The sequence below is a fragment of the Porcisia hertigi genome, chromosome 12 (assembly GCF_017918235.1).
Source record: "Porcisia hertigi strain C119 chromosome 12, whole genome shotgun sequence".
Classification (NCBI taxonomy): domain Eukaryota; phylum Euglenozoa; class Kinetoplastea; order Trypanosomatida; family Trypanosomatidae; genus Porcisia; species Porcisia hertigi.
In genome coordinates, this window is record NC_090571.1 from 231,794 (window position 1) to 369,333 (window position 137,540).

At 54.9% G+C, this 137,540-nt stretch overlaps 30 protein-coding genes across 30 annotated transcripts in view; 28 read left to right on the forward strand and 2 right to left on the reverse strand.

Annotated features, from left to right (window-relative positions):
- Nucleotides 1-9,661: 9,661 nt before the first annotated feature.
- On the reverse strand, nt 9,662-10,594 carry JKF63_07492 (uncharacterized protein; the record flags this gene model as incomplete). Its single annotated transcript, XM_067903429.1, has 1 exon — nt 9,662-10,594. One exon carries the CDS (start codon nt 10,592-10,594, stop codon nt 9,662-9,664), a length of 933 nt encoding a protein of 310 aa, XP_067758854.1.
- A 9,664-nt stretch (nt 10,595-20,258) lies between these two features.
- On the reverse strand, nt 20,259-23,225 carry JKF63_07493 (uncharacterized protein; the record flags this gene model as incomplete). The annotated part of the gene is made up of 1 exon (XM_067903430.1): nt 20,259-23,225. The coding sequence occupies one exon, from the start codon at nt 23,223-23,225 to the stop codon at nt 20,259-20,261; it is 2,967 nt and encodes a 988-aa protein (XP_067758855.1).
- An 8,259-nt stretch (nt 23,226-31,484) lies between these two features.
- Nucleotides 31,485-31,772, forward strand: JKF63_07494 (uncharacterized protein; the record flags this gene model as incomplete). The annotated part of the gene is made up of 1 exon (XM_067903431.1): nt 31,485-31,772. The coding sequence occupies one exon, from the start codon at nt 31,485-31,487 to the stop codon at nt 31,770-31,772; it is 288 nt and encodes a 95-aa protein (XP_067758856.1).
- A 301-nt stretch (nt 31,773-32,073) lies between these two features.
- JKF63_07495 (uncharacterized protein) lies at nt 32,074-32,487 on the forward strand (the record flags this gene model as incomplete). Its single annotated transcript, XM_067903432.1, has 1 exon — nt 32,074-32,487. One exon carries the CDS (start codon nt 32,074-32,076, stop codon nt 32,485-32,487), a length of 414 nt encoding a protein of 137 aa, XP_067758857.1.
- A 532-nt stretch (nt 32,488-33,019) lies between these two features.
- JKF63_07496 (uncharacterized protein) lies at nt 33,020-34,840 on the forward strand (the record flags this gene model as incomplete). Its single annotated transcript, XM_067903433.1, has 1 exon — nt 33,020-34,840. One exon carries the CDS (start codon nt 33,020-33,022, stop codon nt 34,838-34,840), a length of 1,821 nt encoding a protein of 606 aa, XP_067758858.1.
- Nucleotides 34,841-35,985: 1,145 nt separating this feature from the next.
- On the forward strand, nt 35,986-36,456 carry JKF63_07497 (uncharacterized protein; the record flags this gene model as incomplete). The annotated part of the gene is made up of 1 exon (XM_067903434.1): nt 35,986-36,456. One exon carries the CDS (start codon nt 35,986-35,988, stop codon nt 36,454-36,456), a length of 471 nt encoding a protein of 156 aa, XP_067758859.1.
- A 3,162-nt stretch (nt 36,457-39,618) lies between these two features.
- On the forward strand, nt 39,619-42,156 carry JKF63_07498 (uncharacterized protein; the record flags this gene model as incomplete). The annotated part of the gene is made up of 1 exon (XM_067903435.1): nt 39,619-42,156. One exon carries the CDS (start codon nt 39,619-39,621, stop codon nt 42,154-42,156), a length of 2,538 nt encoding a protein of 845 aa, XP_067758860.1.
- A 3,294-nt stretch (nt 42,157-45,450) lies between these two features.
- Nucleotides 45,451-49,527, forward strand: JKF63_07499 (uncharacterized protein; the record flags this gene model as incomplete). Its single annotated transcript, XM_067903436.1, has 1 exon — nt 45,451-49,527. One exon carries the CDS (start codon nt 45,451-45,453, stop codon nt 49,525-49,527), a length of 4,077 nt encoding a protein of 1,358 aa, XP_067758861.1.
- Nucleotides 49,528-53,310: 3,783 nt separating this feature from the next.
- JKF63_07500 (uncharacterized protein) lies at nt 53,311-60,183 on the forward strand (the record flags this gene model as incomplete). The annotated part of the gene is made up of 1 exon (XM_067903437.1): nt 53,311-60,183. One exon carries the CDS (start codon nt 53,311-53,313, stop codon nt 60,181-60,183), a length of 6,873 nt encoding a protein of 2,290 aa, XP_067758862.1.
- Nucleotides 60,184-63,196: 3,013 nt separating this feature from the next.
- On the forward strand, nt 63,197-68,248 carry JKF63_07501 (uncharacterized protein; the record flags this gene model as incomplete). Its single annotated transcript, XM_067903438.1, has 1 exon — nt 63,197-68,248. The coding sequence occupies one exon, from the start codon at nt 63,197-63,199 to the stop codon at nt 68,246-68,248; it is 5,052 nt and encodes a 1,683-aa protein (XP_067758863.1).
- Nucleotides 68,249-71,126: 2,878 nt separating this feature from the next.
- Nucleotides 71,127-76,178, forward strand: JKF63_07502 (uncharacterized protein; the record flags this gene model as incomplete). The annotated part of the gene is made up of 1 exon (XM_067903439.1): nt 71,127-76,178. One exon carries the CDS (start codon nt 71,127-71,129, stop codon nt 76,176-76,178), a length of 5,052 nt encoding a protein of 1,683 aa, XP_067758864.1.
- A 1,343-nt stretch (nt 76,179-77,521) lies between these two features.
- JKF63_07503 (uncharacterized protein) lies at nt 77,522-78,826 on the forward strand (the record flags this gene model as incomplete). The annotated part of the gene is made up of 1 exon (XM_067903440.1): nt 77,522-78,826. One exon carries the CDS (start codon nt 77,522-77,524, stop codon nt 78,824-78,826), a length of 1,305 nt encoding a protein of 434 aa, XP_067758865.1.
- A 468-nt stretch (nt 78,827-79,294) lies between these two features.
- On the forward strand, nt 79,295-80,869 carry JKF63_07504 (uncharacterized protein; the record flags this gene model as incomplete). The annotated part of the gene is made up of 1 exon (XM_067903441.1): nt 79,295-80,869. One exon carries the CDS (start codon nt 79,295-79,297, stop codon nt 80,867-80,869), a length of 1,575 nt encoding a protein of 524 aa, XP_067758866.1.
- A 77-nt stretch (nt 80,870-80,946) lies between these two features.
- JKF63_07505 (uncharacterized protein) lies at nt 80,947-82,848 on the forward strand (the record flags this gene model as incomplete). Its single annotated transcript, XM_067903442.1, has 1 exon — nt 80,947-82,848. One exon carries the CDS (start codon nt 80,947-80,949, stop codon nt 82,846-82,848), a length of 1,902 nt encoding a protein of 633 aa, XP_067758867.1.
- Nucleotides 82,849-82,939: 91 nt separating this feature from the next.
- On the forward strand, nt 82,940-83,230 carry JKF63_07506 (uncharacterized protein; the record flags this gene model as incomplete). Its single annotated transcript, XM_067903443.1, has 1 exon — nt 82,940-83,230. The coding sequence occupies one exon, from the start codon at nt 82,940-82,942 to the stop codon at nt 83,228-83,230; it is 291 nt and encodes a 96-aa protein (XP_067758868.1).
- Nucleotides 83,231-87,529: 4,299 nt separating this feature from the next.
- On the forward strand, nt 87,530-91,109 carry JKF63_07507 (uncharacterized protein; the record flags this gene model as incomplete). The annotated part of the gene is made up of 4 exons (XM_067903444.1): nt 87,530-87,764; nt 87,853-88,224; nt 88,258-89,549; nt 89,697-91,109. The coding sequence occupies 4 exons, from the start codon at nt 87,530-87,532 to the stop codon at nt 91,107-91,109; spliced, it is 3,312 nt and encodes a 1,103-aa protein (XP_067758869.1).
- A 1,532-nt stretch (nt 91,110-92,641) lies between these two features.
- On the forward strand, nt 92,642-97,162 carry JKF63_07508 (uncharacterized protein; the record flags this gene model as incomplete). The annotated part of the gene is made up of 1 exon (XM_067903445.1): nt 92,642-97,162. The coding sequence occupies one exon, from the start codon at nt 92,642-92,644 to the stop codon at nt 97,160-97,162; it is 4,521 nt and encodes a 1,506-aa protein (XP_067758870.1).
- Nucleotides 97,163-98,157: 995 nt separating this feature from the next.
- JKF63_07509 (uncharacterized protein) lies at nt 98,158-99,663 on the forward strand (the record flags this gene model as incomplete). The annotated part of the gene is made up of 1 exon (XM_067903446.1): nt 98,158-99,663. One exon carries the CDS (start codon nt 98,158-98,160, stop codon nt 99,661-99,663), a length of 1,506 nt encoding a protein of 501 aa, XP_067758871.1.
- A 1,608-nt stretch (nt 99,664-101,271) lies between these two features.
- JKF63_07510 (uncharacterized protein) lies at nt 101,272-102,756 on the forward strand (the record flags this gene model as incomplete). The annotated part of the gene is made up of 1 exon (XM_067903447.1): nt 101,272-102,756. One exon carries the CDS (start codon nt 101,272-101,274, stop codon nt 102,754-102,756), a length of 1,485 nt encoding a protein of 494 aa, XP_067758872.1.
- Nucleotides 102,757-105,046: 2,290 nt separating this feature from the next.
- Nucleotides 105,047-107,272, forward strand: JKF63_07511 (uncharacterized protein; the record flags this gene model as incomplete). Its single annotated transcript, XM_067903448.1, has 1 exon — nt 105,047-107,272. The coding sequence occupies one exon, from the start codon at nt 105,047-105,049 to the stop codon at nt 107,270-107,272; it is 2,226 nt and encodes a 741-aa protein (XP_067758873.1).
- A 2,646-nt stretch (nt 107,273-109,918) lies between these two features.
- On the forward strand, nt 109,919-111,751 carry JKF63_07512 (uncharacterized protein; the record flags this gene model as incomplete). The annotated part of the gene is made up of 1 exon (XM_067903449.1): nt 109,919-111,751. The coding sequence occupies one exon, from the start codon at nt 109,919-109,921 to the stop codon at nt 111,749-111,751; it is 1,833 nt and encodes a 610-aa protein (XP_067758874.1).
- Nucleotides 111,752-113,669: 1,918 nt separating this feature from the next.
- Nucleotides 113,670-116,537, forward strand: JKF63_07513 (uncharacterized protein; the record flags this gene model as incomplete). The annotated part of the gene is made up of 1 exon (XM_067903450.1): nt 113,670-116,537. The coding sequence occupies one exon, from the start codon at nt 113,670-113,672 to the stop codon at nt 116,535-116,537; it is 2,868 nt and encodes a 955-aa protein (XP_067758875.1).
- Nucleotides 116,538-118,430: 1,893 nt separating this feature from the next.
- JKF63_07514 (uncharacterized protein) lies at nt 118,431-119,456 on the forward strand (the record flags this gene model as incomplete). The annotated part of the gene is made up of 1 exon (XM_067903451.1): nt 118,431-119,456. The coding sequence occupies one exon, from the start codon at nt 118,431-118,433 to the stop codon at nt 119,454-119,456; it is 1,026 nt and encodes a 341-aa protein (XP_067758876.1).
- Nucleotides 119,457-121,837: 2,381 nt separating this feature from the next.
- On the forward strand, nt 121,838-123,082 carry JKF63_07515 (uncharacterized protein; the record flags this gene model as incomplete). Its single annotated transcript, XM_067903452.1, has 1 exon — nt 121,838-123,082. The coding sequence occupies one exon, from the start codon at nt 121,838-121,840 to the stop codon at nt 123,080-123,082; it is 1,245 nt and encodes a 414-aa protein (XP_067758877.1).
- A 1,483-nt stretch (nt 123,083-124,565) lies between these two features.
- Nucleotides 124,566-125,066, forward strand: JKF63_07516 (uncharacterized protein; the record flags this gene model as incomplete). Its single annotated transcript, XM_067903453.1, has 1 exon — nt 124,566-125,066. The coding sequence occupies one exon, from the start codon at nt 124,566-124,568 to the stop codon at nt 125,064-125,066; it is 501 nt and encodes a 166-aa protein (XP_067758878.1).
- An 842-nt stretch (nt 125,067-125,908) lies between these two features.
- JKF63_07517 (uncharacterized protein) lies at nt 125,909-128,458 on the forward strand (the record flags this gene model as incomplete). The annotated part of the gene is made up of 1 exon (XM_067903454.1): nt 125,909-128,458. The coding sequence occupies one exon, from the start codon at nt 125,909-125,911 to the stop codon at nt 128,456-128,458; it is 2,550 nt and encodes an 849-aa protein (XP_067758879.1).
- A 1,229-nt stretch (nt 128,459-129,687) lies between these two features.
- On the forward strand, nt 129,688-130,014 carry JKF63_07518 (uncharacterized protein; the record flags this gene model as incomplete). Its single annotated transcript, XM_067903455.1, has 1 exon — nt 129,688-130,014. The coding sequence occupies one exon, from the start codon at nt 129,688-129,690 to the stop codon at nt 130,012-130,014; it is 327 nt and encodes a 108-aa protein (XP_067758880.1).
- Nucleotides 130,015-131,897: 1,883 nt separating this feature from the next.
- Nucleotides 131,898-132,224, forward strand: JKF63_07519 (uncharacterized protein; the record flags this gene model as incomplete). Its single annotated transcript, XM_067903456.1, has 1 exon — nt 131,898-132,224. The coding sequence occupies one exon, from the start codon at nt 131,898-131,900 to the stop codon at nt 132,222-132,224; it is 327 nt and encodes a 108-aa protein (XP_067758881.1).
- A 1,293-nt stretch (nt 132,225-133,517) lies between these two features.
- On the forward strand, nt 133,518-135,554 carry JKF63_07520 (uncharacterized protein; the record flags this gene model as incomplete). Its single annotated transcript, XM_067903457.1, has 1 exon — nt 133,518-135,554. The coding sequence occupies one exon, from the start codon at nt 133,518-133,520 to the stop codon at nt 135,552-135,554; it is 2,037 nt and encodes a 678-aa protein (XP_067758882.1).
- Nucleotides 135,555-136,586: 1,032 nt separating this feature from the next.
- JKF63_07521 (uncharacterized protein) overlaps nt 136,587-137,540 on the forward strand; it is a gene marked incomplete at both ends in the record, with an annotated part of 1,320 nt that continues 366 nt past the window's right edge. Inside the window, one exon of the mRNA XM_067903458.1 lies at nt 136,587-137,540. This exon is cut by the window's right edge and continues 366 nt beyond it. Coding sequence (XP_067758883.1) covers nt 136,587-137,540 — 954 coding nt within the window.

The window sequence follows — 137,540 nt, forward strand, 5'->3', positions numbered from 1 at the left end:
AAAAACCTGCCCAAGAGCAAACGATCAGCGGGAGTAAATAAAAATGGTGTGGGATGGGGGGGGGGGGGAGGAGAGAGCGACGGGAAGGAGCGGGGAGGGCAGAGAGAGAGAGAGGTGTGTGTGTGTGTCAGGGAGTATGGATAGTGGAAAAAAAGGGGGGAGACTTCTTTTTTTTTCCTTCTTGAGTGTACGCTTGGCGTTCGTGTGGAAGCTTAGTGGCTTAATTCGAACATGCATGGGTGTGAACGAATGTCGGAAGGACGGTGCCACGTTTTGTTGTTGTTGTTGTTGAAGGGGGGGAGAGGGATGAGAATAGACAAAGAGAATGGAAGGAGAAGCATGGAAACCGGAAGGGGAGAGAGAGAGACACGAGAATGTGATCGTGGGCATCATTTCCAGTGAACGCAAGCCGATGCGCACACGGACACACGTGCAGGCAGAACTAGAGATACTAGCGAACCTTGTTCAGAGGGAGGCATGTCACCCTTCCATTTGGATCAGAGACTCCCGTACACGGAGGTGGGAGGAAAAAAACAATGAAGACTCACCCCATTCTCCACTCATGGCGCCCGTTCGCAGTTGTGTTTTTGCTGCATGCTTCTCTGTCGAGTGCGTTTGACGGTTGTTGTGAAATTCCCCTGGCAGAGGCCGCGTAAGGGCAAGTGGAGGAGACGCGGTGGGCCCTTCCCGTCAAGCTCTTGAAAAAATAAAAGATCGAGAGAGACATCGGGGGGAGAACGCCATCCACACACACACACATACATACACATGCAATATAGTCACATGCAACAAGAGCGAGAAGAGAGAGCACCACCGAGAGGCAAGACGCAACGCAGCGCGCATGATGAGTTATGTCAACCTCTTCTGATGTCTAATCGTAAAAATATAATAAAACACCAGTAGAGGAAGGGAAAGAAAGAGAGGGGAGTGCCATACATCGTACACACGGCGTCGCCAGACCTTTGATGTGTGGCAGGCATGAGGAGAGCAGGAGGAAGAGGGGAGACAGAAGGAGAAGAGACAAAAAAAAAGAGCAGGAGAATCCATGTGCTTATTCCTCTAAGGATTCCCTACACACCCAGATGGAAGAGGTGATGAGGAAGAAAAGTGAAACGAAAAGAGGACGTGTGAGAGAGAGAGAGTGTGTGTGTGTGTGGGTGGGTGGGTGGGTGGGTGTGGGTGTGGGTGTGTGTGGGTGTGTGTGTGTGGGTGGGTGGGTGGGTGGGTGGGTGGGTGGGTGTGGGTGTGTGTGTGTGTGTGTGGCAACCCTAATAAAGTTGAAGATGCACAAATACGTGCCCCAAGGCAGCACCCTCCTAAGGGGTGCTGCAACGCCTATGGAGAACCAAAAAGAAAAAGAGTGAGGAGGGAAGGTGAATGAGAGACGATATCAAGCGTTTGGAGAATACATTGAAGGAATCCTTGCTGTGCGGATGTTCTGTGCTCTTTTTCAATGGGTGAACACACACTCAAACTGGGGGGCGCCGTTCCGTAAAACCAGGAAGAACATGAGATGAGCCTCTGGTCCGAGAAGCAGAAGTGGGCACACCGGTGGATGGGAGGAGGTAAGCGACACCAGATCACCTCCACAACACGAAACGACAGAGACGCTGTAATTGGATGCATGAAAAAATTTTACTGCCTAGACAGTACAAAGTCGCGTATGGGCACATGAGCGAAAAGTCTCCTCACAGAATCTCTCTCCCCCCCCCCCACTCCCTCCCTCCCTCATGGCCCTGGTTCCTGGAGGGGGGAAGAGAGCGGGAGTTCTCCTGTCCCAGAGGACAAGCAAAACATGCGCATTACCGAATCGATCACAAAAAACGCAACAGAGAAAAAAAAGAAATTACTTCATTGCGTGTGAGGCTCACCAAAGAGAGCGCATGCGTAGTGCAACGCTGCCGATGAGGAAACGCAAGCAGATCGGTCTTCTCAAAAAAAAAAGTAGGGGGCACAGGTGCGGTTCATTGGGGAGGGTCGATATGAACGCGTGCACCCCTTCCCTTTTTCTTCCATTGTTTTTTTTGGACTAGAAGTCTGGGAGTGAAAACGAAAACAAACAAAAATATATAAATATATATAAATATATATATTTGCCAGCGCATCATCTTCCTGAAGAATGATGGGGAACATGCTTCCAAAAACAATCAAAAAAAAAGAGAACAACCTCTCTCCCCTCCCTCTTCCCCCCACACGGCCCGAGAGTAAAGGCACCACCGCTCTTCCGACCTCTGTAAAAAATATGAAGGGGGCAGGCCTGCCGGAGCGCATCCACTGACGGGAAGCGCTTCAAAATCATCCATTATACTTGCACTTACACACACACACACACATATATATATACGGGGTGCATGCGTGCGTCTCTCTCTCCCTCTCTGTTTGTATATATATACATATATACCGATGAGGAGCACCAGTGATCATCCCTACCCCTTCCCTGCCCCCGGGTTGCTCGCAGCCACTAGGCCCGACGACGCTAAGCGACGAGAATCGAAATAATATTTTTGTTTCTGGAAGAAGCGGGGTGTAACACGCAATTGAGTACTTCCCATCCACACACACACACGGGATGGGAGAACGAAGAGAGGCCCGCGTGAACAACCTTGTCCTTGTTCTCGCCAACTAGTCCTCTGCTTCAGGTGGCAGGCGTGCGTGTGGTTGTGAAAAACAGTAAAAAAAGGGGGGAGAAAAGGGGGAAAAAATCACAAAAAGCAAAAACACCAAACAAACGGAAGTGAGATTTTTGGTGGGGAAAGGGGGAGGGGGGGGGGCGTGAAGAATTTCAAAATATATAAAAGACGAGGGGGTCACGATGACTGCATGTGAGTGTATAAGTACGTGCTGGGGTGTCTGTAATGGCCCTCTCTTGCCCTTCTCTCTCGTGTGTATGTCTATTGACGGTGGGAAAAGGCGGAGGAGGCAACGTTTGAGTCACTCCACACACCCACTCTTTTCCTTTTTTTGTACGTTGTGTGCGAGCGCGTGGTATTTGACGCTGTGTGTCTCGCGCGCTCGCCCCCCCCCTTCTCATGATTGGAGATGTGAGAGAGGGCGATAGAGAGAGAGCCCGAGACACACAGCGTCAAACAAAAAAAAAAACAATACAAGCGAAGAAAACGGGAGTGAGTGAAAAGCGGAGGGAACGCGACAAATAAAAACAGAAATCAGACAAAAAAAGTGGGGAGAAGTAAGGGGAGAGAGAAAAGGCGGAGGAGGAGTTGAAGGTCTCTGCAATATGCCCTAATCATGAAAAAGACAACAATAGCTCGCACGGGTGTAGCCTTTTTACTAAGCACAGCGTCGAAAGAGATCTCAACACCCCTCCTCATGGAATCGGGGAGGAGATGGGCGGGGGGGGAGGGAGAGGGGGGGGAGGGAATGGCGGCAGGGATATCTGAACTCGAAAACAAACCCAAACACACGGACACAACAAAAAGTTTCAACAATAAACAGAGCGCACACCATACAACCAACCAAACCAGTCACAAAGTACACAAAAAAAAATGTAGAGAAAACTTGCAGACGTTTCCCCCCCTCCCCTCCCGTTCATCGGTTGGAGCGCGAAAAGAAAAAAAGTAGTCAAATGGAACAAATGCGAAGCAGCAGAACCGCAAAGAGTCAAAAGAGCGTCAAAATGTCAAACAGCCGCTGAAAAAAAAAGAGGAGGAGGAGGAAGAGGGGGAAGAGGGGGAAGAGGAAGAAATGAGCGCAACAAAGATAATATGTCCTGAATACGAAAAGAGTGCTGACAAATATGTGCACAAAAAAAAAGAAAAAAGGAAGCAAGAGAGTGGAAGACGCGGGGAGTGCGTAAAAGAAAAAAAAAGAATGAGGAAGAAAAAAAAAATCAATTTAAAATTTTAAAGTGACAAAGGGCGGAGGCAAAGGCGGAAGGTGTGGAGAAAAACCGAGAAAAAAGACAGAAGTGAGAACTAAACGAAAACAAAAAAAAAAGAGAGATCAAAAATAAAGTGTCAACAGCGCCTGCTCCCGAAATGAATACAACGAAAAGGGGGGGGAAGGAAAAAGCTATGAGCAGGTGCGCTCCGCATCTCTTAAATACGGAAAGAACTGAGAAAACAAGGGACACACACACACACATGCACGCGCCGGGAAACATAAAAAAAAACACCGTATAGGGAAAACAGAAGGACAAAGTGAAATAATAAAAGCCAGCTCTTAAAAAAAAAATAAGCAGAGGATAATGCGCTAGGGTAACGTAAACAGAAAGAGACCGGAGATTCCGAGGGAGGGAGAGGAGGGAGGGAGGGAGGGAGAGGGGGCGCATGGTCGGGAGAACAAACACAAAACGAAACGGGCCTAATTCTTTTCTATGCAGCACCAAAGAAACCACCTCAACTCGCCAAAGCCACATCTGATTTCGCACGTGCGCGCGCGCGCGGTGTGTGTGTGTATAGATGAGCGCAAAAAAAAAAAGACGTAAGAGCCCAAATAACCGACAAAGTCACTCGCAGATTCTCAGGCGTCGTTTGACCCCCCCCCTCCCTCCCTGTCGCCTCAGGCCTTTACATTCCACAATAGGGTTGGCAGAACTCGCTGTAGCGGGGTCGGCGAGACTTCATGGCGTAGCTCGGCGCGCCCTCTCGTCACATCCCCGGCATCTTTGCTTCGCCAGCCAGCCCGGTCAGATGCAGGAGGCGCCGCACATGCCGCACACGTGCACGCCCTAGGGCTGATGGGGACCGGTCTTCTCGCGACTTGTTCGTCGATCACTCCTACCCCTCTCTGCCCCTCTCACTGTGGATACTTTCCCTTGGCGGGGGTACACCATCTCAGCGATGCTGGACAAGGCCGTGCTCAGGGTGCTCAGATGTTTTTGAGGGGGAGATTCCTGGGGGCTGCCTTGGGGTGGGGATTAGAGTCTGGGGAGTGGAGCGTACCCTTGTGTACACACGCTCTGCTGAATGAGCACACGGGGCCGGTCGCCCTGTTTTCTCCCTTAGCCGCATCGGGGAGAACAAACAACCGCGATAGCAAATGTCTTGGAAGCACACATCAAGTGAAATGTGTATTCTGACAGAGGAGACTTTTACAGCGAAAGCTAGTCAAGGTGTCGGGCCAACCAACATCCCCCCCCCCTCCGCTTCAGCTCTTCGCGATATATATGAGCCGCGTGCAGTGTAGAAATGGCGCAGCGTTGAGCTCAACATTGCCGCAACACAAAAACAAAAAGAGAGTAAAACGGTGAGTGCGTATATTTGCTGAATGATCGACCCGATCGGTAGATATCGGGTCCTGGCGTGATCTTTGGGATGGGGTCTCTTCAGCTCAGCACTCGGCCAGACCTCTCCACTGAGACCAAAAGCCTGTAGCCGCAGTACTCCAAAGCGAAAAAAAAAGGGGGGAGCTGTGGTCTCTTCGCGTCCCTTCCACGCACACATGCCATGTGGAACGGAACGGGGAACAGAGAGGATGGGGCGAATAAATTACGACCTGAAGATGAAAAATGGGGGAGGTGGCGAGGGCGGAGGGGGCGGCGAGATAAGTCAAAGCCTAGATGGAGTGGGATGCAACAAGAAAGGAGGAAGGGGGGGGGAAGTTGTCTGGGGCATCTCAAAGGCAAAAAAAAAATAAAAAATAAAATTGAAGAGGTGTGTCTGTGAAACGAACTAGACAACAATATAAAAAGCAGCGTAACGGTAGTGTAACGACTCTGCCGAAAAAAAAGGGGGGGCAATGAGACAACACTCCCCCTCAAGACAGAGAAAGGAAGGCACACCATTGTGCGGTGTACACACACACACACACACATATTCACATACAGAGACAGAAGATGCCTTAGGAAAATAGAGAAGAGGAAAGGGGGGAACATGATGTTGACAGAGGAACAACAAAAACACTCGCCGTGTGATTCCGTGCGTGTGTATTTTTTTTTTGCCCCCAGCGACCTCCCCAATCATTCGCGCCTTGCTGCTTTCCCAGCTCAGAGAATCCCTTCGTTTTTTCCTTTCCCCTCCCCCCCCCCTCCTCATTTGCCTTCTCCCCTCCCCACCCCTCCCCACCCCTCCACACACCACACCACTACCCTCACTTATTATGTCCTCAGCCTTTTTCAAGCATCCTCGCACATATATATATATATATATACATGTATCCATAAACACATACATTTACATACCTATACACACACATTGATGTGCGCGTGCAAAAAAAAAAACAAAAAAAATAGTATTCCAAATATGTACACCCCTACAAATGTGATGTGCATACAATACATATATGTGTGTGTGTGTGCGTATGCGCAGGAACGGTTGGGTACGAATACAAGTATTTTTTTTTTCAAGAGCGCGTGACCACAAAAATAAAAGGTAAAAACCGATACGAGAGAGAAGGGGGGAGGGGGAGTGTGTAATTAGGTGGGTGCAGAGTCACACCGGCACACCGACACCCCCTTGCCGTCTCCCCTCCCTCCCTCCCTCCCATATGTATGTATTAAAAATAATAAAGGCGTACAGGACATTGAAAACCTCACAATTCTTTGGCTCTCAAGAAAAGGGAACGTACATTCGGAAAAGACTTCCCCCTTTTTTTGACGAGAGGAGCGACGGGGAGAGACACAACACACACACACACACACACAGAACACACGCACCTAAAAACGGAGGAACGTACATACACCGTTTGCATACACACTACATCCCCCTCTTTGACTCCTTTCATCTCTTACTACTCAAGGAAGTAAAGGACGGTTGCGTTCTTTTTTGTGTGTGAGGGAGTGTATGTGTGTGTGTAAATCGCCCTTCTGTGCATTGAAGCGATATCGTGTGCCGGGGGCACACAAGGCAACGACGGGCGTGGGGATGATAAGAAAAGAACAACAAAGAAACGCAAATGGAGAACTGGGATGAGAGAAAAAAAGACTCACCCACCCCCCACTACCAGCCAAAGAGGACGAGTGGGGTATAGAAAGATATGCAGGACCACACGAGAGAAAAAAAACAATTCAAGGGAGAGAAAAAATAAAAAAATAAAGGGAAAACGGGAAAACGGGAATGGCTGCCCCCCCCCCTGAGGAGCGATGCTGTATCGGGGATATAGAAACAAAGAAACGGTGGCAGAGTCGCAATCACGAGTTGTAGAAAAGCTCGGTAAGCGCAGTGCACGGGCTGGGGGAGGTGGGGAAGGGGAGTGAGGAAGGGGGGGAAGGAAGGGGAATGATCCATCCGATCTGTTTTTCATTGTCTGGTTCCTTCTCCATGACGCATAAACAGAAACGGAGAAAAAAAAACACAAAAGGAAGGAGGCATAAAAAAAAATGGAAACACAGACACACACACATGTGAGGGGAGGAGGGGGAGGGGGAGGGGGGGGGCAGTTACAAACGGTGCAGAGAAAGATATAAAAAAAAAACAGAGAAAAGATATGCGCTCTGTGGAGAAAAAAAAAGGGAGCGGCAGGCGGGGTTAGCAGATGTGACAAGCTTGGTTACACACACACACACATGGTAAAAAGAAAAAAACACGAAGAAACAGTGAGTGATATAGAAGACGTCAAAACCGAAACCAAAAAAAAATACAAAGCACGACGAGAGCCTGATGTTATAGAAGGAAAACGATCGAGCGAGAAAGAGAAAAAGGATTTTTTATATGTAAACCTAACGTGCACAATGCAAAACGAGTAGGTACAAGAGGGAGGGAGGGAGGAAGGTGGGAGGGGGGGGGGACACACGCACACACTCCACACAGACATCTGCACATGAAAATACACGGCGCGAGGTGGAAAGGAAAAAATGAACCAACATTCGATGAGAAACACACCAGAAAGAGACACACAGCAAGAAAAAAAAACGCGTGTAGACAGACAATCAAGAAAACGAGCGTACACACCCCTTCATGAACATGCAAAGGCCAGGGGCAAAAAAAAAAAGAAAGCAATGTAAAAGCGAGAAAAAAAACATATATTAGCACACAAGTGTGTGTGTATATGGGCATATCGACATAAAAAGAAACTAATTTTTTTCGTATAGTTTCATCTTTCTGGGTTCGTTTTGTTTTGTTTTGCCTACTTTTTGGGGAGTGGAGTGGAGTGGCTGAAAGTCTGGCCTATTTCGTTTTTTTTTTCCGACCGGTTATACATGCGAGGAAAAAAAAATACAGCGACAGGAACATCAGGACAAAAAATGAGTGGTAGGTTGTTGGGGGGGAGGAGGACGGGGAGGGGGGGAGTAGGAGTGGCTCCTATCGCGTCTCCCCTCTTATGAGTGCATCTGCACTTTCCTCCCCTCTCCCCGTTTAGACACACAAACACATAATACACACACACAATACACTCTCCCTGTTGAGCTCAGTTCTAAAACATAAAAAAGTAAATGTTCAAAATGAAATTAGATACGTATCGGTGAGGGAGATCGAGGAGAAAATGATGATGAGGCAATCGAGGAGGGGGTGAGAGGGTGAAGAGGGGGGGGGAGGGGAGGGGAGGGGAAGGAGAGGAGGAGGAGGGGGGAGAGGGAGAAAGCAGCGCAGTGGCAGAACTTTGTCTGGGAGATGTCATTTGGCGCGAGAATGCGAAGGGAACCCTTCCCCATGCATCTTCTGCTCTCCACCCTCTCTGTCATTTTTGTGTGTTGTAGCGCACGGTTTCCTGTCGCGCCACTCGGCGCCCCCCCCCCCCTCCCTCCCTCCGCCCAGAAGATGCGGCACTCTTTTCGTTTTTCTCCACTCTAGCGTCCGGCGCTTGTAGACCCCCTCTCCCTTCTCTCGCTCCCGTTCTTCTTCAACTTTTAGAAATGAGCCCCGCACTGCGGTTTGATACCGAACCCCCACACACACCCACCTCAACCCCTCCACTCTGTCAGACCTGATAGAAAAAAAAAGAGAGGGAGAGAGGGCACACATAACCTGCATCAAGGTGTATATATGAATAGATAGAGAAAAAAAAGTGTATAGAGAAAGGAAGAGGTATGAAGAGGCGTACATGGCGGTGAGTGTCCCCACGCACTCTCACACAGACAAACGAGCAAAAAAAATCAAAAAATCTGTAAAGGCGCCGCAAAAACAGTAGAAGACTAAAAAAGGATTTTTTTGGGGGGGGGAGGGGGAATAGAAAGAGTCAGCCAGACCACGACTCTCCCTCCCTCCCTCCCTCCCCCCCTACCCATCTTCGTTTTCAGTGTTTCGCTTTTGTATGTTAATGTTTTTCTTATGACCCCCCCCCGGCGGGGTTGGGGGGCGGGGGGGTTAGAAAGGGGGTGGGACCAGAACAGAAAGAAAGGAGGAAAAGCACAATCGCCTTTGAATGGGGTGCATGTGTTTGAAGTGTCCAAGACAGGGGGTCTGCTGAGCAGCGAATCGTTACACTATGCCGTACCCTGTAAACATCGTCTTGACGCCTTCAAAGACAAACGCAAGGGGTACACAGAGACAACCCACCACGCCAGGCCAACCCCCCTGACCCCCCTCTTTTTGAGCACAGCCCCCCCCTTTCTCCCCCCCTCCGGGCTCCATTCGAGGCTGACGTTCGACTGTCCCCTCATTCAAGAGCAGAGGGCTTCGCCCCCCCCCCCTCTCTGTTTCCTGCTCGCCATTGTACCATCATTGCGTGCCGTGAGTTCTATGAATTGCGATACGAGCGCTTCACGTGTGTGTGTGTGTGTGTGTGGTGGTTTGGCGAACACACAAATACGCTGCGAAGAACTCCATCATTCAGATGCAGCCATCTGCTGAGCAGCCCACAGCATCGCCGCTGCCTGACGATCCTCCTCTTCTGCGCTCACGCAGGATGCTTGGCGCTGCGTGGGTGGCTGCACAGCGCGCTCGAAGCGGTATTGACCAGCATGCGCCTTCTCCAAGGTAGCAACCGCTGTGGGGCCGTTCAGAGCTGGCGGCATCGCTTGAGGGACGCTGTTTTTCCGCGTGGGGTGCGGCTGCTGCAGGTGCCTCCACGACAGCTGCACCTCCTCGCGCGGAGAGGGCGCACTGTCTTCGAAACTGTCTTGCATCCACTCCGCCTCATCGCCGACGAGTCTCAGCCCAAACCCACTGAGGTTACTGCTGCGATCAACGCCGCGGAATGACATGCACTGACTGCCGCTGTCATAGTTCCCCCCCCAGCGGAGCTGAGGAACCGAGCGCACGCCGCTGACGCTGTGCGCCTCGGTGAGTGCAGGCGTCATGGAGGTGCTTGCACCTGGAGTGAAGGAAGCAGGGAGTGTGTGCGCGGCGGCGCACCCGAGAGATATCGTAGTGGTACCTGTAGTGCACGCCGATGGCATTGAGCGGCCATAGACATCCTCCGACTCCTGCCCACACGTAGATGGGAACAAGGTATAGGAGAGGCAGCACGGCATGAATCCCTGGGGCGGTTCCTTTGGGCCTAGCGGCGCGTCGTTGCTGCCGCTGGCGCTGCATTCTACCATGTGAGGCGGTTCAGCGAAGAGGAATGGTGTGCTGTTGGTGGGCGGCCCTAGGTACAGAGAAGCGGTATCACTCTGACTCGGTGCACTGGGGGGCGAGGCAACACAACCACCGTCCATTCGTCCCGTTTTTGATGAATGGGAGGAAGGCAACACCGTGGACGACCCACTTCGCACGGGGCTGCTTGAAGAGTTTTCTGTCTGATTTTGCTCCGTCATGTCTGTGTGTAAGTGTGTGTGTGTGTGTGTGTGGCGGGTGTGGTCGTCAAGGCAACAGAAGGACACAGAAGCAATAAATATATATATATATAATATATATATATGTGTATATATATATATATATATGTAAATTTAATCAAATAGATTTTTTAGTCGAGGGTCAATTGTGCAACTGCCACATTTAAAAAATATATATATGCAAAAACCAAAAGAGAGGGCTCACAACCAAACAAAACGAACAGTTACCAACGTAAAAAAAAAATAATAAGTCAAGGACGTTTGCACGGAACTAACACGAATGCGGTGGATCAAATAATAATAATAAAAGGGGGAGGAAGTAGAGGAGGGGGAGGGGAGGGGAGGGGAGGGAAGGGGGAGGGTGAATACACGGTGACTGAGAATGAAAACAAAAAAGAGAAAAAGACGAAGTAAATAATGTGAAGTGTATATATATATATGTGTGCGTGTGTGTGTCTGTATACCGGCCGTGAGAGGAGGAGGGAGAGCCAGTGCTCGTATTTAAAAAAAGACAAAGAAGAGCGAGAAAGGCAATAAAGACGATCTGTATCTTCGAGCTTAGCACTTGAAGTTCGGAAAAAAAAACGGGGGACGAGATAGACACACAAACACACAAAGAGACAAAGAAAAATGGGAAAAAAACAAACGTACACCGACGCAGCAGAGATAACAAGCACACACGTACACAGCAGAATCACGAACAAGGTGAAAGAGAAGGAAGACAAGACCACAAACGCAGGGGAGAGTAGTAAATAATAATAAAAAACGCAACAGCAACGGATATGGTAACAGTAAATATCAGCAGATTCAATATAATATATAGATATATATATAGTTGTACAAAAAAAATGAGAACGAGAACGAGAGCGAGAGGAGTAAAGTACCAATATATATATAAATATATGATGTGTTTGATGTGCGCCGGTTTCTTTTTTTTCTCCTCTGTGTGTGTGTGGGTGTGTGTGTGTGGGTGTATGCTTCCGCTTCTTGACGCAGACGAGCGGGAGGAGAAACGGAGAAGCGCGCAAACAAATTACGAAAAAGTAGAAAAAAAAGAAGCAAGGGAAAACAGACCTTGAAAGCGGGAGGGGGAGGGAGGCAGATTGTTAACACGAATAAAATTTTATAATAGAGAAAAAAACGTACTCCGACAGTGGCTTCAACGAATCCGCGTTTTTCTGGGGAGGTGGAGGGGGAAAGGAGTGGAGGGGGGAGGAGAGAATCCTCAGACACAAAAACAGAACCAGCGGACAAAAAACACGAAAAGATGTGTGGTAAAGCTTAAGGAAACGAGAGCTGCCAAAAATACGAGAACAACGGGCGAGGGTGGGGCAGAGAGAGGAGTGAGATGGGGGGGGAGGGGGGGGTTAAGAAGCCGCCAAATGCTGGTTAGAGGGCGCACAGTCAACTTGAACACGCACGCACGCACACAACTGCCTATCTGTAAAAAAAAAAATTCAGGAAAAAAAAGAGATTCAGGGAGTGTCGCTCACCCCGAGATGTGGTGAGGTACTTGTGTGCGTGTGGCAGGGGAGCAGTTAGCAGTAAAAGAAGGAGCAGCAGCAGCAGCAACAGCAGCAGCAACAGTCGAGGAGCGCGAGCCAAACCTCTCTCTCCTTTATATATATATAAATATAATGACAAAAGTAAGTGGGGTGGGAGAGTACACACACACACGCACACAGAGAGACAATCAGAGCAACAAAAGCACAAACATAAAAAGTGCACACAAGTGCCTGAGGGAAAAAAAGAAAACAAGAGGTGAGAAAGAAAGGGGGGAGACGGTGGTGGTGGTGGTGGTGGTGGTGGTGGTGGTGGTGAATAAAAGAGTGCTAGAAATTGGACAGCACACACGCGACGAACAACACTCGTCAGGGAAAAAAAAAACGAGAGAAAGGTACGCGTATGGGTGCGCGCGCGATCCGTCAAAGACCACGGCGTGTGTTCGCAAGACAGTACGGAAAAAAGGAAAAAGTGAGAATCACACAAAATGAAAAAAACCACCAACAAGCATCCACGGGAAAGGGAAAGGTCGATGGTAGAGAACGTGGGGGAGATCGTGGAAGGATTGGTGTCTGTGTGTGTGTGTGTCTGTGTGTGTGTTCAATCAAGAATATGATGAACAGTTATCAAGATTTCTGTCGTGTTGTTTTTCCTCTCTTCGGGGGAAGGCGAGGGGGCGAGGGGAAGGGAGGGGTGGAGTGGGGTGGAGTGGGGTGGGGTGGGGGGCGGAAGTGGCGTAGATGCGCTTCTTGTATCGTCCAGGAGTATGTGGGTATAGTAGATTGGCACAGAAGGCCCACCCACCCCGCACCGGGATCAGGATGCGGAGAGGGGAATGGGGATATTGGTGGGATGGGAGGGGGGGGGGCAAGGATAAGGGAAGGGAGAAAGAAGAAGACAGATGAATAAAAGACAAAGAGAGAGTATATGAGGCATCAGCGGCAAGGAGTGAGGAGCCTGCACAGAGAAGCATAGTGCTAAATATGGGGGGAGGGGGAGGAGGCCCGTTACCCACACATCGCATATGAAAGCGAAACGGTGATGCAGGAGGATATGGAGAGCAATGAGAAACTTTTTTGTTATTTGCGCGCACGCGCGCCGCAGAAACTCAGTGACTCGATTTCGGGTGAGGAGAGGGGAAAGAACAATAGAAATCCTCCAGAGACGAAGCGGTTTTGCTGCACCCCAATGACAGAGCTCCCCCCTTTCCCTTTCTTCTTTCCGTGCTTACGTGACTTCATCCTTTTCTTTTTACCCCTGGTTTCATCCCGTCAGCGACCTGCAAGTCTCCCCCTCCCCACCCCACGGCCAAAGGAGAAAAAAGGAGGGGAGACAATGTGGGAATGAAAGAATTACGAAGAAACACTAAAGGTGGTGGTGGTGGTGGTGGTGTTAGTGGGTGAGAGATTATAACCATGTCAGTACAAAATATGTGCGTCGCCTATAGCGCGAGAAAGGGGAGGGGGGGGGGGCAGGGAAGGAGTCGAGAAACGGAATGAGGTGTAAAATATGGTGTGTCTTTTTTTCCTTCGTAGTGGCAAAACAACAGAGTCAAACAAAAGGAAAATGAGAAAGAAGAAAAAGGCAAAGTAAAACAATGCAACATGAACACACACACACACACTCCACCCACCACCACCGCCACATCGCCGCCTTTCACCATGTTGTGGTAGAGGAGGGGAGAGAGGGACCATGAAGAAAGGGGAGAGAGAGAGAGAGCGAGCGAGAAAGCTCTACCGAGGTCATGAGCACATCCGCACAATCATCTCAGTGAACCCCACATATTGGGGGGGAGGGAGGGAGGAAGGAAGGGAGAAAGGAGAGGAGAGGAGAGGATGGGATCGTGCCGCTTTAAACCGAGACCCTACCGATAGAAATAGAAAGTATTCTCTATGCGAGCCCTAGAGATGCGCGTTTACACGTTAGTGTTTGTATTCTGACGAGAAAGGCCAATCATCTGCCCTCACCCGCTCATACTCCCAGCGGGCAGAAGCATGGGGAAGGTCAATAGATAGGACTTACTCTCAAGGCACAGACAATGAAAAATGATAAGAAAGAGAAGACTATAGGGCCCTCCCCCCTCCTCGGAAGGGGAGGAGGGAGGAAGGAGATCTTGAACAGAGGGAAAAAAGACTAGAAACCATTTTCGCAGTGTGTTTATAACTGGTTATTTTGCACTGAAGTCGAAACAAAAAAAACAGAAAACTGGATTGACTGCTGATTATCTTGCAGTGTTGTGCTGCAATAACAGCGGTGTGCGATTTTTTTTATAAAAGCAAACCTAAAAAGTCTCTCTTTTTTCAGCCGAAGATTACAGACGGATGGATGCACCCCTCCCCCACCCACCCTTTTTTTTCCCTTCTGGCATAGGAGCAACAGAAAAAAAAAACGAAAGGCCTGCAAGACAGAGCACAAGAGACAATTATCAGCATACACTATTCAATCCATCTCTCTCTTCACTACGGGCGAGAGTCTTTTAGGGAGGGGGGGGTTCCTCTCAACCAATGACAAGCACAACGCAGATCATGGCATCAAAGAAGGGAGAATAAGCCAAACCACGTATCACGTCACTTAATAAAACGACAGACAGCAAGGCAATCACGAGCTATTGCACAGACTGCGAGTGGCCTCTTTTTTTGTTCCTGCGGCTCATAAGAACTAACCACTCCAGGTACGACTTGAACTCAAAAACGTTGATGGTGGCGCCGGAAAAAAAAACGGCATTTCAAAAAAAAAAAAGCAAGGGGGAGGGAGAAGGGAGAAATAGGGAAAAAAGACTCGGACATAGCAGCACTACCACACCGCTCTCCCCCCTCCATGTCTCGCCCTTTTTTTTTGGTGAAGAACTGCGACGTCTCATTTTTCTTCTCCACAACTGTAAAAGCGACCACACACAGTAACACATCCTCACAGGGAGTGAACCAAAGAAGAAAGAAAGATGGTCATACACGTTTTTGAAAAAAAATAAAAAATAAAGAGAAACACCTGAAACGCATACCGCCCCCCCCCCCCGCCCCGCCCCCTCCTGAGCAAACAACCACTGGAGACGGGAGTGGGTGGTGGTGTTCCGAGGTAGACTAGCAGGAGAGAAAAAAAAGCACCAGAAAGAAACACTTCACCCTCGGCGAAGGGGGGGGTTGGACGATTCCGAAGGAGGCGAAGTTGTCCGCATGTTCGTATCAAAGCACCGAAGGTGTAAAACACAGCGGGAGAACGATAAACCAAAAGATCGGGGGATTTCGATAATAATCATTAAAAAAAAAGGAGGCAGACCACCAAAATATGTGTAAGAACGGCGCTACAACGGGGGGGAAAAAGGGGGAGTAAAGCAAATACACTCCGATAAGCGGGTGCCACAAAGGGAATCGTCAAAAAAAAAAGAGTATCGCACCCCCCCCTTTTCAAAGCACCCCCTCCCCCATTCCCTTCCACCAATACATCCATCCCCATACAGCGAATGGGGGAGGGGGAGCGAAATCGAAAAGAGGATACAGGAGAGAGAGGGAGAACAAAAAAAAAAGTGATCCGAGAAGTAGACCAAAGATGACTCTTATCGAAACACCATACCTGCGAAGAATGCGTCTGGTGAACGCAAAAACAAGAAGGCGAATGGGAAAACGAGGCACAGAAAAAGAGCACACACTAACGGTGGAGCCAAGACCCATACGTGTGAAGAGAGGAGAAAAGGGGGGGAAAAAGTCATCGCGAAGGGGAGGAGGGGAAACCCCGGATATCGCTGTCGCACAAGATGACGTGGTAGTAACAGCGACACAGGTGTGTACATATATATATATAACGACCGTAGAAAAAAACGAAGCGCACAAACCGAGGGAGAGGAGGGGGATCGTCGGAGAAAACAAAACAGTGTGTTAACTAGTGCCACCTCCTTTCTCCCTGATGGTGATGCTCTTCCCTATCTTCACTTTCTTCTGTTTTTCCTCTTTTTCTGATCCGAGTTGTTCTACGCTCGATAGGAAGATCAACGTCGGAGCAATGAGCTGAGAAATGAGATTGGAAAAAAAAAACAGAAAACTATTTTGTATACACATGGTGCCACAACAAGGCTGTAATGGGGGAGAGAAGTTGTACGAAGGGATTGAGACGGCATAAAGACTCCCTCCCTCCCTCCCTTCCTATGCGACGCTACCTCACACTATCGGCAAGCAACACCAACACGCTTTGGCAGGGTGCTAGATGGCCTCGAAGAGAGTAGTCACAGCTGTGGCTTCGTGTGGATCGGCTCCGTGGTAGTGAATCAACTTGGCCGGTGGCTGGCAAGGTAGCACAGGCACCATGAGTCCACACAGCCCTCGCAGAGGGCAACCGTGGAACGGGATCGGAGCCTGGAATAATGAGCTCGGTGAAAAGCCCTTCGCTGGAATAGTGGCAGCAGCTGTCAAAGCTGGAGAGTGCAAACCACTCGAATTTGCCTCAGAGAAATCACCTTCTGAAATCGCTGTGTCGGTGATGCGGGTGGTGGCAATGCAAGAGCGGTCTGGGACAACTTACATTGAACTGCTGACAGCGATACAGAACGAATATACGGCAGCGGCAAATGGCAATCCAGACGCTGAGATTCGTTCAGATTCCCCTCCTCCGAAGGCCCCAACCTCGAGTACCGCACTGGCGACCTGAGCACCCCAGGCAGAGGCAGCGCCTTTGCGTTAGCACAGAACGATGCAGTGCTGCTGCTGATCTCAGGGATAGCAACGCCTCTGCCCCGGGGCAGGAAGCGGTGACATCATTGCCTCGAGGTGAAAGTTGCTGCCAAAAGGAAGGCGACGCTGCCCCGCAGTTGCCGTAAACGGGGAGGTACCTGGAGGCATTTACCTGTGAGAGACGGTGGTGAGAATTCGAATCGCGACGACTGCCTCTCAATCTAGGATGGCTACTGGGCTGTGTCACATGGGTAGCGGCAAGCTCCATCTCCTGCTGTTCCGCTAATTGCAATGGTGATGTGGATAAAAAATATATATCTAGCCTGTTTCTGTACCGCAGGCTGCTGTCTTCCTTCCTCCCATCCACGTAAACTGGGTGCCAGAGATTCCCCACACTGCTCAGAGGACCAATTCGTGATGTTACGCCTTCCTTGCACGAGCCGAGAAGGGTTACAGGGAGCGTCGAATACCCGTGGATAAACACACATCACTCTCTGAGGGGGCCCTCAGTCGAACGGGTCGGTTTTGTGGCAAGCAGCGCTTTCCATTCTGGAGCCGCAGGCGCGAGGAGGTCAGTGTTAAACCATTCTCCCTCCCCCCCCCTCCCAACTGCGAATTTCCTTTTCCTGAGCGGCCCGGGATATCACCCCTGTGCCCGACTGGCGCCTGTTCTGACGACCCATTAGAGTACGCCAGATCATCTGGATTGACGGCTGAGAAACGAAGCAGCTTCATGCTTGTTAACGACTCTATCATGGCCTTTCTCGTCACACTCCCACTTCGTCGTTCCTCTCCGTGTGCAAACGGAAAGGTCTCTGCATCCAGTCCTCTATTGCCCACCCCCCCCCTTTGGCTGGAGTAAGAATAAAACTGGATGGCCAACCCTGGAACCCTTCGGCATCCCACACGCTTTCAAGGAAGCACACGGACAGGTGTCCAGGCGACATCGCCACATCTCCATAGGAGGAATCCCGGCTATCCTGTTGAGATTTCGTTGAGGTGGAAGTGCGTAGATGGTGGATGGGAATTCCCTGCCGTGCAGTTGCAGCACAAGTGTTCTGCAGAGTTGGGGACAGTCCCCCTCTCCCCTGCCGTGACGACGGGATCGAAATACCGCGGAAGAAACTCTCGAGACGCTCCATTGTTTTCTACACACGGTTGCTGCACACGACTCAATATATGCATACATATATAAATATATGTATATATACTCAGGGCATAACTCCAGTTGCTTTTCTTTTTTATAGCGCCTCACCCCTTCACCCCTTCCTCCTCCCCCCTGTAGATGTGGTGAGGCTGTTTGTAAGGACCAAATTGCTGTCAACGACACCAGTGGCCACTGTTCTGCTGAGTCTATGCAAACAAAAAAAAAGAGGAGGGGAAGCAGGATCGTGCTCACTCTTAGTCCACAGCACCCACACAGTGACGGCCATGGGGGGAAGACGGGAGGGGGGAGAAAATTTTCCGTATCAAGAAGTACGGGCAGAAAAGGCAGTGGGGCAGACAACGAGAGAAGATTGTCTTGCAATCATGTGGGGTACAGTGGACAACCAGTAAAAAAGAAAATGGATGTTCAGCAAGGGATCGGGCTGGCCCCCTCACGTAATAGACGTCTAAACCCTTCTGGAAGGAAAAAAAATAGAAAAATGACGAAGTTTACTCAAAGAACACACAGATGTATTTACCGGGGGAGGGATGGGAGGGGAGGGAGGAAAACCCAAGTGGAAAGTGGGGTAGAGGAGTAGAGATGATGATGCCTGATATGCGAGCAACAGATGGATAAGCTGTAGAAGTGAAGTGGATCAATGAAAACTCGCCAACCAACTTTGTTTACCCCCTTCTCTTCCCCTTCTTTCCCTCTTACCGTCTTGTTATCAGGGTGTAGCAGGGCAATAGCGTCCACACACACACACACACACACACATACACCAACCCGTGAGAATGGGTGGTTGAATGGCCAAGGCGCACATAATGTAGAAGACGAGATGTAGAGAAAAAAGAAATTGAATGTGAAACGAGTGAAAGAGTAGCAGGGGAACCGAAGCAGGTGAGTCCAGCATCCAGCCTCATCCAGTAAAGCCACGCGTGACAGAAGCGCCACCAAATCACCCCTCATAAACTTGGACACTCACCGTTCATTGTCGATGAAAAACCACGCAGGACATGAGAAAGAGTGCGTGATGACTCCACAACATACACACACTTTTTTTTTTCGTTTCAGAAGCGCCTTTTCTGAGGAGGGGGGCATCACTATTTTTTTCATATAAATATATATAAATATATATATAAATGTATATATATATTTATATATATGTGTACACAAATACGCTTGGAAGTTTTTTTTTCTTTCGCCGTCACACAGGGAAGTAAAAACGAGGACAAACGGAAATAAAAAAGTCGCACGGGTCCTCAGCCGCACACCCGGGGGGAAAAAAGGGGGGGTAACAATCACTGAAACAGGGATGAGGGAAGAACGGCAATAAAAACAAAAAACACTCCACAGAGAGAGAATGGGGTAGGGGAGTAGGGCTGAAGAGAACCAAACAAAGGAAGGAAAACACCAGGAGCTGGACAGTTATAGAAACTCCGAGAATGGCGCACCGGCGCTCGTGTGTCTATTAGGGTAACAACTTTGTCTAGATCTATACTCACCACCTCACTTCTTTGGGCAGCGATAGGAGTTTTGTCCCCACACCTCTCCTTCACAGGAGGGGAAGGGCGAAGGGGGTTCCTGCGACTCCCGTTCTAATATCCACGTCTGGAACGACGTTTCTCGGTAACGGAAATCACGCACACATGAAGAGAAGCAGCAGGAGGAGAGGAGGGGGGAAGGGCGGAAGGGGGGAAGGGCGGAAGGGGGAAGGGGGGAGGGGGAAGGAGGGAAGAGGGGAAGAGGGGGGGAGGAGAGAGAGAGAGAAGCACTTATGGAGGGCTTGGTATGCATGTAATAAATATATATAACATGATTTGGGGAGGGGGGGTCGAAAACGAGGAAAAAACAAAGGGAAAGCTAGTGTTACAAGAAACGCACAGCTTGAACTTGTACCTACACATGACAAACACATAGCCATGCACACGGGAACTTCACACTATTCAAATGAAGACGAAGGAAATGAAGTCGTTCTATGGAAAATGGGGGGAGGGGGCAGGGGGAGTAAATGGGAGCCGATCAGTAAACCCAAAAAAAATACATATTCATACAGATATATAGAAAAGAAAGGGGGGGGTACGGATAAGCACATGCAAACACACAAACTCCGGGTGAGTGAAGGCAATGCTGCTCCATCTATCATCGGCAGCATTTTTTTTCCTGTTAGATTCGTTTATTGTAGATTAGATGCGCACATTCCCCCCTCCTCGCCCTGCGACGAAAGGAAAACGTGCGTGATCAGGCAACGTGAACAACATGAAGGAAGATATCTGGAAAAAAAAAAAAAAGTGATGTCTGAAATCACGAGCTTTGCGGTCAACACCAAAGAGCGCTTTTACATTGCAGGGGCTTTCCATTGGTCCAGGTGCGTCTCCCGCCGCAGGGCATCAGGCTTTGAGTGACTGCGCGACACGCGGCGTACGTACCCCGGCAGCGTCTCACGAAGAGCTGGTGAGACCGTGCTGTGGCGGCCGCCGCTGCTGTGTCTTTGAAACGGAGTCACGGCCTGGGAAAGAGCCTGGTGGTTCTGCATGTGAATAATGGATGTGACTTCGTCTAAGCGCCGTTCGATGCGGCTCAGCGCCTTGGAAAAAACGGGGCTGGTCGCATAGCTGTCTTTAGGAGGAGCGCTGCTGCTCCCCATAGCATTGTACCCCATTACATCCCGGTGGTATCGTGTGTCGGGGGCTCTGCCGCTGTACCGCAGGGGCTTGAAGAACTCAGTCATGAGCACCGCAGTGTCAACGCTAGAGTTGTGCAGCGCTGAAGCCTCGCCGCCGTTACGACCCCTTAGGCGTTCCTGCTCCTCTATCTGCTTCTCCAAAATCCTTAGGCGCTGCTCCTTCGACAAGAGCCAGACTTGAGAGTCGCGAAGAATTAGCATGTCGTACTCTAAGCCCTGCGCTTGCTCCTCCAGTGTAAGGCGAACCTTGTTGAGTAGTTGTCCACGCTTCGAAGATGAGCGGACACCTTCCCGCTTGGCTGCAAGAACATCCTGCTTCCACTGGTGCCGCGTGCGCCTCAACTGCTGCCCACGCTCCTCGAGGTTCTGCTGTTGCTGCTCCACATATTTTCGACCCTCTTGCAAGCGCCTCCTTTCCCCGTCAACTAAGCTGCGCTGCTCCTGGAAAGAAAGAGGTAGCTTAAACGCCCCAGGTGTCTTCGCCGAGTTGCTGCTGAAGAGAACCGGCATTGAGTTCGCCGTCGGGTTCGAGTGGCGGCGGCCCTGCCCGCTTCCTGACGGCGTGACGGTTGCGCCTGCTGACGCAGCGGGCGTTCCTGAGGTCGTTCGAGCCTCTCCTCCCTGTGCAGGAGATGAAAGGATGAAGGGTGACCCGGCAAATACCTCACGAAGTGCTTCAGTAACGAGAGCTTTGATATCCGGCTGCGGTGCCCTCTCCGTGAGTGCTCGAGAAGTGCCCGCCTGGGATGAGGTTCGTGTTAGTAGCTTTCTGTTCAAACGCGGAGGAGACGCCCCTCCCTTTCTTGCATCGTCGTCGTCATCTGTTGGACTCAGAGACCGGCTTTCCAAGACGCGAGGCATTTGTTCGTGTGATTCAGGAAGTCGATTAACACTCAGGCTGCTTCGTCTCGAGCCTCTTTCCTTCACCAGCTCTTGTATGATGGCTTGTAACTCCTCTTGAGCCTTCTCCTTTAGCTGCTGCTTCAGGACCTCGAGCTCCTTTGCTTGGGCAGCCCTGATTTCTGCAAGTGTCTCCATGAAGCGCGCGTGCTCGTAGGAAAGTTGCTCCTTTTGACTGGCACTGCGCTGTTCCTTAAGCTCATCATGCATCCTCTGCAGCTGCTGCTGCTGCGCTTCTCTGAGTTCCTCAACTTCGCGGTCGTTGTCTTTCCGTAGCGCCTCGAGCCGCTTGCTAGCACGATCCTGCTCCTGTTGGACTTCCCGGGCATCCTGCTCGCGTATCTGAACTAGCTTTAAAGCCGTTTCCTCATGCAATTCCTTCTGCTTGTGAACGGCAACCTGTTCGACGACGCTGTGCGACTTTTGAACAGCATCCGTGAAGGCACCAAGGGCGGCCTCATACTCATGCAAGAAGACCGACAGGAACTCCTTCATGTCAGCGACACTTTTACCAGCCTCCTGCAGCGCCTGAATTTGTGCTTCCTTTTTGATCTCTGACTCCTGTCGCTTCTCACGTGTAAAAGCTTCTAACATCTGCGCAGCATCCGCTTCGATCTTTCGCCTATCATTGTCAAGCTGTGAGTTCAATTTGCTGCGGAGGCGCTCGCTTTCGGCGTCGCGCTTTTCATCATACTCCTGGCGCAGTGCAGCAAGCTTGCTGTCGAGCTCGGCGGCAAGTTTAGCCGACTCGGCGCCCAGCGCATCCGCCTTCTCCTTATCGATAGCTGCTAGCTCCTTTTGATTTTTAATGACCACTCCCTGTCGGTAACGTCTGAGCTCCTCCGCCATCTCAACGTCGATGCCCTCCTTCTGCTCCCTCAGGCGATGCTGCTGCTGAAGTCTATATACCTCCAGCTCCTTGCTCACTTCCTGATCCACCCTCGCTTTCTGATGTTTGGCACTAGGGGAGACCGCTCTCTCGGACGATGAGCTACGCTTATCCAATGCCCTCAATCCGTTCACACCTCCACCAGCCACCACCTGTGATGGAAGGGTAATCGGTTCAGGTTCGTCAATAGCGGGTGCTTTTCCAGCATCTGACGTGAGAGGGGAGATACTTTGGGAAGCGACAGGCTGAAACTCGGGGGAACCTACGCCTGCTGCTGCAACACTTGGTTTGTCGCTCTTTTTTCTATTTTCCGGCATTGTGGCTAGTTTCAAAGACTCGGGAAGTTGTTTCTTTTGTTGTATTGGCAGCAGCTCTTTGACACTGTTGGTCTTGCTGACTGCCTCTTGGATCTTTGAGATTTTCTCATGTGTGTCAGTGTCGCCAACCTTTGATCGTTTTTTCTTTGCAGCATTAATGCCATGGGAGGGAGCAGCCTTGGACGAAGCTGGAGTGGCTTCATTGTCGCCCTTTGCATTGCTCTTTGCCTGTAGCTTTGTCTTCTCAGTTTTGAGAAGCCCACGGTAGTGTTCGTCGGAGGGGTGATCCCAAATGCTCTGCCCAGTTTTAAAGTTGAAGTAGTACAACTCTCCCTTTTCGCTTTTGCACGCCTTCCAGTGCTCTGGAAGTGGCGCCTTGAGACCCTCACGCGCTATCCACAAAAGGGGCATGTCCTCGGGAAGCTCCATCCCGAGCCATTTCCCGTACTCTAACGTTTCAGCTTCAGAGGGCTCATAGCCCGTGTCGGGTTGCACATCAAGAACCACCGACATTCTGCCTGCCTGTTGATAAGCTGTTAAGACTACACACGATGGTTGTGATTTCTTGCAATTCTTCTGTTTCTGTGCATGCTATCACTGAGAGATCGGTAGCGAACGCTACTCGCATCAGTTAGGCACATAAGGAAAAGTGATAGAGAAGAGCAGGGGTAAAAGAGAGAGACATTCCCATTACCAGTGACGGTTGGTAGTCACGAGACCCTACAATACGCGTTGTGAAACACTGCGCTTTCATCACCCTCTCCTATTTGGTGAAGGGGTTGCACGGGTGGTTGCTTTGGTCGGGTCCGTTGGATCTACGCCTAATTAAAACGAGAAAATGTGGCAATGCTGCACAATGTCATGCATAATAAATTAAGGTGAAGAATTGAGGAAGCTCCCCAGAACACCGTGCGAATGCATTTTAAATACTCTGCCAGAGATCTACACAGTGAGTCACCAAGTACCTTTCGGACACTATGACCCCATGCTTGGCAGTGCGTCGGGGTACTTGGAAACTATGAACCGCTGCCTAGTACCTCCGATTCGAGAACAAGACAACAAATTCCGTGGAAAAAAAAACAATCGCCTTCGGAGGTCACTGAAGCAAAGAAACCACCATTCGCGACTGAAAGAGACCAAAAGCTGATACATGGGTGTGAATGAAGCCTCAAAGGCGAGGTGAAGGGGGAAGGACACTGCACCACACAGTCTATGCCGACATTACGTGCAGAAGAGCACAGGCTATGCATAAAGAAGAAAAGAGAAGTCTACCAGTACTGTTTCTTCGCCTCGGATACGATTCACGTCATCTGGAGCCACACAGCTCTTCTTTGGAAAAAGCTTGGGAGTTATCAGCCTCACCTCATCGAACAAAAAATAAACTGTTTGGGCCGCACATCTCAACCGCCATCAGCTCCCAACGCCAGACGATTTGCATTCCTGCACAAGGTCAACCTGGTCAGCGCTATCGCCGAGAAAAACAGCCCCACCCCAGACGCAACCCGCTAGAGATGCAGACTCAAGTGAATTCACACCCACAGGATCTCTCACTGTGGCGCCAGTGCTTTAGGTGTTTTGACTACAAGGCCAACCGCCTTGAACCTCCCTTACCTCACGGAGATGCGTCTGCTCGGTAGCATTAAATATTTGATTTCTGTCACTGCAGCGAGTCCGCTCTACCAAGAGAATAGTATCACTTTTACTAGGAGCTTAGGCGCTCAGCTTTAGGGGTACGCACAGGCGACCCGGGCAGTGGTCTAACCTTTCGAGAGTAAAAACAAAATACAACCTAGTGTAGACGTCGTAGTTCGCAAAGCACTGTCGATCAGTCCGAAAGCCCGCGCCAGTACATGACTCCAGGATCACTCTCTTGTCCCCTGGTAGAAAAGATTTTTCTACCATGCTCCCAGAAAATGAACAAGCCCACCTTATGCGCCTTGTGTGAGTAAACAACTTGGGTTGCCATATTGGCCCCCAAGAACTGTGGTATGGATAACTCAATAAAAAAAGATAAAGACTTGGATGAGTTGTCCGTCTCCTTATTGGTACGGCGCGCCGGAAGCAGAATTCGTCCATTCACGTCTCAACACCGCCTTTCAGAAACAAATATGGCCTTTGAAAGCTTCAAATCACGTCACACGCTAGCCATCCGCCCACTCCATTTCAGAGAGACCGAGCAAAACATAAGCACGTCTTGTCGGGATCATTCACATTGCCCGCCCCTCCAGAATTACGCCAACGCAGGATGCATCCAGCTAAGCTGCCACAAGACTTATATGCATCAGCTTTTTCTTGTACGGGAAACAACGAACCTACTTCCCACGAACCACTTCATTTTTTTCCCCCTCTCAGTGCCACCCAGCCATAAACATCTCGACAAGCACATGGACATACAAACACCGCTCGCCCATGCAGGCTGCATCACAGCCGAACCCTGGTTCTCAGAAGCGAATCACCCACTGCCAGATTAGCCATGCGTCAGACAAGCTCCTCATATATATTGCAGCCCTTTCCAGCGAATACCGGATATGCTACGGGTAGTGAGAGACGGGGTTGGGTTGAGAGCACACACTCGTCCAAAGGATGCACTGCCCAGGGCCCTGCTTAATGGCGAAGCCAGTGGCGTGTATTGTGCAGCAACACCGCGTTTTTCGAGGTGCAGAGTAGATGACCTCAATGAAGAAGTTGGAAAGCCTCAGGGCAGGGCCCTCAGAGACCCTGTATTCGGTATGCGTTTCATGCTTCTGCCTCAATTCCTTTGAGCCGCTGCACTTCAGAAGTGGGGTGTGCAAACTATTCACATTCAAATCTGAACGACCCCATGATAAATCTCGGGCTGTTCTCATCATTTTTTGTGACCTGATCCTCACCAACTTACCTGGCAAGATTTGGGAGATGCTCCGCACTCCGCACCAGCTTCATCTTTAGTTGAGTTATGCCGATTTCTCCTCGTCGTGTTCGTCTATCACCCTTGCTCCTCTGTCCTTTGGATGCCCTCTTTGGCGATCATACAAACCAACCGTGCTCGAGAACGGGTCCTCACGGTGCCCGTTGTTGGGTGCCTAGAATTTTTAGAGGAAGTCTCCGTTGTATGGCAAGCGTTGTCTCCATCACCCTTTCCATCAAAATGAAGAAGGGGCTGGATCATGGTGACTTCAAACAATTGTCGCACCAGGTCTGATGCCACTACGCGACTATGCCATCGCAGAAGACCCCGCATTCTGCCGAAAGCGCATACACTTGATAAGTGACTGCGCAAAGATAGAGAAGCATGTGCGTTCAAATGCCCCCACATTGGGAAAAAAAGAATCCCGGATTCGCGAGGAAGAAACTGGGGCCTTTGGCGCAGATATGGTCGGCGGAAGATTTGGCCCATGCAGCACCGCACAGGAGCCACCCAAAGAAAAAAATAAGACAATCATTCCCTCTGAGAGCACGCATAAATGTAGTTGGCTAGCATCCCCGGGGGCCCCACAGACAATTTTTAGAACCGCTTGCAAAAGACCAAACCCCACCCCAAAGTATAGAATTTTTTTTTGACGCAGTGGGGATAACAAATGTACGATCGAGAATGGAGTTTTACACTATCGGCACTTCACCGCACCCAGCCACTTCCCCCCCCCCCCGAACCGAAAGAGGAGTTCCCCGGCCCGGAGCTGAGTGAGGACGAGCCCCCGCCACCACCACCCAACATCCGCCCTGATGCCCGGAAACGTTCGATGAAGCCCGCAGCTGGAGGAGCGGTGCTGCTGGGAGAAAAACAATTGCACGCCCGGCATCCCCTGGGCACCCGTGCTTGCTCAACAAAGGGTGCTTCCAGCGCCCAGGGGGGTTCCCTCCCATTGGGTTGCTACACTGCTCTGCTGCAAAGGCTTGGGTCGGCAGCAGCCCGCACACAAGCTTCACGGATTTCTGGGTAACCCACCCTAGCCCCGCCAGGGTGCGATTTGTGGCTGCAAACCCGCGCGCCATTTAAGAGGAATCCATCCATATGCTCTCGGGGCTCGTGGGGGAGGGGGGCGCCCGCACGCCCGCCAGACAGCTGCCGAAAGTTGTTGGAAATTCCGGGGTCCGGGGCAGCACACGAAAGGCGACAACCCAGCCACGTGAGCAGTGACTACGGAAACCTCCACTAGCGACAGAGCATAACTCTTGAAGTAAAAGAACGGTATGTTAACCTTTTCAGGACCGCCTGGGTTTTTTCAAAAAGCACTACGTTCGTCTTTTGGCGGCGGCCCCTTATGTTTTTTGCCTGGGGGGGGGGGGGCCTCACTGTGTTTTTGTTGACCGCTCCTCGCCGCACCGATAAAACACACAAGGGTTGATGCCGCGCCCCCCCCCCCAAGGTTTTATACGACAGGTGCGGCCGAGTTCATTCATTCAGGGCGCGGGCTGTGAGCTAGGAAGCCTAGCCGGAGACATGCCCTCACCTCTAAGGTGCGATGGTCCATCCTCAAAAACAGCCGCCGACCCAGAGGATGAATGCGTAATTGACAACCCTCTTCTATGCGAACATGTGTGCTTTGGGCTGCGTTTCGAACGGCAACAGGCGTCAGCGAAACACTTTCTTTTTCACGATGGACGAGCTTCGTAAAAGCCCCACCGCCCTGATAATCGAAAACAGTCTACAAAGTATGTGCGCTCTTTCCCTGACTGGGCTGAAATGCGTTTCCCCTGTGAGCAAATGAGGGGTTGCAATGACACCCGGGCACTTGGCGCACACACCCCCAAGGATTCAACAAGACATCCGGGTAGCAGAAATAATACGTTTCACACTTCCCCCCATGTAAAGCCAAGCCCGGAGCCGCCGCCAACTCTTGAAATTTAGGCACCTTTGGCATCTGTGAAAGAACAACTTGATTACTGCGGAAAAGCAGAGTTGCTGGAGATTTTTCATGCTTGTAATTGAAACGCCGTCTGCAAGAATACCTCATCACGCGCCTGCGCCGTAGAGTGCTTACTTCTCACTGGTGTCCTGCCCCGGATCCGGCGTAGGAATCTGCCTGACCGCGGGGGGCCCGGGGTAAGCCCGCCCTCACCCCCACCCGCCCATGCTTTGCATGGCGGCCGCCGGCCTCCTGGAGCGGAGAGAATCTCCCAGGTGAACGCCGCCCGTCATTTTTTTTGTGCACGTGTGACCTTCACCCTTGATTCCACTGATGGCGACGCCCAGAATCCTCGAATCGCGAGCGCCGCAAAAGGCACAAGAGAAAAGCCTAAACCTACTGGTTTTTTTCTCCGGCGCTAAGTAGGAATATGTGTTTGATGAAATTCGGGGCCTTTCCTCGATGACAATCCATTGTTGAAAGGCTGAAATGAAACCTCCCCTATTCTTGTGGGGTTTCCAGGCCCCATTGACGCCAGCCACATCCTTCAGGTTGTGTCTTCGGGGGCGTCACAGCCCCCCAAAAATTTAATCGTTTTTTTCTCTGCCGTCTAGGGCGCTGGTTTTCGGTGCCGGCCACCCAGCTGGCTAGATGCGCCGCGCTTATCGCAGTCCAACAGAAACCCGGAAGTCCGTTCCAGCGCCGCTCGGTAGACCCTAGCGGATCCCCCAGTTATGCAGCGGAAACGACCCCCACAAACGGGAGCGGATCAATTTCGTTAGTTAAAGGGGCTTTTTCCTTTAAAAATAGGACTTTACATACCCGCGTTTCTCTCAAGTCCCCCGCGGCTCGGAGAATGTTCTCGGCGATCGCCTTGGCGCGAATACCTAACAACAATAAGATGGCAGCGGCAGAAAATGACCATAAGCGGGCAGCTGCGAGTAGAAAAACCCACTGTCCAGTTCCTATTTCCGCAAAAAATCCAAGGTCTCAAACTAGCCTGATTTTCAAGGAATAAACGCGCGCATTGAGACGACACCGGCAAAAGCGTCATGGAACGAGCCCTCCCCCCCAGAACCAAAAGTTACCCCAGCAAGCGAGGCCAAAGAGCCACTATTGCAGTGGAGGCTTCGCGACGTGTTTGTATCAAAGTTTCCCGAGCGCCACAAACTCATGCCTATGCCTCGGGGGGCCTATCATCCCAGGGGGGATCAAAACCACCCCCGCCCAGGGGGAGTTTGAACGCCTTCGCCGCCAAAAGAAAAGCCGCATAACGCCGACTTACCCCGAAGAAGCTGGGACATCACCGCCGCCGTGCCGGGAGTCCCTTGCTCCCTGAGTATCTGGCATTCTTTTCATACTCTGTGCGTTTTTTTGTTCACAAAAGGAGGGCTTTTTGAAGAAGCCGTGCAACGGACGACGGCTTCTGCCCTCGCAAGGGGTGCGTTTAGCTAAACCGCGGCCATCTCTAATACGGGGCAGTTGAGTTACCGGTCGTTGTTTGCGCCAGCCCTCGCCACAGTTAAGGGGGGGGGGGGGACACGGGGCTTCTGAAGGGTGGACCGCGAGCTTTTTATTTGCCTATTTATTGCGGCGCAAAGGCCGATACTGAATAGCCCCATGAAAAGAGATCAATGGGAAACTCTGTGGTCCTTTTTTTTTGCGAGTTTACTGCTCCTTTCCGAGGGGGGCGTTATGTAGAAATGCCAGCGGGGCCAGCTAAAAGGTGACTGCTGGGAGATTTGGTTTTTCTTCAAAAACATTTCAGCTGTGTCGCCTCAAGTGGCGCGCCCTGAAATGTATACGGGGATCCGGGGGATCGGCGGTTTTCTATAAATCCCCCGTCGCCGGCGGGGCCCCGCCGGAGGGGTATCTTGGCCACCCCCGGGGGTCAGTGAAAAGTGCACCCCCGCCGCAAACGGCCCTGTTGCAAACTGCTTCTGTCCGGGCTCGTGGTTCAGGCGAAATATTTCGCGCAGGGGTGTTTGGGGGTTTGGGGGTTTGGGGGAGCCATCCTGGCTTTCCCGAGGCCTGGTTTTCTTCGGGGGCTTGTGTGTGGGTTGTCGGCCGGTTCGGGCCGCGCTGCGCCGGTTGTGGGGGTGCGTATTTCCTTTCGGCCGCTCCAAGTGGGCCGTTTCCCGGCGCCCTGCTTTTTGTTTTGAAAGGAAAATGCAGTGGGACGGCGCACTGTGCCGACTGTTTGGCTGCTCCCGCGTCGCGTGAGGGTGGGGATTGTTCTGGGTTTGGGGGCGTGTTTTCCCTGTTCCGGCTCCCCCCTGTCCGTCGCAACCCTCCCGGTGAGCTCTGCAAGCTCCAAAAAGATACTGGAATTAGAATGGGGATCATTTTATATTCGGAGCGGAGCGTCTTAGTGGCACTCGGATCAGCAGGGCCGAGGTCCCCCTCCCCAGGTTGTGAATTCAACTGCGTTGGTTTGGGGATGAATGTGCATTCTCATCTTTTAGTTTTTCCAAACGGGTCGTCGTGGCCTTTTTTTTTTTTCCTAGAATACTTGACTCCCCTTTGTGACACGGGTTGGTGTGCTGGCCTATGTTCGAAGCCTGGCTTTACAGGCTGCATTTTTTTTGGTGGGATAGTATTGGGTGGCTCAGAAAATAACCCATGGCGCGTGCGCTTAGAACATCGGGATTTTTCCCCGGAAATCCGCAGCTCGCGTTTAAACTTTCTCTTTTACCGTGGTTGGCCTCACCAGTGGCAAGGAACTCTCGAGCACAGTGTTAGGATTTGGTTTGCTCTCACTGCAGTCGTCAAGTTTTGACGTTTCCCTTTCTCAAAACCCAACTGCCTCTGGCACTCACGGGGCCAAGCAGCCCCCGATTTGTGAAAGTCGTAGGCATTCATCGCTTCCGATGTCGCGGTGGTCAGGTGTGGGGATGGTGTTGCGTCGGAGTAGCATGCGACAGTACACGCATCTGCGCCATTCCCATACGACGGACAACGTGTCAGTGAAGCTTGAGCGGGATCGCAAATGGCCCTCGATGCCTAGTGGGGGGGGTGGGGAGACTGGGCCCCCCCCCGCCCCCCCTCCTCTTGAAAGGGATGCGCCGCGTATATAGACCTGCGGGGTAGAGGCCGTGCTGGGGTGTTTGTGTCTGCTGTTGCTGCCGCGCGTGTGTACGGCTGCTTCACAGCACGCGATGTGCGGGCAACAGGCCAGTGCAAAGAGTGGCGTGGAACGCATGTGTTGCCCACGGCAACGTAGGTTTTCCCTCTTTCCAGATGAAAATTTAGCTGAGCATGAGGAAGGGTGCTGGTGACGGAATCGAGGTAAGGGTCTGTATTCATAAGCTCGGACTGGGATGTTGCGCGAGACATCTGGGTAGGTCTGAGGGGACCGTTTGGGGTCGCTTGCTTGGAGTAAGTCAGTGAAAGGAGGGTAATGTAAGTCAAAGAAAGGGAGAGTGTGTGTGTATTGTATTTTTTTTGTCATCGGAGATTGCGCAAGGCTAGTGCAAGCGAGAATAAAGCGAGTACATCGAGGTTCTAAGTTCAGGGAGCAGCACTGCGGGCCTATGTAGGTGGCTGCTCTCCGCTAACTCTCTATCATCCCGTACTCTGAAGAGCATATGGATGCCTTTTACCTCAAAAAAACGGTTGAACAACGCCTCTAATGATTAATCGAGGAGCTTGTGCTGTTTTGCAACATCTCTCTCCTGTATGCATTCCCATCAGAGAGAATGCGCATACTTTAGGCATCTGGGTCACGAATGCGTACCTGTATGGGCAATCGAGCGGAACCTAGAAGCAAATCTGCAAAGACTCTTCTCGAGAAGCGCTCACAGGCGTTCGCAGCAGCCGCAGCCTGGGCTGTTCAGCATCACAGCAACCTCCTCGTTTATGCCTTCTCGTCTTAACTTGATGAGTACACTGTGTCTACTGATCATCCATGTTTCTTTTCGATAGATTTAGCAGGTATCACAGACTGATGGGGCGGACTATCATCAAGCTTGGAGGAGAAAGTGGCGGTGGCGAAAAACCGAAAATTTCTTCCAAAGTCGTGGATGAACCTGTAAGTACAGAAAGCGCCTTGAGCATTGTCACTGGTGAGGCTGCATGCATAGTTGACGAACTGCTCTTGCAGAGGTATTTGGCACGGAAGTATCCAGACGCGAGTGAGGGAGAAAATGCCCTAGGAATGCTGGCACCTCCAGCAGCCGGCAGGTCTTCAGCCCTTGACAGCAAGAAGATCATCTACGAGGAATGGAGGGCATGACATTTTTTATAGTCACGCATCTGTGCTGATTCCAAGAAAAACTCGATGAGCTCGTATGTGCCTCTCTCCCCGCACTGTCAAAGATGAGGATATTCCTCCCTTGATTGACAAGAAGAGTAGTGGCAGGGGGATTCCTGTCGCCGACTTCTATAACGAGAAAGCGTTTGTAGCTGAGCCTGCCTCCCCTTCATCACTGCACTGCATTTCCGAATGAACTCTAATGTCATAGCTTATTTCTCTGCTCTCTCACAAAAAAATCCCCACACAGCAAAAGTAGCGCGATTCACACTCTTTAGCGATTATGGCAAATCCTCTCCGGTACCGAAACGGTGAGCAGCGCATCGTCGGCATCATCGGTGATGAGGACACCGTGACCGGGTTTCTTCTCGCCGGAGTCGGCGACAACCGAGCGATGCCTAGCCGAGGGGACAACTCAGGCGCAGGGCAACACAGGGTGTCTCCACCAAACTACTATGTCGTGAATTCATCGACTCCCTTATCGGAGATCGAAGAGGCGTTTACAACGTTGTGTGGGCGCAGGGATATCGGTATCGTCATCATTTGTCAGCACATTGCGAATGATATTCGTCATCTTATCGAAGAGCACCACGCGGTGATGCCTTGCGTTTTGGAGATACCAAGCAAGGGGCAAAAGTATGATACTGAAAAGGATTTTGTACTGGAAAGGATCTCTCGTGCGTTGGGTATCCGCTAGTTTGCGTATTCTGCGCGTAAAAGTGCATTGTGTAGCTTTTTGCTTTTCACTTCTCGGTATGCATACCTTTGAAGAGGGATCCTGGGGATCAAAAAATCCTTGTGTCTTCATGATTTTGCTGTCGAATATTAGGATGCTGGCTAAGCTATCAAGGGTTTAGTTCTTGAGAGGAGTCAAAAAATATTCAACCATATGCGTGCACTGGCCCTCCGTCACTTGGAGTATCTGCTTTTTAGTCAAGGCTCTCGAGAGTTTTTTTTCGTACGGGTGTGCGTGCCAGCATGTATGGCTTCTTTCGTCTCCATGCTCCATGCTTCCACCACTTCAGTCTTTTTAACCCCACATCCCACTGTTACTCCAGCAAACTCCCTTTTTTTCTACTGACTTTTTTTACGCGCGGAGACTATTTCTCTCCCTTTTGAGTAGCTGGATCATTGCTGCATTCGCTGTATCTCCGTTTTATGAGCATCATTCACGGACTCCCAGAAATTTCTATTTTCTTTTGGCATTGTCCATCAGGACTCATTCGAGAATGAGTGATTATGCTTCCAAACTGAGTGCGCACGTGCTGGAGGTTGCTGGAGGCAACGGTGGCAACCCAAGCATGGCCACGGCGACTTTCAATGCCCCTTATGAGGTCGCACGCAGGACAAAGGCGCTGGGAGCCACAGACAGAAGCCTTCTGGATTTGCCTTCGTGGAAGCGCCTGCAGTTCCTGTACGAGAAATATGGCAACGATTCTATCCTCTCACACTTCGAGAAGGATCCCCAGCGCTTTCAGAGGTACTCGCTTGAGGTTGACTTGCAGAGTGATGTCAGCAATTTCCTCTTTCTTGACTATTCCAAATCACACATCAACGACGAGGTCAAAGATGCACTGATTGCACTGGCCGAGGAGCGTGGTGTGCGGGGGTTCGCCAAAGCCATGTTTGACGGGGAGCGGGTGAACTCTACTGAGAACCGCGCCGTGTTGCACATGGCGCTGCGTAACCGCAGCAACCGCCCGATCAATGTGGATGGGAAGGATGTTATGGTTGATGTGAACCGCGTGCTTGCTCAAATGAAGGACTTCACCGAAAAGGTTCGCAGTGGAGAATGGAGGGGTCAGACGGGCAAGGCCATTCACTTTGTCGTCAATGTCGGCATTGGCGGCAGCGATCTTGGCCCGGTCATGGTTTCCGAATCGCTAAAGCCGTTTTCCAAGCGTGATTTGCACTGTTTTTTTGTCTCCAACGTCGATGGCACGCACATGGCCGAGGTTTTGAAGCAGGTGAACCTAGAGGAGACCCTCTTCATTATTGCCAGCAAGACCTTTACTACCCAGGAGACGTTGACGAATGCCATGTCTGCACGCAATGCTTTCATGGACTACCTCAAGGCCAACCGTATTCCCGTGGATGGCGCCGTTGCAAAGCATTTTGTTGCCATCTCGACCAATACGGAGCAGGTTCGTGAGTTCGGCATTGACACTGCGAACATGTTTGAATTCTGGGACTGGGTCGGTGGCCGCTACTCTGTATGGTCCGCAATCGGTCTCTCGGTGATGCTCTCGGTTGGCTACGAGAACTTTGTGGAGTTTTTGACTGGCGCGCACGTCATGGATAACCACTTTCGCTCTGCACCGGTTGAGAAGAACTTGCCAATGATGCTGGCGTTGGTCGGCATCTGGTACAACAACTTTTTTGGCGCAGAGACGCAGGCGGTGCTGCCTTACGATCAGTACCTATGGCGTCTGCCGGCCTATCTCCAGCAACTCGACATGGAAAGCAATGGAAAAGGTGTCACGAAGAGATCCGGCGCGGTGGATGTGCAGACGGGCCCCATTATATTTGGTGAGGCTGGCACGAATGGTCAGCACGCTTTCTACCAGCTCATTCACCAGGGCACCAAGATTATTCCGTGTGACTTCATTGGTTGCATCCAAACCCAGAACCGCGTTGGCGATCACCATCGGATCCTCATGAGCAACTTCTTCGCGCAGACAGAAGCGCTCATGGTGGGAAAGAGCGCGGAGGAGGTCCGTCAAGAGTTGGTGAAGTCTGGTGTGTCGGCTGATGGCATTCAGCGTTTGGTTCCACACAAGACGTTTACGGGTAGCCGCCCCAGCAACTCGATTTTGGTGAACGCTCTTACTCCTCGTGCGCTGGGTGCCATCATAGCCATGTACGAGCACAAGGTTCTCGTTCAGGGTGCGATCTGGGGCATCAACAGTTATGATCAGTGGGGTGTGGAGCTTGGCAAGGTGCTTGCCAAGTCTATCCTGCCGCAACTTAAATCGGGTAACACCGTTTCCAATCACGACGGCTCTACGAACGGCCTGATTAACATGTTCAACACGCACGCACACCTGTAAAAAGGGACGAGAGTCCCTCGACGCTGCTCTTTAGGGGCAACAACCACAACAAAAAAACGGTTTCCGTTTCTGTTTTTCTTTTTTTTTTTTTGCGGGAAAATCGACCAACCCGTGGCGATGATCGGGCAGAAACCGACTTTCTCATCACCACCCTTATTGCTTCACACGGTGCGGGAAAAAAAAAGGGGGCATTCCATCATCGTCAACAGCAAAAACAACTCTACACTTCTTCGAAAACTGAACGTGAAGAATAAGTCTACTCGATGTGTTTATTTTTTTTTCCTGGAGAGGAGAGTATTGGGTAGAGGATTTGAGGGCGCGCCGGTTCCTTACATGCTGAATTAGCAGCCACTAAAAATACACAGCCTGGCTTCTCTTTCTTTTGCTTCTTTTTTTTCCCTTCCCCCCTCCTCCCCTTCCCTCTCCCCGCCCCCCCCAAACACACACATCATCACGGAGTGTTCTATACAAACTACTATACGATTCACAGTAGAGGTCGTAAGGATTATGTTGGAGGTGGGTCCACGGGATCCGTGACTTGCAGATCACAGTCGAGAGCTTCTTTTTCTGTTCACTTTTTGTGTGTGGGGGTGTATCAACAACCACCATGTTTTCGAGCGCGTATATATATTCGAAAATCACAGCCCCTCCTCAAGATGGCTGGGATGTTTGCTATTGTGGCCATGGAAGCGCCGGGAAGAATACTATACGCAATAGAATTCAAAAAGTGAAAAATTGATGAGACAGCACTGAAGATGTTGCTCACCGTCTCTTTGCTTCGCCAAATGATGGCCTCCGCGGTATCGAGAGGTACCTCAGCTCTGTTGTGCAAGTCGCTTCCCTATCCAGCACCACTAGTGCTGTCCACAGGGTGCCATGCGTTATTCTTTCTATTTCTTTCGCTGCTTACCTTTTGTGACGGCGCAACAAATGACGCGGTGCTGGTGGAACCAAGCGCCTTTTTTTTTTCATGGACTTGCGATCGTATTAAAGGGCGGGGGAGTGTAAAGCTAGTGCTTCTCACGCTGCAGCAAGTCTGAAAGGCCCCGGTGCAAGTCGGGGGACATTATACACCGTGTGCCAACATACGGCTTTTGCTAACGGCGAAGAGGCGGACTATTGCTCAGTAGTGCTGCACACCAACAATGCAGCGCACTGCTGCTCGTTGTTTTTTTAGTAGATTCACCAGCGGCTTTTCCAAGGGGTTCTCGGGAGGCGCTAGCAGTGCCTCTGGTGGGTTGGGGGGCAGAAGTGGCGGCAGTGGGTTCAGCCTATTTGGCGGAAAGGGTGGATCCTTTGATGGGTTCGGCGGCTACCCACCAGGCGGGCCGCTCGGTGGTTTTCTTGACAAGGCACTCGAGTGGTGTAGTGAGTCGCATGCCCGTGACATTGCAAATGAGATGGGCGTGGATCTACGCGACATCCGCTTCGAAAAGACCCCCGAGGGCGGAATGAACGTTATGGTGGACGCTCCCAGCGCGACACCACTTCAGATTGAGCAGCTCGGAAAGCGCGTGCAGGAGGAGTGTCCTGTGGCACGCTTCCGCAAAACGCAAGTCACTTCCCCGAAGCATGAAATGAAGTGGATGCAGTTGCCTTCACGATACGATCGATGACACGGAGGCGTCGTTGATGGCCGAAAAAAACATGGGAAAAGGGGGAAAAGGTCTCTCTAACAGTCGCCTTGTGGCAGCCCCCCCCCCCCTTTCCACCCGTCACATATTGCTGTTTAGCCTGTCTCTCACACACACATATACACACCAAAAAGAAAAATAAACAACTCAAAGCACAAGAGGGGAGCTTGTCACCTTGATGGAAAAGGCATGCTCCTCCGGTGTATCTTCTCTCTCATGCGTGTGTGTATGTTTTCATTTTTCATCTCCATTGCCTTCATGAATATTCCGCACGTTTGCCTTATTCATCGAACATTGAGTTGATTTATCAGCGGGGAAGGAGAAATAAGGCAACGACCAGCTTCTCGAGAGCGTTCTTCGTGGGTGAGTCAGCCTCTGCGACGTCCGTGCGCTGCCTCGGATTTCCTGACCTTCTCGGAAGAGAGGGGTCTGTATTTTATCACATGAGCCCTCACTACTGTGGCGTGGGTGGTGCTGGGTGTGCGCCAACAGACGCAAACTACGAGTACTGCATCCGTTCTGCACTTCTCAATTCAAAAAAATAATTTACTTTAGAGATTCCCTCTCTCTTTCTTCTGCCGACACACAGCCAGATAGTGAGTTAACAACTTGCACGGCCTGCAACACTTGCCTGCGGACATGTCTTCTTCTGGTCCTCGTTTTCCGTTTTGCACACACGCACAGACACACACTTGTCCTCACCCTCATAATATTTCTAATTTTGTTTTCGGATGGGAAGTCATCTTTCACCCTCCCCCTTTTTTTCACACCACCGGCCACCACGCACACCGCATTTCTATTGTCTCACGTGCCGTGATAGCATAGAGGAAACTCTGTAGTTTGCCGCATGCTGTTGGAAGGGTCTACTCTACTCGCGTACGTGCGAACTCAGCGATAGTCAGCCCTTCCGTGACGTGTATAACTGCGCGTACAACTGGGTGTAGAGCCTGACGATGCGGCCGATGGCGTTCCCTGCGAAGGAAGAAGTGAGCAGTGTACTGATATGACTGCAAGGTCACCAAGATCTCGCCGTACTGCGACGGGGAGGGGGGGGGGAACCCCAGCAGTCGGCCTGTGCAAAAAAAGGGGTGGATGGGTGTCTTCACACACGACAGGAATCAGAGGAGTTTACCGTGGTGTGGAGAGTCGCGGGCGAAGCCGAGAAAGAGATGCAGCCAGTGTATTGTGACCCACTGACAGGACGTACTGCGCCACGCCGCAAGACCGTGATGAGTAAAAGACTGAACAGTATGTGGCCCATTCCATCTTATGGTTACAATAACCACTTCTCATGACGGTGGCAGGAGAGGCGGGAGAGATGTCTGTCACGTCCTAAAGCTGGTTTTCTTGTTCCCACAGTGCTTCTTCGGGCATCTCTCCCTTCCCCCCCTCCCCCCTCTCTCTCTGCATCCCATTGTACCGACTTCACAAATCTTATTTGTTCCTTGTCACACTTTTCCTTTTGCATGTTCATTTTTACATCCGGCAATTGCATCTCACCTCCATCGTTTTTTTTTTGCAGGCTCTTTCCTATTTTTGTTTTCTTATTATATCTTTCTTCGTGCCTATGCGCTTGTGTCGAATGTGTGTGTCTGACTTCGGAGACTTTTTTTTTCCTCTCCCGTATCAAAGGAATGAGGCAAACGCTCACGCACTCATGAGCAGCTGGAGAGCGTGCGGGCACACACACACACACACGTGGGTTAACGTAATAGTAACTCACTCCCCCTTCTTTTTCTCCCTTAAAAAAAATAAATTCACTCTCCTCTTCTTCCTCCTTCGATGCACTGCTCTATCTCCCCACCTCTTCTCTGCATTTAAGTGTGTGTGTGTGTGTGTGTGCACTTGCGGGCCCACTCGAAGAGGTTCGGCACAGCATACAATTCTCGAATGCGTTTTTCTCTTCATTGTAGGTCGTTTTGCTCAACTGACGGCGTGCTGCATGGTTTGTATTGGAGTAGTGGTGGTATCCAGGCACGTTGATGCGCCCTCCCCCTCTCCACGCGCTGGTCGAACTCCCAAACACCACTGTGCTCACACTGTTTCATCATCTCAGTACGTTCGATTTTAGGAGAGGTTAAGTAGGGGGTGGTGGTGGTGGTGGTGGCGGTGGCGAGCTCGAAAAAGAGGACCTCTTCAACCCTTTCTCCCTCTCGGACAAAGCACCTGAGAAGTTGTTCAGCGAATCTCGAATGGCTTGTTTTCGTTTCTCTTCCCCCATGGAAGCCCCTGTCACTCTCCTTTGCAGTTTTTTTTTTCTTTGCTCGGTCGGTGGTGATGAATTTTAGTTTTCATTTCTACACCCGCTTCCCTTCCCTTCTGCGTTAATCTCTGCTCTCGCCTCTCGCCTCTCCTCCTCTCCTCCCCTCCTCCCCTCCTCCCTCCCTCACTTCCGTGTCTTCTAGCTCCCCGATTTGCTCTGTATTTCTGCGGCCATTGGACTCCGCAGTACAGCGTGGAGGTGGACGAGGCACAGACAAAAAAAAGGCTTCTCTCCTCCTTCTCCCTCCTCCCCCCCCCCTACGGCCTCTCAAATGACTTCTTTCCCCCTCCCTTCTCTCCCCCACTCTGTGTCACAGTGCCGCTGCTGACGAGAGCTGAGCAATGCTGCTCTGATGAGTCAGCTTGAAGAGGACAAAGCCACCCTTTCCCCGAGAAGAGCATCCCGTGGGGGTGGCAGTGGCATGGTGATGGAGTGCCCTTTCTTTCGGCAACAGTCACGACTGTCTGAGGACGTGGTGAAAACAAAGGTGCGTCGTGTGCCCCTTACGTATCCCCTCTTTCTATGTTGACCTTCTTCACTTCCTCACCTTTGCTCTTTCTGCATGTTGCCTTTCCATTGGAGCGTGATTTTCTGTCTTGATCTCACTCACAGTTGGCACAGTGCATTTGCCGACATTCGGCACCGGCGCGGCACACCTCCCTTATCGACGCGGTACTCCAGCTTCGTTATTACTTCTCTCTTCTTTTCTCCTTTCTGCACGGCGCAAGGGGTCGACGTCGATGGACGTCTGCCCCCCCCCCCCTCTCCCCTCTTATAAATCTGCTTGCACGCCGTTCCTTTACCGTCAGACATAGACCCCCTCATCGCATGCGTCTCCTAGTCCCATTCTTGTGAAGTCTCTCTCTCTCTCTCTCGTACTAATGCCCGCAACTCTTTCTGCTGATGCGGCGCTACAGTCAACCAGAGCGTTTTCACCACTCTCTGAAGCCCATGGGTATCGCTCCTTGCACGGGGAGGTCAACTACTATCCTACAAGTGCACACAAGCGCCGAGCGCTGCGGGACACGAGCAGCGGTGAAGATGCGGCAAAAAAACACGGGACAGAAGCGGCCTTGTCCACTTTCACTAACCCGGCCGGAGGAGCGACAGGCACCTCTCCAAGCTCTCCTGGCCTCAGTCAAAGTTCATTGCAAAGGACACCGGAGGTGGACTCGGTTGCGCGGCGCTCATCATCACAGCCGCTGACCTTCACACCTCAGAGGGACAGGGTTTGTATCAAGCCCGCGTCAGTATCACTGGGCTCTACAAAGGGTGGGGCTCCCCTGCTTCATCGATACCGCACCTCCCGTGCTGAGGTTTCATCTCGGGCACAACATCGAGGCGCATCGTCTCCCTCAGCATCCAGGGCCTCCTCCATACCTGTTTCGACTGAGGTGACGATGAAAGGTCCAACGAAAATACGACGCAGTCTTCTTCACCTGCGTTCAGCAGCACCCTCAGAGCCTTGCGTTGCTCTAGTGTCACCCAGAAGGGGTGAGGTCGAACAGGAGGCGTTGTTGCACAAGCCGCAAGCTACTCTCCCACTGGCCCAGGCGGTTCCGCCATCTGCTGCTGTATGCTCTCCTCCGAGAGTTGGCAGCTCTGATTTGAAGGTGCCGCTGACGCATGTTCGTCTCGTTGGCGCTGCGCGTGCGTCATCGTCAAGGTTAAAGAGAGGCAACGCAGCCCCCAGTATGCCTTGTGGAGCATCAGGGCACGCGGGGGGCACGTCGGATGGGGAAAGTGTGCCTGTGGAAAGTCAGATGTGTGGGAGCGGAGAAATACAGGGGGTGGGTGCTGCGTCGTCCTCTTCTGCGCTCACTCATCCCCACTCACAGCAGTCGAAAGGCGTGTGTACTGCACGGTGCAGCCGTGGTTCAGACAGCATGCCCAGCGAACAATCGATCTGTGAGTTTATTTACATGCAGAGAGAGCTCCGTCGCTGCTATGACGCAATAGAAAACTCCGAAGTCCTCATTGCGCAGCTGCGCGATGACTGCGCTTTAGCGAGGGCACAGCTTTGTCAGTTGCGGCAGGAGTGCGCGCAGCGTGAGAGAGAAGTTGAGGCACAAGTCCGGGCAGAGCTCACTGAGCAGAGAAGTGCGCTACTTTTGGCGCAACCACGAACAAACACGCATGATGAACCGGATCCGAAGACCGCAGCAGCATCGAGGTCAGATGACACCGCGAAGGAGGCTGCAGAGGCATGTCAAAAGGATACGTGGCAGGCTACGATAGAGGAGCTGCGTCGCGCATTGCGGGAGGAGCAGTCAGCCAATGCGGAGAGTATCACGCGTTTCACCAAGACGCTGGCGGCAAAAAAACGATGGAAGTCGCGCGCCCTCGAGTTGCTCAAGTGGCGAAGGTTGGTGTGCCATAAGGTGTTCTCGTCCTGCACACCCGCTCTTCCTGCTTTGTGGGCAGCAGGTACCAGTGCCGTTGACGCATACGGGGACCCGCCAGCGGTATCCACGATGGGAAAAGCTGTAAGGGGTTCAGAGGCGGAGCCCAATGCAGTGCTCTCGGCCTCCGATCCCCCCTCGGTGTCCCCAAGCCTTTGTCGTGTCCTGTCGCCCACCAATCCGCTTGCGAAGTTGACGTCACCGTCTGAGGCCAGAGGTCCTCGCACTTCTGCTACTTCAGAGATCAGCACTGCTTCGTCAGCGCCGCTGTGCGAAGAGAGCACCGATACTTGTGTGGCGCACGAGGGGGATGAGAACAACAGCAACAGTACGTTTGGTGTGGGTATCACCTGTCAAACCGCATCGACGGCGCCAGGTACCTTGTCCTCAAGCGCCACCCCTCTTGGGCACGCTGCGAAGGCGATGAGAGGCGGTGTTGTCGTCTGGCCGCCACTCGTCAAAGAGCAGGAGGGGTCGAACAGAAAAGCTGCCGACTCGTCTCGAGCGCAGTCATCCACAACTGGCGCCAGCCCGGAAGCCAAACCTTCAGCAACAGTTAGTGCCGGGAAAGGGGGAATGCAGTCTTTGTTCTCAAACAGCCCGTTCTTCCCTACTGCGCAATCGAGTGGTGTTAGACGCAACAACAAGAGCGCTACTGGATATCGTGCGACAGACGGCCTTCAGTCATTATCAAGAGGTTGTGAGACGGCTGTGGTAGCTGCTGAACCACTGCGAGTCATGCTGGACCCGCTCGCCTTTCCACCGCCGCCGTCGTCTGGTGGTGTGGGATGTACCACCCATTCCACTTCTTCGACTCCAGGGTCACTGCCGGCTCCCTACGGCATTCCTGCAACGGTGGCGCCTTCCTCTCCGGAGAGGAAACTCCAAGAGCTTCTTCGCGCTTTATTGGACAAGGAACAGCAACTTGCGTCGATAGCAGAAGAGAGAACCAAGTACAAGCGACTCTACAAGGCAGCAGGAGGCTGGGATTCCTCTCACGGCGATCGCTGCGCGTGACACCACAGCTTGACTGCGGTGTCTATTTTTTTTCCTTCAGATTCAATGGCGAACGTGGTAACAACGGCCACCCCCTGTTCGTGTATGCGCGTGTGGGCTATGTGGAGGGGGAGGGAGGGGGGAGATATCGAGAGGGCCCAGCGCACCCTCTCTGCGGGGAGGCCACACAGCCACGCTATCCTCCTGCGAACGCTGAAACGCCGCTGGTGGTGACGAGGTCAAGCACCCCCCGATTTGTGAAAGTCGTAGGCATTCATCGCTTCCGATGTCGCGGTGGTCAGGTGTGAGGATGGTGTTGCGTCGGAGTAGCATGCGACAGTACACGCATCTGCGCCATCCCCATGCGACGGACAACGTGTCAGTGAGGCTCGAGCGGGATCGCACATGGCCCTCGATGCCTAGTGGGGGGGTGGGGAGACTGGGCCACCCCCCCCTCCTCCTCTTGAAAGGGATGCGCCGCGTATATCGACCTGCGGGGTAGAGGCGCCTGCGTCGTTTTGGGGGCAGAGGCCGTGCTGGGGTGTTTGTGTCTGCTGTTGCTGCCGCGCGTGTGTACGGCTGCTTCACAGCACGCGATGTGCGGGCAACAGGCCAGTGCAACGAGTGGCGTGGAACGCATGTGTTGCCCACGGCAGAGAGTGGACAGGCTCGTGGAGGGGAAAAAAAGCGAAAACGGTGTACTGAACATGAGAGAGTGAGATCCGTGTTCCCGGTGGTGTTTGGCCTTTTTTTTTCGAGGCTGAAGGAAGAGGCCTCTCTTCTCCTGCTTGCGCTGCAAAGGCGGCGCTTACATAGAGTGGGTCCTCTTCGCGGGACGACGGTATAGAGAAATTGTAGTACTCGGCACAAACGGTTATTTTGACTGATCACTGTGCTGAAAGAGCGTAAGGGGGGATACACACACACACACCCACACACACAAAAAGAAAACACTACACAGCGCAATTCGGAGACTTCCACGTGTGTTCAAACGAGCCGACTTTTTTTTTTTATGAGTGGGGTCGGTCTCTCCGCTGTTCATGTGTGGTTGTGGTATCATCTTCTCTCAATGAGCCTATGCGTCCGCGCATGGCTAACGAAGAGGATTTTTTTTTTCTGCAGGAAGACATCCAGGTATTATCCTGTATGTGTGCATATATATATATATATATATATATTGAGGGTGCAAGGGGAAGTGGGGGGGGGGGGGGGCTGTGTCCTCTACTTGTTCAAGGCCTTTCGGTGATCAGTTGTTCTGGATCAAGGAAGAAGAAATAGCCAGCCACTTGTCCTCCATGGGTCACTTTAGTAGGCTCTTCACGCCTTCCCTCCACATCCAACTCCTCTCTTTACTGCAACAGACTTTTCTACCTTTCTCTGGCACCTTCTCCTGTATACCTCTCTTTCTCTCTCACTCACACTGACCTACACTGCATGCCTTCAACTATGCCTGTACCACTGCCGGCAATGTAGTTTTCTCCACCGTGTTTAGGCAAACTTCACACACACACATTTTTTTTTGATTCACTTGGCCTTCGAGTTTCCTTTACTTACTTTCTCTCTCCCCTTCATCAGATCGTCCCTCTTTCACCCTTTCGAAATCACAATGCGCGTCACTCAACGTCGTGTTCCCCAGGCTGGTCCGCGCCAACCGGTGAATGACCTAGAACCCACTGGCTTCACCATCCAGCCCGCGCAGCTCCTCGTAAGCTGCGCCGGCTTTATCGTAACTATAATTCTCCTGCACTTCTTCATGAAGTTCACGACCAAGGCTTGAAGATTGCAGAGCCGTCTGGGTGTGACTCAGTCCGTCAAATAGGATCTGTTTTTCTTTTTGATATATATATATATATATTCATATATATATATATATATATTGGCCTCTTATCAGGTACGTAGTCTCATGTGCCGGCGTGGGACGTGTAGGTTTTGTGGGTGGCAGCTATTGATGTAATGCGAACCATGTCTTGCTGCTGGTTGGTCTTAAGAAATGGGGAAGAAGGAAAAAAAATACAAAACATTTTTTTTTTCTTCTTTCCCCTCTGGGCTTTTTCTTTTTTTTTTTTGCGTTTTTTTTTTTGCTTGAGACGCGGGGCGGGTTGTCAGGCATCGCTGGTGGCGTGCGGCGCTACTGGTGCGACATCGTATGGATGAGGATTAGCGGCAGCTGACTTGCTGGTCTCAGTGAAGACATGACAGAAATTGTGCGGGGGCTGGTGTGTAGGGTAGTTGGGGGGGGTATTAATCCTGGGGTGTGCTTCACTCTGTCCTTTCCGCTCATCTCCAGTAGATCCTGTGGAGCAGGATTCCCCTGCCGACCTCTTCTACCCTGTGCACTGTTTCTCTCTCTCTCTCTCCGCGCTGAGCGCGCAAAAAAAAAACTGTTTGTGCGCGTTTGTGGCGGATGTGCCGGGTCGCCTGTCGATTTTTTATTGATTTGTGGTTGTCTATTTTTTCTTGTGTTCTGGGGACGAAGAAATGGCGAGGAGGCGGAAGGAATACACACACACACACATGCACCTCTCTCTCTCTCTCTCTCTGTTCTTTATGAGCCAAGATCTTAAAAAAGGGGGGTAAACAACTGCCCCAAAAAACAAGAAAAAATTCTTTTTACTCTCTCCGAGCGAATTCCCAATCAGTGCTTTTACTCCCCTCTCGAGGACTCCTCCCTGCTGGGTGGGGTAGTGGTGGTGGTCCTGGAGCGGGGACATTAAGTGAAGTAGACAGCACGCCGCTCCTATTTTGTGCGCCTGGGATCCAGCGAGCAACCGTTGGAGCATGGCTGACAGGTCGCTCTCCGCATGTTCGCAGCGGTCCGAACCTCAGATGTTCCCCCCCCCCCACACCCGCTTGCACTTCTTCGTTCCTGCAACCTTTCTGGGTTCAATTGGACCGATACACATTCACCAAGGCTAGATATGGGGAGGCTTGAGTAGTTGGCCTATACACAGATATCCCTCGCATACCCGCAAGCGCACACATATACGCGTCCACTCCATACAAGGAAAAAAAGCGGATGCGTCTTTTTTTTCTTGCCCCCCAAAAAACGAAAACAAAGAACCCACCGTGTTTCTACTCACAGTTCGCAGGTTGTTGCTCCATTTTTTTTTTTTTTTGAGGGAGTGGGGGAAAAGAAAAAAAACTACATCCATCGTCATCATCTCCTACAGAGCGATTCTATGAACACCATACCCTGACAGACGCTCTCTGAAGGTTTCTCTCTTATCCCCCTCCCCCTCCCCGTAGGGCCTTCTTGCCGTCTTGTCCTTCGTTTTTACTGTTGACACGACTGCCACGGGCAGGGAGTGCTAATCGATGCCGCCGAAGCGAAAGGAAAGTGCGGGGGTGGCGGAAGCACAGCGAAGCGTGGCGACTGTGAAGCGGCGGCGCGAGGGGCAACGCAGCGAGTTCTCTTCGAGTGCATTGCATTCGGCATTCGAAGCACACGTCACAGCCGCTCAGAATGCTTTCCTGCGAGGAGACTCGCAAGCGGCAGAGCGGGAGGCGGTGCAAGCGCTCCGCATCCGGCCCACCGCTCACCTCTTCGCCCTGTTGGCAGTGATCGCTGAGTCGAAGGGCAAGTTCGACCAGGCCAGTGACTTCCGACTCCTTCAGGCTTTCTTGGCGCGCGACATCGTTCTATGGGAGGAGTTGCTGCACGATTTCATGACACAGCAGCTCTACTACAAGTCTGTGGTTTGCTTGCAGCGTATGTCAGCACTGGAAAAGAACCAGGAGCGGTACCGTGCGCTTCAACTGCAATTGGCAGACTTACTTATTGGCCTGGGCGAGATTCGACGAGCGTCGAACGTGTTGGTGCCCTTATGGAACAGTAGCCGGTGTCGAGATTTCGAGGTCTTTGCGCTTCTCTCATCTTTGTACTTCCAGCTCGGTAAGTGGGCGTCGCTACAGCGGCTGATCGAAAGCAGCGTCAAGCACGCCTTTCAAGTGCGACCGACGGCGATTGTGAGTAAAGCAACTGCCATGGAGGGTGAGGCCGCTGGACACGGTGCAGAGGCGACCGTTCAAGTGCCGTCTTCTCTTCCCGGCACGGGGCAGGAGCTGACCTCACCAAAGCCAGCCTCGTCTACGTCAGCACCGCGCGTTTCGAAGCGTGTTCGCTTTTTTGGCATGGACGCTGACCAAGACAGCGCGGCAGCACCCGCCACTGCGGGGATTGCTGCCCCTACAGCGCCAAGACCGCCGATTCTCTCCGAGGCCCCGCTCGATGAATTTAGTTTTAATGACGACGACGTCCTCCCTTCCTCACCAGCTGCATCTTCCATGGCCTCCGACCCACTTGGGAGTGGGACTGGCGGCGCGGGTGCACACCAAGACGGCGTGATTCACCAACTGTATGGGGAGCGGATAGAGCTCTACACCCTGCACGATCGGAAGAACTTTCTCACGCTTATCAACGTCCATGCCGAGCTACTGAACGAACAGGGCAGCTTTTCTGACACGGTGCAGCTCCTTCGCATGGCGGCTGGATGCCTGGATGTCGACTTGATGGAGCTTCCGCCAGATCTCCTCGTTCGGCTAGGTGTGGCCTACGCATTCCTCGGTGGCGTCTACGAACAGCCATGCCGCGACGTATTCCAGTACTTGGTGGATAACTGCTCGATGGAGGACTACGGCGATGTCTTGCTCGATGCAGCCCTTTCTCTACAGAAGGTGGGCATGCATGCGGAGGCGACACAGGTGTATGTGACACTGGCCCGCTACCACCAGTTTGTCTACGACCGTGTGTCCAAGCAGGTGAGTGTAGCAGAGGCGGAGCTGGCGTTGATGCAGGACACAGCTCCTCTGGATCAGGTGCAGGCGGCCACAGATGGCTTGAAGGCCCTCAGAGAGGAAGAGGCAAACCTCAAAACAGTTCTAGCCGCGGCCGTCCAAGGTAAGGCTCAAAGCGCGTATGCAAGGGAACTATACGAGGAGGCGAAGGGGTGCGCCGAGCAGGTCCTACAGCTGGAGCCCACACATCTGCAAGCCCGACTCCTGCTTGGTCGTTACTACTTCTATCAGTGCAAGAACACAGCCGCCGCTGTCGACGTCTTGACACCGTCGACGCACGAGCCAGCCCTTCAGCGCATTCAGCTCGGCGTGTTTCTCGTTCACGTGTTTCAGTCTGCAAAGCGCTACGTCGAAGCAATTGCGCTCGGTGTTTCGATTTTTGAGTTGCTTCTGTCCGGCGAGGAGGACGGGGACACCCAATCCGTCGCACCTGGCACGTCGTCGCGTCGTAGCGGAGCCTCTCTTTACCTCCCAACGATGACGCGTGCAAGCTCAGCTATTATCCCTGCATCAAGTCTGGCTGGGATCGTGGGCAGCGGCGCTTCAGCTGGCGGCAGCAACACTTTGGCACGCACCTCCTTTTCGCTGGCTGCGTCTATCCGGGCTTCCACTTCAGTCGCACGGCAGCAGTTAGCTCGCCGTGGTCTGGAGTCTCTAACGACGACTGTCTACGGCGCCTCTGCGGCGGCGTCGCTCGCTGCAGGTTGGGATCGACGGGAGGAGGAGGAGCACCTCAAGGACACCTCGACAATATTCCGGTTCAACCGCCGGCGCCGCCGCCTGGCCGCGGAGAAGACGACAGCGGATGGTGACTTCTTGGGCACGAACAAGCCGGAAGGGCTTGGCGGAGGCGATGGCGGGGAGGGCGGCGATGTTGTTTTGCAGGGCGAGAAGGACGCACCTCGGTTCAAGACGGCCGAGGAGCGACGCACTGCGGTGATCAACATGGATCCGTGTGCTTTCTGGTCGGCTGATAAGGCCGAGGGCGATGGAGCTGTTGACGACCAGCCGGCGTCCATCAAGGTCGAGACAGAGGCAGACAAGTGCAGTGCAACGAAATGCACCGTGGAGGAAGTGATCGACGAGGCTGAGGAGAAGCTGGGAAGCGCTGACGCTCTTCGTTCCCCAGCGAAGCGCAACCGGGACGGTGGGAGAGCCACCGACACGACCCCTTCTGTAACCGAGGCGGTGAAGGCATCGTCGGGGATCGAGGGAAAAAGCACGAGGAAGAGGACGAAAAAGGAGAGCGGCGGTCCTGCCGTGGAACGCTCAAATAACACGATTATAGGGGAGCGAGATAGAGATCTGGAGGAGTTGGAGGGGTTCCTGGCAGCGACCGAGACGATAGCAAACACAGAAGCAAAGCCGGTCAAGTCGTTGGGAAACATGGGAGGAGCCGATACATCCCTCGTTGGGGGTGATGGACAACCCGACGAGGATGCAGAGGATGCACTCCCGGAGGTGTATGAGCTTCCCTCGTTAGAGGAGGTTAGTAAACAGTTTCAAGATCCCGCTATGGCGCAACTCTTTTTGGATGCCTCCAGTTTCACACCGGGGGGTGGGGTGCGGGGCGGGGAGGGCCGCGACAGTGTTTCGAATCCATGGGCTGACTTGGCGGAGACTAGCGACAAGGTCAATGCCGCTGCCGGGATTCCGGCTGGTACTGGGATGGAGGACAAGGTGACGCTCGGTGAAGCGGTGGCTGTCTTGGGGAAAGCGGGCCTCATCTCGCTCGCCGTCGCCATCGTGGAGTGCTACAGCGCCGTGGGCCAGTTCACCGAGGCGCGCGAATTTGCGTTTGTGGCACTCACACATTTCTCACAGAAGCGCCGACTGCGGCAGATGGGGAATGGACTCGAGCGGCCGCTTCGGCTGGCGGTGTTGCGAGCGGCACTTGCCGCGGGTGAGAGCGAGGATGCCTACCGGGTAGGGCTCCGGCTCCTGCAGCAGGACACTGCTGAGGACAAGCGCCATGAGGTTGTGGAGCTGATGCACAGTGTACTGAACCGCTGCTACGATCGAAGCTCTATCTTGTACCGCGCCGTTGCGGACGGCTACAACGATCCGGCACTTCTGGTTCTGCTGTCCAACCGATACCACCAAACACGCAGTTACACACGAGTGCTGAATTTATACTTGATGGCACAACGAGAGAGACCGTCAGATATTCTGCTAAACTTCATGGTGGGCCTTTCCTATCTTCTCTGCAGCCACCGAAAGCGAACTCGGTCTCGTGAGGCCTGCGTGTCGGCGGCCATCTACTACCTGACTCGGTATCAGCATCTGCGCTTGGCTCTCGAGCCGACTGCAGGCATCGGGGAGGTCCTGTACAACATCGCTCGCTCTCTGCAGTTTCTGAAGCTGTACTATTTGTGCGTTCCGTTGTATGAGCGAGTTGCGTTTGATTTGTGCGCCCCGGAGGAGTGCACCATCGCACTGCAGCGTGCCGCGCGCATGAACCTTTACTTTATATATCGCTGGGTCTCAGGAAATCGAACGCTGGCGTTGACTGCCCTACAGCCGCGCGATGGGTCCCATGACCAGGCGAGGGAACCACAGCGGCGTCCCAGCCCTTTCTCTTACAACACAGGACCATGAAAGTTCTTGATGTCCTGAGCACCAGTGCCCTCCTGAGGCTAACGGGGGGGGGGGGAAGTGCGCATACGATCTGTGAGAGGCGCACCGTGGCTTGCAGGTTGTGTTATGGGGATGAGAGAGAGAGACTATGGGGGTGGGGAGGGGGTTTAGCTGCCCCTCTTCCTCCCCTCCCCATTCTGCGGGCGTTGGTGCGTTGCAACACCACACACCTCACACAAAAGTAGGGCTTTTGCAGTGTGGTTCTCCTCTCTCCCTTCTATTGACTTCCGCTAACCCCCTCCCCCTCTCTCTCGATGTCTCCACAACCCTGCCGATAACAACAGCCACCCCCTGTTCGTGTATGCGCGTGTGGGCTATGTGGAGGGGGAGGGAGGGGGGAGATATCGAGAGGGCCCAGCGCACCCTCTCTGCGGGGAGGCCACACAGCCACGACATCCTCCTGCGAACGCTGAAACGCCGCCGGTGGTGATGGGGTCAAGCACCCCCCGATTTGTGAAAGTCGTAGGCATTCATCGCTTCCGATGTCGCGGTGGTCAGGTGTGAGGATGGTGTTGCGTCGGAGTAGCATGCGACAGTACACGCATCTGCGCCATCCCCATGCGACGGACAACGTGTCAGTGAGGCTCGAGCGGGATCGCACATGGCCCTCGATGCCTAGTGGGGGGGAGGGTGGGGAGACTGGGCCACCCCCCCCCTCCTCTTGAAAGGGATGCGCCGCGTATATCGACCTGCGGGGTAGAGGCGCCTGCGTCGGGTTTGGGGGCAGAGGCCGTGCTGGGGTGTTTGTGTCTGCTGTTGCTGCCACGCGTGTGTACGGCTGCTTCACAGCACGCGATGTGCGGGCAACAGGCCAGTGCAACGAGTGGCGTGGAACGCATGTGTTGTGTATGGCAACAAAAGAAATCACAAAAATTGAAAGTTTTTGAAATCAATCTCTCGCTCGGATTGTGAGTCGTGTCCGCTGGTGGCGGAGGAGGAGTAGAAAGCACGGGGCGGGTAGCGAGGGCTGCTATTTGTACACCTACGCTCACAGAGAAGCAAAGCGGAAATAAACCACAAAAGCAGAGCGTGGGGGGGGGGCGAGAGAGGCCATTGGCGAAAGAGGGTGCGGATGAGTCGCCTGCCGCCACTCGAACACCACTCATTCGTGTGTGTGTGTGTGCATGTTTCAACTACTACATCTGAAATCAATTTTTTTTGTTTTGCACTCTCTCCCTATTTTTTGTTTGTTTTCTCCGCTTTTCCCCCATTCTCCCCTATTTTAGTTATTTTTACGCTCCCGGCTCGACAGGGAAACGTAGAGAACCCCAGCAACGTCTATCACAAATCACACTTACACCCCTCTCCCCCCTCACTCTTCTTCTTCACACACACACACACGCACAGGGAGGCAGGGGAAGTCCAAGCGCAAAACAACAACAACAGATCAAGCCAACCAAGGGGGGGGTACCCGCGTACATACACTGGACAGTACATACCCCCTTTTCTTGTCACCATCAAAGGGGTGAAGTACACCGAGAGTAAAGGCTGTGTCACAAGCTTAGCCGCGAGGTCGCATTGTTGTTCCTCTTGTTCTCTTTTGATTGCGCAACACCTCGACCTCTTCTCCCCCCCTCCTTTCTCGTCTGTTTTTTCCCATTCTTTTCTCTCCCTTGAATTGACCCCCCCTCCTCCTACTGCGTGTGATTTGCCGAGACTTCCCTCCCTCGGTGTCTTTCTGTCCGTCGTTCTTCTTCTTCTTCCCCCCTTTCCATCCACATTTTTTGATTACCCGGTTTTCCCTGTGTTGTTTTCTGTTGTACCCCCCCCCCCCCTCCCTTTTTTTTCTCCACCTCTGGCAGCTAATTGCTCTCCCATTGTGTTTTTCTTTTTTTGCCTACTGTGTTTGTGGGTGTGTTTGCAACTCCCTCTCTCGCCCTGTTCCCATTTTTTGTTTGCTCTTTTTTTTTGGCTCGGGGGGCCCTCGTGCATGTAAAGTCTCCTGCTCCCTCCCTCCCCTCCCTCCCTCACACGATTTATCTCTTACGTTTACGCCCCCATCACTGTTGTACTCTCAACTTCAGTCGTGTCCACACTTCGCTGCTGTGCTTCACTGGCGCCGTTATTTTTGTTTCCCGCGTCCCTGGTGACCCACGAAGGTCAAACGCTGATACCGATACACAGACAAACTCACATCACATCACTCTGAAAAAGGTCTCAGTGAGTGGTATTTCTTATTTCCGATCCGTGGAGTCAGAAAAAAAAGGCAGGGGGAGTCTGTGTGTGTGTGTGTGTGTGTGTGCCAGGTAGCTTCTTTGAATGCGTGGGCCAGAAAAAAGCAAAGAAGGCGGGGTAACGTTCTAGAAGAAGCGTTTCTCGTGCCCTGTGTAGGTGTAACCCCTCCCTCCCTCCCCCCCCAAAAAATCAAAAAACGTAAACGAATAATCTCACAGGCTCTTTTATGAACAAAAAGAGGGGGAGTACACCATATAGGGATCCGTCACTTTCTGTTTTGCTATATATATATATATCCACTCCCTTCACATCCGCTTCTGCTTCGCTCTCTTTTTTTTTGTGTGTTTATATCACACACACACACACAATATTTGAATACTGGATCTCGTCAAGCACCCCCCTAGAGTACAACGCTTTCGTAAAACGAAAAGAAAAGCGAGCAGCCTTTTGGCTTTAATCACCAGATCAGAGAAAGAGAAGCAACTTTTTTCCCCCTCCCGCTATCCCTCTCCCCTCTGTTCTCATCGAGACTCGTGCTGACGTTGCCATTTTTTTTGTTCACCTCTCTCTTTCCACTTCTCTTGGCTTTTGGCTTTCTTTCCTGCCAGATCTTTTTATCATCATTACTGATAGTTTATTTATTATCACGGGAGAGGAACGCTGGGCTCGATTCCGCTGTGCTCTGACTGGCTGGCTGTGCGTCTTTCTCCTCGTCTTCTCCCTCCCCCTCTCGTCGTTTGCGTGCTTCTTTGCTCTTCTTTTTTTTCCTGTTAAGTTTGCAACTAGACAGTGTTGGTTGTTTTGATAAATACACCAAGAAAAAGACACACGCACATCTGCCCATATATATATATATATAAACAAGCATATATATGTATATATATTTGTACATGTGTGCGTATATATTTATGTAGATATGTGTGTTTATATGTACATATATATATATATGCATGTCGTTTATTCGTGTTGACTGGAATACCCCATTTTTGTTTCTGTTTGTTTGTATTTTATTTCTGCGGTGCTGTTCGACGGGAGGCGTAGCTTTTTTTTTCCTGTAGGCTGTGGTTTCGTGGTTTGTCTCTCTCTCTCTCTCTCTCTGTGTGTGTGTGTGTATAATTACACATAATCACCTTGAGGGTTGCTCGTGTTGTACGTAAATACTGGATGTGCAGTCGCTTCCCCCCGTTAAATCATCACCGCCTCCTTTGTTTCACCGAATTATTGTTGGTTTATTGCTCTATTTTTTTTTTGTGTATCAGAACTGCGGTGCCTGTATTATTGAGGCGCGCGCAACGATTGCCGCCCTGACCCCCCCTTGTCTCCCCCTCTTTCCCTCCTCCTTCCGCATTTACAACTATTTATTGATATATATATATATATAGGTCGTGTCACTGTTTTTTTTTTTTTCGGAGGTGTATCACGCTGCTGTACACACACTCGACGCACGCCCACGGACGCGCATAACCCCGTAGAAACCAGTGTAATCCCATCTTTTTTTTTTAGAATTTGCTCCACCACCACCACCACCACCCCCCCCCCCTCTTCTCTTCTTCACCTTTGCATCAGTAGATGAGCTCTCACGAGCGAAACCCCGTCGGTACCTCAGGGCCGGGCAGCCCTGCCGTCACAGGGGGGCACGAACCCACGCCTCTTGAGGTGCACCACCCGCAAGAGACGAGCAACTTCAGTGACACCTCAAATCGTGGTGTGCGATTTGACAATGAGCATCACGGCGTTCTTCCGACTGGGGCTGCTCAGATGGGCGTGACAAACGACTCTTTTGGGTATCCGCTAGGCAGCCACGCCGTTTTTGGCACCACCCGGCCGTTCGATGGCCAGCAGAGCTCCTTGGCGGTAGAGGAGTTTCTTTCAGGGGTGCCCCCTTCTAACACCACCACTACCCAAGAGCATCACTTGAATCCCAACAGCGGCATCGTCGCTGGGTCGATGCACCTTGGTGATAGGGCCAACCGCGTGTCTCCTCCCAGGGAGGGTGCTTCGTCTGCGGCCCCCCCGATCGTCGTGCCGGCCCCGCGGCACGTCGTTTTGTCTCCTACAGGAAACTTACCGCGCAAGTCGGCTGTGCTGACCGAAAATGCCTCTTCATCGACGGCCTCTGTCCCCATTGTGGCGTCGTTCACGTCGTTGGCAGCGTCGTCACGGCCTCCACTACTACCGCGGTCGCCGTCTGGCCGCTCCCCAATCTCAGCGTTTCCGTTGTTTTCGTCCGTAGCGGTATCTGGCGCCGCCTCATCGACAATGCCACCCAGCGCTGCCCAACCCGCTTCGCCGCTGTTTGGCAATGCAAGTCAACAAGGCTCTAGCCACACCAGTCACCTGCACGCGAGCGAGGCGACGCCTGGCGGTCTTAAAGCGGACTTGGGCGTAGTTCGTCCCTACGGCTCACCGCAACGAAGTCTTTCGAACCCTGGCACCCCCCCCACCTCGCGCCGTGCACACTATGGTGGCGGCATGCAATTTGCTGTGGATTCCATGCCGGTTCAAGGAGGCATTGGCAGTGGCCTCCCTCGGAGTCGCTCTGACGCTGAACTCTGTCGTCTCTTCAGCGAGCGTGAAGGTGCTAATCCGAGTCCCACTATTATGACTGCCACGGGCCAAGTGCTCAGGGGGGGATCACCGGGAGGCTTCGATCGCCCCGTGCCCTACGTCACCGCATCGACGCTCAGTTCTACTTCGCGCCCGCGTGGCGTGGTGCAGGCCTTGGAGCCGTCCGCCAACACCGGTGGGGCTCACAACGCGACCCGCTACGGGTCTTCCAGCGGCACCGGTTCTAGCAACAACGCTCCTGCTAAGCCGCGGTGGATGAGCGCGGTTGAGCGGATCAAGGATTCGCGCAGTTTACAGAGCCTGTCGTTATATGACCCTGTGCTCCCATACGACCAGAGCAAGCTTGGGCTGCAGACTCGCCGCGTCGCTGCGCAGGGAGCGCTGACGGCGAGCAAGCTGGAGGCTCTGGTGGCACAACAGGCTGGAGGTGTCCATGGTGGCACCGACCACGGGTATCCTCCACAGCTCTTGTGTGCGCGCAGTGTCAAAAGCGCCAGTACGCGCCACAGCAGTCACCCGGCGAGATATCCAGTGACTTCACACGCCATGCCGGTGCTTGTGGCACATGAGGAGGCGCTGGTTGCGTCGACCCGACACCACGGCAGTGCCGCCTCGGAGCAATCGGCAAACCGCCGCAGCGGCGCTGTGCGGTCTGTTGCCAGTGGTGGTCAAGGCCCGGCTGGCGGGCGCTCCACTATGACTGTGTCTCCAAACTCGCGCGTCATTACAGCTTTAGAGACTGTGACCGGCGGCGGCTTTGGCAATACCAACACGAGTACCCCAGGCGGCGCGTCTTCACGCCACCGCGGATCAGGTGGCGGCGTTCTGAATTCGCTAGGCACCGTTGTTCCTAAGCTTAGTCCGGTGGGGTACAAGCACGCCAATGTCTTCCCAGGCAAGCCGTACCCGGCCGCTACTTGCAGCCTCTTTGCGACGGATTCAGCGGAGTTTGGTGTGGTCGGAACCTCCACCGGGAATAGTGGTGGTGCGGCAGGAACACCCCAGAATACAGACGGTCAGAAAGGTGTAGCACCAGGAGCGGGAGGGGGAGGCGGTGGTGATGGCGGTGGCCGTGGGGGTGGTGGCAGTGGCGGCGGTATGAGCGGTTCCCCGAAAAGCCAAGGGGAACCTCACCGATCGGCAAAAGTGTCTCGCAGCGAGGTGGAGAGGAATCACACGTACAAGTCCAAAGATATCAAGAAGCAGATGGACACCGAAGGTGATGAGGACGAGCGAGACGAGCGCCACTTCCGCACTCGTAACATCGACGCCCTGCACGCCATTCCATGGGATCAGCGGCGGCAGCTACCCATGAACGGCTTTGGTACGCGGTTTTTTGCCTTGCTGAGCACGCCACGTTTCTGGGAGAAACTGGACTGGACAGTGCGCGGCTCCTTTCTCACGGTGCTTCCTACGATGGTGCTCTCGCTGGAGCCCTCGACGTCGCATAAGTTTCCGATGCCCTCCACGTTGGCCTTCAATGCGTTTTGGATCACCATGCCTACATTTGGCGCTGGTCTTCGGGAGCTAGCGATTGCCTTGAAGGGCTTTTCTTTTGGACTGTTGTTTCTGTGCATCATCGTGGGCACGCAACCGGGCCCTGCGTGGCTGACCCTCCTCCTGCTATTCTTCTTCACCCTCGTCTCCTCATTCGTGGCGGAGGAGACGAAGAAGACGGCTGCCTACGTGCTGGCGTCGACGATCATGCAGTACATCACGAATCCCACGGAGACGAACTATCACTATGTTGGCCAGTACTACATTGGACTCCTCATTGCTCTGGCCTTTGGCATGGTCAGCTTTCTAGTGCCTTTCATCCGCTGGTCGAGCGACATCGCACGACACTATATCAAGGCGATGGGAAACGCGCTGAGTATCGATTTGCAGGGAACACTGTCGAGTTTTTGGGTACGGACCCCGCTGGAGCGCGAGCTGAACGTTGTGCATCTGCGCCAACTCAGGGCCACGGCGGAGAGGTGCGTCAGCAAGATCGAGCAAGCGTTGGACGAGGCCTCGTACGAGCCGCACTCTGGGGCTTACATGACGTGTATGGTCAACCGCTTCAATTTCTGCAAGTCCATTCACAACATCCTCGGCTCCTTGAGCCACGTCATCGAGCTCGTCGCGGAGAACCCGTCATTGATTGACACTCCAATGTGCACGGCCTTTGGCGAACAGATTGGCGACCACCTCGCTATCATCACATCGGCGATGGACAGCATGGTGCTGAAGATTGTCGACTTCGAGCGCATTGTCACGCCGCAGGAAACTCAGTTTTTCCGTGAGGCGCGCGAGCGTTTCCAGGAAGCGCTGTCGCGCGTTCGCGAGGATGTCATATTAACGAATGAAAATTATGAGACTGACGAGTCGGACGTCCTCCTCGGTTTCTTCATGTTCAGCTTAGACGAGATGTGCGAGGTGATCAGCCAGTTCGAGGACACGGCGCACGCGCCCAGCTCGCTTTGGAATGCGATGATGTTCCCGCTGCGGGATCTGAAGAGCGTCATTGCGGCCTTCAGGTACTTGATCCTCACAATTGGGACTCGCCGCACGATTCCGCGTCGGATGAAGGAGTCGATCAAGCTTTCTTTGTGTATTGTGCTGCCTTCCATCTTCCAGGTCTACACATTGGACAACAACGCGGTGAGCCCCATGGCTGGCGCTGCGGTGATCGCGCTCATTTACAATCGGACCGGTTCGGAGAGTTTTCACTACGCCTCTGGGCGTTTACTCGGTACGGTGCTTGGCTCGATGGGGGCGCTGCTCTCTGTGCAGTTTGCGAATGGGCGCCTGTGGGTGTTGTACATTTTTATTGCCCTACTATCCTTCATTGGGGGGTACGTGCAGGCCGCACCCGGCTTTTACGCACTCGGCAACGCGATCGTCAGCAGCACGATTTCTATCTGTACGCAGTACCACAACCAAAACGCTGCCATGGTGCGCATTCAGCAGAACTGCTTTGCCATTTTGATGTACTTCGCGATCGCATGCTTTCTGTGGCCGATGCGTGCGCGCACCAAGGTCTCCATGAGCCTGAACGTCACTCTGCGGTGCATGCGAGAGGCCACGACGCTCCTGCTACGCAATCTCGATATGCCGCCCGACGCAAGCGAAGTCACCGCCGACGTCTCGGCGTTGTTGCTGGAGATGAACAAGAAGGTGCGGGCACAATCGCGCTTCATCCCTGGGGCAGTGGAGGAGCCGACGATGGACTCTGCCGGGTACCCGGAGGATTCGTGGAAGAGCATTGTTGAGGCGGAGAAGAAGATTTGCTCGGCGCTATCCATGATGTGTTTTGCCTACAACACCTTCATGTCCAGCCGCGCAGACTCCACCACGGAGTTGTCGGTGCACTGGGTGCTTCTGCATCGCATCGCTCCCCATGCGCAGGACTTGTCCGACCTCATCTACGCCTCCATCGACTTGTATCTCCTGTCACTCTCCAAGATGACGATTGTGCCAACGTCGCACATGGCACGGCTGAGAGCAGGCATGGTCGACGCGCATAAGGCCATTCTGAACACGTACATCTCCACCGTCTCCCGTAAGGTGGCTGGTGAAGACGACACGGCCGATAGGGGAGTGGATGATGAGCTGTACTCTGGCAGCTCCTATGTGAACGACCACGGATACCTCGATCACAGTGACTACGGCTACGGAGGAGGAGGGCACGGCGGTGTTGGTGGTGGTGGTGGTGGTGGCAGCAATAGCACTCCGTATCTCCCGCCGACAACAGGGGCACGTTCCTATACGGAGAACGCTGGCGACCTGAGTCCCAGCCGGCCACAGGGTAGCAGCGGAGCCGCTGGGGGCGCTGATGACAATGCCTCTGGAGGGGGGTGTCACAACAGTGGGCCAAATGGGAGGAGGGCCGAGGGGGCCAAAAGTGAGGAAGTCGCTGACGCCACCGCATCCCCGCAACTGCGACCACAGCGACGCCGAGGCGGCCGCCTCGGCCACGCGCACCACGACGGGAATCACAGTTCCCGGAGTTCTTCGCACTCGTCCTCTTCTGGGAATGACGGGCCTGACGACAACGGAAACGCACGCCGGTACAAGAAGTCAGTGAAGGGTGGCGACAGCAAGAAGAAGATGGGGTACCTCGGCTATGACTTGACGTCGGAGGAGGCGGCCACGCTGCGTGCCGTTGTAGCGAACCGCGTGGGCAGCACAGCCGCTGGCGGCAAAAAATCCATGGTAGTGGACAACAACACTTTCAGTGGTCGGTTCTCGGCCGCCGCTGCGGCCACCGCGGCGGTGGCCGCGAGGTCTTCTGCAGCCTTCGGGGTGTCTCCGCCCCAGGCCAACAACGACACCCGCCTCATGGCTATCGTAGGGGGTGATGAAGGGCTGGCGGCGACTCTGCGCAAGAAACACAAGGTGGTCGTGAGGCGCGGGAAGGAAGCGGAGAACGGCGGCGACGCGGAGGAGTCGGGGTCGGAGGAATTGCCGGACGGGGATAGGGCCAAGGGTGACCGGCACCACTTGGACAACACTAACGAGGCCGCCTTCCCCAATGCGTCTTTTTTGAATAGCTCCTTCATAAAAAACGCCTCATTCCTTAGTGGTCTTTTCTCGAAGAAGGCAAAGGAGCAGCGCGACCTTGACGCGATGGAGATGTCGAAGTCCTGTGCCAGACGGTCGCACGGGCTGGGTGAGTTACCGAGCGCCACGGCTCGCTTGCAGAAGGACGCCAAGACCAAGGGGCAGCGTCAGCGTCGTGCTGACAAACAGCTTGGGGATGACGACGACGAGAACGTCAGCCAGCATCGAACCTCGATTACATCGCCGACTCGCCACCCTGCGGGTGGTAGCGTGGAGAGCGAATTCAGTGACATCGAAGACGACTCGAAGTCACGTAATCCGACACACTCCTCCACCAGGGTACGTGGCGTGGGCAGGGGGGGGGCAGTAGAGGGGCCCAATAACCCCAAGATGGACGGGTGTCCACCGATGGCGCAATCGATGCCAGCAGCACTCTCTGGCAGAAAAAGCTTAGCGAGGAACTTACTCGGTGAGGGTGGTGGTAATGCGCTTGAGGGTGCCGCAGGTGAATCGGAGAACACGCCATCCATGGCCCAGTCGGTGCCACAATTCTCTTTGCGCAACTCCGTGATGGAGCCATCCGAGGTGTCTGGGAAAAAGGACATGGTGGAGGAGAAACTGCAACGGTCGGGCATCCCGACAGCCAGCGCAGCTTCCGGGGCCAAAATCTTTGATGTCCTCAACGGTGACGGTTCGACCACGCTCGCGCCATCTGTGGACATCGACATAGCAAGCACCACCTTGGCGCACCCCGCCCCAGAGTCTTCTGAAGTAGTGCAGCCCACCAGCCAGGGTGTCACGGGTGATGACGAGCACCCGCAGTTGCGCTCACGAAGCGGCGCCGGGGAGAGGCAGCCGCACGACAGTAGCGATGTCATCCTGACCAAAGACGGAGGGACACCAGGCAATACCGAGACTGGTGTGAGGGACGCAAGCGGTGCTGTGGGGGTGGAGAACGAGGTGCTTGTTGATGACGCCGCCACAGTTCGCCGCGTGATCACTCCCGTATTCAGCAACCTTTCCAGCGGGATGTGCCACCGATCTCTCCACCAGAGTGATGCCAGAGAGCGGGCATCCTCGTTCAAAAAGTTGAGCGACGGTGACGCCACGAGCAGGACCCCATCATCGGATGATGATGATGAAGGAGAGATACTCAAGCACCTCTCTTTCTTCGATGCCGATAAGGGAGGCTTTGTGCTCACCAACCACGACATTCACTCTCTGGAGGCATTTCTGTTCGGCACACAGGCGATCATCGTGCATATGAATGAGCTCCAAAAGGCATTATTGGAGATGCATCACGCCACCGATCTGGCAAAGCGGCTGTAGTGTGGGCGTTTGGGGGCGGTCGTCACCGAAGAAAGGGCGTACCCCGTCCCTCGTGTTTGCCCTTCCCTCCCCTTCCCTTCCCTCCCCTTCCCTTCCCTTCCCTCTCCTCTCTCCTCCTGAAAATACACTCGCCCATGATATTCTCAGCAAAAGGTTGTAGCGGCGCGAGAGAAAACGATACGCGCACCATCCTTTCCTCTAAGTTGATTTTCAAGTGTGTATGTGTGTGTATGTGCGCACATGTATACGTATGTGTACACACACACATATATATATATATATATATATTGATATATTCTGTGCGTGTGGTGTCTGGTGCCGCATGAAAAATGTTTCATTTTCTGTGATTTATCTCTGCCTGCGTTTTGGTTGGTTGGTTGGTTGGTCGTTACCACCTTTTTTTTTCTTCACCAGATCGTTGGAATGTAAGACTGCGTTGTATGCCTACATTATACATATATTGTCCGTTTTGATGTTCGTATAAGTGTTTGGTGAGCGTTTGGCTCGTATTTTTTATGAAGATAGCTCTTCCGCCCCCCCCCCTCCCTCCTCTTACTCCATCCGATCTTCCGTGTGTATACAGTGATGCGCCCACTCCGTACCGGTGACAAGGTGATGGGGAGGGGCGAAGAGGCCCATATGCAGAGATTATGTCTTGAGGAACAGCGGAGGGGAGACTGTGCAGGTGTGTGTGGGGGGGGTGTAGGGGAAGAGTGGAGACGATTTTTGGTGCGTCAGACTTATTCGTTCACTCACCTTGACAAAAAAAAATGCGCCTTGTTTTTATCCCCCCCCTCTGTGTATGTGTGTGTGCGTGGATATATGTGTATATATATGTGTGTATATGTATGTGTGTGTGCGTGGATATATGTGTATATATATGTGTGTATATGTATGTGTGTCTGTGTGTGTGTGTGTCTGTCTATGACTCCGTCATTCCCTACTTGCATATTTTTGTGGTCGCACGGTTTCCCTGAAGTGATATACATATCGATGATCACGGACGCCTTTCCACTTCTTCTTTATCCACACACACACACACAAAAAAAAAAGGTGGCGGTTGTGGGGGAGGAGAAAAAGCACTCACCCCACAATCACGCGCACTCCGAATGCTTTTTTTTTTTGCGTGGACAATGTGTAACCCCTCAGTTTTCTTCGAAGTACGGCCAAACAAGTCGGTGGGCTATGTGTCTCTTTCCTATTGTCTCTTCTTCCTCACCACATCTCTTTCCCTATCCTCTTGCTCTCACTTTATATCCACATTTATATCCCTCCCCCCTCCTCCCCCTCCACACACGCACACACACACACACACCCACAGACACACAGACACCGTCCATTCTCTGTTACGCTTCTTCTTTTCTCCCATGTTTTTCCGGCTTCCCTCGCAGACGATTACATCACAAATCTTTTCGGTGTCTTTTTCTCTTTTTCTCATAATATGTGTGTCGATCGTCTCTCAGTTTCGTGCTGAGCGTTTTTTTTCTCCACGCTCTCTCTCTTCCCTCTTCAGCCTTCAAACTCCCTCATCCATCACTGTTACCTCCCCTACCTTTCCCTCCTCCCATCACGAGTTGCACGGTTGATGCTCTTGTGTCTGGGGCAAAGGCCTTTGTTTCTCTATTCCACCTTTGGTTCTCTTTCGCCTCCCCCTTCTGGTGTCCGTGTTTTTCTTTCTCCCCCTCGCTCGTGTTTTTTTTTTGTGTATGTGACTGTGTGTATCCTGCCTGTCGTAACTCATCTTTTCGCCCCCTCCCCCCCTTTTTCCCGTTTTTAGATACAAAGAAGAACAGCAGCGACGACACACATCTACAGACATACATGAAAAAAGGACGATACATCCACGAGTCATATATTGGTGTTATTGGGAAGTAAGCATTGCCCCCTCCGCCTTCCCCTCCGCACCAAATTGGCGGTTCTCTCACAAATATACACATTGGGGCGACATAGCAAAAATAAATAATTACATTCCTGTACTTGTGTATACACACACGCACACACATTCACTGACCCACCGACACCCTAGCGTGCTTTAGACGTTTTTCTAGTCATCTGCATGAACCAATACACCGCAGATATTGACATGACCAGCCCCCTTCCCCCTCTACACACACCCACCCACCCACACACACACAGAGGTAAAGTTATACATCGACACGGGTAGTACTTGCAAGCATTGCAACTCCCCGCTGTTTTACTACGTACGTTGTGCACAAGTACGCTCATCTCTTTCTGCTTTCTGCTTTTTTTGTTTTTTTTTTGTATTCCCCCTTCATTGTTTCTTTTTTTATTTTTGTGTTTACTATCAACGTTGTTCGGGATTCGCCCTATGTTGGTGCTTCTCCCCTGCGATTATTGTGTCTCCTCTCCAAGTAGTCGCTACAGCGCCCACATCTTTGTGCCCACTTTCTGGATAAAAGGGATTCCTACACACATCCCCTATACACATGTAACTTTTTTGTATACTTTGAGATTGATGTTCTTGCTCCTGTCAACACCTGCGAGGCACCGGTTATAAAAAAGTACGAGGCCTGCTAACCTGGAAGGGGGGCACGAAACCTACTCGTCGGGACTTCCTCGAATCGTGTCCATGATGTCGCAGAATGCAAATATCGCCCCCTGCGCTCTCAGGGACACCCCTGTGCTCTCCACTGAGAGCGCTGGGAGCAAAGCAACTAGAATCAGCAGGTGCGACGTGCGGCGCCATGTCCGCGCACGCGCCAACAGACCTGCTGCCTCGGGCAGCTCCGGTGCATCGCTACAATCACCCGAGATGAGGTCACCGTCGGTGTTATCTGCCACCAATGTTCAGCACAGCACGGGTAACACCTTCGCCGCAGTCGTCGGTTCACCGCGCTCAGAAAATGAGAGGCCCTTGCATGCGCGCCAAGAACACCACCCACCGGAGTCGGTCGCACCTGGGCCACCTAAGCAGGGCCTGCCGAGCGGTGCGGCTGCCTCCCCCTCCTCTGTGGCTTCTGCGGCCGCTGCGGCTAGCGAGAGTGATCTGTGCATGTTTCTTGGACAGGCCTCGCCGTCATCCAGGGCGTGCCGAGGCACCGGTGAAAGCAGCAGCGGCAGCGACGACGACGACGAGAGGGGCACCCAACAGGGCGGCAAGGGCGCGTCCGGCTGCGGGGCAGACGGGGGAAAGGGCTGGCGTAGCAGTGACGGCGGCGAGGGAGAAGGGCTGCTGCCCACCCCAGAGACCCCTGAGTCGATGGTGCGACCAAGTGGCTCGAAGACGAGCGGGTGGGCTTCCTTCGCTAGCTTGCGCATGCGCAACATGGACGCACTGCGCGCCTACTCGTGGGACCGACGCATCTTCTTGCCACATGGTGACGGCATTACTGGTGCGATTCTGGAGCTGCTCGCCTCGCCCCGGATCTGGGAGAAAGTGGACTGGGCGATTCGCGGGTCAGCCATCTCGATCTTGCCAACGCTGATAGTCTGTCTGGAGCCGGCCACAGCCCATATCTTTCCAATGCCCACCTCTGTGGTGTTTCTTGCGTACTGTACGACGCAGCCGACGTTGGGAGCCGGGCTGCGCGAGACCTTCACGGTGCTGAAGGCATTTATTGTTTCGCTTGCGTTCTTGTCCGTTGTCGTCTGGATCCAGCCAGGCCCGAAGTGGCTGACCATCCTAATCCTCTTCTTCTCCCTCTCCATCGGTGCCTTTGCGGCACAGCAGATGAGGGTGATGATTGCGTACTGCTTTGCAAGTTTGATTATGCAGTACATTGCACACCCGGAGTCGACTGGGTACAAGTACATTGGCGACTACTACCTCACTCTGTTCATTGGGCAGGGATTTGCCGTGGGTGCGCTCATGTTCCCGTTCATTCGGTGGTCCAGCGAGAACGCGCGGCGGTATTTGGCTGTGATGGGCGACGCCATCAGTCTCTCGGTGCACGCGGGGTGCTGCAGCTTCTGGGTAGAGGGCAGCTTGTTGGAGCGTCAGCTTCACGTTGCACGCCTGCGGCAGCTGCGCCAGACTATCGAGGCCAGCATGGAAAAGGCGAGGATGGGGCTGTCGGAGATGGGCTACGAGCCGCACACTGGCGTGTACACTACGCGGCTGAAGACGCGAATGACGTTTCTGAAGAACGTGTTCAACGTTGTGCAGTCGATGACGCTCGTGGTGGAGCAGATCGCCGCAAACCCGCTACTGATCGAGACGCCGATGTGCCGAGCGTTTGGCGAGCGAATCCGTGGCGAGATGAGTGTCGCTGCTGCTGCGATGGACGCGATGCTGCTTCGCATTGTCGACCTCGATCACCTCGTGTCTGCAGCTGACATGGAGGCGTTTCGCGCTGCGAAGGCGCGCTACGAGGATGCCGTGTCGAGCGCGCGTGACGAGGTGATCCTGAGCAATGAGAACTACCGCGCGGACAGCAGCGACATCCTACTTGGTTTTTTTCTCTTCAGTGTGGAGGAGATGATGGAGCTCATCAGCGGCTTCCAAGACGCTGCGCACAGCCCCAGTAATCTGTGGTACTTCCTCACGTTTCTGAAGCGTGATTTGCAGAGTCTGTGGTCTGCGTTTGTGGAGCTGTACAGCGCCATCACGCTGCGCCATTCTATAACTCGTCGATTAAAGGAGGGCATCAAGCTGAGCCTTTCCATTGTACTGGCAGCGTGCTTCCAGACGTATGGGTTGGAGAGCTCTGTCATGAATCCCGTCATCGGCGTGGAGACCATCGCGTTGCTCTACCGCTCTACTAGAGGTGAAAGCTTCCAGTATGGACAGAGTCGTCTGCTAGGAACGGTACTCGGCTGTCTCACGGGACTTGTCGGAGTGCAGCTCGCCAACGGAAGGCGTCCTGTGCTGTACGTGTGCACACTCGTGCTGACGTTCATTGGCTCTTACGTGCGAACCTCGCCCGACTGCGGAGCGATTGGGAAAGGGATGTCGACCGGTGTAATTTCTGTGGTTCTGGAGTACCAGAATAAAGACCGCGCCATTGCACGCATTGAACAGAACTGCTTTGCAATAATTATATATTTTTTTGTCACCTCTCTAGTGTGGCCGGTGCGGTGTCAGACGAAGGTGAGGACAGGGTTCGACGGGTGCATGCGCATGGGCCGTGAGGTCACGGATCGGCTTCTGCGCAATCTCGATCTCCCGCACAGCGTCACCGCTGTGAGCTCAGACGTGATGGAGCTGCTGAGAGAGATGCAGCAGAAGGTGAACCAGCAGCTGCAGAACTTGACTGGGGCACGTCTGGAGCCGACGATGGACTCTGCTGAGTTCCCAGACATGGCGTGGCGCATGCTCTTGTCCGCGCAGCGCAAGCTAGTTGTGACACTGCTGATGATGCGCCACGCATACGCCACGTTCATGTCGAGCACTTTCTCGGAGAGGGCGGCTGACTCATCAAATGAGAAGGGCAACGCGAGTGGCGGTGCCGTAGCTTCTGCACCCAACATTTCTGTACACTGGGTTGTGCTGCACCGGATCTCGCCGTACACGCGACAGCTGAGCCTGCTTCTCTACGAGGCGATGGAGGTGTACCTGCTGCTGATGTCGAAGGTGACGTTCGTGCCGACGTCGGAGCTGACGCGTCTGCGGCTTGGGATGATGCAGTGCTACGACCGCATCGTTGCCGTGTACATCGAGACGATCCAGCATGAGTTGTGTGAGAGCGATGGGGACGAGGGTGGAGGCAAGGTGGGGAGCGGCGAAGACATGAGCGACCCCCTAGGGAGGCGGGCAGGATTGGCGGGGCAGGCGACTGCGACCGCGGGTCCACGTTTGTCCGTCTTCACTCCGTCTGGTTTGATGGTGGACGCCGGGGTGCAGGAGCACAAAAGCACGGCCGACAGTGCTGCGGATGCGAAGAGTCACCCCGACCCCCCTCTTCGTCGCAAGAGCGCAACGCTCTCGAGGTCGTTCCACTCGCAGCGAAGGCAGAGTGTCAACGGCGGTTGCCGCATCGCGTACACGTTGACCTCGGAGGAGCGCCAGCGTTTGCGCGACTACGTGTTGAGCCAGCAGGCGGACAGCGTCCTGAATGCATCTTTTCTCCCCAGTGCCGCAGACATGGTGGCGCGCCGAGATGTCGACGGGGCATCTGGAGCCGCGGGCAATGCCGTCGGGGGCGCGAGCTTTGTCAACAACAGTATCTTCAGCCTCAACGGCAACTCTTTCTGCCGCAACACAAGCATGTGGGATAGTGCCCTGCTGAACAGCTCCAGGATCGTGGTGCATCTTCCTGTTCATGAGGAGCCGAAGAGGAGGCAGGGCGGCGGCACGGCGTCGGTTGGTTTCTCGACGCATCACTCGACGCTGCACTCGTCTCACCCGTCTGGCATCCGCGGCCTGCATTCCTCTATCGTGGGCGCGGACGACGTTGCCGTTGACGATGCGGTGAGCGCTGAGGCCGCTGCGGTAGCGTCGCCGGTCAATGCGGTATGCGCGAACCCGTCGCTGGGGAGCGAGGCGTATTCCAGGGCCGGAGTGTGTGCGCCGCCTTCTCTTGGCCACAGTAGCGCTTCTGTCGCATCATTGGGCTGTGATGGCCCGCGGGGGCGGCGGCACGAGCGCACCCAGTCGTCCGTCTCGGAGTCTCTCCGCGGCGTTCCGCTGGCCGCTGTTGCCGGCACTGCGGCTGCCGCGGCCCCGAATGCGAAAGAGGTGGCGGCGCCCCTGCATTCGGCGTTGCCGCACTACACCGTTGTTCCCACGAGTTTTGCAGCGGCGGCCACGCCGCCGAGTACGGATGGTGCTGCAGCCAACACACAGAACGCGAGCAGCGGCTCGCCGTCGCGCTGCAGCCATGCTTGTGTGGGCATAGCAGACGAGGCGGTGCCGAACCATAGCATACTTCTGAGGAACAGCGGCATGTTTCCGTTGGCGCCGACCGGCGACGTTGGGATCGCTGGCGGTGACGTGTTTTCGCTTGGCCGAAGGGCGCGTGCGAGTCCCTGGCCGCCTCTGGGGTTGATGGGATCCTCGTTCCTCACCCACCAGCGGCGCGGTGGGGGCGCCACGACGGAGGCCTGGGCTGACGGAGTGTGCGATGTTTCCCTGTCGCCGCCGCCGGGCACCGAAACCACGCCGCCGCACGGCCAGAGAGCGCTCGGCGATGGCGGCAGGGGATTGAAGGGCTCACAGGAGCTCCCGCTCAGCGCCGTTGCTGAGGATTACGCGTGCGCCGAGGAGCGGCGTGGCGCTGTATTGTCTGGTGCGACCGGTAGCGAGGGTGATCGACAGGGTGCGGGCAAGGCCATGGGTGCGCCCCTGAGCCACCGGAGCAACGACCTTTGTGGCACAAAAGACACGCTCGCTTCCTGCACAGCCCTCCCCTTATCGCCTGCCGCATCCCCCATTCCGAGCGCTGCGGCCGCTGCGGGCGATGCGACGGCTGGGAAGCGGACTGCTGGTAGCGGAGTGAACCCGCCCCCAACCAGCGTGGTCGCCAATGGGAGCTTCAACCGACTCGGGCCTGCGATTCCAGTGGCGTTGTGTGCGTACGTGGAGGGGCTGGCGGTCCATCAGCAGCAGCAGGCGCCGCCACCACCAGCCCTGCTTGGCAACGCATCCTTCATTGCCCTCTCGAGCAATCTACCGGTGATGAGCCGTAGCTTCTTTGGCGGGGCTGCAGCTGATGCCGAGGGCAGTGGGCGCGCAGGGATGACACCCCCCTTACCTTCCGTCGTCGTGCCATCGGCGTCATTTAGAGGCGGTGCACCTTCCGCTTCAGCGTCTGTGCTCATCGGTGCGGCGCCCCCGCGCGGGACTGGTGGCACCTGGACTCTCGAGGACACCGGCATGCGCGGTACCGGTGTGAACAACAGCAGCAGCAACATGGGCAACGCTGTCGAATTACTCCGCAGCTTTGCTGGCACACAAATCCCCAACACCACCCTGCTGCGTCTGCTGCAGCCAGATGATGATGTGGGCGGTGAGGACAACAAGAGCGAGTATGTTCTAGCGAATAGCGACATCCACAGCCTGGAGGCATTTCTCTTCGGCCTCCGCGCGTTGATCACACAGATGGAGGAGATTGAGCGCTACTTGCTGGAGGTGGTGCACGGGATGGAGATGGCCAAGAAGCTGTGAGTGTGTGTGTGTGTGTGTGTGCAGGGGAGGAGCAGAGACCATTGTAATGTCATGCAGCCTCTGCGCATACCTGAGCTTCGGTGGATGCTTTATGAGACACTATTCACCATCCGAAGGCTGTATGGACATTTTTTTTTTTGGGTGAGAGAAGTACTCGGGGTCGGGAAAAAAAGGGGCTTGAGTGTTTGTGTGGGCGGGCTTGTGTGGCTCCGTATGTGTGCGCTGCAAATAGGCTTGCATGTGGCTGTCGTGGCGGCGCGATGCTCTCGAAGGGCTTCGCCGGCGTCAGGGTCTCCTCCTTTTTTATTTGTTGTGAGTGTGTGTGAATTGCTGAGGGGGGAGGGGGCGAGGTGTTTTCATTACCTGCTATTCGTGCTCCTGCATGGCCGCGTGTGTGTATTATACAAAAGCGTGCGCATCTCCTATACGCTGTGAAGTACTCGATGCTCAGAGGAGGGGAGGGTTACTGCAGCGGTGCTCGGCAGACGCACTTGAACACGAGCGCCACACACCCACTGAGACAATCAACTGATTCATATTTGATGCGGAATAGGAGTAGAGAGAGGTGCAGGCAGCTTGCTTACGATCCCATTCTTCCAGATAACATCACGAAGGCAAGAAGAAAGTGTGTTTTATCTAAAAGCACTGCACGTGCTGTAATGCGCGCCTGCGTGTGTATGTGTGTGTGTGTGTGTGTGTCAAGGGTGGGCTGACTGGACGGTGGTTGGGGGACACAGGTCGTGTGTGTTTTGTTTTTTTCCCCGCTACAACTACTCTACCCACCCCTCCATTTGTCGGGTCCGCTTACGTATCAACTGTTCCTCAACCATACCCACTCTTTGCTCTATCCCCCTATTTGTTCACGTAGCAACGTGCACCCATATTCCTCTACACACACACACACACACGCAACCTCGCTTCATCTTCTCTCCGTGGCGACATCGTCTTCATTCCTGCTCTCCTCTTTCTTGTATGTCCCGCCTCTCCATTTTAATTCGCAAAGGGGAAGAAGACAAAGGAAAAAGCTGTACTCGCCGTCCCCCTTGCGCAGCGCGTTGTTGTTACTGCCTCTGTTGTCCGCGTTACGGGAAGAGATTGTGTTCAGTCTTTGGATGTCCGAAACTCGAGTCTATCTCGTTCCCTTCCTCTTCCCAGAAGAGTTCATCATACACTACTTACATTGTGTCTTCACGCGCATGTGTGCAGGTCTGGTAGACATTTTTATCTGCTGGCGGGGGGTGGTCGTGCTCTAAAACACGCACCTTGACTCGCTCCTTCCCGAAACGCACACGAAGCACACACCGTGTTGCACGAGTGCGTCGTGTCTCACGTATTCGTGTGCCAGCGCCAACACGTTTCGACTCCAGAGGACGGATTTCCTTGGGGGTGGTGGTGGTGGTGGTGGTGGTGGTGGCATAGAGTGGTGGTGTACGGCACGGCTGAACTCGACATTTTTTTTCCGACTCATTTTCTTCCCCCCTTTTTTTTTTGGTACTCCTCAGGGTCTCTCCCTTCCCCTTCCTCCTTCTGTGGGCAGACCTCCTCCTCCCCTGCGCTTGTCTATTCTCTTTCTCTTCCTTCCTCCTCCTTCCTCCTCCTTCCTCCTCCTCCATACACGTATATGCGTTCATGTATGCATGTGTATACCCGAGATTTAATTCTTCTCTCTTCTTCATCTGTGTGCGTGTGTGTGTGTGTGTGTGTCTATTGTGCCTGTGTGGACATTTTGTGGTTGATTTCCTTGTTGTTGTTGTTTTATGTGCCACTCTTTTTCTGACTCATTTTCCTTCCATCCAGTGGAGACTTTGCACGAGCGAAAGAGGGCCGACGATTGGAAACATCAAGCCCCCCCTCCCTCTCTTCCCTCTCCCCGCAAAAAACAACAACACACACAAGAGGAAGAAGAGAGACCACGCCATCGACTTTGCCAGGACACACACACACACACACACACCTCCACAGCCATATATATGTATATGTACATATACACATGTATGTATCTGTAGAGTCCTCATATTATTATTATTCCTGTATCATCTATTTTTTTCGTGTTCAACATTGTGTGTGCGCGCCTTTTCTCGTCCTCCTCCCTTCACGAGGGACATTGCGCCTAACACATACACATCCGTAGATGTCCTGACACGGCCCCTGGGCCCCTCTCCGTTGTTTTTTTCCGCCTCATCCCCTCTGCACATAAACACGCACATACATTTTTATATTTCTTTATATATATATTTAAATTCTTTTTCGTTGCTGTCTTTGTTTTCTTGTTTTTATTGTTGCATTGTGTGTTGGTGTGGAGCGTGTGTGCTCTGTCTGCGTGTATTGTAAGATTTTGTGCGTACACGTGTCTTTATTGCACCCCTCATGCTCACACAAGCACATACATCCGTTAACATTAAACTTATTCATTTTTAGCCCCTCCCCCCCCCTACACACACACACAGAGAACAAACAGTAGTCTTGTGTCTGCATGTCTACTGCGATGCCACAGACAGAGAACTTAGCTGCCCCCACGCTCCACAGAGGGCGTACCAGCGCTCCCGAGGGGACTAGTACCTCCCGCGGTGTGCGGCGCCATGTCCGCGCACGCGCCAACAGACCTGCTGCCTTGGGCGGCTCCAGTGCATCGCTACAATCACCCGAGATGAGGTCACCTTCGGTGTTATCTGCCACCAATGTTCAGCACAGCATGGGTAACACCTTCGCCGCAGTCGTCGGTTCACCGCGCTCAGAAAATGAGAGGCCCTTGCATGCGCGCCAAGAACACCACCCACCGGAGTCGGTCGCACCTAGGCCACCTAAGCAGGGCCTGCCGAGCGGTGCGGCTGCCTCCCCCTCCTCTGTGGCTTCTGCGGCTAGCGAGAGTGATCTGTGCATGTTTCTTGGACAGGCCTCGCCATCATCCAGGGCGTGCCGAGGCACCGGTGAAAGCAGCAGCGGCAGCGACGACGACGACGAGAGGGGCACCCAACAGGGCGGCAAGGGCGCGTCCGGCTGCGGGGCAGACGGGGGAAAGGGCTGCTGTAGCAGTGACGGCGGCGAGGGAGAAGGGCTGCTGCCCACCCCAGAGACCCCTGAGTCGATGGTGCGACCAAGTGGCTCGAAGACGGGCGGGTGGGCTTCCTTCGCTAGCTTGCGCATGCGCAACATGGACGCACTGCGCGCCTACTCGTGGGATCGACGCATCTTCCTGCCACATGGTGACGGCATTACTGGTGCGATTTTGGAGCTGCTCGCCTCGCCCCGGATCTGGGAGAAAGTGGACTGGGCGATTCGCGGGCCAGCCATCTCGATCTTGCCAACGCTGATAGTCTGTCTGGAGCCGGCCACAGCCCATATCTTTCCTATGCCCACCTCTGTGGTGTTTCTTGCGTACTGGACGACGCAGCCGACGTTGGGAGCCGGGCTGCGCGAGACCTTCACGGTGCTGAAGGCATTTATTGTTTCGCTTGCGTTCTTGTCCGTTGTCGTCTGGATCCAGCCAGGCCCGAAGTGGCTGACCATCCTAATCCTCTTCTTCTCCCTCTCCATCGGTGCCTTTGCGGCACAGCAGATGAGGGTGACGATTGCGTACTGCTTTGCAAGTTTGATTATGCAGTACATTGCACACCCGGAGTCGACTGGGTACAAGTACATTGGCGACTACTACCTCACTCTGTTCATTGGGCAGGGATTTGCCGTGGGTGCGCTCATGTTCCCGTTCATTCGGTGGTCCAGCGAGAACGCGCGGCGGTATTTGGCTGTGATGGGCGACGCCATCAGTCTCTCGGTGCACGCGGGGTGCTGCAGCTTCTGGGTAGAGGGCAGCTTGTTGGAGCGTCAGCTTCACGTTGCACGACTGCGGCAGCTGCGCCAGACTATCGAGGCCAGCATGGAAAAGGCGAGGATGGGGCTGTCGGAGATGGGGTACGAGCCGCACACTGGCGTGTACACTACGCGGCTGAAGACGCGAATGACGTTTCTGAAGAACGTATTCAACGTTGTGCAGTCGATGACGCTCGTGGTGGAGCAGATCGCCGCAAACCCGATACTGATCGAGACGCCGATGTGCCGAGCGTTTGGCGAGCGAATCCGTGGCGAGATGAGTGTCGCTGCTGCTGCGATGGACGCGATGCTGCTTCGCATTGTCGACCTCGATCACCTCGTGTCTGCAGCTGACATGGAGGCGTTTCGCGCTGCGAAGGCGCGCTACGAGGATGCCGTGTCGAGCGCGCGTGACGAGGTGATCCTGAGCAATGAGAACTACCGCGCGGACAGCAGCGACATCCTACTTGGTTTTTTTCTCTTCAGTGTGGAGGAGATGATGGAGCTCATCAGCGGCTTCCAAGACGCTGCGCACAGCCCCAGTAATCTGTGGTACTTCCTCACGTTTCTGAAGCGTGATTTGCAGAGTCTGTGGTCTGCGTTTGTGGAGCTGTACAGCGCCATCACGCTGCGCCATTCTATAACTCGTCGATTAAAGGAGGGCATCAAGCTGAGCCTTTCCATTGTACTGGCAGCGTGCTTCCAGACGTATGGGTTGGAGAGCTCTGTCATGAATCCCGTCATCGGCGTGGAGACCATCGCGTTGCTCTACCGCTCTACTAGAGGTGAAAGCTTCCAGTATGGACAGAGTCGTCTGCTAGGAACGGTACTCGGCTGTCTCACGGGACTTGTCGGAGTGCAGCTCGCCAACGGAAGGCGTCCTGTGCTGTACGTGTGCACACTCGTGTTGACGTTCATTGGCTCTTACGTGCGAACCTCGCCCGATTGCGGCCCCATCGGCAATGGAATGTCGACCGGTGTAATTTCTGTGGTTCTGGAGTACCAGAATAAAGGCAGCGCCATTGCACGCATTGAACAGAACTGCTTTGCAATAATTATATATTTTGTTGTCACCTCTCTAGTGTGGCCGGTGCGGTGTCAGACGAAGGTGAGGACAGGGTTCGACGGGTGCATGCGCATGGGCCGTGAGGTCACGGATCGGCTTCTGCGCAATCTCGATCTCCCGCACAGCGTCACCGCTGTGAGCTCAGACGTGATGGAGCTGCTGAGAGAGATGCAGCAGAAGGTGAACCAGCAGCTGCAGAACTTGACTGGGGCACGTCTGGAGCCGACGATGGACTCTGCTGAGTTCCCAGACATGGCGTGGCGCATGCTCTTGTCCGCGCAGCGCAAGCTAGTCGTGACACTGCTGATGATGCGCCACGCATACGCCACGTTCATGTCGAGCACTTTCTCGGAGAGGGCGGCCGACTCATCAAATGAGAAGGGCAACGCGAGTGGCGGTGCCGTAGCTTCTGCACCCAACATTTCTGTACACTGGGTTGTGCTGCACCGGATCTCGCCGTACACGCGACAGCTGAGCCTGCTTCTCTACGAGGCGATGGAGGTGTACCTGCTGCTGATGTCGAAGGTGACGTTCGTGCCGACGTCGGAGCTGACGCGTCTGCGGCTTGGGATGATGCAGTGCTACGACCGCATCGTTGCCGTGTACATCGAGACGATCCAGCATGAGTTGTGTGAGAGCGATGGGGACGAGGGTGGAGGCAAGGTGGGGAGCGGCGAAGACATGAGCGACCCCCTAGGGAGGCGGGCAGGATTGGCGGGGCAGGCGACTGCGACCGCGGGTCCACGTTTGTCCGTCTTCACTCCGTCTGGTTTGATGGTGGACGCCGGGGTGCAGGAGCACAAAAGCACGACCGAGAGTGCTGCGGATGCGAAGAGTCACCCCGACCCCCCTCTTCGTCGCAAGAGCACAACGCTCTCGAGGTCGTTCCACTCGCAGCGAAGGCAGAGTGTCAACGGCGGTTGCCGCATCGCGTACAAGTTGACCTCGGAGGAGCGCCAGCGTTTGCGCGACTACGTGTTGAGCCAGCAGGCGGACAGCGTCCTGAATGCATCTTTTCTCCCCAGTGCCGCAGACATGGTGGCGCGCCGAGATGTCGACGGGGCATCTGGAGCCGCGGGCAATGCCGTCGGGGGCGCGAGCTTTGTCAACAACAGTATCTTCAGCCTCAACGGCAACTCTTTCTGCCGCAACACAAGCATGTGGGATAGTGTCCTGCTGAACAGCTCCAGGATCGTGGTGCATCTTCCTGTTCATGAGGAGCCGAAGAGGAGGCAGGGCGGCGGCACGGCGTCGGTTGGTTTCTCGACGCATCACTCGACGCTGCACTCGTCTCACCCGTCTGGCATCCGCGGCCTGCATTCCTCTATCGTGGGCGCGGACGACGTTGCCGTTGACGATGCGGTGAGCGCTGAGGCCGCTGCGGTAGCGTCGCCGGTCAATGCGGTATGCGCGAACCCGTCGCTGGGGAGCGAGGCGCATTCCGGGGCCGGAGTGTCTGCGCCGCCTTCTCTTGGCCACCGTAGCGCTTCTGTCGCATCATTGGGCTGTGATGGCCCGCGGGGGCGGCGGCACGAGCGCACCCAGTCGTCCGTCTCGGAGTCTCTCCGCGGCGTTCCGCTGGCCGCTGTTGCCGGCACTGCGGCTGCCGCGGCCCCGAATGCGAAAGAGGCGGCGGCGCCCCCGCATTCGGCGTTGCCGCACTACACCGTTGTTCCCACGAGTTTTGCAGCGGCGGCCACGCCGCCGAGTACGGATGGTGCTGCAGCCAACACACAGAACGCGAGCAGCGGCTCACCGTCGCGCTGCAGCCATGCTTGTGTGGGCATAGGAGACGAGGCGGTGCCGAACCATAGCATACTTCTGAGGAACAGCGGCATGTTTCCCTTGGCGCCGACCGGCGACGTTGGGATCGCTGGCGGTGACGTGTTTTCGCTTGGCCGAAGGGCGCGTGCGAGTCCCTGGCCGCCTCTGGGGTTGATGGGATCCTCGTTCCTCACCCACCAGCGGCGCGGTGGGGGCGCCACGACGGAGGCCTGGGCTGACGGAGTGTGCGATGTTTCCCTGTCGCCGCCGCCGGGCACCGAAACCACGCCGCCGCACGGCCAGAGAGCGCTCGGCGATGGCGGCAGGGGATTGAAGGGCTCACAGGAGCTCCCGCTCAGCGCCGTTGCTGAGGATTACGCGTGCGCCGAGGAGCGGCGTGGCGCTGTATTGTCTGGTGCGACCGGTAGCGAGGGTGATCGACAGGGTGCGGGCAAGGCCATGGGTGCGCCCCTGAGCCACCGGAGCAACGACCTTTGTGGCACAAAAGACACGCTCGCTTCCTGCACAGCCCTCCCCTTATCGCCTGCCGCATCCCCCATTCCGAGTGCTGCAGCCGCTGCGGGCGATGCGACGGCTGGGAGGCGGACTGCTGGTAGCGGAGTGAACCCGCCCCCAACCAGCGTGGTCGCCAATGGGAGCTTCAACCGACTCGGGCCTGCGATTCCAGTGGCGTTGTGTGCGTACGTGGAGGGGCTGGCGGTCCATCAGCAGCAGCAGGCGCCGCCACCACCAGCCCTGCTTGGCAACGCATCCTTCATTGCCCTCTCGAGCAATCTACCGGTGATGAGCCGTAGCTTCTTTGGCGGGGCTGCAGCTGATGCCGAGGGCAGTGGGCGCGCAGGGATGACACCCCCCTTACCTTCCGTCGTCGTGCCATCGGCGTCATTTAGAGGCGGTGCACCTTCCGCTTCAGCGTCTGTGCTCATCGGTGCGGCGCCCCCGCGCGGGACTGGTGGCACCTGGACTCTCGAGGACACCGGCATGCGCGGTACCGGTGTGAACAACAGCAGCAGCAACATGGGCAACGCTGTCGAATTACTCCGCAGCTTTGCTGGCACACAAATCCCCAACACCACCCTGCTGCGTCTGCTGCAGCCAGATGATGATGTGGGCGGTGAGGACAACAAGAGCGAGTATGTTCTAGCGAATAGCGACATCCACAGCCTGGAGGCATTTCTCTTCGGCCTCCGCGCGTTGATCACACAGATGGAGGAGATTGAGCGCTACTTGCTGGAGGTGGTGCACGGGATGGAGATGGCCAAGAAGCTGTGAGTGTGTGTGTGTGTGTGGGTGTGTGAAGCTGTCTTCGACTGCACTTCTGGAGCTTCACTGCGCACCTTCATAAATGTCAAGCGCTCTACTGCGCATCACTTTCTTGAAATCGAGCACCCGTGTGTGGGAGCGCGCGAGTACCCCGCTGGTGGAGAGAGATGGACTAAAGTGGAAAAACATGAGCTACCCGATCCACCTTGGGTCACGAAGAAAAGGAACTGAGATGTGGTTCGGGGCGGGTGTATGAGGGCTCGGGGTGGGGGAGGGCTGTTGGTGGTGTGGAGGGAGGTGCCGTATAACTGCGCGGCACGTATAGATAACTGCATCTTTGTTTTGGATGTACTCATCCCTAACAGTTACGAGTCGACTCTCACCAAAGGGCTTCTCGTAGCCTTGTGGGCAATGCGTGCGATTGTGGATTCTCCGGTTTGGCGCTCTGCTGTGTCTTCTCATCCCCACCCACCTCATCTATGCCGTGCTTCCTTCACTCCCCCCCCTTTTTTTTTAAAACCCCCATCATCTGCTGTGGCCTTCGTATTATGCCCTGGGTACAGTGTATATATTTATATTTATATATATATATTGTATTTATCAAAAATATTTTTTTTCTCTCTTCCTTGCTTAGGTGTGTCTGTCTTCCCCTTTTCTTTTCCGTTGATGCTGTTGTTGGTCTTGTGTTGAGTCACACGGCCTAAGCCCCCACCTATACACGAGAACCAGAAGCAGCAGTCGGAGTACTCCGACCACCTTTGGTCACATCTCCCCCACCGTCACTGCCGAAATCCACTTCCCTCTCTCCCCCCTCTTCCCCTTTTCCATATATTTGTGTGTGTGTGATAGAGAAGTGTGAGGCTCGTCTGCGCCGCGTGTTTCCCTTCTGCCACGCCTGCTTCTATATCCGTGTGCATATATATATATATATTCGGAATATACACATATATATACACACACATTTATATACACACACATATATATATTGATATATATATATTAATATATTTATATATTACATAAGTTTTGTGTTTAAAGAAGAAATTATTTCTAAGCAGATTAACACAAGGGGAAGGGTGTTCGTCAAAGGTGACTGTTGATAAATGTTCGGAGAGTTCTACGTTGACAGCGGCGCCTCGAAGGAGGCGCACCCGGGTAGCCCCAGGAGGGCTACGAACACCGAGTTCTCAGCTCTGACTGCTGCAGGCGCCGCTACAGGGGATGCACATCGACAACAGCAGCGCCCGCACTCCGTGAAGGAGATTATCAAGGAGCTGGATGAGGAGCAGGGCGTCAACGCCCCGAAGGGCGGCTGCTGCTCTCGTCTTTTTGTTCCGTTCTTCACGATCGCCATGCTTGCTTTTATTTTTGTAGCCATTGTCTACACAAATGGCGCCAGCTCAGACGCCGAAGCGACGCCACGAGTGGCGGTTATCGTCCTGGAGGGCTTCTCTGGTACTGTCTTTCACGCTCTCATGCAGTCTGGTGTGTATCTGCCAAACATTGCGTACATGCTCACCTCGCAACGGGGTGAGTGGGCGCCATGCGCCACAGGCACCGAGTCCAGCTGCGCTCGTTCTGTTGTGGTTGCGAACGCCACATCGGGTGAGGTGCACGTGAGTGCAGCGGCAGCGATGACTTCGTGCTTTACTGGTGTGCCGCCGCGCGAGCATCAGGTCTACAACGAGAGTCTTGAGAGCATGTCGATGTACGCAACCACTTCCAAGATGTATCCGAGTATCGCGAAGCGTGTGAAGAACGCAGGGATGAGGGTGACGGTCGTCGGCAGCTCGCTTGCCATCAATTCCTTCAGTGTTTCATCGGGCAGGTGCTCTCGACCGGGTGTGCTTGACATGGAGTGTGCGGCGTCGCAGGCCGAGCTGCTGCGGTCGAGCATCGACGAGTACTCGGGCAAAGTGCAGCTGGACTGCCTGTCGTCGTCTTCGTGTAGCACGGACACGCGCAGGACCAGTACGCCAACCGACCCGAAACATCACAGTGACGGCCACGCTGAGGCGCAGTTCACTCGTCACCTGAAAAGCATATTCGGTGATCTCGCTTACTCGTCCCCGAAGCAGGAGACCCCAACGCAGAACGCGGACGCTGACAACCTGTCGGACTCCCTCTTTATCTTCCACTTCGACGCACTGGCGGTACGGGCATTCAGCGACCACCTGCCGGAGTTCCGGCAGAGCGCCTCCTCTAAGGAGTACGTTGCTCAGGTGTATCTCCTAGACGCGTTGGTCGGCCAGGTGATCAGCTACGTGCGCGACCGCTCTCGCAGCTTGAAAGAGAACTGGCTTCTTCTTGGCGTCTCGGATCACGGCGGCACTGACAAGCGGTACGACACACCGGCTCATCTCTCCTCCGAGAACACGATTGCTTTTTTTATGGCCACATACACTGCCAACGCGAAGGGCTACGTTACTATGGCCCCATTCCAGCGACCGATGACGCATCTCGACGTGCTTCCGACGGTGTTAACCTGGTTGGGCGTTGCACCGTACGACGCGGAGACGAACGCCGTGGTCGCCGGCACGAACAAGACGGTGGCGAGCCCGTCGGTGTGGGAGAATGTGGGCGAGCGGCAGCACTTGAGTGGATTTGTGCAGGGTGTATGCTCCTCTGGCGTCTCTCTGCAGGACTGCGCATTGTAGGTGTCTCTGGGATGTTGTTGTTCCTCCTCTCTCTTTCCTTTCCCCCCGTATTCTCGTCTGAGTTGGCTTCGTGGAAGCGCACAACGATCCGAGAGGGACGTCTCAGCTTTGGTGGTAGGCCTGTAAGGGGTATCTTGAAAGGAGAATAAGTCTGTGTTGGGGGAGGGCTGCACCTGCGTGTGCCCTGTGCGGAGAGAAAAAAAAGAGGTACACTCTGACGGCGTCTGTATCTAGGGGATGTTCTCTCTTCTTGTGCTCATCCCTTTTCTCTTCCGTGCGTGTCGGCAGCTTCTTCCTGTATTCCTTCATCCAATCTTCCCTCTTCCCGCCGATGACACTTTTAAACGTTTTGCCCTTTTTTTTTGGGTGTGTGTGTGTTCTCACTCGTGTTTTCGGGCAAGGCAACTCCCCTCCCCCTCCCCCTCCCCTCCGACGTTTCTGAAGAACGTGTTCAACGTTGTGCAGTCGATGACGCTCGTGGTGGAGCAGATCGCCGCAAACCCGCTACTGATCGAGACGCCGATGTGCCGAGCGTTTGGCGAGCGAATCCGTGGCGAGATGAGTGTCGCTGCTGCTGCGATGGACGCGATGCTGCTTCGCATTGTCGACCTCGATCACCTCGTGTCTGCAGCTGACATGGAGGCGTTTCGCGCTGCGAAGGCGCGCTACGAGGATGCCGTGTCGAGCGCGCGTGACGAGGTGATCCTGAGCAATGAGAACTACCGCGCGGACAGCAGCGACATCCTACTTGGTTTTTTTCTCTTCAGTGTGGAGGAGATGATGGAGCTCATCAGCGGCTTCCAAGACGCTGCGCACAGCCCCAGTAATCTGTGGTACTTCCTCACGTTTCTGAAGCGTGATTTGCAGAGTCTGTGGTCTGCGTTTGTGGAGCTGTACAGCGCCATCACGCTGCGCCATTCTATAACTCGTCGATTAAAGGAGGGCATCAAGCTGAGCCTTTCCATTGTACTGGCAGCGTGCTTCCAGACGTATGGGTTGGAGAGCTCTGTCATGAATCCCGTCATCGGCGTGGAGACCATCGCGTTGCTCTACCGCTCTACTAGAGGTGAAAGCTTCCAGTATGGACAGAGTCGTCTGCTAGGAACGGTACTCGGCTGTCTCACGGGACTTGTCGGAGTGCAGCTCGCCAACGGAAGGCGTCCTGTGCTGTACGTGTGCACACTCGTGCTGACGTTCATTGGCTCTTACGTGCGAACCTCGCCCGATTGCGGCGCGATCGGGAATGGGATGTCGACCGGTGTAATTTCTGTGGTTCTGGAGTACCAGAATAAAGGCCGCGCCATTGCACGCATTGAACAGAACTGCTTTGCAATAATTATATATTTTGTTGTCACCTCTCTAGTGTGGCCGGTGCGGTGTCAGACGAAGGTGAGGACAGGGTTCGACGGGTGCATGCGCATGGGCCGTGAGGTCACGGATCGGCTTCTGCGCAATCTCGATCTCCCGCACAGCGTCACCGCTGTGAGCTCAGACGTGATGGAGCTGCTGAGAGAGATGCAGCAGAAGGTGAACCAGCAGCTGCAGAACTTGACTGGGGCACGTCTGGAGCCGACGATGGACTCTGCTGAGTTCCCAGACATGGCGTGGCGCATGCTCCTGTCCGCGCAGCGCAAGCTAGTCGTGACACTGCTGATGATGCGCCACGCATACGCCACGTTCATGTCGAGCACTTTCTCGGAGAGGGCGGCCGACTCATCAAATGAGAAGGGCAACGCGAGTGGCGGTGCCGTAGCTTCTGCACCCAACATTTCTGTACACTGGGTTGTGCTGCACCGGATCTCGCCGTACACGCGACAGCTGAGCCTGCTTCTCTACGAGGCGATGGAGGTGTACCTGCTGCTGATGTCGAAGGTGACGTTCGTGCCGACGTCGGAGCTGACGCGTCTGCGGCTTGGGATGATGCAGTGCTACGACCGCATCGTTGCCGTGTACATCGAGACGATCCAGCATGAGTTGTGTGAGAGCGATGGGGACGAGGGTGGAGGCAAGGTGGGGAGCGGCGAAGACATGAGCGACCCCTAGGGAGGCGGGCAGGATTGGCGGGGCAGGCGACTGCGACCGCGGGTCCACGTTTGTCCGTCTTCACTCCGTCTGGTTTGATGGTGGACGCCGGGGTGCAGGAGCACAAAAGCACGGCCGACAGTGCTGCGGATGCGAAGAGTCACCCCGACCCCCCTCTTCGTCGCAAGAGCACAACGCTCTCGAGGTCGTTCCACTCGCAGCGAAGGCAGAGTGTCAACGGCGGTTGCCGCATCGCGTACACGTTGACCTCGGAGGAGCGCCAGCGTTTGCGCGACTACGTGTTGAGCCAGCAGGCGGACAGCGTCCTGAATGCATCTTTTCTCCCCAGTGCCGCAGACATGGTGGCGCGCCGAGATGTCGACGGGGCATCTGGAGCCGCGGGCAATGCCGTCGGGGGCGCGAGCTTTGTCAACAACAGTATCTTCAGCCTCAACGGCAACTCTTTCTGCCGCAACACAAGCATGTGGGATAGTGCCCTGCTGAACAGCTCCAGGATCGTGGTGCATCTTCCTGTTCATGAGGAGCTGAAGAGGAGGCAGGGCGGCGGCACGGCGTCGGTTGGTTTGTCGACGCATCACTCGACGCTGCACTCGTCTCACCCGTCTGGCATCCGCGGCCTGCATTCCTCTATCGTGGGCGCGGACGACGTTGCCGTTGACGGTGCGGCGAGCGCTGAGGCCGCTGCGGTAGCGTCGCCGGTCAATGCGGTATGCGCGAACCCGTCGCTGGGGAGCGAGGCGTATTCCAGGGCTGGAGTGTCTGCGCCGCCTTCTCTTGGCCACAGTAGCGCTTCTGTCGCATCATTGGGCTGTGATGGCCCGCGGGGGCGGCGGCACGAGCGCACCCAGTCGTCCGTCTCGGAGTCTCTCCGCGGCGTTCCGCTGGCCGCTGTTGCCGGCACTGCGGCTGCCGCGGCCCCGAATGCGAAAGAGGCGGCGGCGCCCCCGCATTCGGCGTTGCCGCACTACACCGTTGTTCCCACGAGTTTTGCAGCGGCGGCCACGCCGCCGAGTACGGATGGTGCTGCAGCCAACACACAGAACGCGAGCAGCGGCTCGCCGTCGCGCTGCAGCCATGCTTGTGTGGGCATAGCAGACGAGGCGGTGCCAAACCATAGCATACTTCTGAGGAACAGCGGCATGTTTCCGTTGGCGCCGACCGGCGACGCTGGGATCGCTGGCGGTGACGTGTTTTCGCTTGGCCGAAGGGCGCGTGCGAGTCCCTGGCCGCCTCTGGGGTTGATGGGATCCTCGTTCCTCACCCACCAGCGGCGCGGTGGGGGCGCCACGACGGAGGCCTGGGCTGACGGAGTGTGCGATGTTTCCCTGTCGCCGCCGCCGGGCACCGCAACCGCGCCGCCGCACGGCCAGAGAGCGCTCGGCGATGGCGGCAGGGGATTGAAGGGCTCACAGGAGCTCCCGCTCAGCGCCGTTGCTGAGGATTACGCGTGCGCCGAGGAGCGGCGTGGCGCTGTATTGTCTGGTGCGACCGGTAGCGAGGGTGATCGACAGGGTGCGGGCAAGGCCATGGGTGCGCCCCTGAGCCACCGGAGCAACGACCTTTGTGGCACAAAAGACACGCTCGCTTCCTGCACAGCCCTCCCCTTATCGCCTGCCGCATCCCCCATTCCGAGCGCTGCAGCCGCTGCGGGCGATGCGACGGCTGGGAGGCGGACTGCTGGTAGCGGAGTGAACCCGCCCCCAACCAGCGTGGTCGCCAATGGGAGCTTCAACCGACTCGGGCCTGCGATTCCAGTGGCGTTGTGTGCGTACGTGGAGGGGCTGGCGGTCCATCAGCAGCAGCAGGCGCCGCCACCACCAGCCCTGCTTGGCAACGCATCCTTCATTGCCCTCTCGAGCAATCTACCGGTGATGAGCCGTAGCTTCTTTGGCGGGGCTGCAGCTGATGCCGAGGGCAGTGGGCGCGCAGGGATGACACCCCCCCTTACCTTCCGTCGTCGTGCCATCGGCGTCATTTAGAGGCGGTGCACCTTCCGCTTCAGCGTCTGTGCTCATCGGTGCGGCGCCCCCGCGCGGGACTGGTGGCACCTGGACTCTCGAGGACACCGGCATGCGCGGTACCGGTGTGAACAACAGCAGCAGCAACATGGGCAACGCTGTCGAATTACTCCGCAGCTTTGCTGGCACACAAATCCCCAACACCACCCTGCTGCGTCTGCTGCAGCCAGATGATGATGTGGGCGGTGAGGACAACAAGAGCGAGTATGTTCTAGCGAATAGCGACATCCACAGCCTGGAGGCATTTCTCTTCGGCCTCCGCGCGTTGATCACACAGATGGAGGAGATTGAGCGCTACTTGCTGGAGGTGGTGCACGGGATGGAGATGGCCAAGAAGCTGTGAGTGTGTGTGTGTGTGTGTGTGCAGGGGAGGAGCAGAGACCATTGTAATGTCATGCAGCCTCTGCGCATACCTGAGCTTCGGTGGATGCTTTATGAGACACTATTCACCATCCGAAGGCTGTATGGACATTTTTTTTTTTGGGTGAGAGAAGTACTCGGGGTCGGGAAAAAAAGGGGCTTGAGTGTTTGTGTGGGCGGGCTTGTGTGGCTCCGTATGTGTGCGCTGCAAATAGGCTTGCATGTGGCTGTCGTGGCGGCGCGATGCTCTCGAAGGGCTTCGCCGGCGTCAGGGTCTCCTCCTTTTTTATTTGTTGTGAGTGTGTGTGAATTGCTGAGGGGGGAGGGGGCGAGGTGTTTTCATTACCTGCTATTCGTGCTCCTGCATGGCCGCGTGTGTGTATTATACAAAAGCGTGCGCATCTCCTATACGCTGTGAAGTACTCGATGCTCAGAGGAGGGGAGGGTTACTGCAGCGGTGCTCGGCAGACGCACTTGAACACGAGCGCCACACACCCACTGAGACAATCAACTGATTCATATTTGATGCGGAATAGGAGTAGAGAGAGGTGCAGGCAGCTTGCTTACGATCCCATTCTTCCAGATAACATCACGAAGGCAAGAAGAAAGTGTGTTTTATCTAAAAGCACTGCACGTGCTGTAATGCGCGCCTGCGTGTGTATGTGTGTGTGTGTGTGTGTGTGTCAAGGGTGGGCTGACTGGACGGTGGTTGGGGGACACAGGTCGTGTGTGTTTTGTTTTTTTCCCCGCTACAACTACTCTACCCACCCCTCCATTTGTCGGGTCCGCTTACGTATCAACTGTTCCTCAACCATACCCACTCTTTGCTCTATCCCCCTATTTGTTCACGTAGCAACGTGCACCCATATTCCTCTACACACACACACACACACACACACGCAACCTCGCTTCATCTTCTCTCCGTGGCGACATCGTCTTCATTCCTGCTCTCCTCTTTCTTGTATGTCCCGCCTCTCCATTTTAATTCGCAAAGGGGAAGAAGACAAAGGAAAAAGCTGTACTCGCCGTCCCCCTTGCGCAGCGCGTTGTTGTTACTGCCTCTGTTGTCCGCGTTACGGGAAGAGATTGTGTTCAGTCTTTGGATGTCCGAAACTCGAGTCTATCTCGTTCCCTTCCTCTTCCCAGAAGAGTTCATCATACACTACTTACATTGTGTCTTCACGCGCATGTGTGCAGGTCTGGTAGACATTTTTATCTGCTGGCGGGGGGTGGTCGTGCTCTAAAACACGCACCTTGACTCGCTCCTTCCCGAAACGCACACGAAGCACACACCGTGTTGCACGAGTGCGTCGTGTCTCACGTATTCGTGTGCCAGCGCCAACACGTTTCGACTCCAGAGGACGGATTTCCTTGGGGGTGGTGGTGGTGGTGGTGGTGGTGGTGGCATAGAGTGGTGGTGTACGGCACGGCTGAACTCGACATTTTTTTTCCGACTCATTTTCTTCCCCCCTTTTTTTTTTGGTACTCCTCAGGGTCTCTCCCTTCCCCTTCCTCCTTCTGTGGGCAGACCTCCTCCTCCCCTGCGCTTGTCTATTCTCTTTCTCTTCCTTCCTCCTCCTTCCTCCTCCTCCATACACGTATATGCGTTCATGTATGCATGTGTATACCCGAGATTTAATTCTTCTCTCTTCTTCATCTGTGTGCGTGTGTGTGTGTGTGTGTGTCTATTGTGCCTGTGTGGACATTTTGTGGTTGATTTCCTTGTTGTTGTTGTTTTATGTGCCACTCTTTTTCTGACTCATTTTCCTTCCATCCAGTGGAGACTTTGCACGAGCGAAAGAGGGCCGACGATTGGAAACATCAAGCCCCCCCTCCCTCTCTTCCCTCTCCCCGCAAAAAACAACAACACACACAAGAGGAAGAAGAGAGACCACGCCATCGACTTTGCCAGGACACACACACACACACACACACACCTCCACAGCCATATATATGTATATGTACATATACACATGTATGTATCTGTAGAGTCCTCATATTATTATTATTCCTGTATCATCTATTTTTTTCGTGTTCAACATTGTGTGTGCGCGCCTTTCTCGTCCTCCTCCCTTCACGAGGGACATTGCGCCTAACACATACACATCCGTAGATGTCCTGACACGGCCCCTGGGCCCCTCTCCGTTGTTTTTTTCCGCCTCATCCCCTCTGCACATAAACACGCACATACATTTTTATATTTCTTTATATATCTATTTAAATTCTTTTTCGTTGCTGTCTTTGTTTTCTTGTTTTTATTGTTGCATTGTGTGTTGGTGTGGAGCGTGTGTGCTCTGTCTGCGTGTATTGTAAGATTTTGTGCGTACACGTGTCTTTATTGCACCCCTCATGCTCACACAAGCACATACATCCGTTAACATTAAACTTATTCATTTTTAGCCCCCCCCCCCCCCCTCCCCCCCCCTACACACACACAGAGAGAACAAACAGTAGTCTTGTGTCTGCATGTCTACTGCGATGCCACAGACAGAGAACTTAGCTGCCCCCACGCTCCACAGAGGGCGTACCAGCGCTCCCGAGGGGACTAGTACCTCCCGCGGTGTGCGGCGCCATGTCCGCGCACGCGCCAACAGACCTGCTGCCTTGGGCGGCTCCGGTGCATCGCTACAATCACCCGAGATGAGGTCACCGTCGGTGTTATCTGCCACCAATGTTCAGCACAGCACGGGTAACACCTTCGCCGCAGTCGTCGGTTCACCGCGCTCAGAAAATGAGAGGCCCTTGCATGCGCGCCAAGATCACCACCCACCGGAGTCGGTCGCACCTAGGCCACCTAAGCAGGGCCTGCCGAGCGGTGCGGCTGCCTCCCCCTCCTCTGTGGCTTCTGCGGCTAGTGAGAGTGATCTGTGCATGTTTCTTGGACAGGCCTCGCCATCATCCAGGGCGTGCCGAGGCACCGGTGAAAGCAGCAGCGGCAGCGACGACGACGACGAGAGGGGCACCCAACAGGGCGGCAAGGGCGCGTCCGGCTGCGGGGCAGACGGGGGAAAGGGCTGGCGTAGCAGTGACGGCGGCGAGGGAGAAGGGCTGCTGCCCACCCCAGAGACCCCTGAGTCGATGGTGCGACCAAGTGGCTCGAAGACGGGCGGGTGGGCTTCCTTCGCTAGCTTGCGCATGCGCAACATGGACGCACTGCGCGCCTACTCGTGGGATCGACGCATCTTCCTGCCACATGGTGACGGCATTACTGGTGCGATTCTGGAGCTGCTCGCCTCGCCCCGGATCTGGGAGAAAGTGGACTGGGCGATTCGCGGGTCAGCCATCTCGATCTTGCCAACGCTGATAGTCTGTCTGGAGCCGGCCACAGCCCATATCTTTCCTATGCCCACCTCTGTGGTGTTTCTTGCGTACTGGACGACGCAGCCGACGCTGGGAGCCGGGCTGCGCGAGACCTTCACGGTGCTGAAGGCATTTATTGTTTCGCTTGCGTTCTTGTCCGTTGTCGTCTGGATCCAGCCAGGCCCGAAGTGGCTGACCATCCTAATCCTCTTCTTCTCCCTCTCCATCGGTGCCTTTGCGGCACAGCAGATGAGGGTGACGATTGCGTACTGCTTTGCAAGTTTGATTATGCAGTACATTGCACACCCGGAGTCGACTGGGTACAAGTACATTGGCGACTACTACCTCACTCTGTTCATTGGGCAGGGATTTGCCGTGGGTGCGCTCATGTTCCCGTTCATTCGGTGGTCCAGCGAGAACGCGCGGCGGTATTTGGCTGTGATGGGCGACGCCATCAGTCTCTCGGTGCACGCGGGGTGCTGCAGCTTCTGGGTAGAGGGCAGCTTGTTGGAGCGTCAGCTTCACGTTGCACGACTGCGGCAGCTGCGCCAGACTATCGAGGCCAGCATGGAAAAGGCGAGGATGGGGCTGTCGGAGATGGGCTACGAGCCGCACACTGGCGTGTACACTACGCGGCTGAAGACGCGAATCTCCCTCCCTCCTCCCTCCTCCCTCCCCCCCTCCTCTCCCCCTTCCCTCCCAATACACGCATATATAGATGTATATGCATATATCTGGGGTCTAGGTGACAAGAGGCGAGGTGTTCTCCAGGGGATTCGTGTTGTTATATATATATATTTGTCGGTCTGTCTCTACGTGTCTGTTGGGAGTCCTTATGAATCCAATCAAGTCCATCAACGACGAAGGAGGGGAGGGCAGGCAGAGGGCCAGGGGGAGTTGGCGGCCATGTCTGTTGTCTTGGTCTCTCTCATCTCATTGAGAAAATCGGTGACTGACGTGAGGGAGGGGAAAAAAAAAAGGCATGCGACTCCCCCGATTCGTTTCTGCACGTGCGAACTCACATATATGCGTGTGTGTACGGGCTCATAGGGGTGGCTGGCAACGTCGAAAGACTTTTCCTCCAGGGAACTTTTTTTTTTTGGACCCAACGCCGCCTCCTCACGTGCGTATCCACAAACACACTCGTGAACATGCGTCTCTTGCTCTCTCTTTTTCTCTCTCACACACACACACACACACACACATACACACACGAGGAGGCCAATTGAAGCAGTCTCCTCTCGCTGTTATCCTCTCTACCCTCCCCTCTTCTCCCCTCCCCTTCCTTCCACCCTTCCCCCTCATATACATATGCGTACACACCTACCCACCCCTACGTAAGCCCGACAATGGAATGTTCATTCCCATCGGACTTGCCGTGCGTAGAGGGCACTCCAGGGTATGGCGGGACTCGCAGCGCTGCAGGGCGGAGTTGGGATGCATTCCAGAAACTGGCTCCTGCCGCAGCCGCTGCCGTCGGTGGTGCCGCGGGGATGGCATCTGGTGCCCACTCGTCAGTGAGCATCACCGTTGGCGAAGCGATGGACGTTGTTGCTGTGCAGTGCGAGCGGCGCGGCCTGACAAGTGCGGCAACGTGGCTGAGCGAGATTGGTCTCCACGCACTGCCGTCCCTGCTCTCTGCTCCAGTGCAAGCGTGCTCTTACGACGGTGGCCACGGTGGAAAGTCCCTCGCTTCTCCCCTTCAGGCCGCTATGCAGTTGGATAGCAGTTTGTTCAATGATTATTTCGTATCGGGTGCTGCGCCTGCCACCCCCTCGCTTGATGCGTCTATGCAGCCCCGATTGCAACGTCTGCATCGCGTCGCGCTGGGGTACTTCACCAAAGGGGAGTATCAGCGGTGCCACCATCTCATTTTACGCGAGGTGATGCGCAACACAACGGTTCACAGGGGCTGTGACGCTTCTCTCCCCTCAACAGCGCCGGGTACGATGCCCACGCTCACAGGTGAGCTGTATGCAAATGAAGGAGGCATCTCCTTGCCTCAGCCCGAGGTGGTCCGTGGGTTCCGCACGACGACGTTGCCCCCTCTCCTTCAGTTTCTCAGCCTTTATGCCCTCTTCATGGATGGCGTGAAGGTGAAGCAGCTTAGTAACAACGCCGCCCAGGGCGGGGGCACGGGGAGTGGTGGCACAGGCCACGGTGCCCCGCAGCGAGCCCTGCACCCACACGCACGAGTGTTGCGTGCTTATCTACTCGAGGCGATGCACAATCCAATTAACACACTAAGCTTACCCAGTTTTAGCAGCAACGATCCCGAGGGACGGCATTGCGACGGCGGAGAGGACGGGGCGGCGGTGCACACCGCGCCGGGGGAGAGACTTTCTGACACTCAGCACACGCCGAGCGCGAAGCACTCGTGGACGAAATCGAGCACGTCGTGGCGGGCAAGCGTTGCCTCTCCAGCCACAGCAGCAAGTGGAGCAGCCCCTGTAGGGATCACCGGTGCCTGTTCTTCTCGGCCTGCGACGACAAAGCCAGCTCGCAGCATGCGCGACAAAGCCTTTCCGAGCACCAATGCCTCATCCGTCTTCTCAAATCTCTCTCCAGCTGGTTCTTCTGTCGCCAAGGGGGCGGTGATAGACGGTACAGGGGACATGACATCCGCCATGGACTTGCTACATGTTGATCCATATCTGTCGTGGCTGATGGGCGTGGTGCTGCGGGAACTTTACATGAGACAGGAGAGTGCGACATATTTGCTGGCGGCGGTCAGCGTCAACCCGCTGCTGCGGTGTGCCTGGGAAGACCTCACGTGCCTGGTTGCTCGTGAGGCGCAGCTGACAGAGCTGGATGCTGTTCTTGACGGTCTGGAGCCTTCTTTTATGGTGGACATCTTCGCTGCCGAGGTGCGGTGTTTGCTGGGGGTAACGCCGGTGTCCTCGGCACGGCTGCGCATCGCCGCTGCTGCCGTCTCGACTCCCAGTGACGGATACCCACAGTCGTCGGCAGGGTCGAACCCCACGGCGGCTCCAGCAAGCACCGTGAAGGGCGTTTGCGTTGCGACAACGCTGCCGTCCCACTTCACACCAACTGAAGATCACACCGCCTTCTCTACCATGACGACTGCAATGGCGGGCACAAGCAACTCCTCCTCCCCCCCGCCGCCGCCGCCGCCGTCGTCGTCGCGGCGAACCAACGCCGGTGCAACGTCGCTCATCCCCGCTGCCACACTGTCCAACGCGTGGGAGTGCTTCTCGCTTCTGTTTCCCGACACGCCGTTTTTTCTCAGCCAGCTCGCACGCTTTTACTATCACCAACGCAACCGTCTCGATAAGGCGGAGGCGCTCTACCAGCGAATTCGCTCTATCGACCCACATTACCTCGCCATCTTGTACGACTACTCCAACGTACTGTACACAAAACGGGATCGTCTGGGTCTCAGCAGTCTCGCCCAGTCGGTGTACCAAGCGGACGCGTTCAGGGCAGAGACAAACTTCGCAGTAGGCAATTACTATGTGCTGCTTGGCCAGCACGACCGGGCCGCGTTGCATTTCCATCGTGCAACCGCGATCGATCCGCAGTGCGCAGAGGCGTGGCTGCTGCTCGGGCATGCCTACGTGGAGGTGAAAAATACGACAGCAGCGGTTGAGGCGTACCGCACGGCGGTGGAACTCAACGAGCGCGACTACCGCGGTTGGTACAACCTCGGTCAGATATACGAGCTGCTTGAGGCGTATCACCACGCTCTCTACTACTACTGGCACACCACTTCCCTGCGGCCGGCGGATCCAGGGATGTGGGTGGCGGTGGCCAATTGCTTGGAGCATGACGGTCGCATTGCCGAGAGCATCGCGTGCCTCGAGCGCGCAGAGACGTACGACTCGAGCTCTTCACCAGGCTACCCGGCCTATGTGCGGCGAATCGCCACGCACCACATCGCCAACTCGAGCTACACCCGCGCCTGCGTATATCTGGAAAAGCTTGCGCAAAGCCCTGCTGCGTCCACCGAGGACCTACTCCTGGCCCTTCCATTCATCGTCCAGCACTATGTGCAGCGAGCGCGGAACTCAGTTGAGGGGTTTCTGTGCTTCCCAAGCTGCACTCCGGGCCTCCTATCGCGTGACGCAGATGATGGGTCGCTGGCGACATCACCCTCATCCAGTGCGGATGCCGCGGGCCGACCTACCTCGCGCCACGCGCGCGCCGCGGCGGCACTGCAGCATCTCAACAGGGCGGAAGAGCACCTCAATACAATGGCAGAACTTGTGATGCCATCCGGTCAACACAGGCTTGCCAACGAGAATACAAACCCGATTCCCGAAACGTCGGGTGCGGCAGGCGAGGGTGGATCAAGTGGGGCAGAGAATAGCGCACCATCGAGAGGTAAAGAGGATGCTTCGAGTAAAGAATGGGCACGCCAGTCGCGTGGTGGCCCGGGTACCAACGCCTCCGTCTCCGCGTCATCCTCGGCGGCGCTTGCTGCTGTCGGGGCAACTACGCCAGGGAGAGGCGTGGATATCCCACCGGTCGCGTTTGTCCGCTGTCGCTACGAAGAGATTTCTATGCTGCGTGCGCAGGCAGTGCAACTCTTCCAGCTCTAAGAGGCGGAGGGAGTGGCTCGGGCTCTCCCTGCCGCAGCGTCCGCGTCCGCGTCCGCGTCCGCCTCCGCCATCTTTGTAATTGCAGCAGCAATGCCATAGTCACCTCTCTCTGTCTCTCTGTCTCTCGTAACTGTTGGGTTGTCATGAGTAGTCGTTCGCCTGCGTCGATGCCGTCGCGTGCTTAAACTTGGATTACAGATGAGTTTTTGCACTCGGAAGGAGGGGGCGGGGGGGGGGAGGGAGGGAGACAATCGACATACCGGAGGCGCATCGCTCTGGATAGCCCGCGTTGTGTGTGTGTGTGTGCTGTTGACTGATTGGTGCTCTTCTTTTCAGACGCTGCACGGTCATCAGGTGATTCCTGCTGTGTACGATGTTTTTTTATTATTATTTTCTCTTCCAGTGCTTTTACACTTATAGATAGAAGGCCCAGGGCACATGCAGCTCATTTCTTTTCTCCTGTTTGTTTGTTTGTCTCTGTGTAGTGCGTGTATGCAATGTGTATATATGCGTGCTTGTGGCTGTTTGGCGAAGGCATGGATAAAAAAAGGGCGTCGAACTGGAGGTCTCACATACATAAACGTGTGCGCATATGTTTGCTTATATGTATCGCACACGCGTGTGTGTCTGTGTGTCTGAGTGTGAAGGGTATGTGCGCAGATTTGAACGATTGCCTCAACTGCAGCACTACTGCAATTCTTCCTCTCTCCCGCCTTTGCTCGCACTGGCGTTATTCTGGGGCGGAGGACAAAGCACCTACACGCCTCCGATGCTGATTAGGCTTGGGGGGGGGAGGGAGGTCATTAGGCAGTGCGTGCGCTGCCCGAACAGTGTTCAGGATCGTCGTTCCCCCTCCCCCCCCTCCCCCCTCCACACCCCGTCCACTTTCGTTGTTTTGTTGCAGCTCTGCATTTACCCCATTCCCCCCCCTCTCCCCCTCTCTCTCGCACACACACACTCTCACACATTCGGTTTGCTGCAGACGTGCCCACCTCGATGTTCTGCTGTGCTCTCCTCCTCTTCTTCTTCTTGTCCTGAACTGTTGGACGAGACGGCTGTACCTAAACACCCGCCTTCTCTTTTCCACCTCTCCCTTCCTCTCTCTTTCTTCTTCCCCCCCAACGGCCCCCCTCTTCCCAACAAGCGAACAGTACGAACGAGCAATCGAGAACGAAAGGCTGTCCAGCGTCAAGTAGCGGCGCCTTCCGTTGCACATAGATAGAACCACGCCCCACATAAATACTCATGTATATGTAGATGTAATTACACACACACACTCACACGTGAGCTATCATTGTCATAGCGCCGTACAAAAAAAAGTCTTGTATTCTTGTCTCTCTTTGAGTGTCTGTGTGTGTGTGTGCATGCGTGCGTGTGTGCGTGCGTGCCGACTCAGCGTTAAACACGGGGGAGGGAGGAGCGCTGCGGAGTCAACCACCAACGCGACGATCCTCTCGGTGAGTCCCGTAAAGGTTGACGCGGGAGGACGTGTGCACCCCCCCCCAAGACAAGGTTAAACCATAGATATCCGTATGCCTGCCGCCCTGTACGCCCCGCCGCCGCGGGTGAATCAGGGCGGCACCCCGCGCATCAGTGCGCAGCGCGCACCATTCGACCCCTCCACAGGCGCCACCACTGAGGCATCTGCTGACGACCGGAATTTTCGCCCTCAAGGAACGATACCGTTGTCGTCTTTTTCTGCATCTTCTGCCACTCTTTCGTCTCCGACCGATACCCGGAGAGGCTCTGTGGTCGGTGCACTTTGCAGCCGACCCGATACTCCAGAGAGCGCAGTGGGGTCGTTGGCGGCGGTATCAGCGGCGCCATCGTCGACCACGTCGTCACGCACCGCATCCGTCGCCTCCTCGTGTACACCCTCGAAGCCCACCGTCTGTTCATCAGGGAACCGGCGGCGCGGCGGCTCATTCACACGTGACAAGGAAATCGATCGTGACGCCGCCACTCTCGAACCGAAGCGCCCATTGCCGTCGATGGTGCCCACAACGGCCCATGGGGCCTTGGTAACTGACTTTCCTTCTAGTGCTGCGGATGGCACCCTCAGTAGCTTGGTGCCGCTTCCGCAGCTGGTGGAGCAGCAGCGCAGCCGCATTTTTTCTTTGCTCCAGGAGCGCGACACCGCCTCCGCGGAGCTTAGTGAGGTGCGCACTCTATTGCAGCGTCTCGGTGAAGACTACAATGACGCAACACGCGAGACAGATGGGTTGAGGCTGCAGTTGAGTAGTCTCCGTGCGCAATACGAGGCGCAGAGTGCCGAGTTTCGGCAATTGCAGGCGAGTCACGCACACCAGCAAAAGCGCATCGAACAGTTCGAGGGAGAGTGGTCTAGGAATTCTAGTCTCCTTCGCGAGCAGCTCGACACGCTTATTGGTGAGAGAGACGCCATTCAAGCCCAACGCGACGCCTGCATGGCTGACAATAGCGATTTGCGTCGGCAGATGATTCAACTCCAAGGGGAGGTGCACCGCGCGGAGTCAAGGTATCAAGAGGCGCTACGAGCACAGGCCGCTGCGCATGCGCAGCAGCTTCGCACCGCATTGCAAGAAAAGGAGGAACAGCTCCAGGCGAGGGCGGCAGCAACCCGGCGTGAGGCGCGGTTGGTGCAACAGGAGATGGATCAGCTCAGTGTTGGCCACACCGCTGCGCATGAGGAGCGCGAGTCCATGCGGTGGCGCCTCTCGGAGCTGGAGACGGTTGTGGCAAAAAAAGAGCAGCTCCGTGCGGAGTTGGAGAGGGTGGTGAGCATGCTCCGCTCGCGGCTGACCGATCAAGAGGAGGCGGCACGTCAAGATGCGCAGCGCTACACCCAACGTGCCCAAGACTTGGAGTTGTTATACCGCGGCCAGGTGGCTCAGGAGCAGCACCGTGCTCAGGTGCTTCAAGACGATTTGGCAGCCGCCCGCAAGGCGACGCAAGAGGCGTTACGGCAGCAAGAGGCCCTTCAGCAGTCCCATCGCGAACAGATTGCAGATGTCACAACCCGCGCTTCAAAACTCGAGGGTGATCTCCGCCAACAACTGCGCCTCCTACGGACAGAACTGGAGGAGGCCCAGGCGCGCGCGCTACAGCATGAAGCCGCTGCCCTTCGCAGCCGGCGCGATGCAGAGGCGCTCCAAGCTAAGTGTTCCAGTGAACAGGAGGTGCGTGAGCGGCTGCAGCAGGCTCACACGGCGCAGTCTCAGCAGCTATCTCGGGCAGAGTGCAGCATACATGTTCTGCGGGCGCGCTTGCAAGAACGAGAGGGGGAGGCGGAGCTGCTGCGGTGTGTCATGGAGCAGGCCACATGGACACGAGAGATGCGACAGGCAGCGCAACACACGTTGGCATCTCTCCTTGGCGTGCCGCGGGTCTCTGTGCGAGGTAGTCGTCGTCGGCGGAACGGCGAGGTGACGGCGGGAGAGGAGGAGGAAGAGGAGGAGGAGAGCGTGTGGTCGCCGGCGCTGCAGCTCGAGTGGGCGGCCGGGGCGCAGGGTAGTACTCCGTCTCTATCGAAAAGGCAAGGCCACCAAACACGTGGTCTCGTGCCCACTGGCGTTGGTGACATTGTTTATACTGTGCAGGAGGGCAGTGCGCCTCTTCCACCCAGGAGTGACGTGGGGGAAACTGCGTCGTCGCCGTCTTCCAGGGGCGTTGCCCCTGTGACGCGTGCCCATCCAGGCACGGACAACCCCTTGTCGAGTCCTCAGCGTCTGTCAGCTGGGTCGACGCGGGATGCGGCCCGCCAGCATGTCGAGACAATTGAGCGCACTGTGCGACGAGGCACAGATCAGGGTCCTGCTCAGAAGCGTGCGGCGCCATCCACTGAAACCGGTCATCCGCTTCAGCCGCCACTCTCATTTCGTGCCGAGTCCCCACTGACCGCGCCTCCTCCACTGCATCCTGGGACGCCGCGCACGGCTGCTGCTGGCTCTCCGTGGTCGGCTCAGCGATCCGCTGGCATCGCTGCCACGGCGTTCGGCAGCAATCGTACGACTATATCGCCCTTTTCCTCGACCGTGCGAGGGCTTTCCTTCGCGCCGGCCCAGAACGCCGCCCGGGGTGGCGGGGGTACACCCCCAGCAGGCAGAGGGGTTCTTCCACGCACCCCTACTGACCTGGCAAGCGCGCAATTGCTCTCTACGCCACTCCTCTCCCGTCACCAGGTGCGCCACGTCTACAACATCTCCGAGGAGGAGGAAGACCAGCAGCACCAGGTGTCGACGGTGATGGCAGGAGGTACCCCGGTTTCGGGCTCGTACGCCACGGGTCTTGCTCATGGATATTCGCCCACACAAAGACTGCACTCGGCGACGCCGCTGGCAAGACAGCCAGGCGAGGTTTTCTTCGACGATGTGAGTGCTCCACGAGGGCGAGGGGTGCCAGTGACGATCTCGACGAGAGACGCAGATGAGGTCGCTGGTTCTGGTGCTGAGGCGCCAGCAAGCCATCTGCGACAGGCGGCATCCGCATCACTGGCGATTGGATCAACTGCAGAAGTCTGCACCGTGGGCACGTACGTGACACCCTCCAGGTGCCATGGAAGCTTTAACTCCAGCACGACAGTGAGCGCGGCTGGTGGCGTGCAGCCGCCTTGCACGTTCGGTGACAGCGTCTCCTATAACCATGAAGTATCCGCCCCGGGCGTGCGCGCAGCGGAGCTCATCGCGCGGCTTTCCCATTTCTCATCGCCAGCTCCCTTTGTTGGCGCGCCTGCTGCTGCTGCTGCCGCTGTCTCCAGCAGCGCTGTGACAGCTCAGCGTGGAGTGCCGCCTGTTTCTCGTGCTCGCCGCAACATGCTTCACAGCGAAGATGCGGGCCTGCAGCAGTACCTTCGTGACACTGTCCAGGAAATACTCGCGAATCACGGGCGAGAGGGGGCAGCCCATCGAAGACCGCTCCATGCACCACGGCAGCGGCTAGACGGCAACTCTGCCATCCCGGTCACCTCTGATCACGACGGAGCTCATTTCAATGGCGACGGAGGGGGGGGAGAGGAGGAGGACGATTTCGGCTCTGCGTCTCAACCGCGATCGTCGGTCGCAGTGACGCTTGTGCAGCCAACGCCACCGCCGACGTCGGCGGTGGACTTCGCGAACGGCGGTGAGGTGATCCACATGCTTGGCCCAGGCGAGGGCGCCTGTGGCGGTGCTTCTTGGCATGATTCAGAGAAGGTGTCGAATGACGGTGACGGCCTTGCCGCTGCATCTCGAAGCCGCCACTCTGCCACTGCAGCTCCGCGACAGACGACTGCGCCGGTGTCAAGAGAGAATCCCATTCCGACCTCTCGAAGAGGGGGCAACATTGCACACACCCTTGAGCAGCTTGCGGGCCGACAACAACGGCTTCTGCAATCGCTGGGCCTCTGGCCGCCAGAGGGGATGTCCCCGCTTGGGTCCAGCGCTGCTGTCTTATCCTCATCACAGATACCAACAACACCGGCAGACGCCTACCTCAGCGGGGCCCTGCGGAGCAGTACAGGTGTCACCGAGTTGAACTCTCTTTCTTCGCCGGAGCATGGGCCCGGCTTCAAGCACCAGGGCCAGCACGAACCCGAAGACAGCCACGGCATAGCTCGGTCATCTATGGGCGTGAGTGCGGCAGGTACAGTGCTGGCAGATGCCGTGGAATCTGCGTCAATGGCCAGCGATTTCTTTCCCGGGACCAGTCCCGACAACCTGGCGAGAAACCCTATGGTGCAAGGGCACCCTGTATCTTCGAGCTGCTATTCCAAGGATAGCGATGCTGGCACCCATGTCGAGCTCGATCCTCGGCAGCTGTCTTACTCTGCCACGCTCTCCACAGCTCAAATATCAGATCTTACACAAGAGAACCAATCAGTGGTGAAGAAAAGGATGGGCGGCCTTACTATGAAGGCGGGGGCGGTGGTTCAAGAATCACATGAAGAAATGAAGGGGCAATGCACGCGTTCCTCAGAGCCGGCAGCCGCCATGGGGGCGGTGGCTGCGACTATCCCGCCAAGCGTCAGGTCTGCATTATCTGTGTCCGAGGTGTCATCTCTGTCCCAGCTCGAGCGACGATTTTCGACGCTATTCTGATCAAGATCGGGTATGGTCCGAAAAGAGGGGTTCGTGAGTGGGTAGGGGGTGGGTGGGACATCTGCACGGCAGCGCTCAACGCCTCTGAGAAAAGGTCACACAGAAAACGGAAACATGCGACAAGGAGGAGGTTCGCCTCTCGGCGTTCAGTTTTACAAGGAGCGGGTGTGTGTAGTGTGGTGTCCGCTGTCCATGATTTATTTTCTTCAAAAACGATACGCTACAAGCCAGACGCCCTCAATGACCACTGTAGCGAGAGGAGATGCACAGGAAGGCAACAAGGAATGAACGGAGGGGAGGGGGAAGGGTTGGTCGTGTGCGTGTGTGTGTGTGTGTTGTTGCTCGTTTCTTTATTTGCTTCTGTAGTCGAACAACGACCCCCCAAAAGAAAAATCGTCCGTCTGACAGCATCGCTTTCCCTGCGTTCAACGGAACACACGTCAAGACTGGGGGAAGAAGGGGGGGGGCCGTCCACTCCAGGATGAGAGCCGCAAACAACCAAACGGAAAAACGTGGGTGGGGAGGAGGGAGGGGGGGGGGACGTACGCCGACAAACAAAACATCTAACCCCCACCGCACATCCATTCCGTCATTCGCATGTATCCGGACGCCTTTTCGCCCCCCCCCCCCTTCATGTTCGCCCTGTACTCCGTGGTCACGGTGCATTACATTGTGTACTTCTGGTTTCCAAGGTCATTCCTCGCTGTATCTTCGCTTTTGAGACCCTCGAACACCTCCGCGTTTGTACGCACCACAACACGAGCTGAGGGCGGCGGGGGGTGGGTGAGTGGGTGTGTGAAGCATCGCTACCTTCCAAACGCCCACACTTTCAAATTTCATGAGCGGTGTTGGGAAGTGCCCATTCAAACACACCAGAGAAAAATCTGAGAAAACGAACCAAGACAAACCGTAGTATCCCCCCCCCCTCCCCTCCCTCCCCCCACACACATACACACACAGGCAATAGCGGGTGTATCTCTACGCCATTTCACAAAATGTTCTCCAACTTCTCTCGTCGTTTGGCACCAAAGTCATTTTACATCAACCCTCGCGTGATTGATGCGGAGTACGCGGTGCGGGGGCTGATCCCGTCCCGCGCGGATGAGATCAAGGCGGACCTGGCCGGTGGCCGCGGTTCCTACCCCTTCGAGAGCCTTGTGTACTGCAACATCGGCAACCCCCAGTCGCTGGGTCAGATGCCGCTGACGTTCTGTCGACAGGTGATGGCGTTGGTAGACGCGCCGTTCCTGCAGGAGGACGCAGAGATCGTTGCACGGCTGCCGGCGGACGCTGTTTCGCGCGCACGCGAGTACCTTGCGCAGATCGGCACGGGCACCGGCGCGTACTCGGAGTCATTCGGGTACCAGTTCGCTCGCGCTGCTGTTGCGGCGCACATCAACGAGCGCGACCACGGCGTGGGCCCCGCCGCGACTGTGGGCGATATTTGTCTGACGGACGGCGCGAGCGTCGGCGCGAAGATTTTCCTGCAGCTGCTTGTGAGCGGCGCAAGTGACGCTGTGATGATACCGATCCCGCAGTATCCACTGTATTCTGCGCAGATCGCGCTGCTTGGTGGGGTGAAGGCGCCGTACTACATGCGCGAAGCGGAGAGGTGGGGTATGAAGGCGTCGGACCTGGTTGCTTCATATGAGCGGTGCGTGGCGGAGAGCGGGGCGACTCCGCGCATGCTTGTGTGCATCAACCCCGGGAACCCGACGGGGAACGTGCTGGAGCGCTGCGTGATGGAGGACGTTTTACGCTTCTGCCACGAGCACGGGATGCTGCTGCTCGCGGACGAGGTGTACCAGGAAAACGTGTACGAGGCGGGGCGCAAGTTTGTGAGCTTCCGCGAGGTTTTGCTGGGGATGCCTGCACCGTACTGCGCGGAGACGATGCTGGTGTCGCTGCACTCGACGTCAAAGGGCGTGATTGGGGAGTGCGGGCGGCGCGGGGGATATTTCTGCATGACGAATCTGCCGGGCGCGCTGCGCGAACAGGTTGTGAAACTCTGCTCGATCAACTTATGTGCGAACGTGAACGGGCAGGTGATGACTGCGTTGATGTGCTCGCCGCCGCGTGAGGGCGATACGAGCTACGCGCTGTACCGGCGCGAGTACGATGCGATCTTCAATGGTCTGAAGGAGCGCGCTGCGCTGCTTGCGCGCGAGCTGGGTGCTGTACGTGGGTTGTCGTGCCAGCCGGTGGAGGGCGCGATGTACGCGTTCCCGAAGGTGGAGCTGCCTGCGGGGTACAGCGAGCGGAACGAGGAACTGAACGCGAAGGAGGGGCGGCGTCTTGCACTGGACGCGCGGTGGGCACTGGAGCTGCTGGAGTCGAGCGGTGTCGTTGTTGTGCCGGGGTCCGGGTTTGGGCAGGAGCCGGGAACCCTGCACTTCCGCACAACGATCCTGCCGCCGCATGAGCAGATGGAGCGCGTGGTGCGCGCGATTCGTGAGTTTCAGGAGCGGATCTACAAGCGTTACGCCTCAGGAGATGAGTAGTGTGTGCGTGTGTGTGTCCGTGGGACTTCGCCTCTTGTGTTGCCCCCATCCTCACCTCAGCCCCCGCCTGAAGTCTCCATTGTCACCTGCCGCACCCCCTCTTTATTCATCCTTGTGCCTGTCCGTTGCTTTCTGCTCCCTTGGCTTCGCGCTTCGCATGGTGGGGGTTTTGGGGTGTCGTGTGGACATTCTGTGGTCGATGCAACAGATAATAGGTGCGCGGGATATAGGCAGGGAGTGGAGAGAGTTTTTTTTTTTTGTGGGGGGAGGGGATGGAGGTTTTGGATATGTTATCGACCATAAAGATTGAATAGGAGCACTCGTGCTGCTGTGATTGTACAATGATGTCGGTGCGCAGAGATTACGATTTCACTTGGCGTCTTCTGGTTCTCCCGTAGTGTCTGATCCGTGTGCGAGGCATCGCATGAACTCTGGCGCGACCCATGTCTCTACTGCGCGTGTTTTCTCATGGTCTTTATATATTCTTTGAGTCGCATGGCAATCAGGGGCTTTGGGAACCCCCAACGTACTCGGTAGCTCGTCAAGTACACACACACACACACACACACAAATATTCAAGTAAATGGGTAGACCAAGAGATTGACACGACACGTCGTGTGTGTGTGTGTGTGTGTGTGTGTACACTTATATATATACATATATACATACGACGTGTATTTATATGTTGGCATATATACATGTAAATGTTTTCTTTTTTGTTTTTATGCCCTTATATGTGTGTACACTAGAGGAAAAAAAAAAACGTCCTGCAAAATTTTCTTTTTTGTTCGTGGTTATCTCGCTTGGCGCTTGATGTGGTCGTCTTTTAGTTTTATTGAGGGGAGGGGAAGGTGCAGGGCATCCTCATCCTCATCCCCCCCCCCCACCACCACCACCAATGCCTCTGATCACACTTTGTAAGAAATTTGAAGTGTAGATGGAGCACTCAAGTTCGACACACCGAGTAGTTTTTTTTTTTTTAGCAACTGTGAGAGTTGGGTTTGTGACACACTCCCTGTCTGCGTGTGCGCGCGCGCTATATGCCTGAAGACTCAAGAGGAAGAGACATAGTTCACTGTGCTCCCGCCTTTTTTTTTTGTGCTGTGCACGGTATATGTTCTGCTAGGGATGGGCAGATGTTCTCTCTCCTCACTCGCAGCTTTGCGCGGGGGGGGGGAGAGAGGGGTTTCGTATATGTTTTCACGAGACATTCAAGGCGTGCGTGCCAGCAGTGTCTGACAGAACGGGCTCATGATGTGTCTCCAACTGCCTTTAGAGCTTTTACTGTAGAAGAGGTGGCTTGTATCTCGATGGGCGTGACACACACACACACACACACACACACCACTCGATTATGAAACAACGTCTCTCCGCTGCCGGTTTCTCTGCCAACGTACTACAGCTTTCTCCCCCCCCTCCCCCCTCCCTCCCCTCACCCCGAAGAAAAAGATCCACACAAAAAAAAACTCAAGTGATTTTTTTTTTCTCACACACTCTTTTTTTTTTCCCCTCCCCTCTTCTTTCCTCTCTCGTTATGTATGTGCGTCGTCCGCTTGTTTACTGCTGCTTTATAAATCTTTTCCACTGATTCCCGAAATCCTCAAAACGATGCGGTCTGACAAGCCACTTTACATCAACCCTCGCGTGATTGATGCGGAGTACGCGGTGCGGGGGCTGATCCCGTCCCGCGCGGATGAGATCAAGGCGGACCTGGCCGGTGGCCGCGGTTCCTACCCCTTCGAGAGCCTTGTGTACTGCAACATCGGCAACCCCCAGTCGCTGGGTCAGATGCCGCTGACGTTCTTTCGACAGGTGATGGCGTTGGTAGACGCGCCGTTCCTGCAGGAGGACGCAGAGATCGTCGCACGGCTGCCGGCGGACGCTGTTTCGCGCGCGCGCGAGTACCTTGCGCAAATCGGCACGGGCACCGGCGCGTACTCGGATTCGTTCGGGTACCAGTTCGCTCGCGCTGCTGTTGCGGCGCACATCAACGAGCGCGACCACGGCGTGGGCCCCGCCGCGACTGTGGGTGATATTTGTCTGACGGACGGCGCGAGCGGCGGCGCGAAGATTTTCCTGCAGCTGCTTGTGAGCGGCGCAAGTGACGCTGTGATGATACCGATCCCGCAGTATCCACTGTATTCTGCGCAGATCGCGCTGCTTGGTGGGGTGAAGGCGCCGTACTACATGCGCGAAGCGGAGAGGTGGGGTATGAAGGCGTCGGACCTGGTTGCTTCATATGAGCGGTGCGTGGCGGAGAGCGGGGCGACTCCGCGCATGCTTGTGTGCATCAACCCCGGGAACCCGACGGGGAGCGTGCTGGAGCGCTGCGTGATGGAGGACGTTTTACGCTTCTGCCACGAGCACGGGATGCTGCTGCTCGCGGACGAGGTGTACCAGGAGAACGTGTACGAGGCGGGGCGCAAGTTTGTGAGCTTCCGCGAGGTTTTGCTGGGGATGCCTGCACCGTACTGCGCGGAGACGATGCTGGTGTCGCTGCACTCGACGTCAAAGGGCGTGATTGGGGAGTGCGGGCGACGCGGGGGATATTTCTGCATGACAAATCTGCCGGGCGCGCTGCGCGAACAGGTTGTGAAGCTCTGCTCGATCAATATCTGTGCGAACGTGAACGGGCAGGTGATGACTGCGTTGATGTGCTCGCCGCCGCGTGAGGGCGATGCGAGCTACGCGCTGTACCGGCGCGAGTACGACGCGATCTTCAATGGTCTGAAGGAGCGCGCTGCGCTGCTTGCGCGCGAGCTGGGTGCTGTACGTGGGTTGTCGTGCCAGCCGGTGGAGGGCGCGATGTACGCGTTCCCGAAGATTGAGCTGCCTGCGGGGTACAGCGAGCGGAACGAGGAACTGAACGCGAAGGAGGGGCGGCGTCTTGCACTGGACGCGCGGTGGGCGCTGGAGCTGCTGGAGTCGAGCGGTGTCGTTGTTGTGCCGGGGTCCGGGTTTGGGCAGGAGCCGGGAACCCTGCACTTCCGCACAACGATCCTGCCGCCGCATGAGCAGATGGAGCGCGTGGTGCGCGCGATTCGTGAGTTTCAGGAGCGGATCTACAAGCGTTACGCCTCAGGAGATGAGTAGTGTGTGCGTGTGTGTGTCCGTGGGACTTCGCCTCTTGTGTTGCCCCCATCCTCACCTCAGCCCCCGCCTGAAGTCTCCATTGTCACCTGCCGCACCCCCTCTTTATTCATCCTTGTGCCTGTCCGTTGCTTTCTGCTCCCTTGGCTTCGCGCTTCGCATGGGGGTTTTGGGGTTCCGTACACGGGACTCTCTCTCTCTTTCTCTCTCTGTGTGTGTGTGTGGGGCGGGGGAGGGGAGGGGAGGACGTTCGTCTTCATGAGAATTGCGAGTTCATCGTCTCGGTCTGGTTTTCGGTGCACTGTTAGTCCGGAACGTCGTGATGTCCAGTGATTTTGAACACTGGTGAGGATCCATTATCGAAAAAAGGCGAGGGTGAAGCGAATAAAAAGAAAAATAGGTTCGAGGGGCTTTTTTTTTCTGCAGATGAGGGGTGATGCTTTTTTGTGGAACTCGGAACCTCAGGCGCTGACGTGTGCACATGTGTGATGACTCATCCTGTAGTCTCGGATGCGCAGCATCCTGCGTGGGTGTCTTGCACCATGATTCGCTAAGTTTTCACAGTATACGAAATACTAGCTTTGTGTGTTTTTTTTTTTTTAATCCTGTAGCCCCTCCCTGCTCTCCTTCTCCTTCCTCCACTCCCCCCCTTTTTTTTTTTCGTCTCTCCCTGCCCACTTTACGATGCCGGACTCTAGTGACTGACGGCTCTGCGGGACTTTACGGGGGGAGGTATTATCGACGCTTTCTTTTTTTTTTTCTTCTCGGTCACGCCCGGTTGTATTTATATGCATATATATATATATAAATGTTTTCGGGAGGGAGGAGGAGCGGAAGCTGGTGTTGGGAAGAGGGCTTCATTCGCAGACTGAGTATCGGATTGATTTTATTTCAAGAAAATGGCTGTTATATATATAAAAAGGGGGCTCGGGTGTGCATGTCTGTGTGTCTGTCTCTCTCTCTCTCTCTGTGTCTGTGTCTCTGTGTGTGTGTGTGTGTGTGAAACCTTGACGGTGTACACACACACATACACACACACACTTTTGTCTTTCTTTCTGCCCTTCTTCTTTTGTTTTTCCCCCGACGATACCGAATTGATCCAACACCACGGATGCTCAGCAGATTGTTAAACCTCTGCCTGCGAGCACGTAGATCCACAGGAATCCCCACGGAGGAGAGTGAAGATGGGGCGATCCAGACGGTTCCCCCTCTCCCTCTTCTTCCCCCCTTTTCGTACCGCTGTTGACACAACGCCTCTCTCTCTTGAATCTCTCCCCTGACCACCACGTCTTCTTCCTCCTCGTTCATCCTCGTTTGTGCTGCTGCTGTGGCTGCCACCTTCTCCGGAAGCTCTTCGACACGCACGCCTACCCACGCTCCCAGTCGGGCGCTTGCATAAATATACATATATATATATTTTCATATACTTACACACGCATAGATCAGGAGGCGTACACTAGCGCTGACCTCCCTTTTCTCCCTCCTCCACACGCACACACACACTTATAGACACCGTGCCTTTGCGTATCCCCGCAGTCATCCCCACCGGAAATTTTTTTTCGCCGCTGCCCAGGCTGATTTTTTTTTTGCTCTTTTTTTTCTTCTCCCTCCCGTCGCGTGCCGTCGTCGCCTTCACCTTCTCATCAGCCCCACCTCCTTTTTTTTTCATGTGTTCCAGCTTTGCGTCTTACGTTTGCTGTGGCCCATAGACATTATCTTCTTGGTTGTACGCTTTTTTTGTTGGTTTTTCGGCCCTCCGTATTGTTGTATTCCTCTTCTCCCTCCCTCTCTCTCTGCCTGTCTGTCTCTCCGTGTGTGTGTGGCTCTGCATACCATCGAAAGAGAGAGACATTTGTCTTTTGGTTGTGTCTCTTCACGCCCGCGTACACACGAAAGAGTCATTCTGCCGCTAATCGCTGCCCCGCCCTCGTTCTGCATCTCACGTCGTTCCTCAACACCTGCAGGGGGGCGTTGTTGATCGTGTTTCTCTCCTCCCTACATACGGTGATACCCCTGCCTGCTGACGCTGCCCAGGCATACCGGCAAGCATATTCGAAGAGGATCCGCGAGCGAGCGAGCGTGAGAAGAGAAAGAGGAGGAGCAGCGCTCTCTCCCCTCCAGCTTCACCTAGCCTGAACCCGCTTTGATGGGAGCGGCGTGTGCCTGTGTGCCAATCGTTCAAGCGTCATTTTGAATTCAAAGGCCTGTAGTCCTTTATATACACACACACATATATATAGAGAGAGAGAGCACCAGAGGTGGACTCGCACGCACGCACAGTGTTGTCAAGAGGATGCGGTCTTGTGGAAGCCGTCTTCTGCAGCCGCACCTACGTGGTGTGCTGCACAACTCACCTCTTCTTCTTGCTGCTGCTTCTTCCAGGTCGAATCGAAGGGTTGGTGCTGGTAACCGCGCTACGGCTTCTGTGGAAGCACCAGATCCCGCCGGGGTTGACGACGAGCCGCTGCTGACAAAGGGGCACGGGTACGGCGGCGCGGCGGGGGGTCACCGACACCAGCGCCGCACACCAGCGCAGCCACTAGCCAAACTCTGGGGCGGTGAATCTGAGGGTGCTGTGAGCGATTCCGTGAACCGTGTAGCGCGACTTTTGAAGAAGCATGAGGTGAGTGCCCACGGCGGCGCCGCGGACGCTATCCCAGTTTCCAGCAAAGCTCGCACGAGAGTGAAGAACGGGCTTGTGGTGCCCCCGACACACACAGAGGAGCTGACGTCTGGTGGTGGTGGAGGCGGCGGCGACGACGATCCTGACGAGCGGTCTCTCTCTTCTTGGGCGACGCCGAGTGGGAAGCACCAGCAGCAGCTCTTGACGAATCCTTTCCGCGGTCTGCACTCCGACGTGTCGCGCAGTTATCGTGTCGACCAGCTCATGGAGGATGCGAAACCGACTGACTTGATCTTCGGCCGGCAAGAGAAGAAGTCCACCGCCTTCTCCTTCCTGCACTTCCGGGCCGGTGAGCGTTTCTATCAAGGACACTGGGCGAGTGTGTCCGATATGCAGGCGCAACTCGATGCGTCCGTCCAGAAGGCCCAAGGGGCGTTGTCGAAGCGCGACTCTACGCCGTACGCGCATGGCACGCCAATCCCTGGGCTGACACTTTTCAATAACGATCTCGGTCTGCACAGCCCTCTTGTTCAGTGCCGCTATCCACTGATCGTGGCACAGCGGCTGCTGCTGTTCCCAGACCACTTGAGGCACTTCCATACCATCTGCGGACGTGAGAATGTCCCCTGCGACTTCTACGCCGACCTCGACCTTCCCGGTGAGTCTGCCGCCGGGGCGGAGAAGACGCTGCTGGAGGTCCTCAATTATCTAGAAGTGCGACTGCCCGGCGTGGGCTTCACTGACCCCTTCTTTCTCGTCTTGACGAACGCTGTGCCGAGCAAGGATAAGGTCTCGTACCACATTCACGCTCGGAGCTTCACGCACTTGAAAAACGAAACCCCCAGCGCCCTCGCAGCGGAGAGGGGGAAGGGCAAAGCGAAGCCGAAGCGTAGCGTCAAGAAGAAGGCGAGCGCCAAGAAGAAGGGTCAGGCAGCCGACCGCGAGTTCGCTATGGAGGACATGGACGAGGGGAACGACAACGACCCTTACGACGATTTGAGTGACTTGGTCAACGTTGTGGATGGAAACGGCAAGGGATCATCGGCCTCTTCGCGTGGCAGCCAATCGACCTCCACCAAAGTGGTGGTGGCGTTCCAGGATTATCGCACCGTTAAACTCATCGCTGACGAGGTGAATCAAACACTCGGCCGAGACGTCATTGACCACAATTGCTACAGGCCAAACGGCATGCTGCGCTGCGCCTTCAGCGCCAAGATTCCTTCTGTTCAGGACCACAACTACCGTTTGCAGGCTGAGAGCAGCGCGGAGGCGGCACGCAAGCGTCTTGTTCCACTCGTGACAGCGTCTGACCCGGCATTGCAGCAGCGCTTGTCGAATACAGAGGCGGTGCTCCGCACCATGACCGATCCCGAAATCCTAGAGCTCACCTTTGGCACTCGGCACCTGGACGTGGAGCCCAGAGTAATCAAAGCAGCTCACCAGCACGCTGTAGATCTTTCGGCGCTCGACAGCGGCGCCGCCGCACTGCACGCGACGACAAAACATCGCTTCAGACTCATTCGCGCACGTCAAATCATGGGCTCGAATGCGTCTCAGGCTGTTGAGTACGACTCCTACGGCAACGCTGTCTCCCCATTCCTCACAGAGGCGGCAAAGTGGCGCCGCTTCAAAGCTGTCACAGCGAAGCTGCGCACCCTGCCACCACGCGCAGCGGAGAGCTACGACGTGTGGGTGCGCGTCGGCCTCGCACTGCACAACTTTAGCAACGAAGATCACGTCTTCGAGGAGTGGGTGCTCTTCTCACTGAAGTCGCCGTTGAAGTATTCACGGGAGGTGTGCCGCAAAAAATGGGTGCAGTTCGAGCGCAACCCCGACGCTTTGAACTGGCGCCGCGGTTACAACTATCTGAACACGACTGTGTGGCGCCAGGTGTGATGTGAGGTCAAGGGAAAGGGGGGAGGGAGGGGGGGGGGGGGATCAGCACACCATCTCACCCCCTCCCCCCCCCCCTCCCCCCCTCTTTTTTTTCCACGCAACCGGAAAACGTGTTTGCGTCCAAATCGGCGTGCACCCAATCCTCGAGAAAAAGAGGGGGAAGGAGAGCGACGTCTGGGGGAGGTGTTGAGAAGCGGGGTCTCTTGCCCTTGCCTCTCTCCATCTTTATGCGGTGTACGACTGTGTCGCTGGGAAGACGAAAACATCGCGTGGTGATATCCAGAGAAGAGCGACGTGCACCAGCTCATGTGTACACGGGTGTCTGGGGGGGGGGAGGGCTCACACTTGAAAAAAGCAGGACATGTCTGATTGTGTGACTATGGGAGCGCTCCCACAGCGAAGGTCAGAGAGAAAGGAAAGGGGAGTTCGAGGTGACGGTGGTGGTGTTGATGAGGGGATATGCGGGGGTGCGAGGGGCAGCTGAAGCTCAAGGTTCGCGTTCATGACTCCCCCCTCTCGTGTTCCTCCTTGCCTCAGTTCATATACCCCCTCTTCCCTTCCCTGAGTTTTACATGCGTGTTTAGTTGGAAGCCGCACAGCTGAATATCTTCTCCGCCTCTCAACATTTTTTTTTTTGCTCCTCCACGTCGATGTTCACCACCCCCTCCCGTGTCGAGTGAGCCTCTCTTTTCTTCTCTCTATTGGGTTTCTTTCGAATGGCATCACCTCAATTTTTGCTCTTTCACTTCTCTTTCTCTTTTTTTTTTGTGCGGGGGGGGGGAGTGCTCATCCCCAATTTCTTCTTTTTTTTTGTGTGTGTATGTGTATGTGTACGTGTGTGTGTGTGTGTGATGTTGGTGTCGCCACTGTCTCCCCCCCTCCTCCCCCCCACCTTCCACTGTATCTTTATTTGGGCGTTTTGTTTGGTTTATTGCGCGGTCTGTGGCGCCCTCTCACCCCTCCCCCTTCCATTAAAGGGGGAGGGGGATTTCTGTCGCCCGTTGATGTTCTTCAACAAATATATATTTCACGATTTTTCCTCATAGATTCTTTGAGTTCGGGTGTGTGTATGTGTGTGGGGGGGAGGGGAGGGGAGGGGAGGTGTCTATGGTGCACCTCTCTGGGTGTGTGTCTATTGTCTGGTCTTCCCCCCCCCCCCCTTCGGTTGAAGTATCCAGCTGCGTCATTTCTTTCTTCAGTGCCCCCTCTCTCTTTCCCCCCTCCACCTCTTCCTTCTCTCACTTTTACTCTTTTTTTTTGTAGGTCTCTCTCGATGTGAGGTCGTGTGGGGTGGGAGGCATGTGAAGCCAACAGGTGTGCCCGAATACCAGAGGGTGACCGATAAAGGTGAGGGTTTTTCTTCTCTCTTTTTTTGTCTCTCTCTCTCTCACTCACTGTGTGTGCGCGCTGGTGTTCTTCCCTTCCCCCCCCCCTCCCTCCCCCTCCCTCCAGTCCTCCATCAACCCCCCCTTCACCCTTCGTTCTCTGGTGATTTGCCCCATTCACGTGGGAGTGCGTGTTAGAGAGAGAGAGAGCTGGGGGCTCGCTGGGAGGGGGGGGGGGATTCGTGAGGGTGTATGAGTGTAGATATTTCTGCGTTTGATGACCTCTATATGTGGTGGCGGCGTGGTATATTCGTTTTACACTGACTTTCAAAAATACACACACACACACACACGACGACACGGACCCCCTTCCCCCAATGTGTGCTCGCATGTGTGAGGGGTCAATGGGGCTGGGCTCGAGTGCCGCTCTCTTCCGCACCACTTTTCTCTCGAGAGACGACTCCTCGCTCCTCCTACTCCTATCTTTCAGAGGATTGTTGTTGGCTGTGTGGACCCGTCAGTGCGGAGTATGCGAGTGTCTTTGGTTGCCGTGTGGCTGGCAAGCGCGGCAGCCATCGCTCACTTGATTCCTCTCCCCCTCCCACCTCCCCTCTCCCTCCTTTTTTTTTTTGCTTCCCCACTGTCACTTTCTGTTTCCCTCTGTTGTTTTGTATGTCCGTCTGTGTTCGTGGACACACTTGTGTGTGTGTGTGTTTATAACATGTTTGCATGCATGGTTTCTTTCACTCCTCGTTTTTATGGGGCATGCCGTAACGGAGAGGAACAACAACGTCCACGGACGTCCCCCCACACACACACACACACATAAATTTAGAACAACAGCAACGGACAAAGGCTGGCACAACATTCATCCATCCATCACATCCACACACACACACATATGTATACATATATATAGCTTACCTTACATTGTAAGTCGTTTCTTGATTCTTCAATCAAAATTGTTTTTTCCCCTGCTCTCTCGGCGTGTGTGTGTGTATGTTTGTGTGTATCTCTGCTGGTATTCGTCTGAAAAACATCCAGGCCTGCAGTCTTCCCTTGACCGTGTCTGCACCTGGCGGTCTTCGCACACGGCCTTTCCGGCTCTGCTCTCTTCCACCTGACCGAAAGTAGAAAAAAAAAAAAGAGGCGTCACAGGAGCCACGCAAAACGCACAAGGAGGCATTCGCCACGCGCACACGTGCTCTAGCGCGCGCGGAGTCTCCCCTCCCTCCCTCCCTCCCTTCCCCTCCCTCCCTCCCTTCCTCCCTCCCTCCCTCCCTCCCTCCCCCATTTGCTTGAACTCTACTGCACGTTCAAAATGGCACAAGTACCGAACACTTCCGAGAAGGAAAAGACGGCCCGCCTCGTCGAGTCACTATCGAGACATCAACAGGTGGAGCTCTTGGCGCAGGCACTCTTGCGAGAGTACATGCACCGTCGGGGCCTGCACGAGACGCTGCGCACGTTTGACCAGGAAAACCCACGTGACGAGCGCACCATCTCCTCCCGTGCTCTTATGCGTCAGCTGCTGAACATTCCTGTCGAAGGTCGGCCGTCGCGGCTCCAGCCCACTTCTTCTTCGGCAAAACCGCAGGCGCCGACCTTTATGGAGGAGTTGTGCTCCTACAGGCTGACAAAGCGCAGCTACATAGGCTCAGGCATGAGACTAGGCAGCGAACAGGAGCAAGACCAGGAAGATGACCCCAGTGACGTGGAGCTCCGTGAACTGCACGCGGCGGTGAATGCGCAGCGGGCGGCAAGGGCCTTGTGCGAGCAGAGGCAGCGTGAGTACGAAGAGCTGCTCACCGCTGAAGAGGTCTACCAGCGGCGCAAGAAGCGCCACAAAGAGAAGAAACATAAATCCAAAGACAAGGGAAGGCGCAGAGACAGGCATCGCTCCCGCGGCGACGTAGGCAGCAGTGATGAGGAGGCAGAAAGCGAAGGCGGTGACCGCAATGAGGGTGAAGGGGGCAAGCGCGTACTGATCGATTTAAGCAGCCCAGGCGCCTCGAGGGGGGCCGCGTCAACTTTACCGGCCACGCGCAGGTCTCCGGAGGATACCGGTGGCAGTGCGAACGCGGTTGTGGTGGCGGTTGGATCGCACTGGCAACCACCGGCCAGTGCTTCCCCAGTACTGGATGCCCACCACACCGTGAGTGATGGTGTGTCTTCCCGCTCCACAGGGCGTATTTCTGGTAGAGCGACGCAACTTGCACCGAGCACCGACCACGGCGAAGACGAGGTGGACCCGTTCGGGCATAACGGGGCGAATCAGCAGGCGCTGATGGCGAGAATTCGCGCAGAGAGCGAGCGCTGGCCGCTGCAAGCGCACGGAGGCGCTACCAACGCCCATGCCAGCAGCACAAGCGAGAACACCGAGGGCGGGGATGGGCCGAGGAGCTCTCTGGGCGCCCCTCATGGAGCCCTGTCGGCGCTAGCTGGGCGGGACGCAGGTTTCAGGGGATCGGGATCGCTGAGCAGCACTCAGCCTGTTGGACGGACTGCAGCGGGGCTCAGTCCCAACAGCGCCTCTCTCTCTTCCCCAATCTTCAGATCGTTTTCTGCCACCGTACCCGCGGGCGCCAACGGAGGTGTAGCTGCGCTTCGCATGACGGGCTCGCCGACCCCGGTTCCTGGGGCGAGCGCATATGTTTCTCCGACAGGTCTGACCAAACTGGAGAGCAGCGGTGGCTTCACTCCAGCGACGCGAACTCTTGGCTCGTACTCGAGTATCTTGGTGAAGCATGTGGACGCACTAGAGGAAAGCGACCAGGATGCTGGCAACGGCAGGCCACTACACTCGTATGACCGAACTGCGGTGCCTCGCAGCAGCGCATTGGCCGGCAGCCACAGTGGTAGCAATACGCGCACTGCTGTTCGCAGTCCATCACCGCGCGCCTCTATTCTGAACGAGTCAAACTCCTCGGTGGCTCTCCATACACCTTCGAGATCCCCTAATAGAAACAAAAATGGCGCTGGTGGATCGGGCGGGGGCAGTGGTCTGCGCCATGGCATTGGATTCCGTACGTCGACTGTCTGTGCGGAGAGTACAACGTTCGCGCCGACCTCACCTCATGGAGTTGCCGACACCGTCGCCAGCGCCGCAAAGCCAAGCCGAAAAGAGCGCCGTGTGAAACTTCTCGTTGATTGATCTTTGGTACAGGGGGGATCCATTGTGTGTGTGTGTATCAGCGTGTGTGTCTCTCGGACGTGCAGCTGAACGGCTGAGTTATGCACACACGCATGTCAATATGAAACTTAGGTCCGACTCCCCATGTCCCTCCTCCTCTCCCTCTACCCCCGTTCCTCCGGCCTAAAAAACGAATAAAACTGCCCAGATATTCTCCGCAAAGATGTGAGTCTGTGTTATGTGTTATGTGTTATGTGTGGTGGTGGTGGTGGTGGTGGGTGATCGATCAACTGTTTGTGTGTGTGTGTGTCTTCATGTGCCAGTTACTCCTGATGGGGCGGTGTACTCGGTGTACCCCCCCCCCCCCCCTCCCTCCCCTCCACCCTCATCACCACCAACACACGTACACAAGAAAAAGAGGACACAGAAGCGTCGATGTGTGTGTGTTGTATGACGTGACTTTTTCTTATAGTGCACGTGTATCATTCGAAAAGTTTTTTTTTTTGGCTTTATGTCGTGGATCGCATCCTCATTTTACTTTTTTTTTGCCGCACGATACGTCTTTGTGCCTGCCACACACACACACACACACACGCACACACACGCGCGCAGATTCACAGTAACACATGCACAAAGTAGAGACGATACACGCATATGTGTTTGGCTACCGGTATCAGATTTTATCAACAAAGACATGTCTGCAAGCGACGATATGAGCTTTGGATATGGCACCCAGCGTGATGCAGGTTGTGCTGCACTGAGACCCCCTCCCCCTCCCCCTACGCTGGTAAGGGTGGGGTGTATGTATGTGTGTGTGCTTCATGTAGGTGGGGGAACTATCATTCATATATATATATATATATATATTTCCCCTTTCCTTTTTTTGTGATCTCTGCACGTTTTTTTTTGTGGTCACTGACACGCTTGTACCCATGCCCCTCTCTCTCCCTCTCTTTTCTTTCCACCCGCTTTGACCCGGCACTATCGCTTCCCTCCCCCTTCTGTTCCTGTTTTTCCCGTCTTTTTCCTCGCACCCCACATTTTTCTGACACGCCCCTTTTTTTTTTGGTGTGTCTCTGTCTGTCTGTGTGTGTGTGTGTGTTTCAATGCCCTTTCTTTGTATTGTGGCCACGCGCACGCCGTCTCTTCTTCTTTCTCGTGGCACATCCTCCAATCACGTACACACCCATATATACATATATACATGTACACACACACACATATGCACACACATGCACACGGCTTACACAACAGCGCACGTGTGTATATATTAGATTCTCTCGTATCAGTCTTTTCCCCCTCTCCTTTTTTCTTTTCTGGTGCTTTCTCTGCGCTGGCCACGCTACCTTTCCTCTCCCCCCTCTTCTCTCTCTCTCTTTTCAAGAGTCCCCCCCCCAAAAAACAACAACACAATTCAGCTCAGTACTTCTCTTCCTCCTTCCTTGTAAGTGTGTGTCTCTTTCTTTCACACACACACACAGAGAGACACACAGAGACACACACAGAGACACACAGAGACACACACCCACACACACAGACACACACATTGACCCCCCCCCCTTTCATCCTCCTTCCCCCTCCTCCACAACGTCAAACCTGTGGACTTACTTTAGTATTGCTGTTCCTCTGGGACTGAAGGCTTTTTTCCCTTGTGTAAGGAGTGGATGAGAGAGGGGGGGGGGGTGCGGAGCGGGGCATATATGTGAGGAGGCGGCGTGCATACGCGTGAGATTGGATTGATCAAAGCTCATGTGAACATCACACAAGTAAAGACAACACGACTGCTCTCTCTCTCTCCCGCCCCCCCCTCCCCTTTCCCCACCTCTCATATACATATAGTCACACACACACACATACACACAATTATATATATATCGGTGTAGAATCGGGAAACAGGGAAACAAAAGGGGGAAACATAAGAGGAAATATTTAGCAGCGAATGGGGTGCGACGCATCTAAGGAGTCCGTGGCGCGCCCGTCCACGGCGACAAGTAGCAAGAGCAGCCGCTACCGCGTTGACAAGGAGAAGGGCGGGCAGCGCAGCCCAAGCAATGGTAGCTTAGCATCCAAGGGCAAGTCGAACGTCAGTGTTGACGCCAGCGGTGCTGTGGTGAACCAGAGCCACTGGCCTACGTGCCATTTCTGTCGCCTAAAGATACCGGCGAAGGAGTACAATGCACACACTGTCATGTGTGACGAGCGCGAGGTGACGTGCTGGAACTCGTGGTGTCGTCAGATTGTGCGGCAGGGTGACCTGCAGCGACACCTGGAAGAGTGCGGGAGGCGGCAAAAGGCTATTTGTCCCAAGTGCGGCGTGGAGATTCTCGCTATTGAGATGCACGCACATCGGGATCGCTGCCAGCCGAAGCCGTGTCCACAATGTGGGGAGCTGTGCATCACACGTATCCACAAGTGGTGCCCCAAAACGATACTGGCAAAGGTCAAGTTTATCCACGGCCCCTTCGCCACCGATGTGCTGCGGCACCGCTTCATGCCACCTGGGAAGCAGGCAGACCCGACGGCAAAACTCGAGTACAACGTGGCGCGGATTCAGTTGCTGTGGCGCTGGATCAAATGTAAAGGCATGATTGAAGAAACGATCTTCCGAAGCGTGTACAAGGAGATGGACCTCAAAAAAGAGGGCTTTGCCATATTCAAGGCCCACGACAAGGTCAACGAGCAACACGTCATGGCACCAAAGCGGTCGAGATCGGTTATTCAGACACCAGTGGTGGCCCCAGCCACATCTTCGCACTACTTCCCTGTGAGCACCAGCGTCCCCATCACCCTTCAGCACGTCGAACGGATGATTAAGGACATCAAGAACCACGTGCTTCTGCCATATCCTGCCGCCTGGCGCGTCTTCACCGACGCGATGAACCACCTCAACACCATGCCGAATGTGGTGCGCGTGTCGCCTGCCGTTGGGGCCCGCGTCAGTAACGGTCGTGTGTTTCAGGGATGCAAAGTAGTCGTGGTGGGTGATTTGCATGGACAAATCGCAGATCTCCTGCACATTCTCCAGGAGAGCGGCATGCCCAGCGAAAGCAACTACTACATCTTCAACGGCGATTATGTTGACCGCGGTGCCTGCGGGGTGGAGATCATCCTTATTCTCTTTTCATTGATGCTGGCATGCCCCAAGTACGTCACGCTCAACCGCGGTAATCATGAGTGCGACTACATGAACGACGAGTACGGCTTTGATGTCGAGGTGAGCACCAAATACGATCGGAACGTGTTCCGGCTTATACAGCGCTGCTTTTGCGCCTTGCCGCTCGCCACGCTTATCGGTGACAAGATTTTTGTTGTTCACGGTGGTCTGCCGCGGCGACGGGGGGTCAGCATCAACGACATCTCCCGTATCCAGCGCTTTCGGCAGATCCCAATGCCCAACTACTCGCAGCCCGAGGAGGACGAGATCTTTCAGGATTTGCTGTGGTCAGACCCGGTAGAGTCTATCGAGGGTTGGTGCGAGAGTCAGCGGGGCGCGGGTGTCGAGTTCGGCTCCGACGTAACGATGGAGTTCCTGCAGACCAACAAGTTAGAGCTCGTCGTGCGCTCTCACGAGGAGTGCTTGTGCGGCTACGAAGAGCACCACAACCGCAAACTACTGACAGTATTTTCGGCTAGCAACTACGACGGTCCGGACTCGAACTACGGCGCCATCTGCACCTTCATCGGCGACAACCTGGAGCCGTCTTACCACACGTACCAGATCGCCGAGGACGAGTACGAGGAGCCTCAGGTTGTGAGTCTAGTCGACTCTTTTGCGATGACAACGCTGAACGGGGCTAAGCTGGTCTCGTTGGCCGCTACCCTTGGAAACTGCAGCAATGGTGTGGGCGCGAGCGGGTTTGTGCACCGCATGATTTTGCATCGTCGCACCAAGGACGACATTCTGCGCGAGCTGCGCGATCGCATCTACCAGCGTCGCCACCGCTTGCTAGCCTACTTCTCGAAGCTCGACCGCACGAGCAATGGCTCGCTGTGGATGATCGAGTGGGTCGAGTCGATGCGAAACGTGCTGAACCTCGACTTGCCCTGGTACTTCCTCCGTGGCTACCTTGTCGGAGTAGATGATCGTTCGCGTATTTGGTACGCACCATTCCTGAATAACTTCCACAGCATTCTGCACGACCTGTGGGGCGATCACTGGCGGCAGTCCGTGTGCTCACGGGTGCTGCAGCAGCAGCGCATGCATCACCGCTCACAGCTCGTTTCTGCGGCATTCAATAAAGACGTGGTCAACTACAATGAGTTCTGCTCTGTCATGCGTGCCATTGACTACACGATGAGCGACTGCCAGCTTTTTGAGCTGTTCGAGTCTTTTGATGAGACTGGCAGCGGTCACATCAGCGGCCCAGATTTTTTGAAGAAAATGCAGCAGATCGCCAACGGCAAACCCGATCCGCTCCGCTGGGATATCGACGCCATGGAGCAGCTGCAGAACATCGTGATCCAGGGCCGTAGTCAGCTCCCTTCCTTGTTCCGTGTGACGTCGAAAGACAAGATCTTGTCAAAGGAGCGCTTTATGGCTGGTATGATGCAGCTCTGCCGTGGCATGCGCAAGCAGCTGGCGCAGCCGCAGATGGATGCCATATTCGAATTTATGATACAACGCGTACCTGAGGGGGTAGATGTCACCTTCGACGTGTTCCTGCTGTGCGTGTGTATATTTGACCGCCGAACCATCCCCGGGGTGAAGACATCGCACACGTTTTCTAATCTGAATGAGTTGGGGCTGTACCCCGTCCTTTTCTGCAATACGAGCTTCTTCGGTGGCACTACAGCGCGCAACGCATAATCCAAGATGATATTGGCGGTGAGAGAACTGCTGCCCATACTCCACTGCGCGCGTCTGTATATCTGTGTCTGTATATATATATATATGTGTGTGTATCTCCTCTCCTTTCCTTTCCCCTCCATTTTTCTACTCATCTCATTGTTCTTCACGTGTGGTATCGCGCTCGTTGCGTTCCTCGTGTGTTGTCAATTTTTTATTTTTCACCTCAAGGTGCCATTGTCGGAGACGGAAGGCCTTCCCATGGACGGCCCCTCTTTTTTTATGTCCGTGTGTGTGTGTGGGTGGGTGGGTGGATGGATAGGCGAGCTTCACGCACGCATCCAGGCAGGTTAGCTGGATCGATGTGTGTTTTTTTTTGGGGGGGGGAGGGGAGGCGCGAAGGATGATGATGTGCGTTGTGCTGTAGCCGCTCTCTCGCTGTGGACATCGCTGGATGTTATTTTGCATTCCTCTTTTTTTTTTTTACTTTTTTTTTTGTACTTTCCCCCCTGTTTTTCTGTTTTCGTATTATTATGCAACGCTCGCATCGAGCGGGAGGAAGCGCTCGCATTTTTGGTGCGGTCTCCTGTTGGGACGTCCCACTTCTGCGTTGCTGATTTACGCTGCCCGGTCCTGCTGCAGAGGGGCGAGGCGATCACATATATATATATTTATATATTTATATATATTTATATATATTTTTTGCATGGTCACGCACGTCTAGTAACTGGTTCGTTTCATGTTTCTCTGTTTTGAGTGCTATCGTGATAGGAGGGGGAAGGGGGGTTCCGGCATTTGTAGAGACGTACATCTGCGTATGTTAAGTAGTTGGCGACACACCCTTTGCTCCTCGGGCTGCTCGTTGTCGCCTCCTCTCCCCTCCCTTCTCCTTTTTCTCCGTATATATCTATTGTACATGTACCCAAACGTGTGTGTGTGTGTTTCTGTGTGTGGGGTGGTGGTGGCGGCGGTGGCGGTATTGGAGTAGCTGCCCTCTATAGGCTTGTGCATTCGGTCGGTTTTTTTTCTCTTTTCTCTTCGAGTCACAACACACACACACACACACACCGATGTAAGTCGAGCACCTCCTTCTTCCCCCCTCTCCCTTCTATCACTCATCACACTTTGTTCTCTCTGGACGTCAGCATCGCTGGCGTGACTCCGTTCTTCTCTTCTGCTCTCTCGCTTCGATCAGATGGAAACATCTGTGCGGGGTCAGGGGGTCTGAGAAATATGACAGAAAAGGGGGGAGGACATGGGGGAGGAAACAGGAAAAAGCGTAGGTGCCAAAGCAGCGGCCCATGTGGGAGCGCGCCGGGGGAGGGGGGGGAAGAGAGACTTTTTGTGTGTGTGTGTGTATGTATGTCTCTTGACACCTCTCCGGCGCAGCGCTTATGTATGCGCGAGGTCACGGGATCACAATCGTAAAGTTTCTCAATGGAAATTCGAGCGAGGGTTTTTAGCGAATGACACCACAAATTGTCGTCTTCACTGAAAAGGGAGGGCAACAGTGCCGCGCTCTCTTTGTCTCTCTCTCTATATGTTTGGTTGCTTGAGGCCGTATAACATGCACACACAGAGGGGAGGGGAGAGGGGAGGGGGACATACGATTGGACTAGGCCCCCCCCCTTTTTTTTTTGGCTGCTCTATGTTTACACCTTTGCGCTGGTTATCTATCGCCGGTTTAGGCGGTGGTGAGTAACGCCCTGGCTACCCCCCCCCTCTCTCTCTCACCCCCGACTCGTTCAGAGTCCTTCACCTCTTTTCACTTTACCTCACCTCATCTCACCACCGCGTCTGGGTCAGTATTTTGTTGCTAAGAAGCGCCAACCCCCTTTTTTTCATTCCACACATACACACACACACACACACACAAACCTTGAAAAAGATCTTAAAAAGGTTTCCAAACCACAAATGTTCACGCGTCGGGCCGTTTCTTCTTCCCTGGGCGCTGCCGCCGCCGCGGTGACGTCCTCGTCGCTATCTGTGCAGCGCCGCTATGACCATGACCGCTGGTACGGGCACGCTCTGGAGCTTGACACGCATAACTACAAGTTTAACGGCGAGCCCCCAAGCTGGATGAAGGTGCACGCGAAGACAGAGGAGGAGACCACCTTTGCCAAGAGTGTGCTGCCGCACATCGACTTTGCCTCGAGCTACGAGTGTCTTCTCTTCGACGCGGATCGTCTTAACGTGAACCTCAACCGCAAGGAATTCGGCAACGAGATCAAGTATCGCCTCGAGAAGCAGGCCAATACTGTCGCCCGAGCGCAGCAGCTGCTCAAAGACAAAAAAGCGGGTACCGGCCCAGACGCCGAAAAAATCGAGAACGCCCTCATTGCCCGTATCTTTGATGAGGAGCACGTGCAAGCAGAGATGAAGTACGTCAAGTGCATCCGAGCGAACGAGCTGGCTGAAGACAATCGCCTCGATATTCTTCCTGGCGGCTCGCCCAACTCGCTTCGTGAGAAGACGCGATGGAACCTGAACACGGAGTTGCACCCGGCTGATCGTGCAGAGATCGGTGCTCGCCTGACGGCGTGGCTACCAGAGAAGTATCACATCGTCTATTTCGATGATTTCCAAACTGTTGCCGCCAATGACCCAACCGCTCGCAACGAGATGCTCCAAATCGTGGAGAGCGTCCACAAGGAGTACACCGCGGAGGCGAAGCAGAGCGGCTACGAGAGCGACCTCAAAGAGACTGTGATGGAGCTGTTGGATGACGTCGACCCAACCCGTGCCATCACAGTAGAGGCCATCAAGGCCTGCAGCGACCTCCAGCAGCTGGAGGACTGGTCGCACCAGGTGCACGAGTACAACGGCGACGCCCGCATAATTGAGATCTACGCCCGCGCTGCTGAGATCACAAAGAATGCAGAGCACCAGGCGCTGGTGAAGCGGATGCGCGAGTGGCGCCAACTAGCCACCAAGAACTAATCGGAGCTCCTCCTAGGGAAGGGGGAAAAACGGGTGGTGGCGACAGGGGGTGGGGGCGGGGGCGGGGCGCGACTTCGTGCGCTTTGTCCATTCCACCACCACCACCACCACCACTGTTGCTGCCGTGAGTGATTTTGAGGAGGTTGCTAGACAAGTGTCCATGTGCGTCTCTTTTCTGTGACGCAAGCGCGTGCGTTCAAGAACAGCACAAGAAGCGGTAGTAGCGTGCACACCTGGCTCGCGTGCCAACATCCATGGGTAGACTTTTTCTTTTACTGGGATGTATACCTTTGCTCGTTTAATCGTGTGCGTGTGTGTGCGTGTGTGAGAGAAAAATGGGATGGGGGTTTTAAGGTCTCGTGTAGGGCTTCAATATCAAAAAAAAAGGCAAAAAAATCGCGCACACTCAGCCCCCCCCCCTTCCCTTTCCTTTCTTTCCCTGTTGCAGAGTGGTGGTGGTGTGTATGGGTGTGTGGGGAAAAAAATAACAAGCACACACACACACACACACACACACACGCACACACACACACACACACACACACACACACACACACACACACACACACACACACACACACACACACACACACACTAGGGGGCAATCATCCAAACCCAGAATTAAAGTAGTTTAGTCATCATCATAGAGAGTGAATGAGGAAGTAGGGGAGGGAAGGTCTGAGAAGGCGTGCGCACGACAAAGTCTTCTCAGCGAGATATCGGTGACTGTGGTGCATATGTTTGTTTCGCGTGTATATCCTATGACTCCCCTCCTCTCCTCTCTTCTTTGTTCTCAATCGATGTAGTCATACGGCAAAGGGTGAACCAAAGATTTAACATGCGAAGGAATGCACACGTAGAACAATCAAGCAGGTGCGATGAGTCGGGGTAGCGGGTGCGAGAGAGTGATTCAGTTTGGGACGAGACAGTATGTTTGAAGTGATGGCGAGCGCATGTTTTTGGGGGGGGGTCGTGTCTTTTTTTTTGTCTACTCGCCCCACTTTCCCCACTAATTTCGTGCTCATTTTCTTGTTGCAGTCGTCTCTACCAGAGGAAACAGGCGATGTCTTCTTCTTGTCTTCTCTTCCTCCCTTTTTTTCTTTTTCTGCCCTCACCCTCATGCCGTCTCTCCCTCTCTCTCTCTCTCCCCCTCTTTCTCGAGTCTCGTTGTTGTTCATTCTTTTGTTTTGTCGTTGTTGCACGCGCGTGTGTGTGTGTGTGTGTCACTTTTGTGTTTTATTTGATATGAAGCGACGTATTTTTAGGAAATATCAAACGAAATCCCACGATAGGCAAAGCACCAAGCAAAAAAAAAAAGGGTGGCGGGGGAGAGAAGGAGGCGTACCTATATGCACATATATATACACAGGAGGGAGTGAGAGAGGGGAAAGAGCCAGCCATCAAAACACGAGGGTTGGTAGGGAGCACACGGAGAACACGACAGAAGGGGGGGACGGGCGGGAGTGCGCGATCTCCCGCTCGTCTTTTCTTCATGTGCTTTGCGGCCCCCTCTCACTCTCAAGCATGTTCTATCGTCTGCGTAAAGGCTGGCGGCTGTGGCCAGGGGGGAGGGGCGGAGGCACTGCGAAGACATGCCTTTCCTCTCTCGTTATCCGTCATCGCGTGCATCTCTGGTGCCTTTGTCTCAGGCAGCTGTCATGCACACACACAGACCCACACACACACACACACACACGCACACAGCTCAGAACTTGAGCCCGCCACTCCTCTCACCTCGTGTCGGGGGCGTTCTTGGTGTCGAAGGAGAATAACCTCTGTGTGTGTGTGTGTGTAATGTGAAGCGACACCAGCAGCAACAAAAAAAATGTTCAACGTTGGATCTCTGAGTTTTTCCGTCTGTGCGTGGGCAACACTGTGGCACCGCTTTATAGTCACCTCTCACCCCTCTCCTCTCCCCCCATAATTCTCATACCATCTTTTTCTATCTACAGAATCTTCTTCCTCCCCCTCAGTGCGCACGCACACACGCACACACGCACACACGCACACGCGCACACACAGAAATTTGACGCAGTCATTCTAAAAAAAGGGCAAAATCGGATCGCCGTCCAAAGGCATTGCGCCACTGCTGCCACCATCATCATCCCACACGCAGCCCCCCTCCCCCCATATCGAGTGAGGCTCGTGTCTGTGTGTGTGTGTGTCTGTCTGGAGAGGGGGGACAAGGGCACTGGTGTGCGAGCTTCCATGCATATTTTGTTATTAGCGCGAGCTGCAGAATATTATCGAATAGCCGACGAAGCGCCCCGACTGTGACTGGCGAGTCTTTTTCAAACTCCCCTTCTCCGCCTCTCTCCCTCCCCTCCCCTTCCCACGGCTTCATTTTGTACGCAACACTCCGAGGTTGGATATACCTGCCAATGCCAAAGGAGCGTGGCGGCGGAACCGTGTCCTCGTCAGGGGCACCTAAAGGAATAACGAAAGCCTTCGCCTTCTGGCAGGACCGTGAAGTACACTTTGGCGCCATGACGCCGGTGTTGGACCTCCGAGTAAACACGGAGCACGTGTATGCCACCTTCAATAATGTCGAGGACGTGAAGAGCAACAAGGGACACTCCGGCACGTTGCTGGTGACAAATCTGCGGCTTATTTGGTGGAGCTCGCAACGAAAAACTGTGAATCTCAGTATTGGTTACTACTGCGTGCAGAAGCTGACAGTGCAGGAGGCGACGTCGAAGCTCGCCGGCGGCACGACGGAGTGCATTACATTGAGTGTCAAGCTCGGTACGAGCCGCTTCCAGTTTCTCTTCTCTGTGGCGCACCGCGGCAGCGACTCGGACGGCAGTCTTCGGGGAGGGAAGGCTGAGTTCTCTCACGCACGGCGAAGCAACGACACGGCGGCCCACCGGCGCCTGTACGCCACCATTCACGCAGTCTGGAGCGCGTACCAGGGCACGCTTGTGTATCGCGAGCTCCGTGTGCGAAGTGCTGTGGTGCAGCAAGGAAAACTCGTTCTCCTCGACGGTGAGAAGGTGATCTCCCGCACCGTCGGCGTGAACAGCGTCAGCAAGGACGAAGGCCACCTTGGCACCTTCATTGTGACAAACATCCGTGTCGTGTGGTTCGGGGCGGCGGAGTCCTTCAACGTCTCCGTTCCGTATCTGCAGTTTGTCGGTCTGAGTACGCAAATGAGCAGGTTTGGTCGGACACTGGTGGTCGAGGCGTCAAAGTACGCCGGCAACTTTGTCTTGGGGTTCCGCATCGACCCGGAGGAGAAGTTGGATGAGTTGTACGCTGAGATCAGTACAATGTGGCGTACCTGGACAGCGCGGCCGCTACTCGGCATGCGGGTGACGCTCCTCGACGACACCGCCACAGCGATAGCACCAGGCACCCTCGGGGTTGAGGGGGGGCACGGTGAGCCTCCTCGCCTCGTGGGACTGCTGGACGCCTCCGGCTCTGGGGTGTGTGAGCGGCAGATTGAAGGGCAGAATGTACTCCAAGAGGCACCGGCGGACGCCTTCGCCGCCTACTACGCGGATGAGGGCCAGAAGGGAGCTGATCGACGCCCCGTCTACGAGCCCTCCATCGGCCTTGCCATAGAGAAGCTTCGCAAGGGGGCCACCATTCAAAGTCTTTGGGACACCTCCGTACCACCTGGTTAGAGGCTAACGTCACAGAGGAGGAGGAGGAGAAAAATAAAGTGTGTGGTGTGGGTGTGTGTGTGGGGGGGGGAGAACCCCCTCCCCCTCCCACTCCCCCCTCCCCAACGGTGTCGAAGGCGTACGCAGCAAAAGTTGTGTGTGGGATATCTTTCAGGTGCGCTCGCTGTTGCTTTAGTTGGCACAGTGTCCGACAATGCCGACCATGGAGCCGGCCTTGGGCTTTCCAAGAATTGATGTGTATGCCGAGTGCGCTCCCCCCTTTCTCGTCTGTCTCGGTTCATCATGCTCCATACACACACACGCGCGCGCGGACACGACTGTGTGTATGTGTGTGTGTGTGTTTGTAACCGTCATTTGCTCTTCGTAGGCGCATGGACTGCATTTCCTTCAACTACCCTCCCTCCCCCTCCCCCACACACAAAAAAAAAACGTAGTCTGCTATGAGGAGGACCATCCGGATTGTTGTGGTGGTGGTGGTGGTCGATATCCCCTCTTTTTTTGCTTGTTTTCGTTTTTGTGCTTTTCAACACGCGTCGCTCTGTGTGGGGCGTCGTGAACAACAGCCATCCACTGCTGTCCCAATCCCTCGTGCTAAGCGAAATAGGAGGAGGGGGGGGGCGCAGATGTACATACAGGTTTTTTTTTTTGTGGGGGTTTGGTGGTTGGGTGGGAGGTGGGGGGAAGGCGGTTGCTGGCGGCCCAGCATCCTTGCGTAACCCCCCCCCTTTCTGCAAAGGTTTCCCTTGTGTTTTTATTTTTTATTTATCCCCAGCGGTCAATGGGCTGGTGTCGCTTCCCCTTCCCTCCTTCCGCCCTCCCCACCCCCCCTCCCGTTCGCATCCAGATACTCTGGGTGTGCACACACACACACACACACACACACACCTCTGTGCACATAGATATAATGCGTTCTTGCGTTCCCCATTCCGTGAGACATCACATTCGCTTTCCTATATTCAACTGCCGTCGTCTTATTGCATCTACTTTGTTGCGCTTGCTTCCTTTTTTTCTGCTTTTGCTTGCGCTTTCCCTTCTATTCAAGTCGTGTGTGTGTGTGTGTGTGTGTGTGTGTTCGTACGACAGCTGCGGGGGGACAACGGCTGGGGATCAGCGGCAGCATCTCCCTGCCCTACATCTTTCTTTCTTTGTCTTTGATAAAGGAGGCGGACACATACAAAGCGGTTCAAAAGAACAGACAAGAGCGGCAGTTGGAGTTGGCGTTGGCAGCAGAGGTTGGAGGAGGGGGGAGGGAGGGGAAGAGAGGAGAGGAGGGAGAGTGTGTGTGTGTGTGTGTGGTTGCCGTGCTCCTTCCTTCGCACCTCTCACGATTTTACTCTCCCCCCTGCTCCTTCTACAAGGAAAAAGAAAGAAACCCTGACACCGCTTCGGTGTGCTTTACACGTATCTCATACACACGCTTCACTGCCCTATCGACACATATCGGTCCATCCCCCCCACCCCCCCAATTCCACACAGCTCCACTATGCAAATCATCATTAAGAATCGCAACCGCTTCTTGGCGGTGGTGCTCTGGGGCGGTGCGACCACCGTGATCATGTTCTGGTTAGTGCTACGCCGCACTGGCTTCAACACCGCCTACAGCCGATGCACCTACTTGGTCATGATGGGGGAGTACAAGCAACTGCTGGAGCCTGGGACATTCCCTTGCAACGATCGCCTTCCACCACACTTGCGACTTGACAGACCTTCCTATTTGGACTTGCGCGATACGGAGATTGCACTGCCTCCCTTGATCGATGTCAGCCTATCAGACAGAGATCAGGTGTCGCGGTTGGAGAGTCAGTTGCCCTCGACGGAGCGGTCAGACTTACATGTGCACTTTGGACCAATCAAATCGCAGACGATCATCATGACACCAAACTCGAACGAGCGGTATGTGCGGCGGCGCCTTGGGTTGTCCGAGAAGGATCGCCAGGCTTTGGAGGCTGAGGAGCGACAGGCGTTTGAGCCAGGGCAGCGTTGATGTAGGGACTGGGATTTTCGCAAAGAGACATACAGAAAAGGCTGGTTGGGTGACGGTCGACCGACGATGGTCGCTGCCCTCCTGCTTTTCTCTTCCCTTTTCTTTCCCGTCGCCTCACACGAGGCGACGTGTGCGACCGCGCAAGCTTGCTTTAGCAGTCCCTGACAACACTAATGCATCCACAAATAGCCTCATTACCTCACGCGCCCATCAACAGCAGGATTGACTGGGCATTGGGGTATCGCCAGAAAACCTGTTACGGGGATCGTCGTCGTCGCAGGCACCACATATATATATATATATATTGCCCCATACACACTGTCTCTTCTTATCGTTCTAGAGAGCGTTGATCATCTACACTGACAGCTGGCGGGGGGAGGAGGGAGGGGGGATGCTTAGACAGACTGCTGTGTGATGAGGCTGGGAGGGCATCAGTTGGATCCTCTACCTCTCCCACGCGCACCACTTTAGTTTCCCGTGCGGTAATTCCCCGCAGTTTTTTTTTTGGTTTTTCAATCTTTAGGCCTTATGGCCCATGTGCATGTGATTTCGTGGCTCTTGCTTCTCTCTCTCTCTCACACGCAGGCACACACATTGACCCCCTCTCCCCCCCCTCTCTCCCTCTCTCTCTTCTCTGAATCCTGTAGTAACGTGTGGTGCCGGAGGCCAGTGTATTGGGTTGCTTTCACCTTTTCTCTGCGCTACGAATCTTGCACATATACATATATAACATTGCATACCCGCGTTTATATGCACAGGTGTACACAAACATACACACACACACACATATATATCTATATATATCTAGCGTCGTCCCCCTCCTCCCTTCCTCGATCCCCAAGATGTACGCATCGCTTGGTGTATCCACAGAGCAGGTGTACGGCGACATGTACACCGCGTGGTTACGTGATACACACGAGAAGAATACACCAGAGGTGAAGCGACTTTACACGACAACGATCGAGAACGGGTTCCGCGATCAACAAATCTTGCTTCGCCGCCAGCGACTCGGTGCCAACTTCATTGGCAGCCTTGCCCCGCTACTACACCAGTGTTCGCTGGTGAAGCTCGATCTCCACGGGAACATGCTGCGTGATGTTGGCTGTAATCTCATTGTTCACGTGTTGCAGGATATGCCCCAACTAACGTATCTCGACCTCGGAGCGAACGCCATTGGCTGCTCCTCGGTCATAGCCAGCGGCATCAACAGCATCATGGGCGGGGGCTCGATTTTCAAGGGAAAGTCGAACAGCGGAGGCTCTGCGGCCGGAACCCCTGCCTCTCGAATGGCTGGAGCGGGAGTCGGTGGCGGCACAGGTGGTAGTGGCGCTTGCGTCAGCAGTACCTACATCAACGCCATGCAAAGCCTTGGCGACGCCATTGCGCAGCACAAACGATTGGCGGTGCTTATTCTCGGATCTGAGAAGGAGGAGGCCTATACCAATCAGATCGATGCCACCGGTGCGATGCTGGTGCTCGAGGGTTGCCTGCTGAACCGCACGCTGAAGCGGCTGGATCTAAGCGGCAACCCCTTCGCCATGTACGACGATGCCCCATCCGCTAGCGCCGCGTCGAGATCTATCACATCCACTGTAAGCGATGCTGCCGTCGCCCACGCCGGTGATGCGTCGGCGCGAGAGGCGGAGGGGGCTGCAGGGGGGAGGGGCAGCGTCGCATACGGGATACGTTCTTCCCCGCGGACCCCGGTGCAGCTCCTCGCTCAGCTCCTGCGCACATCGGTGACGCTCACGGACTTGACACTGCGATCGGTGGGCCTCACGGATGGGGGAGCAGCGCATCTTTTCGAGGCTGCCGGGTCCAGCCGCGTCCTCCAGCAGCTCAACCTTAGCGCCAATGGCCTCTCCTCTTATGTAGCAGATATAGCTGGCATGTTACTGCAGCAGCGTACCGCCGCCGTGCGTGGCGGGGCTTTGGGCTGCACGTTGCAGTCCCTGGTGCTGGCAAACAACGACCTGTGGGACAACGGTACCGCAGAGGAGCGGGCGCACCGCGGGAGTTTTGGTATCAGCACCCCCAATGCTGTGGGGCAGATGTCGCGTGGTAGTGGCGGACTAGACGACCGTGCTCGCACTGCTCCCTCCGTAGGCATGAGGCCATCGGTATCATTGTCAAAGTACGTTAACCGAACGCGTGCTCTTCGGAACAGCATTTCGAGTGGGGCCGACGACGCCTTCAATACCGAGCCCACTTTTCAACACAACAACGCCACTTCGCCCGGGCTCGCTCTTCTGCTTGCGCTGAACCACGACCAGTTTATAACGTCTCTCATTCTTGACGATTGCGCGATGGTGGACATGGCCCTCTACACGCTCTGCCGCTCACTCATGACGAACACGATGCTCAAGGTACTCTCGATTCGACGCAACCGACTCTCTTCCGAAGGCGTCACCCATCTCGGCCGTGCCTTGTGCCGTCATCCCTGCCTGGAGAGACTCCTCGTGTCTGGCAATGCGATCGAGGACGAGGGCGCTTGCGCCCTCGCAGCGGCCATCGATCAGCCGAATGCGTCGCTAGTAGAACTGGATGTCGCCAAGACGTGGCTGGGGGATCGTGGGCTAATTGCGATTGGCGTGGCGCTGCAGACAAACAACTCGTTGCGCGTGCTCCACATCTCTGACAACCACTTCACCCACAACGCTAGCGCCTCTTTCGCAGCGCTTTTGGATTCCAACACGTACGTTGTGCGGTGCGAGCTGGGGGCGACGAGTGTGCCGCATCACATTTTGCTGCGCGTGGAGCGGTCGACAGCGCGCAACCGTAACCGCGCTGAGAATTCAGAGGCGGACGCCCTCAAGGCGGAGGTGGTCCGCCTTCACTACCAAAAGTATAAGCTGTTAGAGGCGCACCTAGAGCTGGAGGGACTGCGTGAAAACAACGCCGAGGTGAAGCGCACCACCGAAAACTTTGACTTGCAGACCAAACAGGATCATGGCGACTTCTTGAAGCGCATTCGCGAACTCGAGGAGCAGATCGAGAACACAAAGCAACAGACGGTGCGCTATGCGGAGCAGAAGACGAAGCTGGAGGCTGAGTTGGCCAAGGCGGAGCAAGCCCACCAGGAGGAAATGGGGTACGTCTCGGAGCGCCTCGTCGTCGAAGTGGGTCTGCGCGAGAAGGCGGAGGCAGAGCTTCAGCAGCGTCAGGAGGAGCTGAAGGACTGGCAAGAAAACGGGCCGGGGCGAGAGTTGCAGATGCAGGAAAAGCTCGTAGCGCTCAAGGCGGACCGAGCGGCGTGGTCTTCACAGCGGAAGGCGTACCGAAATCGCACAGCCGAGATCCAGCAGCAGATCATGGCACTTGAGGCCGCTGCAGTGACTGCGTCTGCGTATAAGAAGTCCGCCAATAAGTCTCTAAAGGCACCAAAGGCGTAGAGGGAGGAAAGAGCGCTGTGTGGGAGATGAACGTTGTGCGGATATCGTATGCGTGATGTGTGTTGGTGACACGGCCACACGAGGTGTGATGCTCATCTCGTGTTGTCTGAAGCAATTCTTTTTTTTTTTTTTGGAGCAACCACAAAAAAAAAGAAACGATGTTTTCACTCTGCTTTCGTTTTTCATGTTTCTTTTGTTTCCTCTCCGACCACCCCCGCCCCCCTCCCCCTCTCCCTCCCCCCGCTCCCCCTACACACACACACACACACACATACACATTTTTTGCCGCGATTTGATGTACGATAGAAACCAATGTGGTCAAAAGCATATATATGTGCACACACACACACATATATATTTATATATTTATATATATGGCACAGGAGAGAAAAACTCTACAATGACACATATATGCAATCCCCTCGTTCCTGTCTCTGTTTATTAGATATCAATGTAAACCAATGGAGTTGTTGTTAGTTTTTTTTTTACCATCCTCTTTCGTTTATCTGCCTCACTGTTTGTCTCACTCTTGTTTGGTATTCATGTGGAGTGTGGCAACGGGGGGGGGGGACCTGCGCGGCTCCTCTAAAAGAAAAAAAAACTAACAAAAAGAATGGCATGGAAAGAAAGAGGTTAGAGAGCAGTGCTAATACATATATATATGTATGTGTATATGTATGTGTATAGATCGACAGTGTGCGTCACCTCTCGCGTACCCTTCTGTCTATGTGTCAGTCTGTTGAGGAAGGGCGACTGGACGTGTGCCGTTTCGGAGTCCCCCCCCCCCCCCCAGAAGCGAACCGGGGCAGGGAACGACAATGCCCCCCCCCCCCCCGGGGGGGGGGGCATGAGAATGAAATAAGACACACACACACCCATACACATATATGCATGATCCTCATTCATGTGGTGCTCCCCTCTTCTTCTTTCTTGACGACTTGCAAGGGGCGTGCACACACTGCCATTTACACAATCTCCTCTCTCTCCCTCTCTCTTTGTCCTCTCTCTCTCCCTCCGCGCGCGCTTTGACTCCCAAGCGTTTGCACATCGCTTTCAGTGTATTTTGCATTCATTTTTCCGATTGTTGTTTACTTTTGCTGTGTTGCCCCATCTCTCCATCCATTACACCGTCATTTTGCCTCGTTTCTGAAGAATTGCAATCGTGGAGGCCCATCCACCCCCTCTCTCCCCCCAAAAAACAACAACAACTTCCGTACTACACAGTAACCATGGTCAATCTCAGCGCCAAGCTTGAGATTTCCCCCAGCAACCACAAAGAGTTTCACCTCTACTACCTGGCAAAGCACTCAAAGATCTGGACGCGTCGTTTGCATCTCATTGGTACGGTGGTCAGTGTTTTTGGCGTGGTCGTGTCGGCGGTACGCGCAAACATCATCGCCGCCTTTGGGAGTGTTGTTGCCGGTGTCGCAATTTGCTGGGTGGGTGATGCCGTGGTAGAGCATACGCAGCCGACCGCTTTCAAATATCCCATCTGGTCGGTGGCGTCGAATTTTAAGATGGTCTCATCAATGCTCAAGGGCGACATGGGCATATAAAATGTTTTTTTTTTGTTACCGTGGGAGGGAGGGGGGGGGTGACAAGAAGATAGTAATAACAAAGGAGGGAGGGAGTGTGTGTGTGTGTGTGTATTTCACGACCGTTTCCCATTGTTTACCACTAGCGAAGGGGGAAAAGCAAAAAAAAAAGAGGCGACGGGTTATGTGGATAGCGGAGTAGCGAGCGGGAGGGGGCAGGTGGAGTCGATCTAAAGTGCTGAGTAGTCAGCGGACGTAACGGTATACTGCCTCAGCAACGCTGTGCTTACGTTCTTCTTCATAATGACTGACGTGCCCGAACTCTATTTTTTCCCCGTTTTTTTCGCTCCCCTATGTTGACCATATGCTGCAAGGTGGCCTCCGCGCCTTTTTGTTTCTTTGCTTTCCCTCCTCCCCTCCCCTCCCCTCCCCTCCTCTCCCCTCCACTCCACTCCACGCAGTCATTTTTTTGAAGGTTTCGAGGTAGTGTTGTTTTTTTCATGTTTGTGCGCTCTCTCGTTCCCCCTCTGCCCCCCCCCCCCTTCTCCCCCTCTCTCTCTCACACACACACATACACTCACCCCCCACCCCCTTTGCTGTATAAAAGGACATCCGCACTGGCCTTCCTTTTCGGAGGTTTCGTTCTTCCTTACAAAACGTGTACACCTCTCCGTATTGTTGTTCATTGTTGCCAACTCCCCTCCTCCCCTCTCTCTCCCCATTTTTTCTCCTTCATGCACATATCTGTATTTATATATGTGTGTACATGGAAGCGGAAAGAAAAAAAAGATGCATGCGCCTGTGTGTGCACAGGGGGGGGGGCACAACCGACTCTCTCCTTCCCCCCCTCTCCTCCCTCCCCCCTTATTATACACGTACATGTAGAATGTTCAAGAGCGATGAATACATCAAGGCCAACAACACACACCTGCATCCCCCCTTTTGATGGTCGCGAGCCACCACCCCCCCCTCTTTCCTCCCCATTAAAACAAAATGATCAACCAAACATCAAAGAAGTGTTCAGGGTGGGTGCAAGGCGGTGAATCGGGTTCATTATCTACACACTTCACAAAGAAAAAGGCACGACAATGGTGTGTGGTGGTGGAGGACTCGGCAAGAACGGTGTGGGGTGGGGAGATGATAGCATGGTTGCGTCTCCCCTCCCCTCCCCTCCTTTTTCTTTGAGAAGTGTCACTCTATCCCCCATCCACAGGAAAGATGACATTCACTCTTGGGCAGTCTTCCGTGACAATACGTGTACCCCCCCCCCCCCAAATATTGGAAGATGTGCTGGACACGCAAGTACATTACCTACACACACACACACCAAAAAATAATTGACCATACATACACCGATTTCTCTTCCTCATATTTTTCCCCCTCTTCCCCTATCTGTGCGTTCTTCCGTTCCTGTGATGATCCTACACGCTCTTGTGCCCTCACTGTTCCAAATGCATGACTGCGTAGTGCCCTGTTGCATATCTGTGTATACCCCCCCCTTCCGTTCTCATTCTCACTGCTACTACTGCTGCTGCTGCCCCCCCCCCCCCCGGCTGCCACACGGTTCGGAGGCGATATATATATATATTTACACATGTTTTGTGTTTCTGTCACTTCTCTGCACCTATCAACACACACACACACACAAAACGTACGCTCCTGTCAGGACGCCTGGCCTCATATCCTCACTGTCTTTTTTTTCACTCGCCTTTCTTCTGATCTCTCATATTCTTCACTTGGCTGCAAACAGGCACACCTCAGGGCTCTTGCCAGTTATCCCTCTAGCTGACGCCATTCCACCCACCCTCCCGCACACACACGCACACACACACACGCACACACACACACACACACACATATACATATATATATATATATGTATATATTTATATGTGCAGCCAATCATGGTCTCCTTCACCCCTCAGCTGCAGATGAACTGCACTTCTTTTCGCGAGTACCGCCTTTACTATAACGAAACCCACTTCAACACCTGGACCCGCCGTTTGCACTTTGGGGGCACAGCCCTCGCCGCCATTGCCGCCGTGATTGCAGCGATCCGGCTTGATTTTCGCATGCTCGTGTCGTCCGTTATCGCAGGCTACATGATGTGCTGGTGCGGCGACGTTTTTATGGAACAGCGCAAGCCGGCGTCCTTTCAGAACCCCCTTTGGGCCTTCCGTGCAAACATGGCAATGCTGCAGGATGTGATGTGCGGCAGAGAGACGGTCTAGGCAAGGGGGGGGGGTTGCATATATGTTCAGCAGCACAGGTAGAAGAGGTCGTCGTCGTCGTAGAGAAGAAAAAGCCGCACGTGAGTTGGTGGCGGTTCTCTTGATGATTCACCCACCCTTTTTTTTCCCTCCTCCATTTCCCTTCGGGGGGATGAGGAGAGAGACGAGTCCGGGCAAGGCGGAGGGCGATGAACGAGAAATTGCTGAGGATTTAGAGCTGTGCAGGTGCAGGTGTGTGTGTGTGTGTGTGTGTGTGTGTGTGATGATAGCCGTGTGCCGCATTTTTTTTTCTTGTTGGTGAAAGCAGGGCAAAGCGAGATCTGCACTTGTCTCCCCCCCCTCCGCCCCCACCAAAAATAGGAAAGGAGAATATGTTGCAACTACTCATCGCCCTCTCCTTTTTTTTTCTAGCCCTCTACTGGCGGTCCTTCGCACCTCCTATTGCAGGGCCGCAACTCTCATCGTCTCCCCTCTCCACCCCTCCTCCTCCTCCCCCCTTTGCTTTTTTTTTGTGCGTGCGTGAGCGTGACTCTGCAGCGCGGCTATCGTTGCGCTTGATACTTGTGCATTATCGTGCGTGTGTGTGTGTGTCGCCGCGCTCCTCCTATCCTTCCTCTTCTTTGTTGCTCACTCTGTGTGATTTGGTGGCTCATGTACCGGGTCACATCACTGACGACAGTGAGCAGCTCTTTCCCTCCCCCCTCCTCCCATTTTGTGTTTTGTCTTCCAAAACAGCAACAAATACAGAGAAACGGGTTCGGTTCTGTGTCACCGATCAGTGCGCTCAGGGTAATCGTATTTCTGATGGCACTGTAGTTGACATGCAGAGGGGCACTGTGCAGATGTGACTGTGCTAATGGTGTCAAGCGCGAGCTACTGTGCAGATGTGACTGTGCTATCACCTCTCTCCCCCCTGGCATGAGAGACCCTCTCCTTGCCTGTAAAGGCAGCGTCTCTTTCTCCGTCTCCCCTCATTTTTTTTTGACCCTATATATGCTTCCTGTTGTGTTCCCCCCATCCCTCCCTCCCTCCCTCCCTCAACCCCACCCGCTTCTTGAACCCCCCTGTGTGTGTTGTTGTGTGTGGCCCCCCTCACGGACCGTAGGTTTGTGCTTCTCCATTCCAACCGCATCACTCGTGTGCATATTGACGTAGCGGTGCTATCGTTTTGTATTACAACCCCTATTCACACACACATACACACATACACACACATATATATATATATAAATATAATTATATATAATTCTATATAATTCCAGCGGCTCATCTCTCCACTGCCTTTTCTGTGTGATGTCACAGCCGCAACACAGCGATGACAAAGGCCATGCTAGAGCGGAAGAAGGCATTGCAGGAACAACTCTGTCTCTGACGTGTGATGGGCCATCGAAAGTGTTTCCTGCTTGTCTGGCAGAGGGAGAGGCGGACCCGAATTGTGTCACACAGAGAGTGGACGTCGACGGCACGGATGGTGACAATAGAGGAGGTTACACCGTGGATGACAGAGATGACAGCAGCGACGATGATGGGGGCCATACCCGTTATGCTTCCGCTTCTTCGTCTCGCTTCTATGCGCACATTACGGCCTCTTCAAAGGATGATGCGTGCTCCTTCAGAAGCCCAAACCATCCACATCCACCTGTTCGGCACGACCCACATGATCGGACCGCAGCGGAACCGATGCAGGCGGCATCATCGTCCTCTTCCGGCAAGGTGCAGCGGAGGCGCGTGTGGATCCTGCCTCGTGACGCTTTCCCTCCCCAGTGCTTGGCCTCCCTCAGCACGACCACGAAAGTATGCGGAGATTCAGGGCTCTACGTCAGCAACGGCTGCAGTAGCACTTGCGAGTCTACGCGCACGTCTACTCAGAGCACCGCAGCAGCGACAACATTTGCCACGACCGGACATATGGATGCGCGTCTCCAGCCTGTATCGCATCTGAACTCGCCAGCGGTGAAGGTGGCGGCACCTTCGGCTTTGCCGTGCATGCTGAACGCCAGCGTCGTGCGCCTGCCGCACCCTCGCCATGGCCAGCCGTTCCTTTGCATAGTTGTACGTGAGCCTGGCATCTCCGCTGTGGCGAGTACGCCCAGCGCCACCCCGCCTTCGTCGGCATCTGCGAGTTCCTCATTGCTTTACGAGGTGCAGTCGCAGGCTCCGCCAAGTGTGTTTGCGCAGAGCTGGTTCGTTCAGGAGCAGGTTGTTCCGAGCACTGTGGATGATGGGGGGCTCCTCGTGGCGACTCCACTAGACCTGACCTTCTTTGCACTTCATGAGCTGTTCAGCGACGCAGAGCGCTACGAACGCCTGGCGAGCACCTTCATGTCCGCTGAGGACTTGTACCGAGACAGGGACTTCTCATCCTCGGCACCCATATGTGTTTCTGCACCTGACATGGGAACTGCTGTGCCAGGAGTGAGCGCGTACATGTCCGTCTTCGGAGATGTCGGCGGTGCTAGCGAAGACTCGCGGTCGTCGTCGTCGTCGTCGAGGCCCACCTCTGTGCTGTTCAACGCGGCACATTTTCTCAGTGCCAGTGGAGATGGTGCGTCTGTGAATGGCGGCTGCCCAGGTGATCGGGCTGTTGGCCCAGTGCCATGGGACTCAACTACAACTTTATCTGCCCTGTCTCACGGGAAGTTGAGTGGTGGTAGACGCAGAGGATGGAATGGATGGGCACGCGCAACGGCAGAACACCCTTTCCTTCTGCACCACTGCATGGGTGCGCTTCAGTCAGACGGCGTGCTGCGACGACTCTGCGAGGTTCGTGCGGTAGGCAGTGGCACCTTCTCTGCGGATACGTCCCCCTCCAGCACTCCAGTCGAGGCTCCTCCCAGTCTGTACTACAAGCCATCTGAGTCGGTGGCGTTGGATTGGCTGAAGAGAAAAATCGAGCACGTGCGCGCTTCTGCAGTGTTGCGAGCATTGCTGCAGTTGCCGGATAGTACTTCAGTGGCAGCGTCGACGGCGGCGCCCACTGCAGCAGCTGAGGCTTGCACGGAGGTCCCCATGTCCTTTGCATTTGGCGTGGTGGCCGAGTATGTGCCAGATCGGCTGCACGCTGCTCTTGCTGTGGCTTGCGGTATCTCAGATCTCGCGGCGCAGCCGGTTTCTTCACTGACATCTGCCGCGTCTCTCCACGACACCCAGCAGCCCCGCAGGAGTGGAGACCTGACCACGAGGAGAGGGTCAGACGTGGTTCCAAGCGCTGTTGGCCCGAAGAGCGCCAGCGTAAGGCGGCTGGAGAAGGCGGGGCCGCCGAAGGGTACGCCCACTTTGTTCGATATGTTCGCCAAAAAAAAGCTGAAGACGGAGAGTGACGCATCATAGATTTGGCGCCGGCCCACGCCGGGCTTTGCGGCCATGTGACCAAACACTGCATCGCTCTTGAGAGTGGTGGTGGTGGTGGTGGTGGTGGTGCCGTGCACCATGAGAGAGAGAGAGGCAAAAAAAAAGGGGGACTCGCTCTCCCTCCCCCATTTTTGTGTGCTCTTGGAGAGGGCCATCATGTTAGGTGGGGGAATGAGGGGTGCGTCTAGTCATTTGTCGGACCGATATTCCCTGAAGACGTCCTGGACTTGTGCGCACATCTGTGAATGCAACCATGTTTGTGTGTGTGTGTGTGTGTGTGTGGTGCTGCCGTATTTTTCTCTCTCCGCGTGTTCCCCGCCTCCCCGCCTCGCCCCTCCCCTCACCCAGGGGATAATTCATTGCCCGACAGAGGCGGGGAGGGGAGGGGCGAGGCGGGGAGGTGTCCTTTCGAACTTGTGACCTGACTAGGGATCGCGCATACATTTGTACATCTACCTACATCTGTATATACATAATTGGAGATGTTTGTCCTACCTCGGAACACCCATCGTACTACGTTACCCTCCGCCCTTTTTTTTTTCTTACTCTTCTTTATTTTCCCACTTATCGCCTGGATAGGAGAGCACATAACTGAGACGGACTCTGGGCGCGTGCAGTTGAGGATATTGAGCCCCCCATTACAACCACACAGAAATACTTGTTTGCAGTAGTAGCAAAAAAGTGGTAGTAGCGATAGAGTAGTGAAGGGGGGCAGTTAAAGAGGAAGCATACCCCCCCCTCCCCCCCACCCACACCCACACCCACACCCCACCCACACCCACGAAAGATCAACGAAAACAACAGCAAAACAGGATTACGCGCGCCACCCGTGATTGGTGCATCATCTGGGCCGCTATTCCTCATAGTAGATCTTTATTTTTCAAAAAAAAATTATATAGTTTTTCGTTTTGTGTGCATGTGAGATTCTTTCTCTCCAAGTCTCGTCCTTTCTAGTTTTTTTTTTTCACTTCCCCCACCCCCTTTTTTTTTTGTGCAGTCCCCTGCTTCGTAATGTTGCGCTGCACCTCTAGCAAGCTCTTCCGCGCCACGCCGCTACTGCGTGTCTGGGCTGCGGAGGAAGATGATCCGAATGCACCACCGACCACCTTCAAGAATGTCAAGCCGGGTCGGCTGCTGAGGCTGTGGCGCCAGATCCGTCACCGCGCGTGGGTCCTGTACACGTGGGACGAGGAGTGGATCTCTCCGATTCAGGAGGGCTACCTTCATCAGCAGCGTCTGGAGCAGGTGTGCTTCGCACCTTTGTCGGCATACGGCATGGTTCCCGGTAGCTACTGTGATCCACTGCTGTACAACACCAAGAACACGTCACCCTTCCGCTGGCATGTGGCGAATGTGCAGAGCGACATTGTCGGGCACTGGTACATGGACGCTGATGAGCTGTTCCGCATCAAGGATTGGCAGCCCAAGAACCCGGACGACCCGTTGGAGATGTTTCCGAGACCGCCACAGATGCTGCTCAAGTGGGACGAGTCTGTGGACGAGCACGGGAACCGCACCTTCCGGTACAAGTATAACTACGACATGATGGGTCCTACAGGTAAGTGGGAGGCGTACCCGCGATATCCTTTTTCTCATCTCTACTTGGGTGGGCCAGACCAGCACGGACGTGCTGAAGGGTACGGCTTCAAACAAGGCCACCTCTTGCGTTGCAACGAGGAGGAGGAGGAGGTGCTTCGTCGCATCATGGAGGAGGAGGACAAGGAGTGGGAGATGGTGAAGAGGACGGAGGTGGTGCAGGAGCCGTGGTCGTACCCGGGAAAGATTCGTCCGAGAGACTTTGAGGGGGCGGTAGAGCGCGCCAAGGCGCGATTCCGTGAACAAATTCAACAGGGCAAGGAGACGGACCCAAGCGAGGATCCCGAGTATGACCTTGTGCAGGCCGGCGAGTACGTGGAGCCGCGCGATGGGCCGCGCGCGGAATGGCGCCATTTGTGGTCATCGAAC